This window comes from Micromys minutus (assembly GCF_963924665.1).
Source record: "Micromys minutus genome assembly, chromosome: 4".
Classification (NCBI taxonomy): Eukaryota; Metazoa; Chordata; class Mammalia; order Rodentia; family Muridae; genus Micromys; species Micromys minutus.
Window position 1 is genome coordinate 6,984,427 of NC_137973.1, and position 144,179 is coordinate 7,128,605.

The following is a 144,179-nucleotide window of genomic DNA, read 5'->3' on the forward strand; positions in this document are numbered from 1 at the left end:
GATGGATGGATGGATGGGTGGGTGGATGGATGGGTGGATGGATGGATGGATGGGTGGATGGATGGATGGATGGGTGGATGGATGGATGGATGGATGGATGGATGGATGGGTGGATGGATGGATGGATGGATGGATGTATGGTTGGATGGATGGATGGATGGATGGATGGTTGGATGGGCAGACAGACAGATAAAGATAGATGTCCCACTCCCACCACGGGATGCCTTGCCTAGTTACAGAGAACAGCCAGTTCTCTGTATCCTTCCCATTAGTAAGAGTCCTAGATAGAGTCATCCTCATAGATTCCAGGGAGTTTCTGCTGCACTAGGCTTTCAAATGTCCCAATTCCAGTTTTCTCTCCCAGTATTCTTTCCTTCCACCCCACCTCACCAAATCCTACTTACCTCCAATCCTCCCACAAAACCAATTCTGTTTCCCTTTTTCAAGGAGATCAATGCATCCCCATTAGAGTGCTCCTAGTTATTTAGTCTGTTGGGTCTGTGGATTATAGCAAGATTATCATTTACTTAATAGCTAAAGTCCATTTATAGGTGAGTACATATCATATTTGTCTTTCTGATTCTGGGTTACCTCAGGATGTTTTTTTGTTTTGTTTTGTTTTTTTTTTTTTGTTTTTGTTTTTTAGTTCCATCCATTTGCCTGAAAATTTCATGATGTCATCTTATTAAATTGCTGAGTAATAGTCCATTGTGTAAACAAATGTGGTGTATGTTCTTTATCCATTCTTTGGTTGAGGGACATTTAGATTGTTCTCAGTTTTTGGCTATTATGAATAAAGCTTCTATGAACATAGTTGATCAAGCATCCTTGTGGTAGGCTGGAACATCTTTTGGCTATGCCCAAGACTGGTATAGCTAAGTCTTAAAGTAGATAGATTCCAATTTTCTGAGAAACTACCATATTGCTTTGCATAATGACAACAGAAGTTTGCATTCACACCAGCAATAGAAAAAAAAATGTTCCCTTTGTCCATATCCTTGACAATATGAGCTGACATTTGTGTTACTGATCTTAGCTACTAAGACAGGTATAAGATGAAATCTCAAAGTAGTTTTGATTTGTATTTCCCAATGGCTAAGAACGTTGAACACTTATTTTGATTTATGAAATCGATAATTTGTTGATGTCTAATTTCTTGAATTGTTTACATATTTTAGATATTATATGTTAATTATCATCTATTGGATATGAAGTTGGTGAAAAATCTTTCCCCATTCCGTAGGCTTCCATTTTACCCTATTGACAGTGTCCTTTGCCTTGCTTTTCAGTTTCAGGAGGTCGTGTTTATTAATTGTTGATTTTAGTGCCTACACTATCAATATTCTGTTCAGGAAGTTATCTCTTGTGCCAGTGTGTTCAAGGCTATTCTCTACTTTCTCTTCTATTAGGTTGTGTCTGGTTTTATGTTGAGGTCTTTGATCCACTTGGACTTTTTTCTGAAGGGTGATAGATATGGATCTATTTGTATCTATTATTCAATATGTAGACATTTGTTTAGAAGAGGATAATTTAAAGATAATTTATTTTTTCCATTGTGTATTTGATTCACTAAAAATCAGATGTCTATAGGTGTGTTGATTTATGTCAGAGTCTTTGATTTGATTCCATTGATTAACATGTCTGGTTTTTTTAAAATGCCAATACCATGTAGTTTTTTTTTCTTTAATTGAATTTTTATTTACATTTCAAATATTATACCATTTCCCGGGTTTCCCCTCCGGAATTCCCCTCTTCTATCCCCCTCCCCCTGCTTCTATGAGGATGCTCCCCCTCCCACCACCCACACCTACCTCAAAACCTTGGCATTTCCTAAACTGGGGAAATAAGTCTTCACAGGACCAAGGGCTTCTTCTCCTATTGATGCCAGACAATATCATCCTCTGCTACATATGTGGCTAAAGCCATGGTTCTCCCCCAACACACGTGTTCTCTTTGGTTGGTGGTTTAATCCCTGAAAGCTCTGGGGGGGGGGGTCTGGTTGGTTAATATGGTTGTTCTTCCTATGAGATTACAAACCCCTTCAGCTTCTTCAGTCCTTTCTATAAGTACTCCATTGGGATCCCCATGCTCAATATGATGGTTAGCTGCAAGCATCTTAATCTGTATCAGTAAGGCTCTGGTAAAGCCTCTCTGAAGACATCCATATCAGGCTCTTGTCAACAAGCATTTCTTGGTATCGGCAATAGTGACTGGGTTTGGTGGTTGCATATGGGATGGATCTCCAGGTGGGACAGTCTCTAGATGGCCTTTCCTTCAGTCTCTGCTTCCACTCTTTGTCCCTGTATTTCCTATCATGAGTATTTTGTTCCCCCTCCTAGCAAGGACTATTTTTGGTCTTCCTTGTTCTTGAGCTTTATACGGTCTGTAAATATATCTTGGGTGTTCTGAACTTTTAAGCTAATATTCACTTATTAGTGAGCACATATCATGTGTGTTCTTTTTCGTCTGGGTTACCTCACTCAGGATGATATTTTCTAGTTTTACTCATTTGCCTAAGAATTTCATGAAGTCATTGTTTTTAATAGCCGAGTAGTACTCCGTTGTGTAAATGTACCTCATCTTCTGGATCCATTCCTTTGTTGAAGAATATCTGGGTTCTTTCCAGCTTCTGAATATTATAAATATGGCTGCTATGAACATAGTGGAACATGTCCTTGTATGTTGGAGCATCTTTTGGGTATATGCCCAGGAGTGGTATAGCTGGGTCCTCAGTACTATGTCCAATTTTCTGAGGAACTGCCAGACTGATTTCCAGAGTGGTTGTACCAGCTTAGAACCCCACCAACAGTGGAGGAGTGTTCCTTTTTCTCCACATTGTCTCCAGCATCTGCTTTCACCTTTTTTGATCTTAGCTATTCTGATTGGTGTGAGGTGGAATTTCTGGAGTCTAACTTCTTGGGTTCTTTGTATATATTAGATATTAGCCCTCTATCAGATATTGGATTGGCAAATATCTTTTCCAAATCTGTTGGTTGCCATTTTGTCCTATTGACAGAGTACTTTGCCTTATAGAAGCTTTGCCATTTACCGATTCTTGATCTTCAAGCATAGCCATTGGTGTTCTCTTAAGGAAAATTTCCCGTGCCTATGTGTTCTAAGCTCTTCCTCACTTTCTCTATTATTTTCCTATGTGGAGGCCCTTAATTCATGTCCAACTGAGCTTTGTGCAAGGAGATAAGAATAAGTAGATTTGCATTCTTCTACAGGCTTACTGACAATTGAACCAGCACCATTTGATAAAAATGGATCCTTTTTTCCCCTGGACAGTTTTAGCTCCTTTGTCAAAGATAAGTGATTATAAGTGTGTGGGTTCATTTCTGGGTCTTCAGTTTTATTCCGTTGATCTACTTGCCTGTCTCTGGACCAATACCATATAGTTTCTATCACTATTGCTCTGTAAATAGCTTGAGGTCAGGGCTGGTGATTCCATCAGAAGTTCTTTTATTGTTGAGAATAGATTTTGCTATCCTGTTTTTTGTTATTCCAAATAAACTTGCCAATTGCTCTAACTCTGTGAGAAATTGAGTTGGAATTTTGATGGGGATTATCAAAATTCCTTATTTGGAACTATTATGAAGGGTGTTATTTCTTTCTCAGCCTGTTTATCTTTTGAGTAGAGGAAGGCTATGATTTGTTTGAGATAATTTTATATCCAGCCACTTTGTTGAAGTTATTTGTCAGGTTTAGGAGTTCTCTGGTGGGATTTTTGGAGTCACTTAAATATACTATCATATCATCTGCAAATAGTGATATTTTAGCTTTCTTTCCAATTTGTATCCCTTTGACCTCCTTTTGTTGTCTAATTGCTCAGGCTAAGATTTCTAGTACCATGCTGAATAGGTAGGGAGAGTGGGCAGTCTTATCTAGTCCCTGATTTTAGTGGGATTGCATCGAGTTTCTCACCATTTAGTTTGATATTGGCTACTGGTTTGCTGGTTTTTTGTTTTTGTTTTTCACTTTTATTGTTTAGGTATGCGCCTTGAATTCCTGATCTTTCCAATACTTTTAACATAAAGGGTTGTTGAATTTTGTAAAAGAGTTTCTCAGCATCTAATGAGATGATCATGTAGTTTTCTTCTTTGAGTTTGTTTATACAGCTGATTACATTAATTGATTATTGTACCTTGAACCATTCCTGCATTCCTGTAAAAAAGCCTACTTGATCATGGTGAATGATAGTTTTGATGTGTTCTTGGATTTGGTTTGCAAGAATTTTATTGAATATTTTTGCATCAATGTTCATGAGGAAAATTGGTGTGAAGTTCCCTTTCTTTGTAGGGTCTTTGTGTAGTATAGGTATAAGCGTAAGTGTGGCTATGAAGAATGAGTTGGGTTCTGTTTCTATTTTGTAAAATAGTTTGAAGAGTATTGGTATTAGGTCTTCTTTGAAGGTCTGATAGAATTCTGCACTAAACCCATAGACCTGTTTTTTGTTGTTGTTTTTTTTTGTTTGTTTGTTTTGTTTTGTTTTTTGGGTTGGGAGACTTTGATGACTGCTTCTATTTCTTTAGCAGTTATGGGACTGTTTAGATGGTCTATCTCATCCTTATGTAACTTTGGTCTGGTATCTGTCTAGAAAATTGTCCATTTCATCCAGATTTTCCAGTTTTGTTGAGTATAGGCTTTAGTAGTAAGATCTGATTTTTTTTTTAACTTCCTAAATTTCATTGATATATCTCCTGCTTCATTTCTGATTTTGTTAATTTGGATACTGTCTCTATGCCCTCTGGTTAATCTGAATAAGAGTTTATCTATCTTGTTGATTTTCTCAAAGAACCAGGTCTTGGTTTTGTTGATTCTTTGTAAAGTTCTTTTTGTTTCTATTTGGTTAATTTCAGGCATGCGCTTGGTTATTTTCTGCAGTCTATTCCTCTTGAGTGTATCAGCTTCTTTTTGTTCTAGTGCTTTCAGGTGTGCTATCAAGCTGCTAGTGTATGCTCTCTCCAGTTTCATTTTGGAGGCATGCAGAGCAGACATGGTTTTGAAGAAGTAGCTAGAGTTCTAAATCTTCATCCACAGGCAGCAAAAGGGAACTGAGTCAACACTGAGAGTAGTTTCAGTATATATAAGACTTCAAAGCCAGCCTCAACAGTGACACACTTCCTCCAACAAGACCACACCTACTCCAAATAAGGCCACACCCCCTAATAGTACCTATGAGCTGAACATTCAACCACATGAATCTATGGGAGCCATACCTATTTAAACCAATAAAAAAATCAGAAAAACGATACCCTTCACAATAGCCTCAAGTTATGTAAAATATCTTAGGGTAACTCTAATCAAGCAATTGAAAGGCATGTGTGATTTTTTTTTAAGTCTTTAAAGAAAAAAATTGAAGATATCAAAAGATGGAAAAAATCTCCCGTGTTCATGGATCCAGACAGTAAAAATGGCCATCCTACCAAAAACAATCTATAAATTGAACACAATCCACATCAAAATTTCAACATCATTCTTTAAAGACGTTTAAAGGACAATACTCAACTTTAAGTGGAAAAACAAAAGCCCAGGATAACTAAGCAATCCTGTACTGGATCCTGTAGGAACATGGAAGACAGTGGTGTTGAGGGCGATTTTGACTGTGGGAGCCTGACTCAAAGTGTTTCAGAGAAGAATTTTAGTTTGTTGCCTACACACTGTTCTCGTGATATTTTGGTGATATTGTGGATGCTTTTTGTCTTTGTCTGAACAGTCCATCTGAAGCTAAAGTGAAGAGCTTTAGATTAATACTGGCAAAGGAAATCTCAAAACAGCCTAGCATAGATTCTGTTGTACAGTTTACTCTCATGAAGAACATTTTGATCAAATATTTCAAGCTGAGAAAGAAAAAATACAAAATGTATGATTCAACCATGAAAGGGGCACTAGGAAGTGGAAATGGAGCTAAATCTTGTGTTTAAGGAGATAAACAGATTAAAGATAGAAGTAAAATTAAGGGATTGGAGCCGCTGGGTAAGATCCTACTTAGCTAAGCTTCTATCTTGTGAAAGGAAAAGCTTAGGTCTAGGCATGGTGGCACATGCCTTTAATCCCAACACTAAGGAAACAGAAGCATGGAAATCTCTGAGTTCAAATCCAATCTGGTCCACAGAGCAAGTTCCATGACATCCAAACTTAGGCAGTGAAGGAAACCACCAAAACCAGAAAGCTAGTGAAGATGTAACTAAATAAGGGGCTGTGTTTAAGCCCCAGCAAGCAGCAGAACTTGACAGCTCTGTTCAAATGTCTTTGCTGATAGGTACATTATCAAGAAGTACACCACTTTGAAAGTTTTTTTTTTTTTTTTGTCCTGAGCATTAATTTTTCAACCATTTAAAATATTCAACAAACCAAGCCAACCAGTGGTGGGCACACCTAGAAAGCAGAGGCAAGCAGATCTCTTGAGTTTGAGGCCAGCCTGGTCTACATTGAGTTCCAGGACAACTACAGCTAGAGAGAAACTATCTTAAAATCCAAAAACAAAACTAAACTAAACCCAAACCAACCGAACAAAAGCAAATCATATCATAGATAGATGGTGTTATTTAGTCATTGCTTTTCTGCTTAAGCATAAACAAAGGCAGTGTAGATTTAATTGTTCAGGCCCTATGATCTTTGGAATGGTACATGAGTTCTGGCAGTAGTCAGCAGCCATGGGGCTGGAGAGATGGCTCAGCGGTTGAAAACACTGACTGTTCTTCTAAAGGTCCTGAGTTCAATTCCCAGCAACCACATGGTGGCTCACAACCATCTGCAATGAGATCTGATGCCCTCTTCTGATGTGTCTGAAGAGAGCAACAGTACTAATATAAATAAAATAAATCTTAAAAAAAGTCAGCAAACTTATTAGCCACTAGTAAGAGTAGCCTGTGCTTTGAATTTAGGAATTGTTTTTTTCTAGTATCAGAATCCAAACTGACATCTTCCTGTATAGATGTCCTATTTACATTTTTAATTACTGACATGCAGAAGAGATCATCAGAAGGCTAAGTAGATGATGTAAGTATAAAAGTCTCCAGTAATGCTGGAGGAGGGGATGTTGTGTAATGTGTCATGTCTACTCTGCTTGCATGGGTAACTTGGGTTTGATCTACACAGAAAGGAAAATTTTCAACCTTTATGTTCTAAAAAAAGAAAACATTATCAAAGAAAAAAAAAAAGCCCCAGGATATTACCAAAACCTATAAAGATGTATGGCAGCCAAATAGGATGAATCCACACTAGGTGACTCTTGTAATGTTTCAGACGAGATAGAAAAGGGAAATATGGGAGAAAATTATATCATTTGTTTATATACATCCAAGAATCCAGAGATAAGAAAGAAAACAGAAACAGTAGACAGAAAAGGTAGCATACAGAGTACAGGACTGGGATAGAGCTCATGGCTCAGTGTCGACCTGGCATGTCCAAGACACTGGGTTTGATCCTGAACTCCCCCACCTCCAAAGAAAAAGGAAAAAGGGAGCCAATAAAAACTCTTTAAAATACCTTGGTAAACATTCTAAGGGAGTAGAAAGGTTTTTTTGTTTTGTTTTGTAAGATTTATGTATATGATTACCCTATCACTGTCTTTGGACACACCAGAAGAGGGCATCAGATCCCATTATAGACACTGTGGACCACCATATAGTTGATGGAAATTGAACTCAGGACCTCTGGAGGAGCAGTTAGTCCTCTTAATTGCTAAGCCATCTCTCCAGCCTGGAAAATACCTTTAATGAACTCAAATTTTAAGTCTTTTGTCTTTCATGTTAGTTAAAGCATAATGTCTGAGGTGGTTAAAACTCAGAAGCTTAAAAGGTTAAAAAAGAAAAAACAAAACCAGAAACCTGGCTGTGGTGGCACATGCCTTTAATCCTAGCACTTGGGAGGCAGAGGCAGGTGGGTCTTGAGTTTGAGGTCAGTTGGGTCTACAGACTATGTTCCAGGACAGTCAGGACTACTCAAAGAAATTCTGTCTCAAAAAAATACAACAAACACAAACCAAATCACCACCACCAAGAACAACAACACCTATAGAAAGATAAAGGTGTGGTAACACATAATTTTAATCTCAGCACAGGAGGCAGAGGCTATGTAGAACTCTGAGTTTGAGGCCTGTTTATGCAGTGAGTTCAGACTAGCCAGGGACACAAAACAACAAGAACAAGAACAAAAACCCCTGGCAACCAGAAATCGGTATGATGGTGCTGGTAAATCACTTGAAGCTTTGGAAGTGGGCTTGCAGATAGTGAAAGTGGGAGAGAGGGGAAGCTGAGCCATTTCATTACAGCCTTTCACACTGTCTCTTATTCCTCCCATGAGCTGTAGTTCTTTAGTGAAATCAAACAGCAAAAGAGATAAAAGAGATACAATTAAGAAATAGAAGAACATTTATGTGGCTTCCCCACAGTGCTATATTGTATAAAGATATATTTCAAAGTTTTCAATCATCAGTTGAGCCCTTAGAAAGTACAGAAAACTAAGTGTGCTTCTATAGAAAGCCTTCAATACTGCCACCTTGTGGTGGCAACCGTGGAAGAAAAATACACAAAACACTTGGAAGATCTAAAATTTAAAACTGCTTTCTGCTGTGTAGTAACACAGGCCTCTGACCCCAGCAGTAGGGAGGCAGAGGAAGGAGGACTGCTTTTAAGTCAGAGACCAACTTGGGCTACACAGTGAGTTCCAAGCCAACATAAAAAAAAAAAAAACCCTGTCTAAGAAACCATCATAACCAAATAAAATCATAGATACAATATAGTGTCCTTGTCCACCACAATGTTCGTTTCTTTTTAAACATTTATGCAAAATTAATTTATTTTCTGTCTTTTAAAAACCTGTGTAGCTTTTAATGTAAACTCCATTTCTGTTCACTCCCCTCACTTGCCAGTCCAATATCAAGCCTAGGGCAAGTGATCTACCATTACGCTCTTCAGTTCCAACAGCAGCATTCTAAAAAAGAAGCTTAAGTCATGTTGTAATTGAAGCATATGATGGTCTGGACTGCCAAAAGAGTGATGCTAGCTTGTGCTACTGAGTGAAGCCTTGGCTCAAAAAAAAAAAAAAAAAAAAAAAAAAAAAATTAGCTCCTCACTTTTTAGATGTAGTTCTATTAATTTTTTTTTTTTTTTAAACAAGGAAACAGTTGTGAAAACAGCAATCAGAATCTATCCACTTTCCTCACGGTTCCAATGGGACCCTTATCACATCCCTACCTCCCTACTGCATGGCAACCTCTGCCCAGTGCTTTTCAGTATAGTGTAATGCTTTTGAACCCGACTTCCTACAGTCAGCATAACCTTTCTTGCTATGTACTCATGTCATATCTCGCTCCTATCCCTTTTTCTTACAGGAGAGTGCTAGTCCCTTACAATGATATGGCAATTGAATAAATGGATTCCAGTTTGGACTAACTGTGAGTAACCAAGTTCCAAGTATTCAAGTACAGATTTATTACGTGGTTCCTCGTGAGCACCTATGTAGAGGTGGGATTGTTTGGCTGCAAGGTAAATTGCACATGTAACTTCCCATGAAGCTCCAATACTTCAAAACAAGTTGAATGTAGCACTCCATCAGACATCCTTAGCAGCAGGAAGCCACTTTGATGAAAGTACCTAAACACTTGTGGACATATTTCTTGTGATTAAAGATGTTGAACATCTATAATATGAAATGTTTTCTTGCTTTTTATTTTCTTATTCCTTTCCTCATGTAATTGTGCAAGGTGTTGATCATTTTAAACTCATTTCCTAGTTGAGTTTATACACTGAGATTTCACTGATTTTTCTACTGAAATATTTAAAGTTTTCTCTACCTTAATTTGGAATATAAAGTTAGTTAGCTCTTGGACCAAGTCTAAACATTTTCATCACTTCTATATGACACCCAGCAGAAATGGCTCCTTTGAACTCCTCTCAAGTTAAGGAAGCATGGCCTGAAGAGATGATTCCCAAGGGCCTCGGGGAATGCAGGGATAAAAATGGTCAGCTGGGGCTCCCAAGTGTCATTTAAACAGTTCTGATGTGTCACTTCAGAGCTACAATAAGGCTCAACACTGAACCAGCTTATAAAGAAATTGATACAATGACACTCTGGAGCTTTTGAGACAAAACTTGCTGATCCCCCCACCCCCGTGTTGTAGGTCACCCCCACTTCATTATTTCAACTTCACAATGCTATACTCAGGCATACCCTTAAAGACCAACTGCTCTAAAAGTTTCTCCAGTGTTGTCTTCATTCTTGTCTCACAGCCAAATTGACAAATTTACTTAAAGGACCAAATTATTGATATTCCTTAAGGTTTCCAAACCACGGGCTGGAGAGGTGGCTCAGTGGTTAAGAGCCATTGGCTGTTCTTCCAGAGGTGCTGAGTTCAATTCCCAGCAACCACATGGTGGCTCACGACCATTTGTAATGAGATCTGATGCCCTCTTCTGGTGTGTTGGAAGACAGCTGCAGTGTGTTTATACATAATAAAAAAATATTATAAAAATATTAAAAACCAAACCTCCAAAATATCATGTGTGCTCAGCCTGGGTCTTCAATATTCTTGCTATTTAGCCCTCACTTCCCTTGGAGACTTCCTCACTCTCTCCTTCACATCTGGGTTAAGGACCATCCTTTCCTCCTTATATATTCACTCATTAAGAGTGTGTGTAGGTTCACAAAAGAACAGACATAATATTCAGTCACTGATAATTGGATACTAACCCCAGAAAGCTCTGAACACCCCAGAAACAACTCACAGACTATATGAAGTTCAAGAAAAAAAAAAAAAGAAAAAGAAAAAACCATTATGCTTAATCCTTACACACCAAGAAAACTTTGACTAATTCCAGGTTACATCTTGTTTTACATGTACTTTATGCTCATTGTAACTGGTAAGATCTTAATGCACACTATCAAACCTTTAAAAAAACCCCAAGCACTGACAAAAATATATTCGTATAGTTTTATACAAAAATGCTTAAAATTTGTACATTTATCTTTGTTTTTTAAAATAAAGTTGTGTAAAAAGAATTAAAATGCATAAAAATTTTAAATCAAAAAAGTGTGTGTGTAGGGCTGAGGGTGTGGTTAGGTATTAGAGCACGTGTTCAAAGGTGGAAGGCCCCAGGTTTGCTTTGTACCCCTAAAGAGGCAAATCAGACCACCCCCAGTTAAAGAATGTCTTATGCCCCTGGCAATTGGCTACACGGTCCTTGCTATTATCGGCAATATAGACTCCACCTCCTCACCATCACCTTCAGACAGGATCTCATTTTGTAGCTCTTACAGTTTAGAAACTTGGCAGATAGACCATACTGGCCTTGAAATCAGAGACCTGTCTTCCTCTATTTGGATTTAATCTGTTGGACTAAAGGTGCACATACAAAAAAGAGAAAACAAATTCTTAAGACTTCTTATTTGTGGGAATCTTGTGCATATTAAGCAATGTTCTAATCACTGATGTACAATATGCTTTTCTTCTTCTAAAACCTGTGCTTGAACATGAGAGCTTCTAGAAAAATCTTGTACAAGAAGTGTAGGATAGAGGTTGGGTGTGACAGAGCACACCTGTAATCCTAGTACTTGGGAGGTGAGAAGATTTTACATTTGAGACCATTCTGAATCATAAACAAGACCTCGTCTTTAAAAAGCAAGCAAGCAAACAAACGAACCCACAAAGTGGTAGTGTATCTAATCCAAGTGGCTACAGAGGCGGAAGTCAGGGTCACTGCTGTCCAGGCAAGCTTGTAATTATGTGGTGATGCAGTCAACCAGCACTGTCAATCAATTTCACAGTACATCATCACTCACCTTTATGATTTGTGCAAAATCTATTACAATGGAAAATTTCAATAAACAACACTTCAAAGGAGCTACGCCATTAATCTTACAAGACACAAGGTTCTGCTTCATAGCATAGAAACTGGTATTTGTAAAACACACAATAACCCATTTCCATATACTGTGGGTGCCAGACATCCAGATTGGACATGGAGAAAAGGAACAAGCTTTCTTCTATGAAGGAGTGATGTTTCTCTCCTTCCTACAGAAGTCCCTAGATTTGAAGTAGTGTGGGAAATTTTAAAAACTCAAGCTGAAAAGACTTTTAGGTAGTCATGTGAGAAGTTGCATCATTATCACACACTTTTATTGAGTGCCCACAGAATTCGGGCACGTTCATGTTTACATAGCTTTACTGATATGCTGACCTTGCCCTTAAGGAGCTTACAATCTAGCAGGAGAAAGACAAGAAACGCAGGTGTGAAAGCAATGAGTGAACAGACACTACAGACTGAAAAGTCACCATCAACATAAACACATATTGCAAAATGAGAGTTAATGGGAATGGCAAGGATGGGAGATAGCCTTAGCTATATTCCTGACTTCCTGAAGGCCACAGGCTTTAAAAGAGTGGAATTAAGAAAAACCAGGATACAAATAAGTTCTCTCTTACTCCCTGCTCCCGGGGGTCACAAGGACTACAGGGATGGTGATAAGACAAAGCTTGCAGTATTCTTAGCACCTCCAACCACAGTGGATTCGGACCAGGACAGAGCTATTTAGATGGCAATCCTCCATTCGTTCAAAGAAGAATCAAGGTTTTTCTGTACTAGTTCCATCACATATATAACGCCTCAAGTTAACTGTTTAGGATGGCCAGAGGCGCCATTGTGTTAAAAAGCAGTAGGCCAGCCATGAAAATACAGATGTGGTAGACTGCAGGGGTTACACCTGCAATACTGGGAGGTATGAGATTTGCTGAAGACTTCGCCTGTTCAAAAAGGCAGCACATTGGCAAATCAAAGGGGAAATGGCTAGAGGTAGAAGCTATCCAGAATACCCGATAGCTGTGTTTTCATGCAGAGTTGAACAGAGAAAAATCCCTTAATACTGTAGGAGAGGTTATCTAGACCATCCCATTGGTTATAAGTTAAACTATGGAAAGTTTCCACATTTCTTTGGAAAAGACACTTTTTAGTTAAGTTGGAAAGTTAGTATTACCATAGCTTAAACAATAAAAAGGCAGGCTGGGGATGTAGCTCAGCGGTGTTTAGCATGTTCAGCACACACACACACACACACACACACACACACACACACACACACACAGTAAAAAGGCAGGCGTATACTAATGGGGAAGGGTTTAGAGGAATGAAGAGGCACAGTGAGCGGAATATCTGGAAGACAAATAACCACAGACTGAATTTACCATAAAAACATGTAGATTATTAAAAATTAACAACTATAATCAGAGTTCATTTGCTACTGCTGTGTTTTGTATGTCTCCCAAGCCTTTACCCATTTTGAGGTATTAAGGGCGACAACTTAATCAATAGTATTTACAGGTGGAGCATTTGGAACATAATAAGGTTAGAGAAGGCCATTAGAGCTCCCTGACCATTAGAGCCCCCACGGTGCAAGGTTTATGGGATAAGACATCAGGTGAAAGAACAGCAAACACACACACGCTCCACCTCTTGCCATATCACCAGAGGACAGCCATCACTAGATGCAGCCCCTGACCCTGGACCTAATGCAAACCTTTTAAAAATTTACCATGCATGGGGTATTGTATTATTAAGAGAAAGTCAAAACCAGTCCAAAAGAGCTATCCAGAGCAGAAGTCAAATACAGTTAGAAAAAAAAAAAAAAAAAAAAAAAAAAAAAAAAAAGGATACAAGCTTTAAGAGTTACAGAAAAATACAAATAGAAAAGGTCATTCCTTAATATTTCTTTAGTGTGTCATGTGTGTGGGTAAGGGATAGTTACACTCGTGGGGGTCAGAGGTCAACTTTCAAGAGTCAGTTCTCTCCTTCTAACATGTGGGTTCCAGGGATCCAACTCACATCAGGCTTGGTGTCAAACCTTTACACTGTGAGCCATCTTATGAGGTCCTAAATATCTTTACAAAGATTACAACTATAACCAATAGTTTGGAAATACTAAGCTGGAGAAGGCAATATAACTTTGAGACACAGAAAAGATGAAATTTGCGGAGAAAAAGCAAGAAACAGGGCAGGATCAGGAACCATAAGGGACTGCTGTGGCCCTGGCAGGAGACACTTTCCTGTATACTTAACTGGTCTCACAAAGCAGAAGCTATTAAATTAATGTCGGGGGGGGGGGGGGAATCCAGCTTGACACAGACATCCAGAGCAAACCTATTATTTAAAGGGCCTGCTATTTTTAGGGCTATTCAAGTTAATAGAACGGCTGGGTTAAGTTTCCGAGAGGAGAGCATGTTCATTCTATTTTTCTCATAGTTGACTAATGGATTATTTAAGAGTAAAACAAGTCTACTAGACAAGCACTTCTGAGCTGATCACAGTGCTAGGCTTTACAGCACTCCTCATTAAGAATTAGTGTGCACTACACAGGAATCTGCAGTGGCATGAAGATGACGTGAGCAGAGAAAGGAGACAGAGGTCTGTCTCAGGAACATAGTGAGCACAAACATTTAAGAAAGGTTGTACTACAGCCATTAATGTGCACTATGATTTTAATTTGAACACCTATGCAGCAACATTTATCTATGTATTCTAAGTAAACCACACACGACTATTCATATAGCCGCTCACATACACACATCTGCAGTGCTAGGCTTCTCACATGCTAGACAAGTGTCATACAACTGAACTGTATCCCCAGCCTTAAAAAGAACAGGTTCTAATAATGTATTTATTTAACAAGTTTACAATTAAAGCATTTGAAGGCTAAATTTTTAGCACAGAGTTGCTAGTAAAGTATCTGGATAATATTGAAGTCATCTGGATTTCTTTATATTAAATTACTGGGTGATATATAATAAATCTTGCCAATAAGTAACCACATAAAAAAGATGTAAGGACACTAAAGTATCTAGACCTCTACATAACTGGCAATAATTTAAAAATAAATTTTAAACAAGAAAAAGGTTTGACTGTTTATTTTGCATTGGTTTACAAACTTAAATAGTAACTCAAAATACTGCCTAACAGTAGAAGTAAAAACCTAGGCCATAACCTGGTCTTTAACAATATGTGACTTTGGACAAATTGTCTTTTCATAACTCTTTAAGAGGATTAGAATAAATTACTCCATTGTGTAATTTAGGAACTCCTAGAAATTCCAAGGCATTTCTACATGGAAATTGCATGTATATAGACTTTGGAGGTAAGGTGAACTAGAATTTTTGATGAGTTCTCACAGGTAATCATATCAAAAAATTTAACTTGTACTGTGCGGGGGGCGGAGGGGGAGTTCCTCACTTTTAAATTGTTCCAGTTGTGATGTGATACGTTGTGGTTTAATAATATGTAGACTGTACAACAGTACCCAGCATGACCTGGTATACAAACCTTGCACAATACCTTTATGCTCGAGGGCAGGATGCATCAAATGTGACAGAATTTTGCAAGTGTAATGAAGGTTTGGGGTTTAATCAAAAGAGAAATTACCCTGGGGGATGAGGGACCTGACCTTACCAAGCCAGCCCTTCAAAAGAGGGCACAGGCTTCCCCTGAGATCAGAGAGTCTTCTGGTAGTCTTAAAGAAGCAAACAGCCAGGAGCTCTATTGCTACAAGGAAATGGATTGTGTCACATGGATGCACAGAGCAAGAGCCCTCACTTCAGATAAAATTCAGACTTGTAAGGCCCTGAGTAGAGGATCTAACCAAACTTTAACTAGATTTCTGATCCACTGAAACTGTCCAACAAACATGTCAGGTTCTAGGGCAACAAGCTTGAGGTAATTAGTTAGAATCTTAAAACAAAAAACCTTTGTTCTTTCCTAACCTCTGTTAAATGTGAAACAAAGAACTGAAGTGCTCCATAAGTTGTACTGATAATACAACAAACCCTGTCTTTTCAGATCTAAGAAAAAAAAAAAAAAAAAAAAAAAAAAAAAAAAAAAAAAAAAGAAGTACCTTCAACCCTATGAAGTGCAGTCAAGGGAACCCTAACTAAACTCTCGTAGTGTATCTTAATGGTGTGTACACAGCTTCAATTACAGAAATGCTACAGGTTTGGCCTAGTGCAATATGGAAAATACCAAGTTCACCACTCTACACAACTACTGATGCCTTTCAAAACCATGAAATAAGCATATACTGGTCGTACTTCTTAACATAATATTCTCGTATTCTAGTAGAGAGGCTTGGTATAAAAGATGGCAGTTTAAGATCATGAAAATAAGAACATTTTACTTATTAGACTCACTACTCTATTTCCTCCTTATCAGATATAATAAGTCAATTTCCCAGATCACAGGAGAATCTTTAAAAAGTTGTTTATGTGGGACAAATTTCAGATATACAAAAGCACACCTTGGAATTCTAGAAAAAAAAAATCAATGTCCTACAAAGATCATAGTTAGACCATAATCAGACAAATATTTAGACCTTCAGGTAGTCCTTAAGAGACAGGACTATTGAACTTACACATTAATTTCTGAAGCGAGGTCTTATGTCTAGGCAAGATTTGAACTTGCCTCAGTTTACCGAGAACTAGAATTACATGCTCAGCTACCTGCCAGGATTTTTATATATAGGTTAACTATTCTATATAATTTGCCTATTACAAGCACATTGATTACTGTTTACTAAAAAAAGGCCTTGTATGCATTCTATCATTTGCAGTCACATGATAGCTTTGTTAATATTTAAAATTTAACTCAAGCTGTCTCTTAGTCTTCTTGACTTGAGAAAGTGAAGGAAGCTCAAAGCCTTGGTTAGTGTCAACAGGGAGACACTGCAGTTGTAGATGGTGTCAACTAAACACGTTCTGTGAACTGAAATACTAATATGCCCAGAATGAAATTACAGAGCTTATGACATGTGTTCCGTTGGTTCTAGGAAAGAGGCTTAAGACAGACAAGAAGCTAATAGGAGCCAATGAGGTATACTCTTAAAAACATTAAATAGAAAAAGAAATCCACACACCACACACACGCCCCATGTAAAACATTGCTTTAAGTTTTAATGTTTATTTCCCCAAGACAGCCTAGCCTGTACTCTACTTGAATAAATTTTACAAGCTAGTTTTCTGCTGCTTCTAAAGTTTAACCATGTTTTGGATGACAAGGAATGCTGCAAAAATACTCTAGTTCAACAAAGAGTTATGATCACAAAATAATTTTTATCCGTTCTACAGTGTTTCAGAATTACCAGTTGATTTTTAAACACAAAGTAGATATAGATGCTAATGGTGGCTAACCTGGTATGTTTCTTATAGCAAACTGTTGTTCATGCAACACTTGTGCTCAAAGGGGAAGGCACAGGATTTCCTACAATGAGCCACCTTATAAAGAGTTCTTTTTGTACAAATTAATTTATGACATATTTAATTTAGTGTGCATGACCTCAAAACTGAGGTAGTATTCCAATTTATAAAAACCACTTGCATAATTTTTATGCAAGTTTTAAAAATACAAAGTTTTTCTCCCTAAAGTGGCTCAAAATAGATTGTTCATGGCTGCCTACATCTAAGATAAAAAGATTCTAAAACAATTAAACAGATTAGGCAATATTGTTAAAGGGTTCAAGCCATTACTTGATTTGTACATCTACTCAAACCTCTCCATCGGTCTTTATTCAGCAGTACATATGCACCAAATTCCATTTTAGAAGTTTCCATATCATTTTCATAGAAAACAAAGTTTGAAAACAAGTCAACATTTAAACACAGCACGGTATTCTATCACAACTGAAACTTTTCTTCTTTACAGGACTCAACAAAATCTAAAAATGAACTATGCTGTAGATTTACCTCATGCAAAGATCTTTATGTTATCTCTGAAAATGAAAAGAATGGCTTTTAAAGCACATTTTATACTATTATGGCAACTTGTGTACTGCAACACAGTCTATTGTGAGGGAAATTTATGATTTTTTTTCATGCAAAAATCTACACAAATTAGTTTTGATGATATGGAAAGCTTTTCATAGCATCAAACACTCATCTGGTGCAAATGCACAGGGAAACCTTCCTGAAGTTTTCTGACTTGAGAAGCAACTAAAAAAAGCCATACTAGGTAAAGTAAATAAAAACTAAATAAAAAAGGGGTGGGTGGGGGATAGGGTAGAGGGAGAATAGAAAACACAGGCTGCAGAGTAAACCAATGTCTGCTGCTAAACCGGTCTTTGTTTTCATGTCCAGTGTACATTAACACTTGTGATCTCACTTTGATGATCTACTAGGTTTGCTATCAGCCCCCTGAAGGCAAATCAAGCTTGCATGCGTCCACACACAGCACCACAACCATACTCTCGCCACAGTCACTCCAGGACTAGGAGTCTGCTTCATGCGTGAAGAGCCCTAGATTGAAAGATGAACCTGACTCTCAACCACGGAGCCAGACATTCATTCAACACTGTCCATTCACACACTGCTTCACAGCGAGGCCTGGGCTCAAGTTCCTTGACTTATATGGGCATCGCTTTTATGCTTACAAGGCTGGATGATGATGGCATCAGAGTAAGTCAATGCTCCGTCTCAGGCACCGAGGGCCTGTGACCTGCAGCCCTTCACTCTCAACCTCAATAAGCACTCGTGTCAAGTTTTCCGTACACTGCCACTCATTCTCACTCGCACCCACTCGCCACCTTGACCTCATTTGGGCATTTCTGTGATTCCAAATGAAATCTTCACATTTTCTCTCCCGATTTAATGCAGCAGCAGATCCCATGAGCCAAGCTTGATGGATCAAACCTTTTTATATATATGTGTGTATATATATATATTTCTCGGTGCTGCATTGTACCTAACTTCCACAACATCTCTCTAAAACTGGAACCCCTCTGTTGGTACATTGGTAGATGAATTGAAACCAAATGTTCCGCCTTGAACTGACTCTGGAACAAGGCTAGGATCTTCATCAATCTGAAGGAAAAGAGGAAAAACAACAGGATGATTAGCTTTAAAGTATAAAAAAACCTGAATCATAGTAATACTTCCACTACCCTCTAAAAAGATAGACCACATCTAAGTGATGACTGTCTGCCAAGAGTGTACTACTATCCTTAGAAAGCTGACACACCCTGTAAACTCCTTTCCTTAGGGATATGAAGAAACAAGAACATACATGATGGAAACCTTATTGAAACAGAAAATTGGAAACGGTCCCAGATTCTAAATGGAGGGTAAATATTGGTACTCATTGTAATTCCTCTGATATTTAGGAAAGCATAAAAAAAGTATACTGTCTTATACTTGGGAGGCATGGTGGCACATGCATGGACATTGGCACTTGGGAAGGGAAAGTGGACTATTCACTTTCTGCTGAGTTCTTAGGTCATTCAGTGCCACACATATATATAAAATAAAAAAAGCCTGTCTTAAAAAGCACAACCCAAATCTTCAAACGAACAAACAGGTATTATATAAGTAAATGTTCTATATTTATACTTTTAGAATTGTGTAACTTCGCTATTCTGAACTCCAATTTAGGACTTCCAAACTGAATACTTGGGTGGTGGCGGCACATGCATCTAAGCCCAGCAACTGGAAGGCAGAGGCAAGTGGATCTCTGTATTTGAGGCCAGCCTGGTCTACAAGCATAAGCTCCAGGACAGCAAGAGCTGTTACACAAAGACACCCAGTCTTGAAAAACAAAACAAAGAAAGGGAGACATGATTAAGAAGATGCTTTGTCTGGATCTTATTTATGACGTATTAACCGCGTATGTAAATAAGATTTAGTGTGGACATTTCTTTTGCTATGTTTAGATTTATCATGTGGGTTTTAGAAACCAACGGGCCCACCACAAGAGCAGCATCCATCTATCGTGTAGGGGCACATGCCACACATGGTACACATGTGGAGGTCAGCGGACAACTTGGGAGAGGTGGGGTGCTCTCCTTCCATCACATAAGATAGTTCTGGGTACTGAATTCAGATTGTCAGTCTTTACCCCTATGAGCCCCTTTGTTAGTCCTAGTGAGGGCATTTCTAAAGGCCTATGAATTTCTTTTTCTGATACTGTACACTTTAGTAATGTGGAAATGTGTTATGAAACTAGAGTTCTTCTTAAAAATTTCTGTCATGTACATGGGCATTTTGTCTGCATGTATGTCTGTGAACCACAGGGGTAGCTGGTACTCATGAAGGTAAGGAGGCAGCCTTGGATTCCTTGTGATTAGAGCTATACGGATGGTTGTGAGCCACTAAGTGGGATCTGGGAATTGAACTGAGATTCTCTGGAAGAGGACTCAGGCCTCTTAACATCCTCCCCCACATCCATTTATCCAGCACTGAAACTTGTATAAGTTGGACATACAATTCACATAGGGTGTAATGGTATGTACCTTACACCCAGAATGAGCACTTGGAAGGCTAGGTAAACAGACTGCTCAAAGATCAAAGGACAGCCAGGCATATACAACAAAACATTTTCGAACAAAATCCAATCAAATAAACAACCTTTACTTACAACTTTAACTTGCTGGCACTATGAATAAATGTAACTTTGTAACACTCCACAGCATATCATATAGTACTTTTCATTTTCATGATTTACTCTGCTCATCTTGTTGCTTCATTTTATTTACTTTTAACCACCAATAAAATTATATTTGAACATGGATTAAGAACTTTTTGTAGGTTATACTAGTACTACTGGTTTTGTTTGCTTGTCTTTTGATTTCTTTTTTGAGATAGACTCTCATATAGTCCAGGCTGGCCTTGAAATCAATACACAGCCAAGAACAGCCTTCAATTCACTTCCTAGTCTTTCTTCTGCATCAGCTCTGCAGCGGTGGGATTATGGCTGAGTGCCATTATGCTTGATATCACTATTTCCTGTTTTATTTATAGACATGTTATTACCAATTTAAAAGCATAAGAACTGGAAAGAAATCAGCTTATCCACTGCAACAAAAATCCATATCATTTTGTTCTTGAGCTAATGTCCTAACAGGATTTAAAAATACTAAAATCTGTTTTCAAATACAGTAATCTTGTCACATACCTATTAAAATTCTATTGCAAAACAATCTTATGTATACATCCTAGTTTACTATAATTTTTCATATAGATTTGCTTAGCATACAAAACTAAGAAAAATATTAAGATATTAAGTACATCGTCTGAAGAGAAGAACTGGTCAATGATCTCATAGGCCAATTTGTAGATGTCCTCATTTTCATGATTCTGAAGTTGTTCAATTTTCTCCAGTCCTGCAAGAAATTTTATGACGTGAACAATGGGAAGTAATGTGCTGCAGATGCTACAATGTCCCTGAGACACGCAATGCAATCTTTGTTCTGTACAGTTCTGGGTTACAGTGTTGAGGGGTCTACTCCACTGATGAGTCTTAAACTGAGATTTCATGTACATAGACACAGGACATTTACCTTAAAGAGACTGACAATCTGAGCAGTGGCATGTAAACGTGCCAATGTGACATCTATTAGGTAAATTACAGACCCATGTTCACAAAAAGTGTAAAATTACTTTTGATAATTAAAAATTGATGAGCACATATTCTTACTAGCATCTGTCCAGCCTTTTCGTATCTGTGAAAAAGAAACTGAAGATACCAGCAATAATACAATGATTCTGTGATGCTCACTGAAAACAATCAAGCCAACCACAGTATTTCAGGGGGACTGAACTGAACCTCAGGATGTCTATCAAGTCATGGGCAGTGCATTAAGAAGCACATTCGCACTACCCTCACTAATGTGCTTTACAGAGTGATCATCTAAAGACTACTGAAATGAAGTTACTTTTCCTCAGGAAGTTTTCTTCCTCTGTTTATTCTTTGGATACAGGAAGTTATCTTGGGAGCTTGTCACTACTCACTTTATTTTGGTGTTTCTTTTATTAAAAAGCTTAGTTACCAACTGTCTGACCAGTAATTTCTTGCCTTCCTCATTTAAACTTTTCATCTGCAATTTTTTTTTCCTCAAAAATCAACAAAAGCTAGCTTCCCTTTCTCTCAATCTAATCTCAAAGCCCGTGTATAAGCATTTCTGGCAGCCCACCGTTTTCCTGCTGTCTGCACCGTCACAGCCTGTCACTGTGCACTCTGCTAACTGCTCTTCCTGTCTCGTCTCCAAAGGCCCCATGGGTCAGACACCCACTTAGATAAAGTGTACCAACGGCCTGTCACTCTTTACGGCAGAACCAAAAAAATTTATACAACAGACTCCTTACCACTAGTGAAGCAAGTAATGCTCAAAACTGTTTCTATTTTAATATATAAAATAACTGTATCAATTTGTTCTTACTAATTAGTTTCCAACCTATCCCCATGTCCTCTTTCTACCTTGATGGTTATCATGCCATTTTTGTTCTATCTGTCATGCTAGTAATCTTAATATTTTTAGTGCATTAATCGGTTTCAACTCTTCATCTTTTTCAGGGGTGGGGAGAGACAAACTGGGGCTTCAAACATAAATTAATAAGCATTCTCCAGTGCTTACAGAGCAGTATGCCAGTGTCCTAACATCTATTTCTTACTGCAACAGTTTTCCAGACCTAGGCTTTTCACTTGTTTTTATAGGTTCTCTTACTCTTTCATTCATGTTCCAACCTCAGTCAGACATTGATTATAGGCTTACTCAGGTGCACATTTGCATTTTGTTCCACATCCACAACTGATGCACGTTTTTGGCCTAGATGTTAACTTTAAGAGTTAAAAAAGTATTGTGTTGTTCACATTCTAGGTGGCTCTGGACCAAAGCCAGATTTAGTAACTATTGTCCTATAGAATAAATAAAGTATGTGCTGTTCAATAATGCTCTTGATTTCCCAACGCCTCATCACTGGCTGATTTTTCAAGCTTCAATTCAAGGCAGTTGCCATCCCATATTCTGTGATTCAGCAATACTGAATTATTTATAATTTGCTGAATGCTAATTCTCACCTCAGACTTTGCTCATGTTGTTATCTCTGCCTGGAACACCTTTCATCCCTTTTTACTTTATTAATCCTTATTCATCTCTCACAATCCAGCTCAGGTGTCACTTCCTGCTTCTTCCAGGATGGATTAGGTATCCCATTTTGCTGTACATTTCTATTAGGGTAATTAGCACATTAAATCAGTTCATATTCTCTTTAAGTCTAAACTACATGCCTTGAGGGGCTGTTTTGTTTACCACTGTCTTCCTACTACTTTAGCATGGTGCTTTTATTATATGGCAACAATGCAGTTAAGAATATACAGAAGGCTAAACAGGACTGTACACACAGAATCTAGTATGCTTTATTTGATTATCTAAGACATAAAAGTACAAAAATGCTATATTAGTCAGAAAATAAAGTAGTTACAAAAAGAACATGAAAAGGTGTAACACTCATTAAACTTACCACCACATTCTTCTATGAGATTGGCTATGGTTTCTGCTTGATCTTCAGCCATTTTTAATATATTACTTAGTCCATCGAGTACTACCTGCACAACTTGTGCATCCTTTACAGTCAGCAAATTGCAAAAAGGTGGAATAACATTTTGTTGGATAAGATAGGCCACCTGAAAAATAAAGGTACCATAAAATGATAAAAGAGGGGTCAACTGCCAACTACATTAAAATATGCTGACTTCTTAACTCTATATGAAAACATGAACACATCTCTCCTATGTGAGACTACATGAAACAATGTTTCTTTTTTTAAACACCTAAGATATTTTCCCTTTTAAGAAATTACTAGCTTGTGTGGAAGTGTTCTTACCCACAGAACTATTTCCCCAGCCTCGAGTTTGCATTTCAACAGAGCCTTTAAAAAAAATTCTCAGTTGCCAAATGGCTCCTTATTTACCTTCTTAACTGTACTATGAACAAGATCTGAGACATTTAGTCCCAGTGCTGCTCCCCATGTGTATGTAATTTACACTGCCCTTTGGGTGTCTCCTTGCATCTGTCACCCAGCTTCCTAGCCCCAGCTCTGTGACTTGAGCTTTCTGTCTCTTTGTTTTGATGCTAGTGACTTTACCTGTAGTTGTTCACTGGTTAGGAGATTCTCTAATGTTGTTCTCTCTGCCATGTTAATTAAGAAGTCTGTTATTTCTCAATACTATTTAAAAGAAAAAGGAGCCTCACTAGACCTCACTCTAGAGTAGAACACCCTTTCATGGAGTCTAGAGATCTGAGTTAGTGGCAGTGCTACGCCCACAGATACAACAGAATGCTCAAGGCTCAACGCTCAGCACTGTGACCGTTAGAAAAACATGTCTCCTAGGAAATATGAGTAAAAAAAGATAAGGACATATTTTTATGTATATATTAAAAAAAATAACACAGCAGAGTTTAGAGGCAGAGCTGAGATGCAGAGTACAGGCTTTGGTTCAGCCTTCAAATAGCATATATTACCTAAAACCGAACAATGGTTCACTTAGATACAAAGGTGTCATAACCTATGCTGTCATTTTTACTGGTTTTGATAAATAATTAAAAGTTCAACTTACTTGGTCTTTCCTCCCACTAATTGTTAAGTTACTTATGGCCCAAGCAGCTTCTTTCTGAGTGCCAAAATCTCCCTAAAAAACAAAATAAAACAAGAATACAGGATATTTTGAAAAAAACTCTAAAATGATTTTTTAGTTGTTTATTTCCATGTTTCTCTGGAGGTATGTTATATACATGTACAATTTTTATTTACTGATAAGTCTTGAACAATAACCAATCTATTCTGAAGAAATAAAAACTACTTTCTGTGAATTCTCCTGGGTATGTGTGTGACTTAATATTACTGTTCAATATCAGAGTAAATTAAAGTCAAATGCAATTTCATAAAGTACAAATTGAAAACATTTAAAATGGAACACATAGAATTTAGTAATCTTACCTTCAAGATTTTACCAGCAAACTAATTTAAAACATGGTAATAATGCACATCTTCCTACATATGGCTACAGCATAGTAATAGACAAAAATTAGAATCAGTTAACATTCTCAACAGGTACACAATACAGAAAATCCACAAAATGAAATAATAACCTAAGCAATTAAATTCAAGACTAGAAGCCCAGAAAGAATGTTTTATTAAAAAAAATTATAAACTAAACCTAAATTGAAATAGGATTGAGGAGTAAGTTATCAGATTGAGGATCTTTGAGGCAGATAATGGTGAAAATGGGTACAGTCCTTAGAGAGGTGAAAGGGGATACGCAGGAACATTTTCCTATTTACCCAGTTACGCTAACTTGGTGGAAAAATGGTCTCCATAGCTAGTGCAGGCTAGCCTCTAAGTCCAGGTTGTACTGGGTCTGTGTCTGCCTTTAAGGTACTGGGACGATGTTACCATGACTCAGAAGGTATTTCTTAAAATATATTCTTTAAATTTAAATAATATTCATATATTATATTTTATATAAACCTAAATTAGATATTAAAAATTTTAGATAAAAATATAACACTAATATATATTATATATCATTTTAGGTAGATCTAAATATATACATACACATATAGCATAATTGAAATTATAGCACTTGGACTAATAGACTATATAGCAAAAACCCCAGTACCTTACATGAAATCTTTATCTCAACTATTGGTCAGAGGGGTTCAAGAGACTACTCAAACAATATAGGCTATTGCTTCTGCCCTTGACTGTCTCGTATCGCCGGAGGTAAGCCTCTATTTCTGATGGTACTTTACACATCTGGACAGAATACTAGAAAGATTCAAGCTAAAAGATTCTTTCCCATGGTTTAGCTTCCAGACTACTAGAAAGCATGAAAGCTGCCAAAGGAAGTCCTGTCCAGCCACATGATTCCTATGAATCACAATGACCAGCATGGCTGGATATCCCTAAATGTGCAATAAATGGCACTCGTATGGTAGCAGTAACCGATAATAGTTATCTAACTGTACTTAGGCCTAACACGAGGGAAATCATATGCTTGGCACTAGAAACATAATCAGCTATGCAGGACTCACAGTGAGGTGATAGATCTTATAAGAAATCCTACAACTGCCACTTTTCTGGACCAGAATAATCCTAATTACACCCTAAAACCTACTGTTGTTTCCACAGATAAATGTAGCTCCCACACCTCATCAAAGCTTCTCTTCACAGCATATGGCAAACAGAAAACAAATGGCTGCAACACAGAGATCAATAGATCATAGAGTGCTTAGCTCCAACAGAGAGGGGTGAGAAAGACTGTAAGAGCCAGAGGACCAGAAACTCCGTTGGGAGACTCTGCCTTCTAGAAATAACAGGGAAGCTATCTATACCCATGACCTCTGATCACCATGACAGCCTGAATACAATTCTAGATTATAACTATATCAAATTATATTAATGGCAATAGTTGTTTGTCATCTCACGGTGTCCCATCCCTAGACAACTACAGAAAATTATCTTATACTAGAGATAACCTTCCTAATAATTAGTTAACCAATACAAATGGTCAGCCCTGAAATATACATTCAAGCAACAAAAATGGACTCACTATGTTGTACTTAACTATTTATGCATTTATTTATGTAACAATCAAAGCAAGAGGTCATCAGTGTGATGGCAAAGGGGGGCATGGGAGGAATCGGAGAGGACATGGAGGATAGGAGGGGGAAAAAGAGAAGTGATGTAAGTATATTTTAATTTAAAAAGATAAAAGAAAAAAAATGCTGAAGAATTGTGGCCAATACACAAAGAATGGAGGATTGCTACTCCCAAGCATTAACCAATGACTATCTGAAAACAAAATAGTCTTTTTTCCAAATCTTAATGAGTATAAGGAATAATATGACATACAAGAGCATGCTCTCTGGCCACTGGATTCTGGGCAAGTGATTTTTTCATGTAGTAGCTTCATCTGACAAATGGGGATAACCGCTGACTTGGATACTACTCTGTGAAGAAGAGGCTCTTCCCTTGTTTCATCTGGATCCCAGGGATAAAATTCAGGTCAGACCCTGATACAGAGTCACACGCACCTCTAGCGCCCAGTGTGAGCTGCCACTATGGCCCAACTTGTCTGCAGAACTCCCTTGCCTTGGCGGTCTTCTACTGCCTGTTCTCCGCCTCTGTCCCAGAGTGTTTCTCTACCCCAAAATTCCACAAACACAACTCTACAGCCTGAGAGCTTTTCATACAGGTTTATATATTCAAGTCTCAATCCACAAACCCTCTACACAACAAGACTGCATCAAACAGACAAAGACACAAACTGCCCTTCTATATGGGACATTAGACCTATAAAATCCTTAATGTTCATAGCCTTTTAACACTAATCAAGATCACCTGGGTCTAGCTGGTCCTTGGGAAGCTCCATGTTGCCATGACCTTCCCCCTCTGTCCTCTGACCTCCTCAGACCTCTCTTCTCTCCACCTACCTCACTCTGCCCAGTCACTGGCTTTCCTTTATTTTACTAATTAAAATGGGAAGGTTCAGTTGGAGTCATAAGACTAGGCAGCCCTTCTTGGGGAAGTGGAATTAACATTAAAATACAAACAGCTTCAGGACAATCTACATTTTCAGATAGAAACATTTGTACCATATACTAGTGTTGGGTTCAAACACTTTAGTACCAGGCACATTTGACTGTAATTTTCATGCTTCTACAGTGTCTTGTTAAACAGAAAAGTATTTACCACATAATACTGCCTTTCTATGATACATATTTTCTTACCTTATCCAAAAGGTGTATTATCATTGGTACAAGATTGGCATCAATTACTGCCTGAACCTGCTGCTGATTTCCTGCGGTGATGTTGGAGAGGAACCACACTGCTTCCTGTGGTACAAAATGCTTTCAATATTTCTCATTAAAAAATAAAACACATATCTAAACTACAAAAAAGTATTCAACAGCTAGTGTCACAATTATTTTATTATTAAATGAGTTCTGTAATAAAAACCTTAGAAAGTTTAATTCTACCACACCTTTTCTATATTTGTTTTTTTTTAAAAGACTTTATCTGATTACAACTGTAACCCTGGCTGACCTAAAACTCCTAAAAACTCACTCATCTCTATTTTCCAACTGCTGAAATTTAAGCCTAGTCTTCCATAGTTAATTTTCTATATATATAATTTGCACATTACATAATATCTTTCCCTATTTTTTTTTTTGGACAAATCACTATTGGCTTCTAATTCAAGTCAAAATGAGATAACCCATCCACAGGCAATGTTGTTTGGAAGTAGGATGACTCAAGAAGCTTGGCTGAATCAGTGTGAGAAGAGACTTCTGTTCCAGAGAGGGCATGTTTTCCCAATGTAGGGGAATGACAAGGCAGTGAGGTGGAGAAGGGGATCAGAAGTGAGTGCATCTTTGTGAAGGCAACTGGAGGGGGAGAGGTTATGGGAGCAGGGCAGGGTAAAGGGATAACATCTCAAATGTAAATACAGAGTATCTAATAAAAAAAATCTGAAAAAAAAAAAAAAAAAGAAGCTTGGCTGACAAAATACCAAGGAAGATGTTATAAACTATAAATCCTAACCCCCTTTTCTCAAATAATGTGCTTTATTCTACTCTCTCTACTCTATCTTAACAATCCTATCCTAGTAGATAAATCTCAATTAGCCATGATAATGGAGACATAAAATGCAAGTGTCCTTATTTATGCTCAACACTGTACTAGCTCTCTCAAGAGCTAAATGTGGCTCCAGCTGTTGGCTTGCTTGATTGATCTACTTAAATAAATAACACCACACAAATGCTATACTAGTGCTAGAATGATAGTGGTCACAAGTTTCTAAGGTAATAAATGAATTACTAAAATTAAAACCTGTGTTAGCAATCAACAACGACAAATATTTTACATCTATGGAGAACATTATTAGAATTTACTAAATTTAAGTTTACCAATATACCAATTACTATAGTGAACATTAGCATACACTAGACTCTTTTGGATCAGATTACAGGACATTTAATGATCCTGTTAGAGAGTTTAGGGTGCTGGGCTACTTAGGTGAGCTGTTTTTGGGTTATAATCATCGGCAATGCTGTTATCAACAACCCATGTGATTTACACAACAGCCTCAGATGCACTCCAATATCAGCATCACCATTCAGTGCCCCCTTTCATAGCCACCACACATTCACACACACATGCATGCACACACTCACACGATTAAGTATTAATGAAACATTAAACTAGGAGAATTACTACATGTATTAAAATTTTCAACTCTTAGCAACATTCGACACCCAAATATCTCTATTTCATCATTTCCAAAAGAGCCAAAAATACAGTTTACTGGTGATGGTATAGCTCAATGGTAAAACATGTGCTTAGTATGCCAAGGCTCTAGGTTTGACTCCAGAACCCCATGACTATATTATAAAGAATAAAATATTTTCTCAAGACCTATAACATGCTATTAAGACATTCCTTAGAATAACCTAACTCTACAAACAAAAAGTAACATTAATATTTTAAAAATGCTCACCTTATTAATTTTCTCTTTGGGATGAGTGAGGAGTGCTGGGAAGTGTGAGAGAGCATCACAGTTTAAAACCACTTGTGTTTGCTCATCAGTTCCAGTGACAATGTTGCCCACAGCTCGCAGTGCGGCAGTCTGAAACAGGAGACACAATGAGATGATGGATATTAACAACTCTTATCAACCCGTGTCAGGCGTCCTGGGACAGATTTAGTCAGTCGCTCATGCAATTCTTTCACCACAACTAACCTATCCTTCTGAGCACTGTATTTCAGGTACTGATCTAGGAACAACAGTGAACATATAAAATATATAAGTTCTTAAGTTATTTGAATAGAATAACTTATTTGAACAGAATTGATAAAAATAAAAGGGCAATTTTACATAATAATTACTACCATAAAGAAATACTATTCAGTTATTAAAAAGAAGGACATCATAAAATTTGAAGGCAATAGATAGAATTAGAAAATATCATCCCAAGTGAGGTAACCCAGACCCAGAAAGACACATGTGGTAAGTACACACTAATAAATGAGTATAGTCATAAAGTACAGGAGAGCCATGCTACAATCCACAGACCCAAAGAAACTGAGCAATAAGGAGGACCCAAGGTAGCATTGATGAATCTCACTCAGAAGGGGAAACAAAATAGTCATCATCATCAGAGGTAGGTGGAGGGAGGAAACTGGAAGGGAGAAGAAATGGTGGCAGAGGATCAGTTGTAGGGAGAGTCAGGGAGAGAGAGCCAAAGACCTGGAATGTGGGAGGCTCTAGGAAGTCTATGAGGGTGACTCTAGTTGAGCCTCTTAGCAGTGGGGGATGTGGAGCCTCAAGTAGCCACTTCCTGTAGCCAGGTGGAACCTTTTGTAAAGGGAGGAGAACATCAACTCATTCATAAAACCTTAAACCCAAAATGTGTCCTGTCTATACAATATACAGGGATAAAGATGAAGCAGAGACTGAGGAAATGGTCAACTAATGACTGCCCCAACTTAAGACTCACTCCATATGCCCCTACTAATGCTGCCTCTTAACTCCCCTCCCCATGCCCTGAATAAACTCTATTCTATACTATAACATCCTGTAGCTGGTCCCTCAGGGGGAAGGGATGCCCAACATGGGACCTCAAGAGGCATCCCCTTGCCCCCATACCTCACCACACGTCCATAGAACATATCCCCTTTACTCTCTTTATCTTTTTCCTAACAGGGGGGCTGTGATTGGGATATAAAGTGAATAAACACGTTAATAAAAAAGCAAAAGTAGTAATTTTCATGTTCAGTAATTTTCCTATCCTCTAATTTTTTTTCCTTTAAGACTATAAGATTCAGTTGTTTAAACACAGAAACTTATTCTTTCAAGAGTAGACAATTTAGTACTTACTAGCTCAATTTCAGGCCCCTAGTAACCACTATCTCTGTGTCTATTAATCTGTATATTCTGTTGATATCTATATAAACAGAAACAAGTCAGAGCACTTGGTGATACTTGTTTCTTTTTTGTAGCTAAGCAATCACTGGCTGGGTATTAGTAGCAGTTTGCTTCATTTTGGGCTATTATGAATAATGGTGCTACAGGCAATTGTATTAACATTTCCGAGGGAACAAGTGCACATCCACAATCTTGAATACACTAAAAGTAAAAATACGGTGACACAGCACTGTCTCACTTTAAGGACTGTATGCGCTAGTGCTGCCATAGCAATGTGAGCCTTTGTTCATATTGCTGTCTTTTTAATTTATCCTCAAGGTGAACAGTTCTCCAGCTCAACTCACATCTCCTTAATAACTACAGTTCTGGGGCATATTTTTTTAGGTGCTCACTGACCATTTTTACGTCTTTCTTAAAAAAATGTGCAAATCTTTTAGCCACTTTTTTTGTTGTTTTTGTATTATTTATTTTTAATGTGTTAGGTTTCATGCCCGCATGTACGTCTGTGTACCATGTGCATGCCTGACACTTGAGGAAGCCAGAAGAAAAGTGTTGGATTGAACTTGAAGTGGAGCTACAAACAACTGAGAGCTCCCACAAGAGTGGTTAGAATCCAATCTGGACGGTCTGGAAGAGCAGTTCTTAGTTGCTGAGCTATCTCCCAGACCTAGGTTTTTAAAATGTGAATTATTTTAAAGAAGTCAGATACATGAAACAATATGCAAAATGAGATTATAATTATGTCTAAATTTTAGGAGGAGTAGGAATAGAAATTAAGCCTACATGACATGAAAGTTGACAAGCTTAAGAAAATGTCCGTTACTGATAAAATACAAAGCATTAACTTTCTCTAAAGACTGCCTAAAAGAAAACTCCAAGTCCTATACTAAAGGCCATAATTCTAAGGTCAGTATTAAAATTAAAGAAGTACTGTTTGTTTTTTGGTGTGCGCGTGTGCACGCACAGTTTCATGTAAGCTCAGGCTAGCTGTATGACCTTCCTACTTAGAAAGAGCTGGGATCATGGGATTGTGCTACCAGGTCCCGGGTAAAGGAAAAATAAACTAAAACCAACAAACTTATCAGCTGTAAATTTGGGCTTGGCTCAGCAGGTGAGAGTTCTTGCTAAAAACCTTGTCAGAGAACCACTCAAGTTTATGTGTCCACCAGCATCCCCAGTACTGTGGGGATAAGGACAGCATACCCAATGTCCTCTTCTGGCTTCTGGGTGCATACCTGTAGCACGTGTGTGTATGTTTGTGTTTGAATGTGTGTGTCTTACACACACATCATACATATACATAAAAGAAGCAAATTTAATAATAAACATGTAATAAAGGTATTTTTAATCATACATTTAAATAACTAGTATTGGTCAAATCTTTCTGAATTAGCTGTTTCTCTTTCATTGGTTGTTGATACAGGCTTCCTCTGTATATAGTTCTAGCTGTACTGGAACTTACTGTAGACCAGGCTGGCCTTGAACTCAGAGATCCACCTTCCCGTTTTCCAAGTGCTGGGATTAAAGGAGAGCCACAACTACCCGCTACTCAGCTTGCGATGTTTTTGTGTAAAGGATCTGAACTGGTCCTCATGCTTGAACTACTTTATCCTGTGAGCCATCTCTGAAGTTTTTTTATGTTTTTAAAACACTTATAAAAATTTTATTGTTTTTAAACTTCAAATTTTAAACTTTTTTTTACTTTATTTTAAAAAACAAAGATAAATGTACAAATTTTCAGCATTTTTGCATAAAAGTATATGAATACATTTTTAAGGTTGTAATTAAGTATTTGTGGGTACGTATACATACACATATGTATATATGTAACAATAATATAGGAAAAGAGGCTATTAATTTGAGGGGAAAGGAGAGAGACTAGGAGGGGCTGTAGGGAGTAAAGGGTATGTGATACAGTTCTATTTTAATTAAAATATATTCGTTTTGTTGTTGTTATTGTTGAGCTTTACACAGTCTGTGAGTTGTTTCTGGGGTGTTCAGAGCTTTCTGGGGTTAGCATCCCACTATCAGTGACTGCATATTATGTCTGTTCTTTTGTGACTGGGTTATCTCACTCAGGATGATATTCTCTAGATGCATCCATTTTCTTAAGAATTTGGTTAAGTCATTGTTTCTGATAGCTGAGTAGTACTCCATTGTGTAAATGTACCACAATTTTTGTATCCATTCATCTACTGAAGGACATCTGGGTTCTTTACAGCTTCTGGCTATTATAAATAGAGCTGCTATGAACATGGTGGTGCATGTATCTTTGTTGTATATTGGAGTGCATCTGGGGTATATGCCCAGAAGTGGAATAACTGGGTCTTCAGGTAGTACTATGTCCAATTTTCTGAGGAATCGCCAGACTGATTTCCAGAGTGGTTGTATCAGTTTACAACCCCACCAGCAGTGGAGAAGTGTTCCTCTTTCTCCACATCCTTGCCAGCATCTGTTGTCATTTGAGTTTTGGATCTTGGCCAATCTGACTGGTATGAGGTGGAATCTCAAGGTTGTTTTGATTTGCATTTCCCTGAAGGCTAAGAATGTTGAGCACTTCCTTAGATGTTTCTCAGCCATTCAATATTCCTCAACTGAGAACTTTTTGTTTAAGTCTGTACCCCATTTTTTAATAGGTTTGTTTAATTCTCTGGTGTCTAGCTTTTTGAGTTCTTTGTATACCTTGGATATTAGGCCTCTATCTGATGTGGGGTTGGTAAAGATCTTTTCCCACTGTTGGCTGCCGTTTTGTTTTCTTAACAGTGTCTTTAGTTTTACAGAAACTTTGCAATCTCATTAAGTCCCATTTGTCAATCTTTGACCTTAGAGCTTGAGACATTGGTGTTCTGTTCAGGAAATTTTCTCCTGTGCCTATGAGTTCTAAGGTTTTCCCTACTTTCTCATCTAATAGTTTCAGTGTACCTGGTTTAATGTGGAGATCTTTGATCCACTTATACTTTGTACAAGGAGATAAGGAAAGGGTCTATTTTTATTCTTCTGCATGCTGAGTGCCAGTTGGACCAGCACCATTTGTTGAATAGGCTGTTCTTTTTCCATTGAATGTTTACAGCTCCTTTGTCAAAAATCAGGTGACCATATACGTGAGGGCTCATTTCTGAATCTTCTATTCTATTCCATTGATCCACATGCCTATTTCTGTACCAGTACCATGCAGTTTTCAGCACAATTGCCTTGTAATACAGCTTGAGGTCAGGGATAGTGATTCCCGCAGATGTTTTCTTGTTGTTAAGGATGGATTTCGCTATTCTAGGTCTTTTGTTATTCCAGATGAAATTGCACATTGCTCTTTCCAACTCAATGAAGAACTGGGTTGGAATTATGATGGATTGCATTGAATCTGTAGATTGTTTTTGGTAAGATGGCCATTTTTAAAATGTTGATCCTTCTGATCCATGAGCATGGGAGATCTTTCCATTTTCTGAGATCTTCCTCGATTTCCTTCTTTAGAGGTTTGAAGTTCTTGTCATACAGGCCCTTCACTTGCTTAGTTAGAGTCACACCAAGGTATTTCATAGTTTTTGTGACTATTGTGAAGGGTATCTTTTCCCTAATTTCTTTCTCCACGTTTGTCCTTTGAATATAGGAAGGCTACTGATTTGTTTGAGTTAATTTTATATCCAGCCACTTTGCTGAACTTGTTTATCAGCTGTAGGAATTCTCTGGTGGAAGTTGTGGGGTCGCTAAAGTACACTATCATGTCATCTGCAAATAGTAATGTTTTTACTTCTTCCTTTCCAATTTGTATCCCTTTGATTTCCGTTTGCTGTCTAATTGCTCCGGCCAGTACTTCCAGTCCTATGTTGAATAGGTAGGGGGAGAGTGGGCAGCCTTGTCGAGTCCCTGAATTTAGTGGGATTGCTTCAAGTTCTGAAGCACTTTTTAAATTTTAAGTAAATGTATCTCCATTGTTAACCACACACTAGTATCACTTTAAGAGCTAGCTTAAGTTTGTAGAGAATATAATGGTTTTATATCTAGGAGGTAAAGAAAGGAAAGAAAAACATTTTTTCCCTTTAAGCTTTATGGTTGATTCTAATGCCCAGCAAAGGGCAGGAAAAAGTAACGCTTTCCTTATAAAACTGCTTGGTCAACTTTAGATCATTGTAAAATTAAATCAACTTTGTTTATTTCATGTATGTGAGTACACTGTTGCTGTCCTCAGACCCACCAGAAGAGGGCATCAGATCCCATTACAGATGGCTGTGAGCCACCATGTGGTTACTGGAATTGAACTCAGGACCTCTGAAAGAGCAGTCAGTGCTCTTAACATCTGAGCCATCTCTGCAGTCCCATTATTTACCTTAAAAAAGGTAAGGAAGCTTTCTGATTCTACTTGACCACTACACTTGACTCTCACTGTATGAGTGTGTACACGCATGCGCCTAAGTACATTTGTGTGGATGTGTTATAGCAGAGGCTGACCTTTGTACAAATGAGGCAGGTGCTGTACAACTGAGGTCTTAAGTGTTTTAGCTTTTTATAGATGGAAGCTAACGGAGATGAAGAGTATGTGAGAGGATTAAAATAGAAACAACTACGAGGTCCTTAAACTGCGTATCAGTTCAAGTCCTTTATGTCAGATAAGTATCAGACAAGTATCAGTAAGTCAGTGTTAACCGAATTGCTAGATGAGTGAAAATGGATGCTTTAGGGGGCAGGATGTGGAAAAAGCAGACAAGAATGGTTTCAGAGACCACTTAAGGTGCTGCACTCATCATGCTTCTCAGTGTTAAAACTCAGTTCTTCACAGAAGTGTCTCCCTGTCTGGCAGGGAAAGGTGGTTCTTCATGAATTACAGTACTTCTATCTGATGTTCCCCATCTTTAAAACTATAATAAAATAACTCATCTTTTCCCATCAAAGACACATTACATTGTTAAGTGAGTAATATGCTTAAAAAAAAAAAACCTGTCCATCTTTGAATGTCATGCTTAAAGCATGGTGAGAAAACCTCAATTTAAAAAAAAAAAAAAAAAAAACATACCTGAACTTTAACTTCCTGGTGGCTGAGTAGCGGAACCAAGTGAGGAACTATCCCGGAGTCTATTACCATCTGTATCTGCTCATTGCCAGCGTCCGTCAGGTAAGACAGGGCCCAGACAGTATCTACCAGTATCTAAGAAGTCAAAAAGAAGTTCACATATTTCAATATTCTCTCATTTCAATCTTTTCTTTTCCTTTTTCTTGGGGAAGGGGAGCATGAGATTTTGAAACAGGATCTCTCTGTTTGTCATAGAACCTTGCTCTGACCCCAAGGTTAGAGGTCACCTGTCTCTGAATGCTGGGAGTAAAGACGTGATCCACCACACTCGGCTATTTTAGTCATTCTTAACTGTAGTGTGAGATCTTCCTCTTCTTGCTTCAACTCACTAGAACATCAGTCTCTATTCTGTAACTTTGTTTAGGATGTATAAATTATAGTCCAAATCCTGTATCAGTATCTAATCTTAATTCAGCAAACTGCACAGCATATTAAATAGAAAACCAACCAACCCATCACAATCAAGGCAAGAAATACATAAAAACAGTAACTCAAAAAAATTACTGCATTTCACTGCTACTATGGGGGAAGAGGGAATTTTTGATTAATTTACAATAATGATGATGCTTTTGACACAGGCAAGTCATGTGTTTGATCCTTCTTTGTATTTTAAACCCCATTTCAAACTATGGTCAAAGGACAGTATGGTAAGAAGACAGTAAAATGTGATATATAAATAACACAACTGTTTACAAAAAACTCCCTCAGGAATAACAACTATATCTGGAACTCCAAAACCCTTTGAACTCTCTGTATCAAAAAGCAGAAGTTAAAAACCTTTCCAATTCCTAACCAATATTATGATTAAGACACTCAAAAGACCGCCGCAAAAGGGGGAATCAGCACAGTGAGAGCTCCTTTAGAAACTTGAGAAAGCATGAGCTGGTGGTGCATGGCCATAACTGCTCTTAGGAAACGAGGAAGGAAGGACACAAGTGTGAAGTCTTCCTTAGTTACATACTGAACGTGTCAGGGTGGAGGCATTCAAGGAAGTTCTAAAGAAAAAGAAGCCAGCAAACAGCCAACTAAGGTGGTGCACATGGCAGCTTTAGGCAAAAGGATTTTGACAGAGGACAGCCTGGGCCATAGACTAAGACCCTGTCTTGATAAGCAAAACAGAACACCAAATAGAAGTAATTTTTACAAAGTGGTAGCGGCATAAATAAAAGTTACATCTCAATTTACAAACAAGGATCCTTGTCTAGAGTTTCATCTTAGGCTGAAATTTGTTGACAAAGGCAAAAATTTCAAGTTATTTGCTTTTGACTATATATAAAAACTCAATACATTCTTTGAAGGTCCAATGTTAAACAAGTTGCTAATGTACCTATATCCAAATTCTTCTTCAAATCCAACTAGAAATCTTACATATTTGTACCTAACCAAGCTTATAGTTTTCTAATTATAACTACAATATAATTTCTCTTTTTACTTCTTTGAGGGATAATTTAAGTCAATAGTTCTAACTTATACATATAGTAAATATTATTTAGTAAATGATATAGTATTTTTGAAAGATAGTCCTAAAAAGAAAAATTCAAACAAGAAATTAATATTCAAAACCCATTAAAAGTAAAACACTAAAGCACAAGCTCACCTTGTGGACAAACAAGAATTAGGTAAAGCACGTGGAAAGAAAAACAAAGTCGTTTGATATTCCGATACTTACCAATGTTCCTGCCAATCTTTGAAAAACAGAACATTAAAATTTGTATTTAATCAAAGAACTTTGCTATTATTGGAGAAATAAGACTGAAAAATGAAACCAAGGAACAACAGATTTCTACAGTTTGATATATATATGAATTAATATTTAAGCACAAATATTCACTTATGCTTCAAAACACAAAAGAACAACCATATGTATCTATTTCCAAAGGGGTAACTCTAAATGTCATGAGCCATCACTCATAATGAGGTGACTAACTGCACCACTAAAGCTACAGACACAGTAAATGTAACATGACAAGTAGGTACCTCAGTTATGACTCGCAATGGTCAAGTAAGAGAGAATACAGTTACACCTTGTCTTGTGTTCTCACCTACACCACAGTGGGAGCCCAATACATATACACGCACACACCCATACACATGTTAATGTACAAAGAGAAGAATTCACTCACATTTACATCTGTGTGATGAATTAATACACAAAGAGCTGGAAGAATCTGAGGAGAGAAATATGTACAACTTAGTCATACACCGATTAAAAGATAAAAAAAAAAAACATAATGGTATCTCACTATCTTTTTCTTTTGTTTACCTCCTGAATTGTCTCCATTGGTGGTGGTGGGTCTTTGTGGCGACATAAATTGACCATAACCCAGGTAACGTTTCTTAAGAATGTTATAGGAATAGATGGACTTATGAATGAAAGCAAAGGTTTTACAACTCCAAGGCTTATCACATAATCTCTACACTGAGGTCCATCACCTGTAGAAAGGGTTAATAAGATAAATCAACACTAAGCGTTTTTAGAAAACAAAGTATTTGGTACAATTATGCAGCTAATATTTTAATAAGATTTCTTTAGTTTTATATAAAAATATTAGGAACTTAACAAGTAGACATCCTAGGTCTTTGGACCGATCTATCTGTGTCTTTATAAGCTGTTCACTTACAAGATGTCCCTAAGATCAGCAGCCCGAGAATTCTTTCGAATACCGTGAGCAAACATGTCATTGTCACCTCAATAATTTGTTCAGTTTTACAAGCTTTCAAATTAACAATGTCTAAATAACTATTGAGAAAACGGACGCAGAACTCGTATTTGTTATGACTCCATAGGGTCTAGTGTGGTGGCACAAGTCTAATCCCAGAGTTTTGGAGGCAGTCAGGATGGAGATAGGTTTAGCTCCACCCGAGTCCAGAGTCAGCCTAGGATACATGAGACCCACTATCAAAAGCAAAACTAAACAATCCACAGGAAAAAAAAAATGTGTTCTTACACAACAATATCCAGTGATGTATTTAATTCCAAAATGTAACTACAGAATAAAAAACCAAAACCAAATATCATGTTTCTTTAATACATTGGTTCCCTACCTGTGGGGTCACAGGGTCTCACATATCAAATATTTACACTTCATAACAGTAGCAAAATTACAGTTATTAAGTAGCAACAAAGATAATTGAATGGTTAGGGGGCTGTGGTAGTTTGATTATGTTTGGCCCAGAGAGTGGCCTTGTTGGAGGAAGTGTGTCGCTGTGGGAGTGGGCAAAGAGACCCTCCTCCTAACCACGTGGGAGTCAGTCTTCTAGGGGCCTTCAGATAAAGATGTAGAATACTCAGCTCCTCCTACACCATGCCTGCCTGGATGCTGCCATGTTCCTGCCTTGATAATGGACTGAACCTCTGAACCTGTAAGCCGGTCCCAGTTAAATGTGTCCTTCTAAGAGTCACCTTGGTCCTGGTGTCTGTTCACAGCACTAAACCCTAAGGCAGTGGTCATCACACCATGAGGGTCAAAGCATTAGGAAGGTTGAGAACTACTTTAACAGCTTTACACCTGACAGAAGAGTAAAGGAGGGAGGCACCCAGATATGCAACATCGTTTCTAGAAGCAGTGTACTCTACACTAGTAAGTTCACAGTGTGTGCTGCTCACAAAAACCTCCAGGCTTAACATTTTCAAGTTGGAACTAAAAGGAGAAATAAAGAGATATCAAAAAAAAGTTAAATACTTAAATGCATATAATTGTAATGGCACATACCTATACCTCTAAATTCAAGAGGCTGAGGCAGGAAAAGTGCTCAGAGTTCAATGTAACCTGGGCCACAGTCAGCCAGGGAGACATAGCAAGGCAATGTCTTTAAAACAAAGAAATAATACCCTCCATGTAAGAATAAAGGCTCTGTGATAAGTGTTTAGGGCTGCTGAGATGGTAGGTAACGGTGCTTGCTAATACCCAACGTTCAATACCCAGAACACATGTAGAAGGAAGACATTATCTGCCTCAAGCTGTTCTCTAATCTTTACATGTATGCTGCAACACACATGTAAATATGCACACATATACATACATACATACACACAAAGTAAGTGAAATGTCTTAATTTTAAAAAAATGTCTGGAATCCCCCTTTATCAAAAAAATTGATAAAAATCCCTAAAAAGGGATTTCCAAGATTTCCAAGCCAGATATCAGGATTTTCCCACTATTGGTTCTCTGGGGCGAATATGAAGGTGGGGGTTGGAGTTGCTTTTGTTTTTAGACAGGGTTTCTCTGTGTAGCTCTGGTTGTTCTGGAACTTGCTCTTCAAACCTCAAATTCACAGAGGTCCACCTGCCTCTGCCTCCTGAATGCTGGGACTGAAGGAGTGTACAACCACCACCAGGTAGTTCTGAATTTTTTCAGACAGCATCTTGCTATGTATAGTACAGGCGAGTCTTGAACTCACACCTCAGCCTCCATGAGTACCAAAATTAGTTCTTTCAATTTTTAAGTCTGGGTTAGTATAGCCCCCAGTAAACAGACTTAGTGGTGTAGCCTTGCAATCCCAGCACTTGGCTGGTGAGGATTCTTCAGATGAGGTAAGAGGACCATGAGCTTCAGGCTTGCCAGGTTACCATAAGTAAACAAAAATACATCTAGTTAAAAAAATGCTCAAAATACTGAGATTGTATCAATTATTTTTCATAGTTATTTATAGGGCAAAAGTAGCAATTATAATATTCAATAATGAATTAGGCTATTAGATAATTATTATTAATTCAGAATGATAACAGAATTATGCAGCACTAAATTTTAATCTCTTATACAAAGTTTTTAAATATCTCAAGTATGCTACAATAAGCAAAAATTAGTTTAATTTTTGCCTACTGTTATTTTTAGATGGAAAAAATAAGATACCAATATAAAAAACTCTAAATAATTTTTATATTTTATAAACCTTTAAATAATTAAGAGTTGACTACCAACATAAAGCTACCATGGTGACATAAACAACAAACATGCTCCTGTTTATTGTTGCTTTACACTCAGAAAGTGAGTCACACAAATTTTCTCTGCAATTTCATAAAAACTGGAAATTAGTTTTCAATCATTAGCAGTCATTTTTATTGATTAGTATATGATTAATCCAATTTGTTAGATTAACGTCCAAAGTTTTACAAGTTTCATACAAACCTATGATGTTTCCCAATGCCCACACTGCCTGTTCACAGACATTCTGATGCGGTGAGTGCAGAAGCCTCAGGAAAAGTGGCACAGCATCTGAAAGAGAAAAAAATAGCAATTAAAGATGAAGATAATATAAGGCCCTTCATTTTTTTTTGACCGAGACCCCAACAAAACATAATACAAACTATCAAAACTATTTTAAAATATCACTTTCTTAAATAAATAGTTACTGAAATAATTGACAGATAAACTAGCATCAAGGTAAAATTTAACATATAAATAATTCCAAATTAAATTCCATTATTTTAAACAATCAAAACTTGGACTCAATTACATTTGCTTGTTGGTCATTAGAGACTGAACCCAGGGCAGTCTACAAGTTGTCATCCGATTCTACCACTGCACTGTGGCCCTAGCTCAGACTGAAGCCCCATTTCAAGAATCATTCCTTAAAGAGTATTATCATTAAAATCAGTGAAAAAGCCTGACGTTAGGCAATTTCAGTTTAATATATTTATTTAGACAGAATGTATGAGTGTATGCATGTGTGTATTGTTATGTATGGCTGTGTGTGTAGGTATGTAGTATGAAAGTGTGAAAATGGGGCATGTGTCTGTATGTGGCATACAGGTGTGTATGGCCGAGTATTGTGTATGTTTTGTACAGGTATGTAAGTGGTGTGGGTTGTGTTGTATGGGTATGTATTGGTGTGTACGGCTCAGTACTGTGTACGGGTGTCTGTTTATGTGGTATATATTGCAGTGTATATTGTATATGTGTGTACGTGTATGTGTGTATAATTCAGAGGAGAAGTTGCAAAAGCCAGTTCTCTCCTTCTACCTTGCAGTCCTAGGGAGTAAACTCAGGTCATAAGGATTCCCTGCTAAGCCATCTCTCCTGCCTTGCTTAACTAACTTTTGGATAAGAAATTTATGAGTCATTATGTCAATGATTGTTGGGGCACATTGAGATCTTAAATCAGAAAATGATTCTGTTGCTTAAATGAAAGGCAAACCAAAAAATAGGTTTTTACATATCTGAGCAGACTAACTTTACACTTCTGACTTGACTCCTCTCCTACCTTTAGACAGTACCCTGAAGAACTCTATATAACTTATTATGTATGTAGATTAATCATGGCCATAATAAAAAGCAGCTCATTTACCTTATTAGTTTTGGATATTAAACATAAGCAGACAGCAATTATAAAATAAAATCCAAAGTCTCTTTCTAACTGGGAATGGTAGACAACACCTATACTCCTAGCATTTAGATGGAGTCTGGAAGCAGAAAGATTGGAAGTTCAAGGCAGCCTACCTAGATAGTGAGTTGGAGCCCAGCCACTTTTTATTCATTAAGAATTATAAAAAACAAAGCGAAAGAGAACATGACACTGTGACAGAACTGTGAGGTCCACCTAGTCTGTTAACTCCAACACAAAGCCAGCTTTACTCGGAGTTTAGATAACTTCTAACCAGCATCACATATACCAAGATGTAAAATACTAATCAGTTGGAGAATATATCTATCTTCCTCTTCTAAATCATACAGAAAGGAATCAAAAGAACTTTGCTGAATGGGTTTATCAGTCAACGGAACAAAATGAGTAAAGTAACTTAAGACAGAGGTTTCAACAGATCTACGGGCAGATATTATTCTACACACCTCTATCTTCTTAGAATAATGTATATGTTTATTTATGAGATGAGGTCTCATTATTATAGCCCAGGTAGGCCTCAAACCCATGATTCCCCCCAATGTTAGCCTCTCAAGTGTTGGAATTAAAAGCATGTGTCACCACGCCTGATCAACACATTTTATTTTTTTACCAATACAAAGAAAAAAAAACAATTTTGTTAATTAACAACTTACTGGACTGAACCACTGCTTGTGTCTGTTCAGATGTCCCAGACGCAATGTTTGTCAAAGCCCACGCAGCTTCAAACTGTAAAGAAGGACTACCAAAGAACAAGGCATTTTTAAGCCGTACAGCTCATAGCATCTAAATGGCTACCAACTGTTTCTTCCCTCTAGTATTTAAAATGTTTCTCTAGTATTTAAAATGTTTCTCTTGCCTTAAAAACATAACCCAGTCACTTCATTCTGAAGCCCAGACGTCCTGACTTAGAATTACACTCAAATCATTCATTATTACATCCACACTATTCCAACTACTTACTGTGCCCGTTTTCAAGTCCACAAGTTCAGAATCATTTCCAAATTTGCTTTTGGGTCTTACCTTGATTTTAACTTTCAATTCTATCCCATAACCTTTTCCTTTCTTTTTTTAATGGGATCTGATGCCCTCTTCTGGTGTGTCTGAAGGCAACTATGGTGTACTCATTTAATAAATAAGTCTTATTATCAAAGGGGGGGGGGAATCTCTCCCTATAAAGCCCAGGCAGGCCTTAAATTGAAGCTAACTTCTCAGATCACACACATATATCATTATGCTTGTTTGGTTTCTGAGACAGGGTTTCTAGTGTCCAGAACTGCCCTTTGAACTCATTTAGCCAATTACATTTAGCCAAAAATTACTGTGAACTTCTAAACCTCCTGCTTCTACTTCTTGAGTCTTTTCCCTTTAAAAATTAAACTAGAAAATTTACCCTTTCTAAAGAACACATTGTAATTGAAAATATTAACTATATACTTACTTGTCGTCTCTTTCAAGACAATGAACTAAGATAGGCAATATTCCAGACTTTATTAAGTCATCAATTGGTGGATTTCGGTCACTGGATAAAAGCTTCCTGTAAGACAGATACCACTTGTAAAACTTCATGACATATATTGCAATGAAATCCAAACTGGATATAGACACTGTAAATCAGGAGAGATGGTATAATGTGATCCCTTCATCTCCCTCCCCCTCCACTCCACCTCAGTGCCTTTGAATTCCCCTACACTGGGAAAACAAGCTTTCAATGGACCAAAGGCCTCTTTTCCCATTAATGCCGGACAATGTTATCCTCAGCTACACACGCAACTGAAGCCATGGGTTTCTCCATATGTACTCAAATGGTTGGTGGTTTAGTCCATGGGAGTTCTGGAGGGTTTGGTTGGTTGATATTATTTCCATGAGGTTGCAGACCCTTTCAGCTCCTTCAGTCCTTTCTCTTTCATTGGGGTCCCCATGTTCAGTCCTATGGTTAGCTGCAAGCATCCTCCTCTGTATCTGTATGACACAGGCAGAGCCTCTAGGGAGGTATTTATATCTGGTTCCTGCCAGTCAGCACTTCTTGGCATCAGCAATAGTGCTTGGGTTTGGTGGCTGCATATGGGATGGATCCCCAGGTGAGGTAATCTCTGGATGATCTTTTCTTTAATCCCGGGTCCTCTATTTGACCTTGTATTTCTTCCCGGGAGTGTTTTGTTCTTTCTTCTAAGGAGGACTAAGGCATCCACATTCTGGCCTTCCTTCTTTTTGAGATTTATACTGTGAATTGTTTCTTGGGTATTCAGTGCTTTCTGGGGCTAGTATCTGCTTATCAGTGAGTACATATACCATGTGTGTTCTTTTGTGACTGTGTTACCTCAGTCAGGATGATAGTTTCTAGTTCCATCCATTTGGCCTAGGAATTTCATAAAGTCATTGTTTCTAATAGCTGAGTGTAAATGCACCACACTTTCTGTATCCATTCATCTGTTGATGGACATCTGGATTCTCTGGTGGTATTTTTTAAAGGTCACTTAAGTATACAATCATATCATCTGCAAATAGTGATATTTTGACCTCTTCCTTTTGATTTCTATCCCTTTGAGTTCCTTTTGCTGTCTAATTGCTCTGGACACAACTTCTAGTACTATATTGACTAGGTAGGGGGAGAGTGGGCAGCCTTGTCTTGTCCCTGATTCTACTGGATTGCTTCAAGTTTCTCTTCATTTAGTCTGATGTTGGCTACTGGTTTACTGTATATTGCTTTTTTTTTTTTTTTTAACTATGTTTAGGTATGGGCCTTGAATTCCTGATCTTTCCAAAACTTTTAATATGAAGGGGTGTTGAATTTTATCAAATGCTTTCTAACCATCTAGTGAAATGATCATGTGGCTTTTTTCTTTGAGTTTGTTTATATAGTTGATTACATTAATGGATTTTCTTATCTTGAACCATCCCTGCATCACTGGGATGAAGCCTACTTGATCATGGTAAATGATCATTTTGATGTGTTCTTAGATTCGGTTTGCAAGAATTTTTTGAATATTTTTGCACCAATGTTCATGAAGGAAATTGGTCTGAAGTTTTCTTTCTTTGTAAAGTCTTTGTGTGGTTTAGTTTAGGTATGAGTGTAATTGTGTCTTTGAAGAACGAGCTGGGTAGTGTTCCTTCTGTCTCTATTTTGTGGAATAGTTTGGAGAGTATTGGTATTAGGTCTTCTTTGAAGGTCTGCTAGAGTTCTGCACTGAACCCATCTAGTCCCAGGCTTTTCTTGGTTGGGAGCCTTTTGATGACTGCTTTTATTTCTTTAGGGTTATGGGGCTGTTTAGATGACTTATCTGATCCTGATTCAACTTTGGTAGCTGGTATCTGTCTAGAAAGTTGTCAATTTCCTCTAGATTTTCTTTTTTCTCTTACAACTTTATTTTTTTTTTTTTAAAAAGAGATACATGTAAAGATTTTTAAAAGCATTTTGGCATAAAACTATATGGATATATTTTTGTCAGTACTTGATTTTTTTAAAAGTTTGTTAGTATGCATTGAAATCTTACTAGTTACCATAAACATAAAGTACATGTAAAACAAAATGTAACATGGAAATAGTCAAAGTTTTCTTGGTGTGTATAGATTAAACATAATGATTTTTAAATACCAAAAATTGCCACAAGGCTATATTCTTAGCTCTTGAGTTATTAATGATTTAAAGTCTAGGTGTACCCCACTCTGAGTGGGTGTCTAGATTTTCTAGTTTTGTTGAGTATAGGCTTTTGTAGTAGGATCTGATGATTTCTTGAATTTCCCCAGTTTTGGTTATGTCTTCCCTTTCATTTCCAATTTTGTTAATTTGGATACTCTCTCTTTGCCCTCTAGTTAGTCTGGCTAAGGGACTTACACTCTATACAATATTTTCTCTAATCAAGAAGATCAACTAATAAATCACATCTACAAGTAATTAGAAAAATGTGGTACTTTTTTTTTTTTTTATTTCATAACACTACTCCCTCACCACAGTTCTGAATATGGCAACTATAAAAGACACCCACCTCCAATCTCTCAAATAGGAAAATACAGATCAAGCTTTTATTTTTTTCTTGTTTAAGTTCTATAAGAACAGACTTTATCTTATTTTCTTCAGTATCTTCAGTATCTCTTTGACCATTTTTTATATTTCTACATTTATTCCTTTTTAAGTTTCTTAATAATAATGTTATAATAAGTATAATATTTCATAATTAATAGTGTATAGAGTAGGATGAGTTTAACACTGTGATCACTTTAAATGTACTCTGTGTGTGTGTGTGCGTGTGTGTGTGCGTGCGCGCGCGTATTTGTTTGTTTGCTTTTTAAATACAGTTTCTCAATATGTAGTCCCAGCTGTCCTGGAGTTCACTATGTAGACCAGGCTATCCTCAAACTCACTACTCTCCCTCCTGGGTTCTGCAATTATATGTGTGTGCCACAGTGCTTAGCACAACTAAAAAGTTTTTATATGTGTGATGTTCGGAGTTAATTTTAAGCTCAGAAAAAAAAAAAAAAAAGGTAGAAAACCCTCAACATAAATAACATTTACTTTGTTAAAAAGGAAATTAATTGCTTTTCAAAATAACCAAAATTATGCATACTGGGGCATACAAGAGACAAGGTTCCAGAGGGTGGTGTGTTTAAAGTAATCACAGTGCTCGACTCCTCCTACTCTATATACTACCAACTGTCATGAAAACCAACAGCACTTTTATCTCAGGACCTTTAAAAAAGAGATAAATATAGCAATAATAATACAATAAAATACGATAAAATAAAAATAAAAGCTTGGTGCCCATTTTCATATGTGAGAGAGAAGGCTTAATTATACTGAGTGTCCTAACAGAAATGTTTTTCCTTTTGGAACTTGCTCAAGTACAATGGTAACAATAAGGCTAAAGTCTAGTAGGGCTGGAGCGATGGCTCAGTGGTTAAGAGCATTGACTGTTCTCTAGAGGTCCTGAGCTTAACTCCCAAAACACCACATGGTGGCTTACACCCATCTGTAATGTGATCTGATGCCTTCTGTGTGTCTGATGACAGTGATAGTGTACTCACATATATAAAATCCTTAAAAAAAAAAAAAAAAAGTCTAGTCAGAACATCACCAGATTATTTATTATCTTAGGAATATAAAACTTCTTACCTTGCCTTTCAACTGCTCCCTAAGGTGGCTGCACTTCACCTAACTGTAAGCTAGGTAACCAAGTGACCTAATCTCTAAGCACTTCGTACTCTACTCTCTTCTCTACCACCGGCTTGCCATTATTTCTGTCATTATTTCAAAGACTGTTCAGGCTCCTGCCACCTCTCAATTCCAAGAGTATGCATGACAGCATGATCCCACACTTGCTGCTGGGTGCCACTACTTTTAAATAGCTCTATATTTTCTATTACAGTCTAAAAAAAAAAAAAAAAAAAAAAAAGTAGCCTCAAACTCCCTATGTGGTTAAGGATGATCATAAATTTCTGTTCCTCCCACCTCCACCTTCCCAGAACTGTGATTACAGGCGTGTGATAATATACTAGTTTTATGCAAAGCTGGGTATCAAAACAGGTACATTCTTGGCAAACATTATACAAAACTGCATTATATCCCCAGGCCAGAATCTAAACTTCTTAAAGAAAAAAATTACATCACACATTGCTAGTAGGACATCTGAAACTGACCCAAATACTACAAACTTGTTTTCATAGTGTAGAAATGTACAATGTAGGCCACTGGGGGTGGGCGGGAGAGAAAAACACCTATCAATGGTTGTAATCAGTGCTGGATCCAGCATGCAATATGCCAGGAAAGATGTACCCACTGGTGCAACAGTAGCTTGACAAGGACAACCAACTGTTTTCTAATTGGATTTGAGTCCTGTTCCACAGAAGAGAATTCATACCAGGTAGTGTAAACATGGTCAAAAGCCTATGGTTAGGGAAGTGACAGGCCTCAGAGGAAATGTATGATTGTAGTTTGGCTAAATTATCGTGCTGCCAAACTGCCTTCTAATTATGTTTATACCTACTCATGTGTGCTTGGTCAGAGTAATTTTTTTTAAATTTTGTAATGGTTAATATAGAGACTTGTAACTGTCCAAAAGTATTGAGAATAAGTGTCTGTTAAGAGTTCAGCCCCAAATGGGACATCCACATCAACATGCTACTCCTTCAAGGACCAGAGAGCACCACAGAAGTGGGTAAAGAAGTATGTGAGAGCTGAAGGACTGCTGGTGAATGCTGTCTTCAGGATGTCATGGACATGGCACTCATGAACTCATACAGCTATGGTAACAAGGTCACGCTTTCCAGCATGGATGAGGGAGGGCTCAGCAGGTCTCACTCCTAGCTAAAGAGTTGGTGGCAGTTGATGGCTATTGAGAGACAGTCATTTCTCTTTGGAAGTGTGGCCACTGGTAGGTTATCCAAGTCCCAGTGGATGGTCTCACACCTATGAGTATATGGGATAGGAAGCACTAATTGTACTCAGAATTATTTAAAGAAACTTTTTTTAAAAAGGGAGGACATGAAGTTTAGAGGAAGATGTTGATGAGGAAGTCAGGAGAAATTAGAGGAAGTGAAAAGGAGGTATGATCAAAATACACTATATGCATGCAAGACATTTTTCTATAAAGAATAAAAATTTTGTATTAAAATCAAGAAAATAATGTTGCTTGGTATTTTCACAGTATTGTTCATCATACAAGCAGAGTGCTTAGCACAAGTATAAATAAAAAAAGTTTAAACATTTTTAGTATTCCTCAAAGATGCAGGAAATTAAGTATAAAGATTTAATAGATAAAAATGTTTTAGTGCATTACCAAGAGCAATCTTAGAGATCAGGGGCTTTTATTTAAAATTTTTTAAGGATTTCTTTATTTATGTTTTCTGCCCGAGTTTGTGCATCACATGAACGCCTAGTGCTCAAGAAGTTAGAAGAAGGTGTCAGGTCCTCTAATACTCAAGTTATGGGTAGTTGTGAGTTGCCATGTGGGTGCTGTAAATTGAACACAGGTCTTCTCAAAGAATAGCAGACGCTCTTAACCAGTAGGCCATTTCTCCAGACCCTGCTTTTCTTATCTGATAATAAAGGGAACAGTATCTACAAAGTAGACTATGAAATCACTTTGGTACGCAGGTCTGATTGATTGGTCTTACGACTCCAATAGTTTTACCTGTAGTTCCTTTTTGCAGTAACATTGTTAACAGAGCGAAAAAAGATAAGTAAGTCCTAAAATTATCATGAATTGGTTTGTTCTGATATATCTCTGAAGTTGTCTCAAGATTTCTCTGAAACCCACAGTTAATAATTTGACCACAATTATTATCTTAATCATCCTTACAAACATAAATGTACTGTTACAAAATGTGGTCTCTCTTATACCAAATTGTCTAAGTTCTTTAGCCTATGGGATATAATAATGAAGCAATTTTCCTATTTATTTTAGTTAAGGTAAATACACATAAGTAGAACTTGTTATAAAATATAAAAGACTCACACATTTGATAAGATCACAAGAATCTGTGAACATTTCTGCACTCTGAAATCTTACCAACTACCACCAGTAATTTGTTAGAAAGTTATTTTTGCATGAACAATCCTTCTACATCAATATACAAAGTAATTTTTTTTAGCAGTATAACTCTTATTTTTCTCAATGTGCTAGTTAATTCAGAGATCTTTCTCAATAATAAACTTGGTGTGTCATGTGTGTACGTGTATTAATGTCTGTGTGAATGCACATACATGTAAAAGCCAGAGATCAACCTCAGAATCCATCCCTCAGCAGTCAGTCATTCTGTTTTTTTTTAACGAGTTTTCTCAGGGACTCTGCTGACTGGTCAGGGAAGCCAAGGACAGGCCTATTCTAGGATCATAGGCCAGCACTACAGGCCGGCTTTTCACATGGGTTCTTTTCACAAGCTTTTTCCTCAGTTCCTCACTAAGTTTTTCTGGCTTTTTCCAAAAGAGTATGACAACATAGGTTTCACAACTGAAATGTGCAAAATGACTTGGCATTTCTGGCCTTAAAACAACAACATATATGAAGCAATATATCTTAATGTATGCTTGTTTTACACGACACAGAATGCTTTTAACTCAGTTTACTGTTTTAGCTCAGTTAAATAGGGGTCTGAAGGACTTGAGTTTGATCATTTAACTCACCTAGCAGCTTGAACTGCACTTAATTGAATTCCTTGGTTATCACTTGAAGCATTCTATAAAAAAAAATAAGTAAAACAATTTATCACATGGATACACAGTAATTAGTTTAGAAAGTACAAAGAGAGGGAAATAAAATCCAACTTACTTGAACAATAGCTTCTAGAGAGGTATTTTGCTAGCAAGAAGTTGAAGAGAAAACAAAGTTAAAAGTTAATTTTAAAATACTGTGTTTATAGAAAATCTTTCACTAAGTTTTAGATTATCAGACTAACATAACTTACCACTCTATAATCACCATCTATATCAGAGTCTTCACAAATATCTTCTTGTGGTACATTCCTTCTCTTTAAGAGATGCTCATCTCTTTTATTCTGTAAGAGAGAAGTCAAAGAACTTCAGAAAAGTTCTGACTATGTTCATGTAAAAGTTAAGCAACCCTGTACCTCCATACTAAAGAACGCACCCTACCATTTTGCACATCATTTGGAAGCATCTCTTTATCATCTCAAAGCAAAAGCTGGGTTGTTTAAACAGGCAAAAATCAACAAAGATCAAGGATCATTTGAAATTTACTTGAAATGCTTCAGAGCAAATAAAAATTATATTTAACTATAGTCTACTTTCATTTTTTAAAGTTGATAAAATTAATATGTAATGAGTTATTAAAACAGAACTATTACCTATTAACAGAACTACTTTATGTAAATCATTTAAACTTACAAAAAGTTAACTTGTTCCTATCTATTACTGGGAAGTGGGTAAATTCTATTTTGTCACTATTTTCAACAGCTTTCCAGACTTAGTTAAAACAACAAAACTGTGTGAAAGAAAAAGAAATGCTGAGCACCTGAGATTGAAAATAAAAGGCTTAACTATATTTAATACAACAGGTTGTATGTTTTACCAAAGATATAATTCTTAATATTTTCTATATATGCTGTTATCAGAGCTATTTCTAAAAATACCAATAGTAGCCATACTTACCTTTCTTAATTCAACTACAACTTCATTTCGTTGTCTTCTCATAGTCTACAAAGAGGAAAAAAAAAAAAAAATATATATATATATATATATTACCCATACTAATCATCTGGAAAAAACTGTTTATTTCCACCTGCCTATATATTAAGCTTTCTTTAGTTTTCACCCCAAACTGCATTTCTGACCCCTCCTAAGCATACTCCAACTCCATCAGAGTAAATGGTTGATCATCCTTCCATCTGCACAGATATACAATCTAAAACCATTTTTTCATGTTACACAGCCAGTTATCCAAAACCTTACTGTCTTTCACTATTTCCCCTGCAAGTCTCTCTCTCCAAGACCATTGCAAATGCCTCCTAATATATGTCTCTCTTCTTTTTTAAAAAAAAAATATTTATTTTATGTGCACATGCACACCTGAGTGTATAAGTGTACCACATGTGCAGGAACCCTGGTGTGTAGATTTTTGCAACAGCATCTCACCATGGATTCTTGGTTGGCCTGGAACTCACTATGTTGACCAGGCTTGCCTGCCAATGCTTAGAGTGCTGGGATTCAAGGTATGTGACACCACTCTATCGCTAAGGTTTTTATTTTAACAGTGTCTTACCTCCCAGAATAGCCTGGAACTCCCAGCCCTACTCTGAAACTGTTATCCTTTCACTTTACTCTTAGTAGTTGTGATTTACAGGGCTGTGTTACCAGACCCCACTCCGCATACTTACATTTACAGTAAGGCTTAATGAATAGGTGAATACACGGCTTAGACACTTCCTGTGAGTTAGAGTCTTATCATTACTGTTATGCCCTCAGGTTGGGATGTTCTCCCCTACCATGTGCAACGTTCAGTCTTCTTTAATTGAGTCACTCACCGACTCTCCATCTACTACTATCCTTTATCAAGCTTAATTTTTCCCTGTCATGTGTAATATTCTAAATTACTGTTCAATTTTATTTGCTTATTGGCAACCCATCACTACAATATTAAATCCTTTCTCTATGTAAAATAACAAGGATAAGCATTATTTCTTCTTGGTTGTCTTAATTTTATTTGTGCAAAAAACCTGGTCCCAGGGCTGGAGAGATGGCTCATTGGTTAAGAACACAGACAGCCCTTCCAGAGGTCTTGAGTTCAATTCCCAGCAACCACATGGTGGCTCACAACCATCTGTAATGGGATCTGATCCCCTCTTCTGGTGTGTCTGAAGACAGTGAGAGTGTGCTCACATACATAAAATAAATAAATAAATCTTTAAAAAACAAACAAACAAACTTGGTCCCAATTTCTGAACACAATACTTTATTCTGTGGTCTTCTGATTTTCTTTGGGAGGGGGTGTGGGGTACAGATAAGGATTTTAGTAACACTGACCATATTAAAAGCTGCTAACAAAATAAGTATTGCAAAATGAATAATTAGCTATGATTATGAGTTTTAAGATCTGGCATCTCATTTAAACATTACAACCTGAAAAAGAACTCTTGATTCTTCTTACATATTCATATAAATATAAAAACTGAAACTTATATTAGTAGTCCCAAAACAGAGGATTAGAATCCAGTTTCATACAAAGCCACTTATCTGTAAAAAGTTTTCCAAACATCTGGAAGTATAATTCAAGCCAGTCTGAGAGTCTAAGGCTCATATTAAAGTAAAAGAACTAAAGGCTAAGCTTCTGTAATGTGAAAATCTGAAGTCCAAAATCCTCTAAAAATCCAAATTTGGAATGTTGACATGTCTGAAGTGATTAACTACACACCACAAACTGTTCAATGGTCAAAATTATGACACATTATATAAGGTTATTTAACTGATAAATGTATATTATATGAAATACAAATACATTTCATGTTTGGGCTTTGGTCTTATTTTAAAATGTAGACAAAATTTTGAAAATTTTGGAACATAATCTGACCCCACGCGTTTTGAGTGAGAGATATTCAACTTAACCAACAAGCTTTGCTTACTGTAACACAAAACAAACAACTGTAAAACAAAAACTATGCTTGCATGTAGACTACTGTACCTCTAACATGACTTACATAAAGGACAATTCAAAAAGGTTAGTAAGACAGCCTTCTGAGAGACAGGGGTACTAATTCTTGGGAAGGTACATTAGTAAGCACTGCACCTTAAAGAAGACAGGAGTGTAATAAACTTTACTTTCTTCACATTAGTGCAAACTATTGTATACGTCCCTCCTATACTATAACATATTCTATTTATTAAAGTTTGAAGTTTTAATAATGTACAATTAAAAATGAAAACCAAAATACCTCAAACTCAAAGCTGGCCTGGGCTATATAACAAAAGTCTGCCTCAAAAACCAATTGATCTACTTGCCCCTACCAAAAGAGAGAGAGATCCACTAATAAGAATGGACTCAATTTAACAATGCAATAACAACATAGAACTAGAGCTACAAAACTTTTTGCAAAGTACAGTGTCTTTACTATAGGGTAAGAGTTTAATTTTTCTTTTCCAAAATAAACCCATCTCAAATCAAAGACTTTTATTTTTGAGGTCCTGTGAAAGAGTATTATAAAGCCTCTTAGTTTCCTCCTATTTTAGTAATCAGGCTTTGCATATTACATGTAGTAATGGTTGTGAATTCACAATATTCACACTATACTAAGCAGTGTTATCAATTAGAATTCCAAAAGGCTACCGAACTCACCAAAGGCTTATTTATAAACCATAGAGCTAAGCAAAGAATAAAGGGTATAGATGAAGGAGGGAAGAGGGAATACAAAGTGGGAGGTTGCAGTTAAACTTTAGTTCAAAATTTTAAAAGAAGTCATAATTTTTAAATTTGTCAGTTACAAAATATTAAATTGAAGCAAAAAAATTATAAAAAGTTTAAGCAATTGTTTCTTGAAGAATCCAAAGTGTTATTTCTTTCTCAAAGGCATGCATGTTTTTTTTAATTCAAAAAATATTTTCCATGTTTAAATCATTGTACGTGGGTTTTATTATGTTCCTTGCTCTTAAGAGAATACAGGGTCTAATACCTTTCGATTAATAGTTACCTAATTTCCAGTGACTACTCTTGTTAATTTTCAAGTCACTTTTAAACCAACACACCCTTCTCTGAATCTTTAAAATTAATAAATAGTATAATATATTATAAAAACTTTGGCATTTAAATTTTTCTTGGGTAAAACCAAGATTTATATTAATTAGAACTTGTTCTCTTTAGAGAAAAAGCTTTAAAACATTTAAAGTAAGTCATACAAAGAATCAAGAAAATTGAAAGAAAACACTTTGATTTTATTTCATTCAGCATGTTATACCTCAAAAAGGTTAACTTGGGTAATATTAAAACAAATCAAAGCAAGAATTTTAAATATTAAATCCCAGCAGAGGTGGTCCACATCTTTAATCACAATACTCCAGAGGCAGAGGCAAGAGGATCTCTGTGCTTGAGGTCAGCCTGCTCTATAGAGTGAAGTCCTGTCTTGACAAAAGAAGAGGCAGGAAGAGGAAGACAAATATTGTGTATAATGAAATACACTATAATGGACTGTAATAAAGGCTACATTAATCAAAGTTTGCTAATAACCATTAAACTGTAAATTAATCAATTTTACATCTATTAAAAATTTAATATATGTAAAGCCACATACATTTGTCTCCCCACCCAAAACATTAACATGTATCATTATTTCTAACCTCTTAGAAACGATTTATCTCACCAAGTATATTTACAACAAACACTTGTAAGAGCAGTAATCAGGAATCAAGGCAAAAATGCTTGTAAGTTGAAGGCCAGCCTAGGCTACATATAAGACTCAAAAACAAAAGTGCAGTCTGTGAAAAGCTTATTATTATTATTAACCTTCTTTTGCTAAGCACTAAGAATATAAAGATGAACCAGATGCACTGTATATTCATACCCTTAAGAAGGTAGTGCTCAGGCTAGTGAGACAGTTCAGTGACTATAATCATTTGCCATCAAGCTAAGGACTTTAGTTAGATCCCTGGGATCCATATAATGGAAAGAAAGAATCAACCCTACAAGTTGTCCCGACACAAGTGACATGGCGTGCACACACATAATGTAATCAGTTTTTAAAAGATGGCTATACTTTTATGACAGAGAAATATAGTTTGAAAATATCAAGAAAACCTAAAGTTTAGCAAGTACTAAGTGCAGTGACACACACGGGATTGTTGTAGTACACAGTTAAGGTAGAAGAATTTCCAGCTCTAGAACACAGTAACATCTACACAGAAACACAAACATAAGGTACTTTGACAACTTGTTTTGGCTTGGTTTTGTTCTTTGAGACAGCATCTCACCACGCAATCTTGGCTAGCCTGGAAATCTTAGGAAATTCACCTGCCTCTTACCCAGTGCTGTGACTAAAGGTTATTCCCGGTCTAAAAAGTAAATACTTAAGTTGACAGATAAGCTAAATTCTTGACCAAGTGATTTAGATGAAGATGTTCCAAACATATGCATGTGTATATGGGTGTATTACATACATGCATGCAGATATTATTATTATTTACAAAAAAAGAAACTAAGATAAAATAAGGCATCTGCAGCCAAGAGTGGTGTTACACACCGCAATTCCAGCACTGAAGGGGCCAAGAAATCAGGAAGATCAGCTCAAGACAATCTGGGTAACACAGAAAGACCCTGTCTCAAATGAACTACACACAGACAAAAAATAATGTTCAACATCCTAAACTATTAGGGAAATTAAGAACAAAAAACAAAACAAAACAAAATTTTGGGGATTCCATCTCACTGCAAGGCTACCAACAAGAAAACCGAAACAGTAAGTGTTGATTAGAATGCTAGTTAACTGTCACTCTGGAGGAGGCTGGAGAGATGGTTCAGTGGTTCAGAGTATTCCTGGCTGTTGTTCTAGAGGACCCAGGTTCATCCTAGTGCCTGCATGGCAATTCTTAACTATCTGTAGGTCTAGTTCTAGGACATTCGGCACCCTCACACAAATATACATGCAGGCAAACACTAATGCACATTAAAAAAAAAACCCCTGTCACTATGAAAATTAGTATGGAGGCTTTATGGAAAAAACTGACACACACATGATCTAGGTATACATTTGTCGGTATGTACCCCCACAAGAATCAAAGTCAGCTTATTATGAATACCTGTGTACCCATGTTTTTACTGCTGCACTTTTACCAAACAAATGCCAAGTCACAGAATCAGTTTCAGTATCATCGACAGATCAATGTATAAAGCCAAAATAATATATATCAATGGAGTTTGATTCAGCCAAAACAGAATGAAACTATGTTGTCTGTAAGAAAATGGGTGGAACTGAAGATTATATTACATGAAATAAGTCAATCTCACAATGACAAATATTACATGTTCATTTTTTTTTCTCATCTGTATAATTTAGGACAGAAGGAATGGGACATGAAATTCAAAAGGGTATACCATTATGGGGCGTTAAAGAGCAAAGGGAGATGGGAAAAAAGAAATGAATCAAAGCACATGAATACATTATGGAAATGAATAATGCTCACTGCTCTTATACCTCATATTCACTAGTCTTTAAAAGGTGTTATGTGCAGGATCTGTGGAAGAATGTCAGATGTGAAGAACAGAGGGAAGCAAGAGCCTGCCCGTTTTACAAAAAGTCAAGTATGTTTTGTTTCATTGCAGGTCTCAGCCCAAATACGCATCAGCATCTAGAAACATTTGGTAGGCAGAGGTTACTTACCCATTATTTACTCTTAATACGGTCAACCAAGAGGTAGTGGTAGACTGAGTTTTTGATGCCTATAATTTATATATGGATCATTTCAAAGCATGGCACTATTTCCTATATTGCTTTAATAACTTGCCAATGTTAAATGGCTTCCTGCACTGAATAAGCTCCACACTTAAGTTCTATGTGGATCCTTTCACGTCTACTGAGAGAAGAAATTTGAATCTGATCCTTATCACTAATAGTGTGCACTAATTAGAAATTTAATATCTCTACCCATAAATATCTCTACCTACTAGCTTTGAGAAATTAAACAATGGTTTGAAAATAACTAAACTTTCCTCATTGAATGGTCTTAGTGAAGGGTTACAATGGGAGTTTTCTCCACAGTAGGTATCACTGACCCACATGCAACACTGTTTGAACTTGAAATACTATACTGTTGGAGAAGCCACAAAGTGGACATGAAAAGCAATGGCAATGACTGAGGACAACAAAGACATGCGCTACGCTAAACAAAGTAGGATGAATGGATAAACAAGACCTTAAAGTTTGCAAGAATGTTCCTTTTCTTCAACCTTTCCAATGTTTCAAACAGAAGAAAGAAAAACTGGGGAACTGTTAGGACTGGCTGAAGAAAACTCAGCACATGGGAAATGACAGTGGGAAAATGACTACACTAGGAAGTAAAATCAGGTTTAACCAAACTAAGGAAGTCAGTGGAACCCAAGACCATCTTATTTCTCTGCTGATCTGGTGCATTCTTAGGTAAGAAAAACAACTCTAACTTTTAAAAAAGAAACAATGTTAATGAGCATGGCAGCTCATGCCTATTATCTCATGGTCAGGAAAATAAAACAGGAAGACTGCTGAGTTCAAGGCTAGCCTGGGCAACGTAATGGGACTGCTTCAAGAACAAAAACCAAAAATGGCTTGAGAATGGAGAGATGACTCATTCATTAGAGCACTGGTGGAGAATTCAGCTTTGATTCCTAGAACCTACCTTATCTTAAAACTATCCCTAACTGCAATTTTGAGGGATAAAATGCCATCTTCTGATTTCCGCAGGCACTAGGCACACACATGGTGCACATAAATATACAATAAATAAATCTAAAACAAGGAAAAATCAAAATAATCACCCACTTAAACAAAAAAGTTAAAAAGTCAGGCTCGATGGTATAATCCCAGAACTCACAAGGTAGAGGCAAGAGGACCACTGCAAGGGTGGGGGCAGTCTGGTCCGTATAGAGCTCCAGGATAAAATGGCTACCCAATTCAAAACATCCCTCAAAAGAGAAAATAAAGTAAAATGTGAAAATCAAAACATTGAGGAATACTTCCCTCCTATAAGAACAAAATAAATTTAAATTCATGATGTACTTATGAAAAAGTATATTTTAATGTCTATGGCTTTAATATATTCATAGCTGCAAAACAGTAGTAATGTGTCTTCTCTAGGTCCTGCTTTTAAGTGAATTAGTACATACAATAAAATCAATAAAGGCATGCACGCAGAATGTAGGCCAGAGGTTGAGGAAGCCCATCTATGTGACTGTTAAAAGCCATATTGATTCAGAGTATTTTATAAGGTGGTCCTGGTAGCTCTTCTCATTTCATGGGCCATCTCAACCTTTGTTTCTCTCTCTAGATGGAGGCAATGGACAAACTGCCAAACACTACAGAGCATTTCATGGGTGCCTCTGTGGTCTCCTCCCTTGGGCTTCTGGCTTTTGCACTCAGTCCCTCAAACTTGCATTCTGTCCCTACAAGTATGGTTTTTGGAGTTCCTGGGCAAAGCTGGTCATTTCTTTGAATAAGCCTTTGGAATTGCTCAAAATGGGCTGTCCCATGTCCTAGGGACCTCATCAGAGCACATTTTCCTTTCTAATTACTTCTATTCATTATTTTTAAATGAAAAATAGCTTTAATTATTATTTTATGTGTATGGGGTTTTTGCCTGCAGGTTTGTCTGCACACCACTTTCATGTGTGGTGCCTATAGAGGTCAGAAGAGAGTGCCTGACTCCTTGAACTGGAGTTAGAGATGGTTGTGAAGCCACCATGTGGGTACTGAGAACTGAACCTGGGTCCTCTCTGGAAGATCAGCCAGTGCTCTTAACCACCAAGCCATGTCTCTAGCTCCTTTTAATAAAAAGTATTAATTAAATAACACTATAGAATTTTGTAACAGCAAAGAATAAAAATCATATACTTTCATTTTAGAGAGACAGGAACAGAGTGATTTTCTTAAGAATAGCAAGTTTCAGATATCCTGGACCTAGTCCAATTATTTTTTGTAACATACCACAACATTTTCTACCCAAGGTCTACATGTAGTATTCAAACATGCCAAAGTTTCCTGTCATTTTCCCCCTTAATATCCACTTTTAAAATATTTAGCTTTCTTTGTGATTTTACATCCAACTTTAATAGCCAAATCTTCATTAAGAGGTAAATTACTGAATTATTTTTTTAAGCACTACTTAAAAAGCATCCTACAGGGACTAGAGAAACGGCTTAGTGGTTATGAATATACAGTGCTTTTTTAGAGGACCCAAGTTCAATTCCCAACGTCCAAGTCAAAAAGTTCCCTACTGGCCTCTTCAGGCCATCTGAGCGCGCGCGCGCGCGCGCACACACACACACACACACACACACACACACACACGCACGCGCACACACACACACACACACACACACACACGCACGCGCACACACACACACACACACACACACCGCCTTTTTTAGAGTACTTTTCTTTTTTCCATAAATGTTCATTAACCTTCTACCTATAAGTCAGTGTTTAGGAGCTATAAGTAGTTCTTAGTCTTCGCCTTGATTTTTAGAACATTATTATGCACATGAAGTATGTGCATACACACACACCAACAAACTTCACACACATATCCATACATATCATATGAAGGTTACAGGACAGTGTTGTAGAGTTTGTTCTCTTTCTGCTTTTAGATGGGTTGTAAAGGACTCAGAACTACTCATTACTAGAAACACACTAGAAGTACCAAACCAGATAATTACCATAAGAATGAAGATGCCAAACCCATCATATACTATGGCCTATTTCTGTCATTATGTATCCCTACCACTAGACAGACATTCAAGTCACTAAAAATGTTGTCCAGGGCTTAAGAGTTGCCAACTCCCACTTCATTCACTCTGCTATGGTATTATAACCCAGTAAATTAGAGAATGAAGTTTGGATAGCTGGAAAACACTAAAATCTTCCAATGAAAACACCCCCTTTCACTTTCCAGCCCAACCTTGCTTTCTGGGAACCAGACTCCAAGCAGAGTCTCATTTTTTAAAAAGTCTCAGTAGTTGACTTTAGGGGTTTCCTCTAAAATGCTGCCAATGGAGTGTTCATCACAGCCCAGCTTTTATTCAGCCACCCGTCCATCGCCCTCACCCTGTGAACTGCACAGCAGTGCTGTGGGTATGATATGGGTACGGAAACCTTGCTCTCAGCTTATCTAAGTATATACACCTAGAAGCGGAACTGCTACATCCTGCAGTAATTCTATTTTAACCCGAGGAACACACTTTTCACTGCTATCAACAATGCACAAAGATTCCAAATTCTCTGTAACTTTACCAACACAACTTTTCTTTTGTTCATTTTAAAAATGTGTCCAAGATTATCCTTCATTTACTTGTCTTAATTTTTTATAGTACCTTTGTTTGTGCACATGCACATGTCCATAGCATGAATGTGTGGTGGTCAGGGCACAACTTGTGAGCACTGGCTGTTTCCTCTCCCAGTAGAAGCTCATGGTCACAGGCTTGCTGCTGAGCCATTCCATGGGACCCCAAGGTGACTCTTTACAGCAGCGATCCCAGCTTCTTCAAGTGCCAAGTTTCCCTGTAGATGTCCATTTGTAAATTCTATACCTCATTATTGTTTTAAATAATAAAGATCCCTTCCAACTTTGATAGAGAGACACTATTTCAGAAAAAAAAAAGTAAAATCATGCTCAGAAAGAGAACAAAAACCTGAATTTAAAAAAAATCTCATATAATTAACAATCCTAATCAGATACATTTATTTTTCCTCTTTAATTCTTTTTTTTTTTTTAAATTCAGGCATGGTGGTATACAACTATAATGCAGGTACTTAGGAGGCTAAGGCAAGATAATCTCAGATTTAAAGCCAGTCTGGGCAATTTAGTGAAACCCTACCTCAATAATGAATAAATATAAACTATTTCCTTTAGTGTCAACTCTATGACTGGCTCACTAATGCATGCCTCAAGTCCTGGTCAAGAGCTGAAGGAGAAGGATCACTTGAATTCAAAAGTTCAAGGGTGGTGTGAACAGGACAGTAAGGTCCAATAATGATCTGCAACACTGCAACAGTTATAGCAAGTGAGCAGAGAAGAAGGAAACACGCCACAGCAGCAATCTTTTCTGAAAGAAAACTTTTCACTGATACATCCTGAAGGTTCCTCATGGGAGATGCTCCCTGTACTCCCTACTAGTAGAACTGAGTGACAGGAGATTAGGAGAAAGGTACCTGAGAGCCCAAAAAGCAAATCTATAAAAAGAACTAAGGCAGGCAGCTAGGCTGATAGACTAGTCTGCTTTAACTTGGGCAGAGTTTATGATTCAGTTAAATTATCTTTAGTAACTTAACACACCTTAACTTAATACTAACACTAAGATAGTTTGTGGACAAACAGATAGCTCACTTGGCAGTAGGCAAGCAGTATGCTAAAAATAAATGAATTCTCACAATCTTACCTTTACTATTCATAGGTAAGACTCTAAACTAAATAAAGGGGGGCTCTCTATTATTACTTAAAAGTTCAGTCAAAGCAAGTACTGAAAATTCTAAACTTTCCTAATGTTGTGTAGCTAATAAGATGTAATCCTTAGTCTTCTAATTCTAGACATCCAACTTTTCTATTCAAGGAAAAGAGTTAACAAAAAACCATGTAGGATTGCCTTTCCCTTCAGACTGAAGGTTTGTTAAGGAAATAAAGTAGTTTACTACAACTCCAGCCACAGAACTAACTACTCCCACAAGGTCAACCTAAGTCCAGGTCTGGGAGAACGTGACCTGACAGAATCCGAATTAAGCCTGTTTTCCATTGCTTTTAGGCCCGTGCTCACAACAGCAAAAGTGAAAAGCAACCAAATTTTGTTCCGATACTACTTTTCAATAGGCGGATAGTACACCAAGTGAGTTCCAGGATAGCCAAGACTGTACAGAGAAACCCTATCTCAAAAAAACAAAAAAGCTGGACTGGAGAGGTGGCTCGGTGGTTAACAACACTGACTTCTTCCAGAGGCCCTGAGTTCAATTCCCAGCAACTACACGGTGGCTCACAACCATCTGTAATGGGATCCGATGCCCTCCTCTGGTGTGTCTGAAGACAGCTACAGAAAACCCACATACAGAAAATAAAGAAATACATATTTAAAAAAAAAAAGCTTGATGATCTGAAACTGATTCCCCACACCCACATTTGAGAAAGGAAGACTCAATTCTTTCAAATTGTCCACTGATCTTACATGCCTGCTGTGGCAAACATGCACATACATACATACAAACAAACATATATACATATACTCATATTTATACACACAAAATAAAGATAAAAAAATTCAGAGCCTGTAGTGATTACAGGTGACAGTTATCTGTAAAAAAGCAATGTTAATAAATTACAAATGTGATATAAAAGTATGGTCCTTGAGGTCAGGGGTCCTGAGACATTTTTAAACATTTTTTTTAAAGGTCAAACTACGTTCCTGACAAAACATACATTAATGTGTGTGTGTGTACTGATGTATGGGTACATGTATGCATGTTAACACAGCACTGGTGCAAAGGGGCTCAACCTGCTAGTGCTCTAACATAAACAAGGATAAACCAGCATTGTGCTGTAATGGTGTCACTGTATTTCAGTTAGGCCAAGTTACTGAAAATGTCCTTGGGCCTGAATGACTCAGCAGTTAAGAACTCAGGCTGCTCTTCCAGAGGAATTGGGTTCAATTCTCAGTGCCCACACAGCTACTTATAACCATCTGCCACTGCAATCCAGGGGATCCGACTCCCTCTTCCGGCTCTCCGCAGCAGCAGACACACAGTGCACACAACACACATAAAGACAAAGCACCGTACTCTCTGACAGGTGTGGCAGTGTACACCTTTGATTTCAGCACTTGGGTGGTGAGGCCCCAATCCAGGTAGTGAATTCTAGGCAAGGGAGAGCTACTTGGCAAGTTATAAGCCAGCCAACGGCTACAGCGAGACCTTGCCTTAAATACATGCACATGTGCGAGCACACACACCATTACATGCACATGCTCAAGCGTGCTCGCGAACACACACACCTTTTATCAACTACCAACCTTTTCTAACTATGTGACAAAACAGGAGTATTCATAAGTCACTCCTGCAGCAGTGTCTATAATCAGATGTAGAAAAAGGAGTTGGACAATTAGGTTGTGAATTGAACTAACCTTTTTTTTCCAAGAAATGCTATTTTCACTTGAAAGAATGACAGAGAAATTATGGTTATTTTTGATTCAGTGTCTGGCAGATTTAATTAGCCTATGGCTAAAAGGAAAACAATCTACAGTATTTACTGCTAATGATAAAGATTAGCTTTAGAAACTGTCCACGACCATGAGTTTTACATGATTTGAACAATAATGATTTTTCTGAATTGTACTAGTATCAATTGTGAATTTTCTTTTTTTTCTTTCTTCTTCATTTTATTAAGAAAAATCTTTTTAGGTTGGGAGGAAATCTTCTCATTGCATAACAAACTGTGTCAGCATTTGGAAGATATGAATAACTTCAGTCTAGTTTGTCAGTGGAATGTTCCCAAATAACTCAATACATGTAACAAAACCATGAACAGATACACCTGAAGTGTAAGTCAGACTAGTGTCTGTGGTTCAACCAATACTTAACAGTGTAAGGAGTGCACTGATACAGTGTCAGACAAATGCCAACCAATCTTTGTGAAATAATCATCCCTGAAGCTATACCATAGCATCATTAATTAAATATCCTAAAAGGTAAACACTTTTTCTCAAACCCTTATCTGTATGTAAAATCCAGAAATTAATATGGAAATTTATCTGTCTTCTCTTAAAAAGTTAAATATGAGCATTCTTTTTTTTAAATAAATATTTATTTTATTTGTATGAGCACACTGTAGCTATCTTCATACATACACATCAGATCCCATGACAGAGCCATCATGTGGTTACTGGGATTTGAACTCAGGACCTCTGGAAGAGCAGTCAGTGCTCTTAACCACTGAGTTATCTCTCCAGCAAATATGAACATTCTTCTCATTAAATAATTCTGGTTTAGGGAAGCCAAGTTAGTTTCCATTAAAATTTTTTCTATTCATTAAAAACCAAACAAGACAAAACTCTGAGGGGTTGTTTTTCCTTTTCCATCATGTGGGTCCCAGGGATTGAACCCAGGTCATTAGGCTTGACAACAAGCTCTTTTGTTTGCTGAGTAACTTGCCAGCCCAACACATTTAAAAAGTACTGATTTCAACCTAGGAGGCAGAGGCAGGTAGATCTGAGTTCAAGGCCAGCTTGTTCTGCAGCTATGGCTTACAAGAAACCCTGCCTTGGAAAAACAAACAAACAAACACCCCAAAAGTATTGATTCTAATTTCTAAATTGGAAAATACTGAAAGAGATCCACAAATAAAAACTAAGTCTGTAATGAGTCTTGAACCTCAAACATCTACAGAACTGAAACACATGTTGTTCTTTTCTTCTTCTCTTTCTCCTCTTCCTCAGTCTTACCATAGGCCAGGCTGACCTCAAACTCATGGTAATTCTCCTGCTTCAGCCTAGCCTATCCAGAAAAGATTGCCTGGGACTGGAATTACGAATGAACAGGAGGAGCCATGTGGGTGACAGGAACTGAACCAAACAGAGAAGAGCACCCAGCACTCTTAACCACTGAGCCATTGCTCCTGCCAAGGAAAACATTTCAAGTTCCCACTGGTTAGTAGCCAGAGTAATTTTTAGGTCATAGACATTCGCTGGTGATATGAGCAGCTCGACTAGTGGAAGTCTTCTAAGTGTGTGCCGCCATGCCACGCCCAGCCATGATGTATTTTGTAGGTGCCACTCAAAAGATTATTCTCACAGTAGTGTCCAGCAGACTATTCTCACAGATGGAGTCTCCCTTACCATTGACTTTACCAAATCTAAATGGAAAGCATGTGTGGTTTTGGTGTTAGAAGTTCATAAATGATACAAAAATCCAAAAATGTCTGTGCAGAAAGGAATAGTAGCAATGCCTTACCTATATGCCTGTAGTGCATTAGGCTGAGAAAAATGTAAGATAGTAGGATATGGTATCAAAAATCAAGACTTTGATACGCACCTGAGATAAAATCACTCCCTTGAATGTTAAGTCAGAAGCACAAATTTCTTTTTAATCTCCAAAATTGAGATGAATTAAAATGTAAACATACTTGTAATAGGTGCTCATTCAAGCAAGCTCCTGCCTCTAGCCAACTCTAAACCAGAAGACATCAAATGAGCAATGCATGTCAAATGTTTATTATACACTCTCATTCAGTATAGGCCTCCAGTAAATGTCCACTACCCCAGAAAACACTGACAATATTTTAATAACCCACAATCTCTGTCAGGCATAGCTATCCCCGGAGCTGGAGAGATGGCTCAACAACTAAGAGCATTAGTTGCTTTTCCAGAACCCTCATGATAGCTCACAACCACCTATAAATCGAGATCCAGGGAATATGATACCCTTCTCTAGACCCAGCAAACAACAGGCACACATGCAATACACAGACATACATGCAGGCAAAATATCCATACACATAAAAATAAAAATGCTTAAAAAAACCACACCAAAACAAAAAACAAGACAACTATATTAAGGGTGTAGTGGTAGTGGGGCATGTCCTTAATTCTAGCACTTCAGAGGTAGAGGCAGGTAGATCTCTAAATTCAAGGCTAGTTTGCTCTATACAACAAATCCCAAGTTAGCTAGGGGTACATGGTAAGAGCCTGTCTAAAAATGAACGCACCCAAAACAAAATGACTACACATTAGAAACACAAGAGCTTGGGCTTAATTGCCTCCCCCAAGTGAAACAAAAACAAACATGCACATACGCATTTTTCCTAAAGCTGCTTCATTCTTTCAAAACCTTCCCAATAGTGCATATTCATTTGGCATACTAGTAAACCACGAAAAACAAAGATGTCTTAGTGTTTTAAGAAAATTATCAACGAAGCAATTCTGAAGTCAGTTGTCTTATAAATCAGAAAAGCTGATAGGAAGCTAAAGTAACAATTTAAATCCTAATGATATTTCTATCAGAGATCTCATATTGTTTCATGCTTAAACTATTATTTGAAGAATTAGACAGTAGTTATTTTAAGCACAGTAAGTATGTTCCAAGATTTGTGATGAGAGAGGTCAGTCTCTAAAGTTACTAGACTTACTAGCTTAGCAATGTTTTTCACTCTGTGCACTTTGAGCCAACAAAGCTATTTCCCAAAATCAAAACAGCATAGCCCCTTTATTAAACCTTTCCAACCTGATTTCATATTTTATAGTCAAAATTATGTTATTTAATACTCATACTTAGCATAAGTTGTTTTCACAAGATCTAATTACTTTTCTAATATATTTTATATTCTATTCGTACCAACAAACTTAGAATTTTTATAAAACCTTTGCAAGTTTACTAGAAATGCTACAAAAGAATCCCCCTCTACTACTAAACTTAGGAATAGATGATCTTAATTTGCTTACTCTTGATACATTTTACTGGAATTTGTTCACTACCCATTTCCTATATTGAGCTGTATAACCTTCTTTATGTTAATACCCTCTAACTGGCACTGGACAATCCTCTACTACACTACAGGGAAGAAGTCAAGCTTTGATGAACATCATCTAGTAACTCCTTAAACACTATTTCAAATAAGTACTCACAAACACTTCCTTCGACTTGTCTTTCAAAATATTTTGAGTATTTTTTGAAGGAGTTGGATTGATACACTGAAAGGTACTGAGTATTAAATAGAAATCTATGAATCATAAAATTGTGACTTCAGAAGGGTCACATCAATTGCCCTCTAATAGGCAATTCCCCACTGACTCTTTAATGGAACATAAAGTGCAAAGTAACGTAAGTTTTATACATATACAGACAAACAAATACATCCTAAGAAACACACATACAGAGCTAACTGCAAATAAGGGAGAAGAGAATCAACCATACTGAATCCTATTAGAGTCCTTTCCAGAAAAAGGTAAATTATAGTGAGTTGTCAGGACTCTCACTAATACCTGCTAATGTCCATGCAGATGTCGTTCACTATCACTTTTGCAGATGAAAGGAATCCTAAGACTTAAATGATTCTTTCAAGGTCACACACAAAGTTAGAAATCAGGTAAAATTAAATTAAGCTGGCAGATTTTATCCTCATTTTAATCAACCTCTTCTCCACATATTTCAATGACCTCACTCTACATGCTGCTGTGTTTACACATAGTAAGGTAGCTACCATCCAAACTTGATTTTGTAAAGTCAGTAAGAAAGGAATCATGTCATGTGAATTATTTTTATTTTTCAAGCTGTATTAATTGTTAAAATGGCCTTTAGAATATACTAGGCTAACTCTCAATGTACAGCAATAGCCCTGCCTCCTCCAAGGCATACACATTAAGACTCAATCCAAAAATCACTATTTTCTTAGTATGTTATATTTCACATACATTATATATGTAATCCAACCAGGGAGAAAAAATGTACATACAGGCCTTGGAAAACTTCAGGTGTAAGTAACAAATAGACTGTTTAGAGGTAATAAAAGATGTTTCTGTCTCATTACACGTACTCATCATTTTTAGAAGCTCTGTTTTGTGGTACTGGAAATCAAGCCCAAGGGAGTATACATACTGTGATTTACCACTGAACACCCCACTTATGTGATCCTGAGTAAGTCACAGAAATATTCTAATTTCTAATGCACATACATCGATTCAGTCATTTGACAGTGGTTATAGACATGATCCCAAAATAGTCTAATATGCATTTACATATAATTTTAAATTACCTATCATAGTAGCCAGTTAGCTTCATATTTAATTTATTAGTCTATAGTGGCAAACCATGAATAGTAAGAGTAAATTATTTACTTATTTTAAGGATAACTTTAAAACAGAGTAGGGTGGCACATGCTTGCAATCCCATAACTTGGGAGTGAGAAGCAAGGATGATATAGTAAAATATAGTATTCAGAAGGATGAGGGAGAAAGATTGAGAGTGCAAGGCTATCCTGGGCTACAGCTACATGAGACCTTGTCCTAAAGAAAAGAGTAAGAGTGATAGGTGGGAAGGGACACAGTAAGTCTAGCAACCCTATAAAAAGTTAGATGTAAAGTTCCAGTATCACCTAGCATTTTAGGTTTGTAACCAAAAAAAAACTTAAAAACATCTCACAAGAATGTGTACATAGTGCTTATAGTAGTAGTGGAACTGGTAAGAAGGGATAGCCATGGCTCCATGAAGATGAACACATAGCACAATGTGGCATAACTTCATACCAGGACACTTAGAACTAAGAAAGAAACATTCTTCTTACAGTGGATGAACCTTCAAGTCAGATAGCCATAAATATCAAAAATGTTCATTCTACCTACATGAAGAATTCAGAATAGGCAATAAAAACACACAACAATGTTTTAGGCTGGAGTAGCTGAGAAAAAGAATCACTGCTAATGACGTATCAGGGGTTCTTTAAATTGCAGTAAATATTCTAAGATTTGACTTAGGTGCTGATTGTGCAGCTATTTAAACACATTAAAAACCACTTTATATGGGTGAATTGTATAGTATGTAAATCACAGTTCAAGGAACCTGTCAGAAATAGGTAGCATAAAAATTAGATTGGCTGGGCTGGAGAGATGGCTCAACAGTTAAGAACACTGACTGCTCTTCCAAAGGTTCTGAGTTCAAATCCCAGCAACCACATGGTGGCTCACAACCATCTGTAATGAGATCTGATTCCTTCTTCTGGTGTGTCTGAAGACAGCTACAGTATATTCATATAAATATAATAAATAAATCTTTTTAAAAAAAGAATTAGATTGGCTAGCTACTTGATATTTTTCTGAAATTTCTAATTTTGCACTATTTATCAGCTTTATACTTCCTAACTTGTGATTTTCCCATTCTAAGTATTTATATTAGCAAAAACAAATCAGCATTGTTCAATATATAAAGCTAATGACAACTATAAATTATACATTTTAAAAATTGGCTTTCGTTACATATAAATTACTCCAATATAAATTTGGGAGCTGAAGAAATGGTTTAGTGGTTCAGTTCTAAGCAGCCAAATGGCAGCTCATAACTGGCTGTAACTCCACTTCCAGGGGATGGGCCACCGTCCTCTGGCCTCCTTGAACCCCAGGCACACACAGGATGAACATACACATCTAGACAAAACACCCCTACACATATAACAAATCTAATTTAAAAAATGTCTTCCACTGTAAAAAATGATCACAAAATAAGCTTCCTAAGCCTTCAAACAATCTCTGAACAGCCACACACACCCTGGGACATACAGCTCTTCTGACTACTGCAGTAAGCTAAAACCCGATAAACTACATTAAAAGACTGTGGCACTGGGAAAAGTAAACAAAAGTTGCCACCTCTATACCGCAAATGCTCAAGTTCAGAAACCGACCACAGCAGTCTGAAGATCAGTTACATGAACATATACGGGGACAAGAAGCTAAATTCTTGACTTAGAACGATTTGTGTTTTAAAAAAAAAAAACCCTATATTTATTTTTTAAAAAAGTCATAATGGAAACTGTGTTTAATACATCGAACCTTGGAAATAGCTGTGTCTATGACAACGAAGCGTTCTTTTCCCCTTTTAAAATAATGCGTGATGGTGTCAGTCCACAGCCTACGATTCCTCACTGCAACCACCACTAAGGATGACAGCTTTGTATAACCCTTTGGACTTTCTATGTAAGAACGCAAACTGGTGGTCTCTTCTCAGAGAGGAGTGAAAAGATCTGTGGACAAGCTCAAATAAGGGGTGGGGATAGGTGATCCTTTGACTGAAAAAGAGCACGTCGTGAGTCACATCTTGAATCAGCTAGGACCCGAGAGAAACCCAGGCCGCTGGAAGGCACTGCTAGCATCACCAGGACCGCCTCTCGCGGCAGGGTTGGTTTCTTCTTCTTCTTTTTTTTAAGCGGAGAAGTTGACTCCTGTAGTTTGGACGTTGGAGTAAAACCAGAGTCGGGCCGATTAGAAAAACCTGCTTGTGGAGGCGTCTCAGGCCCTGAGAAGTTACGAGGTCACCGCTCGCTCCTCCATCGCCCTCGGCCCGCGACGCCTGGCGTCCGGGCCGGAGCGGAGCCGGAGCTTCCGCCGCTGCCGGGCCTCCGCCGCGGCCGGTATTCCGGCCGTACGCACCCGTGTCTGGCCGGCTCGGCAGGACAGGCCTAGGCCGCACCCGGCGGGCCCGGGCGCTGTCGCCGGTGGAGGCGGAGCAGGCCCGGCACAAACTTCCCGGCGCGGCGCCCGCGTCACCGCCGCTCGCCCGCCCGCCCGCCCAGCGCCATGCCGGCCGCCGCGCCCGCCCGACTCCGTACGCAGCCCGCGTCCCGCCGCGGCCCGAGGCCGCGCACCCCACTGTACCTCCAAGTCGCGGCCTTTGTTCTTAAAATTCTTGAGCCGTTGGTTGTCCAATTTCTCGTTGTCCGCCATGGCCGGGCCGGCGACTCTCCCCCCCCGCCCGGGCCCCGCGGGATCCGCCCCAACCACCGCGCCGCACCGACGCTCCCAGGAAGCCGGCCGCCGCCTGCGCCGCCCGCCCGTTCGCTCCCTTCCTCTCGCCCGGCCTCCGCGGCCTCCGCTCCCTGGCTGCCCTCGCCTGCCCTGAGCCCGGGTACCACAGCAGCTCTGGCGAAGGCGACAGCGGGGCCGGCGGCGGCAACGGCGGCGGAATGTGCTGCCGGCTGAGAGGGGGAGGCAGCCTCGATCTGAGAGCCCGGCTTTGCGGCCACGCCCATCGCCGCCAGCCCGCTTCACCGATTGGCCGGCCGGGCTCCGGCGTGCTTGGCCAATCAAAAGGGGCGATGGAGAGCGGGGGCGGAAGAGCGAAAGGAAAGGGGAAGGGGGAGTCTGGGGCAGGAAAGGGCCGGGGCGCAGGAGCTCGGGAGGGGAGGGGCCACGCGCGGAGGGAGAAACCCGAGGCCACCAAAGAGAAGCGGACCCGGGAGCGGGCGGGCCTGCGCAGGGTGTAGTGGTCCTGGGTATGGTGGTGCGATTGTCCGGCTAGCCTTGGATATTAGGGTTCTGAACTTCGTTCTTTTCTTCTTCGGTGTTACTAGAGCGCTTCATTCACTTTGGAAGGCAAAGAGGTGTGTCTGAGCTCCATGCGGAGTCCGGAGTCCTTAACCCTGAGTCCTGTTCAGGAAATTGCGAACCATCCTAGGGCCGGGCGTCCGGGCTGACTAGGGTGATGTGCATTCTGGAAACTGAAGAGAAAGCTAGAGGGACGGGGTAGAAAAAGGAAAGGGACCAAGTGCCCGCAACAGGTAGAAACTTGGGAAGAATTGATTCTTTCCTAATACCCCCATTTGGACAGTTTCTCTTGGAAGATTAAACTGCTTGGTCACGAAGCATTAATTTATAGAGAAGGATGACTATGATCCTTGACATAGCAAATGCAACATTGTGACTCTTGATAAAGGAAGTCCCAAAGATACCTCTTAACCAGGAACATTGTAACCAAAGGCAGAAGTAAACCAGATATAAAAGAGCCTCTCAAAAATTTCAGAAGAGTTCCGGGCTGGTGACGTGATTTGTAATCTTAGCTGCTGAACTTGAGGAGGAGCAGTTAAAGAAGTATCCCAAGAGCAAGGCCAGCCAAAGTAAGAGTCCAAAGCCACGCTGAGTAGTTTAGTGACACTCCCCCTCTCATCTCGCGAGTTCATCTCAAGATTAAAAAATAGAGATACAACTCAATGGAAGAGGCTAATTATGCTGGAGGCCCTAGGTTCAGAAAAAAGAGTGAGGAAATGTTTCTAGCAAAGGCAGGTGAATCTGGGTTTCAGGCCAGCCTGAGCTACATCATAATACTCTGTCTAAAAACAAAGAAATGTGTGTGTTCATTTACCAACTATTATTTCCTCAAATGTGTGTGATTTTATGAAGTAGTGGCAATTCAGAGTCAGAAGGAATGGGGAAGCTGAATGTGTTTGAACGTGGCAAAAGACCCTATTACAAAACCCTTTGGGAAATTCTGGCTTCTGGTTCTTTCTGGTATATTTTGTTTGGGCAGAAATGGATGTTTAGGATGCAAATATTTCATAAACGCTTTTAAAGTCAAAGAGGGTGTTTTTTAAAAGTGTAATAAAAAGACAATGGGTTAGACAGGATAAAGGACCGAGTTCTTATGGGAATGAGGGATAAAGAGAACCACAGGATAGGAGTCTCTTGAAGATTAGTTATAATGGGAGGGATGGTGGAAACTAAACCCTTTAGATACAGAGTAATGCCTTTCAAATAAGTCTGGTATTTTGTATATTTTCTGTTGGCCGAGGCAAGCAAACATTTTGGAAATAATTCACACTGAAGGTTAACTTGAATGGAAGTTGAATTCAGAACTTAAAATCCAGATGAAGTTCATTTTGTGTGTGTGGTATGTAGACATATTCGGGTATACACATCTTTGTGCAAATGAGGACATCATTATTGCTCTCCACCCTATGGCCCCGAGACAAGGTTTCTCACTGAGCCAGAAGCCCAGCATCTAAGATGTGCTGCCTTGTCTGCTTTCTTCCACCTCTCAGTGCTGTAACCACCTCATACATACCTGCCCTGGCTTTGCCGGGAAACCAGCTCAGGTTTCATACTTGGAGACTCCCTCATATATTTTTATTCTCCAAAGATTGATTTAGTTGAAGTGATATTGGATTTACATGCTGGAGCACTAGTATATTTTAAAGTATGACTAAACTAGTTAATACTGGTATATGTCATCATCCCCATACTTCAGAGACGTGGGCAGTAATTTCCAGAATTCTGAAGCCAGTCCGGGTACGCTGTGTCCAGAAGCAAACCCATGAGATGGAAATGTGGCAGCCCGTGTCTGTGACGTCAGCACCTGGAAATATGATTCTGAGTTCTATGTAAGACTAGGGGCAGAATGAGAGCCTGCCTTAAAAGTCAAGTTAAAGAGAGGAAGAGTGAATTTAGGATAAGAAAATTTTGGTGGAAGGGTGGAGAAAAGGGGAGAGAGGGGGGAGGTGATAGGAGGGGAGGGAAGGAGGGTTTGTCTGTGATTGGAAACAAACCAAAGTGAGAATGGTACATAGTATTAGGCAAAGAAAAGAATTTTATACATTGCTAGATATTAGTGAAATATAATTTGTATTTGTTTCAGTTGGGCTGGTTCTTGAAAGAGAGAAAAACACTGAATCATAGTTTCTATAGTTTGTGCATACTATGTCAAATGTTTAAGTATTGAGCCTTGATTACCTGTCTCAGAGGAATTTTCCTAAGAAAGGATGGAGAGAGTTCTTGTGAGACCCTTTGATACTTTACAATAAAGAGTTGCTATAAAAAAAAAAAAAAAAAAAAAAAAAAAAAAAAAAAAAAAAAGGACAAGCCCGACTAGCCAGTTTTGTTTGGTTGCCTGTTTAATCATAAGATCTTCCTCTCGCACTTCCATGAGCCCATCAGCCATGGTGGAAGAGGAGCTTACCAGAGTCAGTACAGTATTATTTGAACGGCTCTGAAACTGTGAGACCCCTTTTTTATTTTAGGAAGTAACCAGGCTAAAATATTTTGTTGCAGTGATAGAAAATGGGATAATACAGAGCATCTTGTATTTTCTTGGTGGGGGATGGAGGAGTGGGTTGGCCAGACATGGGGAACTTCATGTCATCTTATTTCTAGAAGCTTCTGACTTACAGTTTAGGGAGTCTGAAGAAAATGGCTGTGTATTTTGAAATTGATATTAGTTCAATTGAGGGAGGAGAAACCACTAAGGTTTGTTTGTTGACCTAGCATCGCATGCAGTCCAGACTGGCCTCGAGCTTTTTAAGGAGACCAAGCTAGACTTGAATTCCTGATTCTCCTGCTTCTGCCTCTCCAGCACTTGAACTTCGGCTCCACCCTCATCCTAATGCCTCCCATTCAGACAAACTCCCTGCCCTGATTTTTAAAACGTCTTTATTTTAAAATAATTACCAATCCGTAAGAATTACAACAAAAAGGTTCAAGGTGATTTTGCTTCTCTCTATTCCACATTTCCAATGGCAGTGCCGTTTATAACTATCTACCAAAATTAGGCATTCAGGACTGCAGAGATGGCTCAGTACATAAGAATGCTTGCTACTCACACCGGGGACTGGAGTTCAGTTCCCAGCATTCAGGTTGGATGGCTCAGTACTATCTTTAACTCCAGTTCCAGGGGATCTAACAGTCCCCTGACATCCAAGGGCACGCTACATTCATGTGGTGAACATACATATATAACACAGGCAAGCAATAATACATATGCAATGAAAAGAAATAAGTCTCTAAGGTAGTTGGTTTCGATATAATCCATGGGGGCTATTTAGAAGACAGGAAAGACTGTAGGTTGCAAAGGTTTCTATATTCATAATAATAATGCTACTAGATACTGGGCTGTTCAGTCTAGGTCTAGGTATTTTGTTTATGTGAAATATTTTATTGTTATTTCTGTGCTCTTACAGCACTAATCCAACACTGTGTGACAGTCTTTTTTTTTTTTTCCTCATAATCCTGTTTCAGCTTCCTGAGTGGTAGGATTACAGCCATGTGTCTATAAGGCAGCTTTCTAAACCTCTGTTTAAGTTTCTCAGGTTAGATTAAGCTGGCCTCTGGCTTGCTCTATAGCCAAGAGTAGCTTTGGGTTCCTAATTCTCCTGCCTCCACCTCTCCAGTGCTTAGATGGTAGGAGTGAGTCACCACACCTAGATGTATAAATGCACTGACTTCCTACAGTGATCCTATGAAATGATTGTATTCACTTTGCAAATTAGAAAATTGAACTGTAGAGAGGGACAGGAAATGATTTAAGTCGCCCAGTGAATGCTACCCAGGCATCTGAACTGGTGGGACACCCGAGCCACCCAGGAAGACATGAATAACTGCATTCATACTGCAGTTTGAAGGGAGGTATTATTTCCATTTCCTGGATGAGAAGCAGAAGGCTTACTGTGGCCGAGTAACCTGCAGGTGCTGGAGCCCGGCTTTGATGCGGGGCCTGCTTAGCTCTAAAACCACACTCCTGGAAGATGAACCTGGTGTCACTCTGGCTTCGAACATCGATCTCAAATCTTGCTGGACCTCTCAAATCTAGCTCTGACGTGTATGAGACAAAGCTCCTCAAACATCAGTGTACATCAAAATCCCCCTGGGAGGCATAAACTTCACGTCGGTGGGCCTTTCCCCAAGCTTTTTGTTTTAGAAAGTCTAAACTCCTGAATAAAAGCAGGTGTCCTGCCTCCTGGGGAAACTTTGAGGTCTACCAGATCTGGCATGACAATCAATTTTTTCAACCATAACGAAAATAAAATTTCAACAAAGAGTAACACACCATGCTGATAGATCATGTGTCACGAAAAATAACATATAGACTCACCATGGTTACATCTCACTGACCCAAGAAATGTAGCCAAACAACCAGTGTTTGGAGGTCTGAAATCTCCAAATTAGTATAAAAACCAGTTTCCTATTGCTGAATAGATTTAAGTTGTATTTTTCTGAATTTATTTTTGTATCTGTTCTTTCTCTTTAGTTTCCTCAAATGGCATTCTCTTTGGATCTTCTCCACAAGGATTAGCTCCACAGGCCTATGTAACTGTACTTTGCTTTTCTTAGTTCAAATCTTACGTGCTTGGCACCTCTCTGAAGGCTCAGGGCTGTTCGGTTCTGGTCAATCCAGAAGAGTCAAGAAGATGCGCCTTCATTACTGTTCTTCTGCTCCTAAGTTCCAACCATCTGCCAGCCATTGGGGTTCGCTTCTTCAAGTGTGGATCTCAGACTTTGCCCTGAAGGTAGCCAGGAACAGTGACTCCAGCCCTGGACTTGGGTTTTGTAACCAACCATCTCTCACACCAACAAACAAGACAGAAATGCAGATTTAGCAGCTCTGTTTTTAGTTGCCCTGTTCAGGGAGAGTCCTTTTCAGTCAGATCAATGAAGGAAACCCCTAAGTGCTGTACACACAACCCTTTATGAATTCTGCTAAAGGTGACTCTCTGGTTCTTCATCTGAAGACATTAGGTAGCTCTGGTTCTTTATCCCATTCTCCCGATTCCTCCGCTTAATAACAAGGCATATGGACTAACTAGCGTCCTCACTAACAAGTCCTCTATTCAGCCACCTGTCCACTCCTGGGGTCACTACCTCCTGCCCACACTGGTAAAGTCGGAAAGACAGTTTTGTATTTATGATGGCTAGACGAGAGGACAACTATTGCCTAGAAAGCTTGCCCTCCTTCTATGTGCTCAGACTTTTACTTCAGCATCCCCTTCCACTGGGCTTTCCAACCTCAAAACACATTGAGATGTTTAGATATGTTAGAAAAAGACAGCCAAGGCCAGGCAACAAGGATCTATAATTACGGGTTCTTGGGAGCACCTAAGCAAAAGGATGGAGGAAGTTCAAGGGTAGTTTAGGGAGACTATGTCTCAAAAGGGAAAACAAAATGACAAATAGCTGGAGACAGCTCGGTAGGCAACATGTATGAAGCTCTAAGTTCCATCCACAGTGACACACACACACCACACACACGACCTGTCAAACACTGTGTGTCTGATATAGTCATGTGAGAGAAAATGCCACGGCTGGACATGATGGATGGTACGTGCCTTTTAATCCGAGCACTTGGAAGGCAGCAGTAGGTGGATTTTTATGAGTTCTAGGCTAGAGTGGTCTCTATTGTGACTTTCAGGGAAGGCTACACAGGGAGGCCATGTTCTTTTTGTGTTTTTGTTTTCTGTTTAGGAAAATGTTATTATAAATCTTAAGGAGAGAACAGTTAAATGTCTGTGGAAATGAAAAGAGTAAATGTATTAACTCTCTATCTCTGACTTTCTGTTTCTGTCTCTAGGTCTTGGTCTCTGTCTGCCTCTGTCTCTCTGTGTGTGTGTGTGTGTGTGTGTGTGTGTGTGTGTGAGTGTGTGTGTGAGTGTGTGTGTGAGTGTGTGTGTGTGAGTGTGTGTGTGAGTGTGTGTGTAGGTTAATGTGATAGCTCCCTATCTTTATGTTTTGCTACTGCATTATACACTGTTTTGAAATTGAGAATAGTAAAACAACAACCAACCAGCCTGGTAAAAGTCCTCTTCAGAGTGAGTGGCTCCAATGGTGTCCGTGAAGACAGGCTGCTGCTTCAGAGAATCACACAGAAGTAAGACAGTAGTTTGAGGCACTTGTTAGCTTTTGCCCCTGTGACTGAGCATAGACTCACAGTGCACGGTGTAGTCCTCTGTATACACACATACTTCTCAAATAAAAATTAAAATATAAGACTGAGTACTTTTAAGGCACATACATTACTCTTGAAATCTGCATCTACTTTACTAATTTACTAATCCTAATTTACCAGCACTCTATTTATATGTTATCACCATGTTACACCCCTAAACCCTCCAAAGTCAAAGGGCTGGAGCCCCTGGAGTACTGCATAAACTTAGTCACCACAGAACACTTTATGATAGACTTCAGGAAAATATTTGTTGAATATTTAACTTTTTTCTTACTTGATCACACTTTTAAATGCTTTTTCTAACATCCATTAGAACCTATTAAAGGTCGCTGACCATATAACTCAGAGTACGAACCTGAGGAGTGTTAGACCATCTTACCTGGAGTCAATGAACTTGAGAATGTCTTGTTCTCTTGTCTTCTGGCTCCAACCTTGCGGTCTGTCTAGTTAAACGTTGCAGCTTCATGGCAGGACATATGCTGCTTACTATACTGACTCCAAGTCAGACTTCCAGGGTTTTAGTTCTACTTATAAATAGAAGCATCAGAAGGAACACTTAATTTAGAGGTGATCAAATAAATGAATGACTAGCAATCCTTCTATCTGGCTAAATTTGTGAGTATCAGAGCCATTGAAAGCAATGGTAAAATATCAATACCCATGTGATATGTAATTTGTAAAGAAAAAAAATCATTCTATTGTTTGTTTGTTTGTTTTAAGCAGGGTCCCTCTATGTAACCCAGGTTGGCCTAGAAACAGCAGTTCTCCTGGTTCAGCTTCCAAACTTCTGAGATTAGATGTGGCCCCAAATCCAACTTTTTTTTCCTACACTTTCCTCCTATATGAAAAGAAGGAAAATTCAGCCCGTGTTTGTATCTCTTCATAGGCACTGGTATGTGAATCTCTTTGAAAGTAATTAATTCACATTTGCCAAGGAATCGTGGTGCATACCTTTAATCCCAGCACTTTGGAGGCAGAGGCAGGCAAGTCTCTGTGAGTTCAAGACTAACCAAGTCTACATAGTGAATCCCAGGTCAGCCAGAGCTATATTGTGATGCTTTTATACATATTAGATAAACATGTGTCGGCTGGGCTATATACCCAAACCTCCTTAACCACTGAGCCATCTTTCCAGCACCAATACCCAAAGCTCCTTAACCACTGAGCCATCTTTCCAGCACCAATACCCAAAGCTCCTTTTATTGATCATAGTGATCCTTTTGCCTCAATGTCCAAAACTCTGGGATTGCCACACCTAGCAGAAATCTTCCTGAAGAGCCGCCCACCTCTAACTCCCTCATTCCTGGCACTCTCTTGGAGGTGCTTCTATGGAGTGATCATTGGGTACACTGGCAGATAACGAATTTCACCACCACCAAAATACTTGCCTTCGTCACAATCCCTGAAATAACAAAACAGAAGGGAAGGGAAAGAGACATATACTTTCCCACTCACCCCATATACAACCACTTAGAGTAACGTGCATTGTGGGTGTTGTATGATGTGATATGTGGTATAGCATAGCATGTATCTGTGAGTATTCTCAGGGTTGGCTTTATGAACATGTGGGACATACAGTTACATAGGACCCCATGCTTAGTTTAAGCTCCACTGTCAAACATCTTGAAATTCTTAGTTTTTGAACAAGACCTCCACATTTTCATTGTGGTACCGGTTCTTGCAAATTATGTTGCTTGCCTGCTATGATGTAGTGTATAATCTTTTGAAATTATTGCAACTTTCCCCCTCATGCATTGCTTTGATTTAAAAGAAATGCCCATACAGTGTCTCTATTTTAAATGTAAGAAAGCACTATAAATGCAAATAGGGTCATATTGTATACCACTTGGCAACCTCCCTTTTCATTTAGTGACTTTTCTCCCTGACGATTTATTTTATATTTTCCAGTGGCCAAAGAAGGCTCTTTTATGTGGAAAAGCCATAATTTGTTTAATCAACCTAGCAGCCCCCTGCTGATGTGCCTTTGATAATGTGCTATGACTAGGCACACGCACACATTAGTGTGTTGTGTGCTGGCCTCACTAACTCCCAAGGATAAATTTCTAGAAGTAGAGATGCTGTATCAAAGGATACGGTTGTTTTAAAGTGTGAGACTCTCAGCCTAATTGCCCTCCAGAAGGATTATGCTAGGTTAGACCACTCCAGTCCACCACCAGCGCACGATCCAGACTTGCCCTGCATGCTAAAGGGCCAATAACTCAGCGTCAACTCTGCCGATCTCATATCGTTTTCTCTTTCCAATGGTCTTAGCTTGCCAGGACATCACTGATCCTAACTTGAAATGGCAGTTGATTAAGTTAAACCCTTGCTGCTGCTGGCGTGAGTCCCTTTGAGGTTGAGATTTTGTGGTAGTGATATGTGAGACCTTATGCTAAGCCCCAACTTGTCTTTTTTGTTTGTTTGTTTTTGTTGGGCTCTTTGCTCTTCCCCCCCCCCCCCTTTCTTTTTAAGACAGGGTTTCTCTGCAGCCCTGGCTGTCAAAAAACTCACTCTGTAGATCAGACTGGCCTCGAACTCAGAGATCCTCCTGCCTCTGCCCCCTGAATGTTGGAGTTAAAAGTGTTCACCACCACCCCCAGCTTGTCTTTTAAGGCAAAATTTTTACTTCTATAGTGTTAACCTATGTTCAAGGTGTTGTATGTGCTGACAGTGACCCTCAAACGGGGACCTAACAGTCTCTCTCTCTCTCTCTCTCTCTCTCTCTCTCTCTCTCTCTCTCTCTCTATCTCTATCTATCTATCTATCTATCTGTCTCTCTGTCCCCACCCCCCCCAGCATGGTTTCATATAGACCAGGGTAGCCTTGATCTTAGTCCACAGGTGCCTCCACCTCCCAGTGGTGAGATTGCAGACGTGAGTCACTACATCCAGAATTCTGATCTTAACACCCCAGTCATTAAAATCTTTCTAACTTTGCAACAGTTTCAGAGCTGTAAAGGTGTGGCACAGAGAGCCCCCTGCACTGCTTACCAGTGTTCCCCAAACCTTAATCCTTACTTGCTCTGAATTCAGAGTAAATTCTTTGCATTCTTAGTGAGCTACCCCTCTTTTAGGGATAATGTACTGCCAGTGCTTGAACTCATGATCACAGGGAAACAGGTACAGAATTATTCTGTGTGTACAGTACTTAAACCTCATCATTTCCCCCGATTCACTGAACAAAGATGAAACAAAAATGTGATCTAGGTTAAAACAAAGGCCACTTGATTTTAGAGGTGGGTGCTTCCCTTCCTCTCCTTTTGACTTGTATTCTTTCAAATAGTCACAGGCTGGTGTAGAGATGCAGCTATGATTCCGAAACTCCGGCTCCGTTTGGCTTCAAATAGTCACAGGCTGGTGTAGAGATGCAGCTATGATTCCGAAACTCCGGCTCCGTTTGGCTTCAAATAGTCACAGGCTGGTGTAGAGATGCAGCTATGATTCTGAAACTCCGGCTCCGTTTGGCTTCAAATAGTCACAGGCTGGTGTAGAGATGCAGCTATGATTCCGAAACTCCGGCTCCGTTTGGCTTCAAATAGTCACAGGCTGGTGTAGAGATGCAGCTATGATTCCGAAACTCCGGCTCCGTTTGGCTTTTGTTGGCTTGAGTTGCTTACTTGGCTTTGGCTTTGTAGTTAGATGTCTAAATCTAATTGAAAGTTTCTTTAGTGGGAAAAATAAGACCCCACAGGTTAGAGAAGTGGCATTTAATTACAGACAATAGAGATTTGTAATAGTAAATTAAGCCATGAAAAATGAAAAAGTCCCAAGGTCTTTGTTGTTTATTTATTTACTTATTTTTATTTATGCATTTTTTACACAACCGAGGTTGTACGGAAACACAATAACACAATATCCAGAGTCAGACTCCTCTCCAGGACACAGGGCAGAACTGAGACACCTTTGTTCATTCATGTATTTAGACAAGCTGGCCCAAAGTAACTCTGTAGTTGAGGCTGGCCTTGATCCCCCGCTGTTACCTCCTCAGCACAGGTATACAGTACCAGGCCGGCCCAAAGCCTTGTGTAAAGAAAGGCCCTGGACTTGTTTTTCCAGAGTGGCTCTAAAGAGATTGTCTTCACTCTTTCCCAGTGGGGGAGTAGATTTGATTATGTACAAATAATGTGAGCCCTGACTCACTTAGAAGAGGAAAGGGAAAACTTTGGAGAAATACCCTTCATCCTCAGTGCTAGACATGAAGGCATTTGTGCACTTAGAAGCCACCACCTTTTCTCTTAGATCTTTTATTAAAAACCCAGGCAGTGTGAGGGTGGTTGGTAGAGTAAAGCTGACTACAGGACCCAGGTTCCTGTGGAGCAGGCGCATTGAGCTCGCACAACTTCAAGGTGAGTGTGCAAAAGAGGCCGGGATGAATGCTTCACTTACAGATCTTTCAAAAATACGGTGCTAAGCCATGTTCTCACCCTTCTTAGGAAAACTCTGTGCTGCGTTCTAGTTTCTTCAACTCCCCTCCCCTTATTTTACAAATGAAGGAAAGGAATCAGAGTCTCCAGGGCCACAAGAGCTGGTCCACAGCACAGCTAGGAACTAGAGAGGATCACCAAGGAGGTCGCCTGGCACCTCAGTGCTTTAATCCAAGGCATTTTCCAAGTGACCCACGATTTTAGTTACTCCAGGTTGGGAAATGACAGTCAAAATTCAGTAGGAATGAGTATCAGAAAAGTCAAGGCTGAGGCAGGAAAGGAGACAAAGTCAGGGGCCAAGGCTGTCATGTTTTAGAAAATTATAGTGTGCATGGCCGTGTGTGTGTGTGTGTGTGTGTGTGTGTGTGTGTGTGCACCTGCACATGGAGGTCAGGGGACAATTTGCACAAGTCCTTTACTCCAAACTCTCTTTTCATTACGTGGTCCTGGAAATTGGACTTAGGCCGTCAGACTCAGCAGCAAGGCACTTACACCTCTGGAGCGATCTTGCCAGTCTCAGAGCTGTAACTTTAAAAAGGGGGTTATTTTATCATGTTATGTGTATGAATATGTGCTGGAGCCCTTCATGGTTAGAAGAGGATTTCTAGCCCTCTTCTGGGTTTCAGGAATCAGAACTGGGTCCTGTGCAAAAAGTATCAAGTGCTCTTAACTGCTGAGCCGACTCTCCAGACCTACCCATCCATCTATATCTATATCTATATCTATATCTATATCTATATCTATATCTATATCTATATCTATATCTATATCTATATCTATATCTATATCTATATCTATATCTATATCTATCTATATCATCTATATCTATATCTATATCTATATCTATATCTATATCTATATTATCTATATCTCTATCTCTATCTCTATCTCTATCTCTATCTCTATATCTATATCTATATCTATCTATATCTATATCTATATCTATCTATATCTATCTATCTATATCTATATCTATATCTATATCTATCTATCTATATATATATATATATATATATATATATATAGGTTGTTGATATTATCTGAATCAAGCTTTCTTCTAAATGTTCAGGAAAAATAAATTCACATAAGAAATCTAACATGGAGTTATTATAAAAAAAAGAAGACATTGTAAAACAGCATTCATACAGACAATAAAGTTGTGTTAGAAAAAGTCAAGAAAGCAGTTCTAGCATACTCATTTAAAAAAAAATGAAAAATATTAAGAAAGTCCCATAAGAAATGATAAAACTAAGAATTCAAATGTGTTGTGATAGAAATAAGAAAATTTTACGTAGCAGCGCTTGACATGGGCTTTTGAGGCAGCTATTGGCATGGTTCATGAAGAACCTGGGCTTCTTTATATGGTTCACAGTGACCCCCATCTCTATTTTACTTCTTTTTAAAACATTATTATTGATGGCAGTGTGTGTGAGTACATGTACCTCAGCATACACGCGGAGGTCAGAGAACAGCTTTGGGAAATTGTCCTACCAGCTTTGATAATGTATTAGCCAGCATTCTCTAGAGAGATAGGATCCGGGTGATGAATACATACATGTCACATATATACATATACATCATATACATATATACACACATGCACATGTACACGCAGATTGTCATGGCTTGAATATGCTTGGCCCAGGGAGTAGCACCATGGGCAGGTGTGGCCTTGGGTGATAGCTTTAAGACCCTCACCCTAGCTACCTGAAGGTCAATCTTCCACTAGCAGCCTTCAGATGAGGATGTAGAACTCTCAGCTCTGCCTGGAGGCTGCCATGTTCCTGCCTTGATGTTAATGTACTGAAACTCTGAACCTGTAAGCCAGCCCCAATTAAATGTTGCCCTTATAAGAGTTTCCCTGGTCATGGTGTCTGTTCACAGCAGTAAAACCCTGAAACACATGCAGGAGTATAAAATCAGCCATAATACACAAGGAGCAAACTGAGGGACACACACTTACAAGGCACCCATGGAACTATGTCATGGGATGCTCTTTCTGGTTTTCTTTTAAGGAACAGTCTCTCTATGCTCCGGAGAAGACCTGAGATTCACATGACTCCTGCTTTAGTCATGTGCCGGGACTATAGACAGCCATCACTGTAGCTGACTTTGAATTTCTTGACTTTTAAAAGTGAATTTAACCAAGGGTGAGAGACAGTGGCTCTGAAACAATAAGTGTGTGGAGCAATTTTACATGTGAAACTCACTTGAAATGCAGAGCATTCATTTTAGAATGCTGTCGCTGCTTCATGGGGAATTAAAATGAAATCTCAAGTCCTGTGTCTCCATAATTCAGATGACACCATCCTACTACATGAAGTACATTAATGACATTGACTACAATTTTGTAAAATAATTATAAAATTATTTTTTAGAAGCCAAAACTATAAAAGCGTATTTCACGAGTGACAGCTAGTGTCATAATATATCTTGAAGACATTATGCTCGTGTGGAAACTCACCCAAACTTTATTGGAGCCATCTTTTGTAATGGCAAATGTACATGACTATAAATTGGAATTTTACCACTACCAGGGTATAAAGACACTCTGTCTAAGAAATGTGTTTTGAGGGATGGAGAAATGGTTCAGTGGTCAAGAGCACGTGCTGATTTGCTGGAGGGGCCACATTCAGTTTCCAGCACCCACATGATGGCTCACAACCATCTGCAACTTCAGCTCCAGGGGATCCAAAACTCTCCTCTGGCCTCTGCAGTTACGAAGCCAGCAGGTGGTACACCCAAACACTTGCAGGCAAAGCACTCTTGCACATTAAGTAACTCTACATATTTTTTTTCTTAAAGAAAAGAGTACTTTAGCAGGAAAATCAGATGGTAAACTTCTAAGAGTCTTCTACAAGGTGTGTAATTTTTAAAAGCTTGTTCAATATGACGATTGTTTTCCTAATATGGAATAAAAAAAATCAAGTTTGGTAAGATGTACCCAGTAGATATTATGTTCATATGTTCTACTGTGCATCCATTAAAGATACTGTGTATCCATTAAAGATACTGTGCATCCATTAAAGATACTGTGCATCCATTAAAGATACTGTGCATCCATTAAAGATACTGTGCATCCATTAAAGATACTGTGCATCCATTAAAGATACTGTGCATCCATTAAAGATACTGTGCATCCATTAAAGATACTGTGCATCCATTAAAGATACTGTGCATCCATTAAAGATACTGTGCTTCCATTAAAGATACTGTGCATCCATTAAAGATACTGTGCATCTATTAAAGATACTGTGCATCTATTAAAGATACTGTGCATCTATTAAAGATACTGTGCAGGCTGAACCTACCCAGCCTGTAAAGCTCTTAGAGCCAGAACCATGGGCCTGTTTGCTGTCTAACCTAGGTTCAGTCTCAGAGTGCTTCACCATGTGGCTTATATCCAAATTCCTTAAAGTTTTCTCTTTAGCCTAAGTGTTTATTATGAGGGCCGGTTTCTGATGTGGCTGTTTTGGAAACCTGAGAATCTTTAACTTTTTACTCTGTTAGAAACAGTTGATGACTGCATAGAGTGACCTTGGTGTTTGCTTTTCATTCTTTTATTTTATTCTTAAAAGTTCTGAAGTTCGCCTGCCATCTCCAGTTTTTAAAGTGGTCCCTAATATCTCTTAGTAGTAATGTGAGGAAAATTGGGGGGGAGGATATTGAAAAGAGCTGTCCCTGCTGAAATTTTGCTTTCTCATCTCACAGAACACTGGACACATTAGGCTTCCGGCCTCAGTTGTCTCATCTGTAAAATGGTCTTTAGCAATGGCAATCATTTTACAAGTTGAAAATCACAGTGGTTCTCTCTGGTGATGGCAGGGAAGGTGCTTTGTCCCGTGTGGAACAGGATAAAACCTGAAATAATTCCCTAGATGTGAACTTGTGTGTGAGCGTGTGTCTTCCCACTGCTCAGGCCCATTAAAGACAGGACAGAACAGTGGACATCGTGACTTTTAAGAATAAAAGCCATCACACATTGAAGTCACTCTACCCAATACTCAGCAGCTGCTTCTAAAAGAGTAAAGAGTTAAAATTTTTCGGGTATCCAAAGGGGCCACATCAGAGAAAGGCCTTCATAATAAACATTCAGGCTAAACAGAAAGCTTTAAGGAATTTAGGAACAAACCACAGGTACTGCCTGCACAGGTCAAGCCCATCCGTCTCTGTGAGACACATGGCCGTAGACAGATGAGGGTAAGCACGTAGACATTTAATCCACACACAGAGGATGTTAGCTCTGTTGTAGAATACCCTAGAAAACATTCCTACCCTGTTCTTATTCATTGTTCAGAAGCAAATAAAGCTAAAGTTAACAAAAAATTAAAGTCAACAGATGTTAAAAAAATTTGAAGGAAAAAGAATCAGCCAAAAAGTTATTTTAATTTTTATTTCTGAGTCCCATTCATTTACATGGATGGCTGTGGATTGTGCCGGTGCCATGGTGTGTGTGTGTGTGTGTGTGTGTGTGTATGAGGGGCTGTCAGACAGCCACTTGCAGGGATCAGTCATTTCCTTTCCCATCTCTGTACCAGAGATCAAACTCTAGTGATTGTGCTTGACAAGTACCTTTGAACAGTGGGCCATCCCATTGGCCCTAACTGAATAATAGAAAATTGTTTTTTTTCCTCTGAGTGTGTATACTTATGAGTATGTTCCTGTGTGCACAAGTGCATTCATCTGTGTAGTTGCATGTATACATGGTTAGTATGTGCTGAATGTCCATGTGTCTATGCATATGTGTGTATGCCGGTGCAGACACCTGGTGTGGGCATATGGAGTCCAGAGGACAACATCTTGCCTTTCTGTTATCACACTCCATCTCATTTTCTGAGACAGGGACTTCCTTTGCCTGGTGCTCATCTATTGTAGACTCTGGTCAGTAAGTCCTCTCCCCGAGTCCCACCTTTGCCCTTTGGTTCTGGAATTTCAGGTATGCACCGTCACATCAGGCTTTGTACATGGTGTTATGGCCCGATCGCTAGGTCCCCGTAGATTACCAGAGACCACCAGGGGTCCAACTTGTACGCAAAAGCAAAGTCTTTACTTAAGCTTGAGCTTGGGCCCTCTAACCTCTCCAACACAGTGGTCGGTGTGGAAGGTGCTGAGCTGATACAAGCCTTGCTTATTTTATCATGGTGCAGGATGATTGGCCGATGTTTGCTTGGTGTACTTCTATTGGCTAGTAATGATTTCAGCTTGGTATGAGCAATGGCTGCTAGCTTAATAAATCTACTTTACACATTAGTTACTTTCCCCTTAAGGACTGATTGGTTGTTGCTAGGAGTGGAATGGCTGTTTGCCCATGGGAATTGTGATTGTTACCAGGGTGACAAGGCTCCTGGAACAAGTTGGGGTTTTTCCGGGAGCTGAATTCATTCAGCGTGCAAGTTCACCACAAAATGGAGTCTGAAGGAAAAGTAGAGTTTGTAATGATAAGCTGGGCCCTTCACATAGTACTAGTAGTCCAAGCTCAGACCCTCATGCTTACACAGAGCAATCCACTGAGCCATTTCTCAAGCCCCAGTAAATTGTTTTAAAACTCTGTATAGCTTATTCCTTTCCTTTGAACCAACATGGAGCTGAATGAGAGAGAACAAACTTAACCTACATTTATTTTTTTTAATGACTGCGTAAGTCTCAGGTACTGACTTGAACTCCAAAGCAACGTTTGGTGTGGAGTTTGAAGACCTACTTTGACACTTTGTGAAGGACAACAGTGTAGGTGACCTAGGGCTCTTTGTCCATTACTCTTCAGTAGGTTTTTCGCTAGTGCAACAGAGTCGTAGGCACACTCAGATAGCATTATCAATGTCCCTACGTCTCATTTCCAGGTGACTTGGATCTAAGGTGAGCTCTTGCCCGTTGTTTTGTAGCCTTTATTTTTTACTACGTGTCTTAGTTTCTCCCTAATCACATAGATTTTTCTACCATTCCTTTCCAGTACATTTGCATTGCTTATGATGTTCCTTGGAGCTTGGAACTTAGGGAAAAAAGATACAGTTTAACCAAATTCAATTTAGCCCCCACTTTGTTGCTTGTTAAATTTCTTGCTTTTTTGTGCTCTGACACCTGGGTGAGATCAAACAGAGTCAGGCATTTTGACGCGTTTGGTTTATTTTTGGAACCATGGTACTGGGAACACACAGAATTAACTTATTCCTGTTGAGCAGACAGAGCTTCAGCTTTGTTTTTATGTAATAGACCAAAGTAAGCCTTACTTTGAAGAAAGATTAGTTCCAGGCTCTGTAGAACTGTTTGGACAGGCCCAGACGAAGAATGGCTTAGGAGGTTTGGCTTTGCGTCTTCCCTGTAAGTATCTTGGACTTATGGTTGTGGTTTGTGGTGATTGTGAGGTCACACACTTGGGTGATAGGAGCACGGACATACAGAAAATAAAACAGATAACCCGAGGCAAACAAACCTGCCTGCTAGACTTGCTTCCAGACGTGCTGGTTACCCTCTGAAGAGAACTGTGGCTCCGGAGCTATGGGAGATGAGCATGTGTGATTGGTCTTTTTCCCTCCACAACTCAACCTGTCTTCCTTCCTTTCTTCCTTCCTCTCTTTTTTTCTTAAATTGACATTTTGTTTCTTTGTGAGACAGGGTCTTACTATGTAGCCGTGACTAAGGCTGGAATTCTCTAAACAGACCAGGCTGTCTTCCAACTCACAGAACTCTGCCTGCTTCTGCCTCCCAAGTGCTGGGATTAAAGGGATGTACTACCATACGAGTCTTTTAATTTTTACATGTATGGGTGGTTTGCTCACGTGTGTGCCTGTGTACCACATACATCCCTAGTGCTGAGGAAGTCAGAAGCAGGCATAGGAGCTCCTGGAAAGAGACATACAGGCAGTTGTGAGCAAGCACATGGGTGCTGGCAATGTGTTGGTCCTTTAGAAGAAAAGCAAGTAGTCTTAACTGCTGGGTCATATCGTCAGCCTTATGGGAAGCAGACAGGCAGACAAGCAAACAAACCTCTGCAATCTGGCCCATGTTTGTAACCCCAGTGCTAGGGAGGTTAAGGCTGAACGGTTTCTCTGAGTTCAACATCAGCCTGAGCTATTGAATATGACTGCGTCAAATTCGGGGTAAGAGAAACACCTGGAATAAAGGCAAATTTTAAACACAACACCAACACTGGTAGGAGCTGGAGGATGGAGGGGGATGGAGGGGGCATTGTGACATGGCCTTGAACTCATGAACTCACCGCAGCTGTGGTCACCTCCACAGGATCAGGCCAGCAAGAGTTCTTAACATTCCAGCAGGCAATCTGACCAGACAGGATTAAGAATAACGAACCAAGGAAGTGGGCTACAAGCCTGTTTCAAGGAGCCACATGACGGTTGTTTTCTCAGAGTCATCACTGATGTTGCTAACCCCTAACGTGAAAATGACCCAAGGCTTAGAAATGATTTTAATACAGTTCAGAGTCCAGACCATGCAGGTAACTATAGAAACAGTGAGTGGAACCTGTTCAGAGATTCAAAGCTTTCATTTCCATTGGCAGGTTATGGGATATTTCTTTTCCCTCTATGTCATAAAACTAAATACATTTATTTGTTTATTTAGTTCTTATTTATGGGATTAAAGACGGCTTAGTGGTTTAAAAACTGGCTTTTTTTTGGGGGGGGGAGGGCCCAGGTTCAGTTCCTAGCACCCACATAGTGGCTGAAAGCTATCTAGCCTCTAAGGGCACTGCATGTGAGTTGTACACATAAACATACGGTGAAAATAAGCCTTTCACTGATTGTTTAAGGTCACTCACTGTCTTTGTTTTAATATGATTTTGCAGCAAAACATGTTTTTTTAGATAAACCTGTTATATATTTTAACATTTATTTAAATATATTTAACTTTGAATTCCTTTCTTTCTGATTTTTTGGAGAAATTGTTTACCTTTTCATATTTAATAACTTCTTGTCTTCAGTCTGGTTACTATATTTTTTAAATTACAGTGAATATTCTCTTCCTATATAGCTGACTGCATTAAGTTGCTGTCTTAGAGCATAGGATGTCTTTTGTAAACTTTTCTGTTAGAGGCTATGTTGGGTTGTGTTTTGATGGCTCACAATCAATACTTCATCAGTGTGGTCTGAATAGTTTTTCCAATTCACTTACCTTAACACTTAAATGTACTGAATTTACTTGTCATATTTTTGTATATTTTTAGAACCACTATTGATATAACTGCTCTTTTTCAAACAAAAAAAAGTGTAAAAAATTTTAGATCTTCTTTCCTCATATTGAAAATTATTTTTTCTCATATAATATATCTTAATTATCGTTTCCCCTCCCTCTACTCCTCCCAGTTCCTCCACACCTCCATTCCCCTCGGGGTCCACTCCTTTTCTGTCTCTCATTAGGAAAAAAGAAACCTGGCTTCCAAGCAATAACAACCAAGCATGACAAAATAAAATATAGTAAGATGGATAAAAACTATCGTACTGAAATTGGACAAGGCAACCCAACAAGAGGAAAAGAGTCCCAAGAGCAGGCATAAGTCAGAGACCCACTTGTTCTCATAGTCCAGAGTCTCATAAAATATTATGTTAATAGATATATTACATATACACATACATCATACACATATACATAAACATAAACATATACACATACATCATATACATATACATCTTATACATATGCATATGCATATACACACATACATATACATCATATACATATACATCATATACACATACATCATATACATATATATCATATACATATACACATACACATACATATACATCATATACATATGTATATACATATACATCATATACATATGCATATACACATATACATACATACACATTATATACATATACATTATGTACATATATCATATACATATAATATGCATATCATATGTACATACATATGCATATATACATACACATACATATACATAATTATATATTTATACCTTTGCAAACCTATGTAGACCGCGCTGTTTCAATCTCTGGGCTCCGATGTGCCTTGCTTAGCTGACTCAGAGAGGTTTTCTGTCACCCTGGTGTCCTCCATCCCCTCTGGCTCTTAACAATCTTTCTGCTCTGAGGGGAGAAACTTGATGGAGACATTCTGGTTTGACTATCCATGTAATGTGTGGCTGTGGGTCTCTGCATCTGCTCCCATCTGCTGCTGGAGGAAGCCTCTCTGATGGTGGCTGGATTTATGCCATTTGGGGTCATTTCGTTGATACTGTCTCTGGGCTCCCTAGGCTCCGGTTCATGGTTATCCACACATTGCCCATTATGCCTCTCCTGTGGAGTTGACCTTTAAATCAAGTCAGACATTGGTTGGCTTCTCTTACAGGTTCCATTGCTCTACCATGTCCTGCAGGCTGGGCCACCATTCCTCTAGCATATTTTTGCAGGCAGGAGAGATTGTAGGTCAAAGATGTTGTGGCTGGGTTGGATTTCATGTTTCTCTTTTGGTAGCCGGAAGAGTGCATTTCCTTACCACAGAGACAAGAATTTATGGATGAAGCTTTGTGAGGCACTACCTCCCCTTCTCCATGTTCAGTGAGTGTGTGGGCATTAACCTTAGAAATGCCGCCCCTGCCCCGCTGTTGTTAGAAAGCAACCCTTTGTCTTAGCATCACTCAGGGTTGTTAGGGGATTTTTATGGGACTCTCTTGGCTGAGAACGCCACCGCTGAAGCCTTGCCTGTATGGAGATGGCCAGTTGAGACTCTGTTTCCCTCATTACTAGGAGTCCTCATTAGGATCACCTTTCTAGAATCCAGAAAGTTTCTACTGCACTGGGTTTCCACACACACCCAAAAGCCCCATTTCCGGCTGTGTCTCCCTGAACTTTCTCCCTCCACCCTATCGGTTTTCCATGCCCCTTATACCTAATACCCCAACTCAGAGCTCCAGCGACCCCCACTCTTCCCATATATTTGATTTCCCCTTTCCAGGGAGACCCATGGCCACCCCTACACCTCCTCTTATCTGCCTCTCTGGGAGTATGGTTTATAGCTTGGTTATCATTTACTTAATGGCTACTACCCACTTGCAGGTGAACGCACACCATATTTTTCTTTCTTGATTTGGTTCTCTTACTCAGGGCAGTCTTCTCATTTGCCTGCAAGTTTCATGATGCCATTTTTAAAGAGCAGAGTAATACTCCACTGTGTATATGTACCACACATTCTTTATCCATTCTTCTGTTTTCTAATTTAGATTTATTTTATTTTGTGTGTATGAGGGTTTTTTTTTTTTTGCATGCGTATATGTCTATGCAACACATACATACTTTGTGCCCTAGAAAGTTCTGAGCCTTCATGTGGTTCCTGGGAATCAAACCCAGGTCCTTTGAAAGAGCAGCAAGCACTCTTAACCACGGAGCCAACAGTCTGGTCCACCCATTCCTCTGTTGAAGGACATCTAGGTTGTTTCCACTGTTCTGGATTCTGACAAGAGACATTCTGACAGGTTTAAGATGGAATCTCAAAGCAGTTTTAATTTGCATTTCACTGATGGCTAAGGATGTTCAACACTTTTTAAGGTTTCTCAGCCATGTGAGTTTCCTCTATTGAAAATTCTGTTTAGAGCTGTACTCCATTTTTAATTGGAGTATTGAGTTTTTTGATATTTCATTTCTTAAATTCTTTATATATTCTGAAGACTAGTCCTCTGTCAGATGTGGAGTTAGTAAAAGTCTTTTCCTTTTCTGTAGGCTGCCATTTTGTCCTATTGTGACCATGTCCTTTGCCTCACAGAAGCTTTTCAGTTTCATAAAGTTTCATTTATTAATAGTGCCTGTGCGATCTGCATTCTGTTCAGAAAATTATTGCCTGTGCCAATGCATTTAAGGCTATTTCCTGATTTCTCTTCAGTTATGATCAGAGTATCTGGTTTTCTGTTGGTGTCTTTGATCCATTAGAAATTGAGTTTTGTGCAGTTTCATAAGTATGAATTTATTTGGAGTCCTCTAAATGGAGACATTTAATTTGACTAGCACTATCTGTTGAAGATGCTGGGTTTTTTTTTTTTTTCCCCAGTGTGTATTTCTGGATTTGTTTTTTAAAGTAAAAAATCAGGTGTCTTCTGTCTTAGTATTTTATTGCTGTGAAGAGACACCATGACCAAGGCAACTCTTATAAAGACAAACATTTCATTGGGGCTGGCTCACAGTTTCAGAGGTTCAGTCCATTATCATCATGGCAGGAAGCAGGGCAGCCCGCAGGCAGACACGGTGCTGGGAGGGCCATGAGTTCTACATCTTGATCCGAAGGCATCCAGGAAGAGATTGGGATTCCACACTGGGTGGAGCTGGAGTTTATACATGAGAGTTCACAGCCTACATCCATAGTGCCATGCTTCCTTCAGCAAGGCCACACCTTCCCTATGGGCCAGACATTCACACAAGAATTTACTGGAGCCAAACCTATTCAAACCACCACACTGTGTGTGTGTGGATTTATGTCTGGGTCTTCAATTATATTCCATTGATCAGTGTGTCTGTTTTTATGTCAATACCATGTCATTTTTATTACTATAGTTTTATAGTACAACTTGAAATCAGGACTGGTGAGACCTCCAGCAATTCTTTTATTGTTCAAGGTTGTTTTAGCTATCCTGGGTTTTTTGTTTGTTCCACATGAGTATTGTCCTTCAAGGTCTGTAAAGAATTAGGTTGTAATTTTGATGGAGATTGCATTGAATCTATCTATAGATTACCTTTGGTAGGATGGCAATTTTGAATATGTTAATCCTACTAATCCAAGACCATAGGAGATATTTCTATCTTCTGATTCTTTCTTCAAAGACTTGAAGTTGTTATAAGTCTTTCACTTGTTTGGTTGAGGTTACCTCAGGATAGTTTATATTCTTGGAGGCTATTGTGAAATGTTTTACTTCCCTAATTACTTTCTCAGTATAAAAGAAGGCTACTGTTGTTGTTGTCATTATTTTGAGTTAAACCCATACCAGCTACTTTACTGAAAATATTTATCAGCTGTAGGAGTTTCCCAGTAGAATGTGTAGTTTCACTTACATATACTACCGTATTGTCTTAGTTAGGATTTCCAGTGCTGTGGACAGACACCATGACCAAGGCAACTCTTGTAAGGACAACAACAGACTGGCTTACAGGTTCAGAGGTTCAGTCCATTATCATTGATGTGGGAGCATGGCAGCACCCAGCAGGCATGGCTCAGGAGGAGCTGAGAGTTCAACATCATGTTCCAAAGGCAAATAGGGGGAGATTGGCCTCCTCAGGCATCTAGGAGGAAGCTCTTAAAGCCCACACCCACAGTGACACACTTCCTCCAACAAGGCCACACCTACTCCAACAAGGCCACACCTCCAAATAGTGCCACTCACTGGGCCAAGCATATTCAAACCACCACATATATCATCTGCAAAGAATAATAGTTTGACTTCTTCCTTTCCAATTTGTATCTTCTTGATCTCCTTCAGCTGTTTTATTGCTCTGGCTAGAACTTTAAGTACTATACTGAATAGATATGGAGAAAGCAGGCAACCTTGTCTTGTTCCTGATTTCAGTGGAATTGCTTTGAGTTTCTCTCCATTTAATTTGATGCTGGTTATAAGCTTGTTGTAATTGCCTTTATTGTACTGAGGAATGCCCCTTGAATCTGTAATTTCTATAAGACTTTTATCATAAAATGATTTGGGACTTTTGTCAAACGCCTTTTCTGTATCTAATGAGATGATCTTTTTTTTTTCCAGTTTGTCTATATGGTGGATTACAGTGTCATATTTTTGTATATCAAACCAAACCTGTGTCTCTGGGATGTAGACTGCTTGGTCATGGCGAATGATCTTTTTGATGTATTTTTTTATTTAAAATCTAAATTGAGTATATTTGATCTAAATTAATGGGGGAGATTGTTCTGTAAATTTTTTTCTTGGTTGAATCTGTGCGGTTTGGGTATTAGGTTAACTGTGGCATCATAAAATGTATTTGACAATGTTCCTTCTGTTTCTATTAACTCTAGTTAGAAAGTCTGGTAGAATTCTTTGCTAAAACTATCTTGCCCTAAGCTTGTTAGTTAGTTTTTTTGTTAAGAGACTTTTAGTGGTAGCTTATATTTCTTTAGGGGTTATAGATCTATTTAAATTGTTTATGATCTTGATTTAACTTTAGTAAATGGTATCTACTGAGAAAATTATTCATTTCTTTTAGATTTTTCAATTTGGTAAAGTATAGGTTTTTAAAGTATGTTTATGGATTTCCTCAGTGTCTGTTGTGTCTCCTTTTTTGTTTTTAATATGTTTGTTAATTTGGATAGTCTCTCTTCTGTCTTTTGGTTTGGATAAAGGTTTGTCTATTTTTGTTGATTTTCTCAAAGAACCGACTCTTTGTTTCATTGATTCTTTGTATTGTACTTTGCTTCTACTTTATTGATTTCATCCCTCAGCCTGATTATTTATTGTTTTCTACTCCTTTTGGGTGTGTTGTTTCTTTTTGTTCTAGATCTTTGAGGTGAGATATTAAGTTGCTAGTATGAAATCTTTCCAATTTCTTTATGTAGGCACTTAGTACTATGGATTTTCTCTCAGCATTCCTTTCATTGTGTCTCATAAGTTTGGGGTTGTTGTGTATTCATTTTCATTAAATTCTAGACAATATTTAATTTCTTTATTTCTGTCTTGATCCACTTTTCATTCAGTACAGAGTTACTCAGTTTCCATGAATTTGTAAGCTTTCTGTTGCTTCTGCTCTTGTTGATATCCAGATTTAATCTGTGGTGGTCTGATAGTATATAGAGAGTTATTAATTTTCTTATATCTGTTGAGACTTGCTTTGTGTCTGAGTATGTGGTAAGTTTTGGAGATGTTTCTAAGAGGTGCTGGGAAGAAGGGATGTTCTTTTGTGTTTGGGTGAAATGCTCTGTAAATATCTGTCATGTTCCTTTGGTTTATTGTGCATGCTAGCTCTAGTATTTCTCTATTTAGCTTTTGTCTGGCTTATCTGTCTGTCCATTGGCGAGAGTGTGGTATTGAAGTCTCACACTATCATTATGTGAGGGTCAATATGTGATTTAAGCTGTAGTTGTGTTTCTTTTCACAAACTTAGTTGTCCTTGTGTGTGGGCATAGATGCTAAGAATTGAAATATTATCTTGGTGGATTTTTCCTCTGGTGTCCTTTCTCTGTTTCTTTTGATCAATTTTGGTTTGATTTCTATTTTGTTAGATGTTAAGGTGACTGCACCAGCTTGCTTTTTAGGTCTACTTGCCTGCCATATCTTTTTCCAACCCTTTACCCTGAGGGAATCTATCCTTGATGTTGAGGTGTGTTTGTTGTATGCAGCAGAAGAAGAATGGATTTTTTTTATTCATATTTATTCTGTTAGTCTGTGTCTTTTTATTGGGTAATTGAAATCATTGATACTGAGACATGTCAATGACCGATCATTGTTAATTCCTCTTACTTTGTTGTTGTTGTAGTGCTGGTGGTGGATATATGTACATACGGGTGTGTATATATTTCTTATTTGATTTTGCTGGTGTGAGAATATTTATTTATTGATTTCATGGTTGGAATTAACCTCCCTAAGTTAAAGTTTTTCTTCTAGTGCCTTCTGTAGGCCTGAATTTGTAGCTAGATATTGTTTAAATTTTACTTTATTGTGGAATGTCTTATTTTTTTCTACCTATTGTTATTAATGATTTGCTGAATATAGTAGTCTAGACTGTCATCTGTGGTCTCAGAATTTACATCACATCTATTCAGGCCCTTGTGGATTTTAGAATCTTCATAAATCAGGTATTTTTCTAATACAATATCTTTATATGTTACTTGATCTTTTTATCTTGGAGCTTTTAATAATATTTTGTTGTTGTTCTGTATGTTTAGAGTTTTGACTTTTATGTGCTGAAGGGACTTTCTTTTCTGGTTTCAATCTATTTGGTGTTCAGTATACTTCTTTTACCTTATTAGGCATCTTCTGTGTTTAGATTAGGAAATTTTTCTTCTATGATTTTGTTGAAAACATTTTCTAGGCTTTCGAGATGGAATTCTTCTTTTTCCTTTATTCCTATTATTCTTGGTCTTGGTATGGTCATAATGTCTCAGATTTCCTAGGCATTTTGTGTCAAGATATTTTGGATTTAACATTTTCCTTGGGTGATTTACCCATTTTTTTCTTCTATTAGATATTCACTGTCTGAGATTCTCTGTATTCTGTTGGTGAATTTTCCGTCTGTAGTGCCTGTTTGAATCCCTAACATTTTTATTTCCGTAATTTCCTCAGTTTGCATTTTCTTTATTGATTCTATTTTTATTCTTGGGTCGTTTACTTTCAACTGTCTGTGTTTTCTTAGATTTTTTTGTTTTTGTTTTTGTTAAGGAATTTATTCATTTTCTTTTTGATGACACCTATTCTCTTCCTACAATTTAGTTTTAAGGTCTTTTTCTTCTACTCCAGTTATGTTGAAATTTTCAGGGCCTACTATGGTAAGATAGCTGTTTTGAGTATGCTTTTATGCAGGCCTCTAGGCATCTGGGTGTGGGATGATTAGAGGTCTACGTGCTAATTTTTGGATTTGTCTTGGGTGGATGTTTTGCTCCTAGGTTTCTGTTTCTTCTCCCCATTTTCAGAGCGCAAATGCTATGTGTTGCTTGTTTTCTGGCTTGCTCAACTAGACTGTACACAGGGAATGCTTGCTGGTGTTGGAGGTGGGGAACTGGGATGAGTTGGGGGAGGTGGTTGAAGCAGAAGGTCTTTGTGATCCCTGGGGATGGAGTCAGAGAGGAAATGGAGAGCATATCAGGTTTTTTGCTACAGAACTACAGATTTGTCAGCAGGGTATGCCTGCTGGAGTTGGGGGCTGGGATACAGCAACCAAGTGGAGAGAGGGAAGTTAAAAGGGAATGGTCTGTGGGAGCCACAGGAGATGTGGGCAGGGTGCAGCTTGAGGTGAGACTGGAGGATTGGATTTGGAGGGGAGGAGTGAAAGGTGGGGATCCTCAGTTAGTTTACCTGTGTCCCTGCTCCATTTAGCTACTGTGTTCCTAGTGAATGCCTGCTGGTGTTAGAGGCTGAGGTAATGGGGTGGGTTGGGGGAGGAAAGGTTAAGGGTAATGGATCTTTATGCTCCATTAAGGATGGAGTCACTGAGGGAAGGGAGAGCACAGTGGGCTTCTTTACAATGCAGACATTAAACTTTCATATCTTTATCCAGCGAATGTTTACTGTATGTCCACTACAAGTCAACGATGGCTGAGACAAAGTGTCCTCATCACCAGCCTTACAAAGTCTGACCTGAAGAGCCAGCTAATATAAAAAAGGAAACCACCTGACACAGCTAGTTTACAACGCGTTCACACAGAAGACGGGTTGAAACCTGAACAACCAGTGCTGGTGTGAAGTAGTGCGAGGGAAACGCTGGCAGGATAAGGTTGGTTCTTGTTTTTCACAAAGAATGGTTGTCTTCTGTTCCCAGCCAGGTGGTTCAGAAATGCTTCCTTTGCCCACTCATGGTTTTTCCTTAATCCCAAAGGCTTTTGTTTCTGGGAGCCACTATGTCCACGGGGAAGAATGGCCCCCAGGGCTGCTTAGGCTGCTGAATATTGACTTGCTGTAACGGACTCTGGAAACCTTGTCCACTGCTAGTAGGACCGTTCCTGCTTCCATTGAGATACCAGTCTTAGGCAACACCCGAAGGTTGACCTGTAGCACCCCAGCCTGTTTCTGTAGCAAAGTTCTCACCAGTACAGCTCACAATGGCAGGCTTTACATAAGAGCCGGTGTGTGGCCCCAGGCCACAGAGTTACCAGGCTCCCTTTTGTATCATCACTGCCGAGGGCAGGAGAGGCGAGCCTCTCTCTTCTCTCCTGGCTTAACTGAAGCCTCTTAGATTTCTCAAACGCGTTCCTTTTTACTCTTTCCTTCATTGTAAACAGTAACTCTGTCCACCCAAGTATGTGTCTCAGGAGCCTGGCTGTCTGAACTGTAGTTTCCTCTTTTGGGGTGTCTTTCTGGGTGACAGCAACCTTTTCTCCTTGAAGTCTGCTCTTGACTTGTCCCAGGTCATTCCCCAATAGCTATAAGTGACAGTTTGAAAGGAACACGGCATCGTGTCATTTTCTGCCTAAAAGCTCTGGGAAGCTTCTTAATGCTCTTAAGATAAATGTAAAACCCCATGACCTGTCAGGCTTGATGGCACATAGATTTAATCCCAGCACAGGACGTGCATCTGTGAGGTCAAAGCCAGTCTTGTCTACTGCAGGCCTGCCAGGCTACATAGTGAGACTGTCTCTCTATGCATGTCTCTCTCATACACACACATACACACGTGTGTATGTATGTATAATATGTACATACATCAGTTTGTGTTTCCAGACCTGCATGACCTTTGCTGTTATTTTGAGTGTTTGCTTTCCATACTACAACCTTTAATGCACCTCAAATGCTTTCCTGCAGAATTTTTGTATTATTTCCCTAGCAGGCAGATGCTTCCCCAGCTTTTCGTGGGAACTTTGAACTTCTCCCTTCAGTTCTTAGCTTAAATGTAACTATCCTTTAAAGCACTATTTGTGGGATGATTGAATTTATCTATTACATTTCTCCACAAAGTGCTCTCTTCTTATTTTTATAGCACCCACCACAAATGTGTATATATTCATAATATATATATATATATATTCATGAGAGATGGCACTGTGATTAAAGTGCTTGCCACACAAGCATCAAAAGTGAGTTTGGCTTCTTGGACCCTAACATAGATGCTGAGTGGTATGCAGTCTGCTTGTAATTCCAGCTCTGGACAGGGGCAGAAGGTAGTCACTGGGCTACCCAGACTAGCTATACCAGAGAGCTCTGAGTTCTGATGAGAGACCCTGTGTCAGTGAATAAGGGCCATCACACACATACAGGCACAGACACACACATATGTCTCCATGCATGTAAATATGCATACATGCAGGCACATATCACACACACACATATAGACACACACACACACACACACACCTTCAGAGGCAGAGGCAGGTGATCTCTGTGAGTCTGAGATCATCTTGGTCAACATAGTGAGTTGGAGGCCAGCCAAGGCTACATAGTGACTTACACCCCAACGGTGGGGACAGGCAGGCATAAAGACATAGGGAAGCTACAAAGGAAGACCCTGCATTAAAAACGAACAAGTGAATGAATGAATGAGTGAATGAATGAATGAGTACATACATACATACATACATATAAGAAAATGGTCCTGCTATGGAGAGTTTGGGCACCTCTGGGACATCTTTAACTTTAAATCCTAACTCTATGAACTTTACCTTCCGGTCTTTTTAAGCTTGGCTGATCTCCTTCATCTGAGAATGTGAGAACACACAACCTTCTCTGTTTGTTTACAGCACAGAAAAGAGGAAGGACTTGTTCACGTGCATGTGATTGTGTAAGCTAAGATCCAACTTCTGCCTTGAGGAGATACTAAGTATTAAGAAGCAACCTGCTGTGCTGTGTGCTGTCCTGTGGAGAGAGTCATGTGACAGGAAGTGGGGGGAGGGTGTCACAGTCTGTCATTCCAAAGATAATTAAATGAGGCTACCAGCCACAGGCTGCCTACCTCTGCCTCCGGAGTGCTGGAGTTAAAGGCTTGGTTACTTGTTTGTTTGTTTATTTATGTGTTTATTTAGTTTTAATACAGTGCCCTTCATGACCAGCCATGCTTCGGATGCTCAGCAAACACGTGGCTGGTAGATTAACATATTAGACAGTTGCATGAGCATGTTAGAGAAGGCACACACACACACACACACACATCAGAAGAGGGTACTGGGTTGGAACCTGTGGTTGTAAGGCAGACATGGGTGCTGTGAACCTAACTCTGGGGCTCTAGAGAAGCAGCAGGGGCTCAGGTTTTCTAGACTGAAAATGGATCTCAGTAGCCAGAGAGATGACTCAGTGCTTGAGAGGGCTTACTGCTTTTTTCAGTGGACCCAAGTTTCAGGAGCAGTTCCCAGCATCCCCAGCAGCTGTCTCACTACCATCTGTAACTTCAGTTCCAATAGGTCTAAAGCCCCTGGCTTCCAAGGACACCTACAGTCATGTGCACACACCCACACACTAACACACACCTCCACATAATTAAAAATAACAAAATACTACATCATCATCATCACCACCATCATCATTCTGTGAGATGGGGTCTGTCTGTGTGGTCCTGGTTGTTCTAGAACTCTATATGTAGATCTGGCTTCCTTTGAGTTTACAGAGATGCTTCTGTCTCTGTCTCTTGAGTGCTGAGATTAACGGTGTGTGCTGCCAGGCCCATGTAAAAATATCTTCTTCTAACAAAAGAAATGCAAAGCCAGACAGGATAATGCATGCGCCCCAGCACTCAGGAGGCAGAGTCAGGAGGCTCAGTGTGTGTTCAAGGCCAGACTGTCCTGCAGGTAAGGTCAATGGAACCAGTCTAGACAAACGGGTGAGTCTGCGCTTCAGTGAGAAGCCTTGCAGCAAAGGTGGAGAGTGAGTGGATGGGGGCGGGCCACTGTTGCATTTGTGCGGTGTTGTTGTTTTCGGAGAACTCACATCTACGAATCCACAGGTCATGTTCACATAGGTACAGAGTGCTCAGCCAGCATCCCACCTCGGCGGGATTGTTCTGAGAGTTGTAAGGCTAGACTAGGTCCTCCCACGGGGAGACTCGCCTCGCTCCACTTCCTGACGGTTTTCATCCGGGCAGGCTACAGGCGCTGCTGTTCTGGACACGTTCTCTTACTGGTGCTCACTAACCATGACCCAAGTGGGCCATCCTCACACTGTCCAGTAAGTTACTCCTTTCAGAAAAGTTCTTTTGAAAGTCCTGCGAAGGGGAAACGAAAGGCCTTGACCTGGGCATGCTTAAGCCACTTCCTCAGCCGGGGACTGCGAAGCCGGTCCCAGGCCCTCAGGGTTTCCCAGTGCTGCTGAGACTCGCTGCTCGCTTCCTTCTCGACAGAAAAGACTCATGCTGCCGCGGACGCTAGTGGGAAGCCTGTGCGTGACCGTTTCATGTTTGAAGTATGTTTTCAATGTCTGCCACTTAAAAACGGATCTTTTCCAAAAGGCCCACAGACCCAGACAACCAGAGGCAGCCCAGACCACAGACATCCACATGACCCTTGGTGGCAACAGGGGCATGAACAGACTGGCTGCAGCAGGACCTCAGCCCTCAGCGACAGTTCCAACCTAGACATCACCATGGCCTCACGCAGTGCAGGCCGCTCACACTAGCCTGCTCGGGTCCCGGAGCCCCTCTCCATCACGCGTTCACTGATTGGAGAAGCGGCTGCCACCTCTGCTGTGAAGGCAGGACGCCTTAAAAACGAAATTTAAGGGTAAAACTGTCATCCAAACTGTTCTCTGAACTCCATCTCACTGATCAGGTTTCTTCCCAACCTTAGCATTAATTACCTAGATTTTTTGGTTTGGTTGGTTTTGGGGGGATTTTAAGACAAAACCTTGTGTAGTCCAAGTTGTTGTTGAACTTGATGTATAGCTGAGGATAACCATGAATTCCAGAGTTTCCTGTCTCTACGGATAAAAACTGGGGTTACAGCAGAGTGCCACAAAGCATGCCTTAACTTTGTTATTTCATTTTAAAGGCATTTGTTTTATGCTGTGGATAAGTGTCATTAGGTGATCCTGGCTGGCTTAGCATCACTATGTAGACCAGGCTAGCCTGTAAACAGTGCTCAATTGACAACCGTATACCATGCCACCCATGGGGAACACGGTCTAATGCTTGTCCGTTCCGTTCTGTTCCCACCGTCATTACTTATTTTGGGCTCTCGGTACTTCCCGTTCAGCCTTTGCATCAGCCTCTGACTCGGGTTCCTATTGCTGGAATAAAACAGCAGAATCGACAGCAGTTTGAGGAGGAAAGTGTTTATTTCCGCTTATAGTGCCACATTGCAGCCCGTCGCTGAAGGAAGTCGGTCCACACAGCCCGCTTTTCCTACCCCACCCTAGTCGGGTAGCACTTGTCAGTCAGTCATAGGCTGGCCCGCCAGCCAATCCGGTGAGAGAATTTTCCCAGTTGAGGTTTCTTCTTCCTAGACTTGTGTCGAGCTAACCACCAGCCCATCTCTTCCGTTTCTTATCTTGACCATATGCCCTGCACGTGGTCGTGAGAGTAACTCCTGCAGTTAGCGATCCGGACCGCGTGCAGCCGAGCGCCTTAGCTGAGCGTATCTAGTCTTGACGAGCTTGACTACAGCAGAACTTGAGCGGCCTTTCCAAAGCAATTCTGCCAATGGGTACAAGGAAAGATTCAAATTTAGGTGTGCTTCCTCTCAGAGCCTGTGATCTTTTATACCACCATGCCGTGTGAAACACCACATGGCCCTAAAACACGATGCGGTCTTATTTCCTTCTCCAAACATTCAGTGGGTCCTCAGTGCATGGTTCAGGGTGATCTTCAAGGCAGTGTGACCCAATGTATGTACGCGGTATCATCATCATCATCATCATCATCATCATTATTATTGTTATTATTATTGTTATCATCATCATCATCATCATCATTATTATCATTGTTGTTATCATCATCATCATCATTATTATTATTGTTATTATCATCATCATCATAATCATCATCATCATTATTATTATAATTATCATTATTGTTATTATTATTGTTGTTGTTGTTGTTATCATCATCATCATTATTATTATTGTTATTATTATTATCATCATCATCATCATTATTATTATTATCATCATCATCATCATCATCATTGTTATTATCATCATCATTATTATTGTTATTATTATCATCATCATCATTATTACTGTTATTATTATCATCATCATCATTATTATTATTGTTACTATTATTATCATCATCATCATTATTATTATTATGATTATCATTATTGTTATTGTTATTATTATTGTTATTATTTTGAAGACAGAGTCTTGCTATGTATTCCTGACTAACTCTGAACTTAGTCTGCTTACTCTGTAGACAAGCTGGTTACAAACTCATAAAGACCCACCTGCTTCTGCCTCCCGAGCACTGGGAATAAAGGCGAGCACTACACTATGTTCTCACCTCACAAGACTACATGGCTGTCTCCCACACGTTCTTATGTAGAACTCTTAGTCTCCCTCAGTTCATATGATGAAATCTTTAAAAAAAAAAAAGATTTATTTATTTCATGTATGTGAGTACACTGTCGCTGCCTTCCACACACACCAGAGGAGGGCATCGGGTCCCTTTACAGATGGCTGTGAGCCACCATGTGGTTGCTGGGAATTGAACTCAGGACCTCGGGAAGAGCAGTCAGTGCTCTAACCACTGGGCCATCTCTGCAGTCCCTTACAGAGCTCTCATTATTGGTATTAGTGTCTCTCTCTCTCTGTCCCCCTCTGTCTGTCTGTCTCCGGCTCTCTCAGGATTTATGAGACGCTGTCTCTCTGTGTAGCCCCATCTCCCGGAACTCACAGAGACCGACCTGCCTCTGCCTCCTGAGTGCAGGACCAGGCTTGGCTCCCAGTGTTTGTTTCGTTCCGCATCACAGTCTCTCCTCTCGGCCTGAATGGGTGAAGATGCTTCTCATGTTCTCACACCTTTGCCACGGCGTTTCCTCAGCGTGAACGCACCTCCCCCCTTGTCGCTTCTCAGGCATGCCGGTCTCTCTCCATCGTTAGCTCTGATACCTTCTCACCACCTGCTTTCCCGGTGACACTTTTCCAGCCATGACTAGAGTCAGTTGTTTCTTCCTTCTGCTTCGACAGCACAGTGCTGTCTTCACATGATTTCCTTTCTGCACGACTGAGCCCCGCTCCTGTCCGTAGATGCTGCGGGGCCGGCATCACTTAAGGTTTCATTGAGAGGAGGTGACTGGGGCTCGCCATTTACTGAGAGTAGACTGGTAAATGGCGAACCACAGACTCCTCTTGTCCCACCCGCCCTCTCACAGACTGCGCTTGCAGCTGTGTGTGTGGCCAGGTCTGCTCGGTGGTGCTGTTTTGGGGTTTTCAGCTCAGTTCCTGAGGTATGGGAACTCACTGACTCACAGGCAGGCTTAAGTCAGGACACGAGAAGACAGAGAGACGGTGTCTAGGAGATTGATGTAGAAAGATGACCGTCTTCAGACTGCGTCCAGAGTAGGTCAGTAACTGTGTCCCAGGTGGCTGCCCGTCAGACTATTTTAGCAGAGAAGTTTCTCAGCAAGTAGATGGACTAAGCAGACATCCCCAGACATGGACACGTTTATTCATTAGGCTTCTCTAAAACGTTGCTGTGGCAGAATCTGCAGGAAACTAGAGGGCCAACTACCCTGGAATCCACTGTGAAGTAGAAACAAAAGAGTACCTGTCCATCCTGCGTGGGGAGGGGACTTGGTGGCAGCAGGGGTGGGGATGGGAGCAGGAGGGATGGGGTTTGGGAGATTTGAAGTGTGAGTACAACCACTAATGACTGAATGACTCACTTCTAGGATGTTGGCTCCCGAGCCTTCGTACTTTGACTGTTTTTATTTATTGAGATAGAATATCACTGTGTATCCCTGGCTGGTCTGGAACTTGTTACACAGAATAGGCTGGCCTCAAACTCACAAAGATCTGTCTGCCTCTGCCTCTAAGTGATGAGATTGAAGGTGTGCACCCCCATACCTGGCCCCTGAAAGTCTCAATAATTTTGTTCTAATGGGTTTGCTCTTGAAATGAGGACCCCTTCTCTAGGGCATGCAAGAGTAGTCTCATTGAGCTGGGGTTTGAGGCTGATCTGGTGTTTTGGAATTTCTCATGCCTCATGGACAAGGGAAGAAACAGACTGGGTGTGTTGGTCCAGCCAAAGAACCACATGGCCCAACAGATGAAGAACCTACCATATAAGGCTGACCAACTGGAACCCGTGTAAAGGTGGAAGAAGACACGGGTGTCAGAGCATGTGTGCACCTCACACATCACAATACTCAGTAATTATAAAAATGATTGTTATAGATGTGTAATTCTGGTTTTAAATGGGGAAGAAGGTTTCTGGCATACATCGAAGGGATGAGAGAATATTTCGATCTTAGTGTGTCCTATACCATCGACGAATATCAGTCTAGTTGGGAGGAGGGTAACCACGCAAAACCTCAGACGTCTACATGTCAAGTCATAAGAGGCTCAGACCCTTTAGGAAGGAGGGTTAGGTCATTTCCTCAGGTCAATGACATTAGCTGTTTACGCTTCTGGCTGAGGGTGTGGGCCGCACTGCATAAGTCTCAGAGGAAGGAAGTTATAAACCAGGCATGGTCTCATGACCTCACTTTCTCCCCTTCCCTCCTCTCTCCCTCTTTTTCCTTTTCCTTTTCCTTTGTGGTTAACTTCACAATTTAGTCTATACATAGGAGAGGATCAATACTCAGTTGTAAAGGTGACGAGAAAACATGACTTTAAGATAAAGTTCTTGCTGAGGTTCTGTATCTCACAGAGATTTTCTTGTGTACCGGGAATAATTACCTAACAAGAAGCAGGGACATGTTGCTATATTTGTAATTTGTGGTTTGTCATTTTAGCACGGGACAAGGGCGAACACATAGGAAGAAAAGTGAACTGGGTGGTTTCTGTTTGGCAGCTTGTCACAAGCTGGCACTGTCTGGGAAGAGGAGCCTCAGTTGAGGAAATGCCTCCAACAGATTGACCTGTAGATAATTCTGTAGTGCAATTGCTTGATTAAATGATTGACATGGGAGGGGCCATCCCATTGTGGGTGGGGCCACACCTGGACAACTGGTCCTGAATGATATGAGAAAGCAGGCTGAAGAAGCCATGACAAACAAGCCAGTAAGTCCATGGCCTCTGCTTCAGTCCTGCCTCCAGGTTCCTGTCTTGAGTCTCTGATCTGACTTCCCTCGATGTTAGACAGCACCGTATGAGGTGAAACGAACCCTGTTCCTCCATAAGTGACTTTTAGTTATGACCTGTATCCCAGCATCAGAAAGCAAACTAGGAGAAAAAGAGGAGAGGCACGTCTCCAATCTCACTGTAGCTTGGCTTTCCGAGCTTTGAAAGCTGAGAAGCTAAAGAACTACATTCCACGACTCCCTTGCTGTGTAGACGGGACCACGCTTTTGCCATGCAGAAGATGGCCCTGCCTGAAGTAGCAGATGGTCGAATACAGTGCAGAGGCCTGGTGGTTCTTGCAGGCACAGCTGAGGTTTCTGCTTTTCCTGTGCTGCTGATGGAGACAAAGTCCTAGACCCATGAGCACCCAGCAGAAGGTGGTGGAAGCAGCAGGGACATTTCTGCTAGTAAGTCCCATGGCCTGATTAGCCATTTCTTCTAACCATGTGGTCAAAGGGTAAGTATTGGGTTGTTGACCTTTAGAGCCATGCTACGAGTTAACTAGGGCCCTGTAAGTGGTAATAAGTGAGAGGGTGCTGCTGTCTAAAACTAGGATACTAATGGATTTGTTTCTAAATTAGGAAGGGGACTAGACTGCATAGTTTTGAGGCACAGGAATGAGATGTATATTTGAGAATTAGACACATAAGCATTTGGCTTTTAATTCAAACAACTTTGATCTCTAAAATCTGGCAAATGCATTTTTTTTGCTGGGGTCTTTGTTTTTTTTTTCGGTTTTAAGATTTACTTATTTTATTGAGTATGTCTGAATGCTTTCTTACATATGTTTGTGGCTACCATTCGTATGCTGGTGTCCACAGAGGCCCAAAGAAAGCATCAGATCCCCACGGTTCAGAGTTACAGACAGCCGAGAGCGTTCATCTGCAGCCGGACACTGCACAAGCTCATAACTGCTGAGCCACCTCTCCAGCCCTTGTTTTGTTTGTTTACTTGAGGCAGGATCTCACTCTGTTTCCCTGACTGGCCTAGACCTACTTTGTAGTATAGACTGATCTTGAACTTGCAAAGATCTACCTGCCTCTGACTTGGAGGTGTTGGGGTAAAAGGTGTGCACCATGGTACCCAGCCTGTGTCTGCCTTTCGTGAAGGTGATGAAGTCTTCCCAGATGTGACCTCCGGGCACCTTTCCATCCCATTTCCTGATACTAGCTGAAAGATGTCCCTTCTTTAAGCTCCCATGTGTACAGTCTTATGACTTCCTTCTCTGTGTTGCTCCTCCCTGTCTTGTGACAAATTCTCCTTCTCTACTGCTGATCAGTTACTGACAAAATTTTTCGGTGTTCTGAACTCAATCCGATTCTGTCTGCATTACTCAAGGCAGAAATTTTGGGTGTACTCTGTTCCCATGGTTCTAATTCATTTCTTCCAGAGAGCTCCCTTTCCTAAGGACCAAGTACAGACTGAATATCTCCACTTTGGCATCTCACTGGCACTGAAGACACCGCATGGATGAAACTCACTAGCTCCCACTCCCTGCTCTCCTCACAATCCTCTCAGTGGCCAGCTGCTCTTTGCCTGTGTCTGTACAGGTGAACATCACCACAGTTCACAGGTGCTGAGGCCAGAAGCTGGACAGTAGCTGTCATTCGTCTCCCCTCTGCTGAGCCAACCGGTCCTGCCACCTTGGGGCACTGCTCAAGTTTCCTCTTTACTGCCTCAGTGTAAATGCCACCATCTACAGCTTTCTTCATTGCAACAGACCACAAGCCAGTACTTTCTCCCTTAATCTCCCCTCCCTCCTTTCTTCACACTGAAGGCTGACAAACGTGACGCCATGCCTTTCTCCTGTCTGTAGAATGGCACAGGGCTTGATGGGTCTCCTCTCAGTGGGTGTCTCTTGAATCCTTGCTGTGCTTCTTGGGGCCTCTCCCGTGTGCCTGTATGCCCAGCCTCCCCGAGCTTCTCTCTCACCCTTCTCTCCCACCCTAGAGGGTTCAGTTGTCTTCAGCCCTCAGAGCATAGCTGTAGGGACTTATCTCAGCTTCTGTTTCTTGTATTTTGTTCCGGCTTCATTCCGAGGGCTCAGAGAAGTTCCTTCTACTCCCCCTAGAAGTCTGCAGTCGTTCACTTTTGATTGACTTTCTGTCTTGGCCCAGCAGATCTGGTTCTGTGGCTCAAGAGCTATGTCTCCTTTGTTCCTTGATAGTAGCGCTACCACCACAGAGAATACTGGCCCTTAAATATTTTTGAAAGGCATGAAATTGACACAACCAATTAAAGAACAAACCCATGGATGGTTCTTTATCACTGCTTGGCAACTCTAACTATAAAGATTTGGGGTTGGCAAACTGAAACTTTTGACTGGCCCTCATTCATTGTTAAACCTCCTTCATTGCTAGCTTACCTTAGTGTTATCAGCAGTGGGTTTCGTTATACCCCTGATTTTTCTATGTGTGTGTGTGTGTGTGTGTGTGTGTGTGTGTTTGTGTGTGCGTGTGATGTGTGCTTATGTATGCATGTGTGTGTGCCTGTGTGCATGTGTGTGCATGTGTGTGTATATGCTTGTGTGTGTGTGTGTGTGTGTGTGTGTGTGTGTGTGTGTGTGTGTGTGCTGGCTGGTTTTATGACATCTTGACAACAAGCTGGAGTAATTTTTGAAGAAGAAAACTCATTTGAAAAGTTGGCCCTACTGGTTCTGCCTGCAGGTAAGCTAGGATGCATTTTCTTGATTGAGAATGGGATGGGACCACTCCTTGGCTTGGGTCCTGTCTGCTATAAGAAAGCAAGCTAAGGAAGTCATGGGAGCAAGCCGGTAAGCAACATTGCTCCTGGCCTCTCTATATCCACTTCACCTCCAGATTCCTGCCTTGACTTTGAAGAGAGCTGTGGGGTGAGATAAACCTTTTCCTCCCCAAGTTGCTTTTGCTGGGGGTGTTTTATCACAGCACTAGAAAAGTAACTAAGAAGTATACACACATGTGCATATCCCTGTGTGTGTAAACCTATGGAAAACCGAGAACAGTATCCCGTATCTTCCTCAACCAATTACTCTCCACACTTAGTTTTGACACAGTTTCTCATTGAGACTCAGACTTCTTCAATTGGCTAGACTGGCTGCTAGCGAGCCCCTGGCATTCTCCTGTCTCCTCCTGGGATTACAGGAGACACCATGCCAACCCATGTCCTCATGCTTGAACAGCAAGCATCCTACAATCAGCCACCTCCACAGCCCGGCCATTACTTTTGTTTTGTATTGTTAGAGCCTTAAACTCACTCCTCCTGTTTCCCCTTTCCAAGTATGGGGAAGACAGGAATCTGCCATGACACTTTGGCTCTATACTAACTTTAGAAGGGGTGGAAATCTTAGTACAGATTATAAGAAAATATCCAAATCTTAAATCGCAAGATTGTTTAATTTTTGATCCCCTCCTCAACTTCCTACTTGGTGCCGGCTACTTTTGTGTCAACTTGACACAAGCTAGAGTCATCTAAATGGGGAAAACTTTCCAGTTGAGGAAATGCCTCCATGAGATCCAGCTCTAAGGCATTTTCTTCATTAGTGATCAGTGGAGGGGGGCCCAGCTCACTGTGGGTGGGGACTCCCCTGGGCTGGTGGCCTTGTGCTCTATAAGAAAGCAGGCTGAGCAAGCTATGAGGAACAGCATTCCCCCATGGCCTCTGCATTGGCTCTTGACTCCAGATTCCTGCCCTGCAGAGGACTCTTCAACTTTCACAGGCAGCAGAGAGGTGAGCCATGGAAGGCAAAAGGCAGTCCATAGCAGCATGACTCAGTAGCCGGTGTTGGTTCAAACGTCAGGAATCTGACTCGGAGTTGTTTCTTTTAGCCACATTTAAACACAGCACAGTTGGATGAAAACTATTCTTGTGCCGATGAACTCAACTCCACTTGCACAACAAAACATACCTAAATCTCCTTGAGGAACAAAGTTAGCTGAGTGTAGAGTAGATGTGAACCTCAGAACTCTGTGAAGTACTCGTGACAGACACCTCCCATGAAGATAAGTTCTGTAGATTGACTGAGATAATAAACAAACTCACCAGAATAGGTCTGGGGAGGGTCTGGGGCCGGAAAGTCTTCAGCCACACAGATAGTACAAAGGTCACCAGGCTAGAAAGCAAATGCGTTCCAGCCTTCTGGGCAGAAAACAGGTTTTGCATTCCTTCCCTTGAAGGAACAACCCTGTGTGCTTAACATTCCAGATCTCCTAGAGCACAAAGACCTCTGTGCAGTCCCCATACTGCCCTGCTTGAGTTCCAGTTCTCACTATTCTTGAGGATGAACTATTCTATGTCACGGTGAGGGAGATAAACTCTTTCATCCTCGAGTTGCTTTGGTCATGGTATTATATCACAGCCACAGTAACCAAAACTAGGTCACCAACCAACTCTACACCCCTACCCCCCCGGACTGACTTATTCAACACGATGTTGATGAGATTGGTTCTTTTTGTTGCTATATTTATCTCTCCTCGTGAACATGCCATTTGGATTGTTTCATTGGGATAACATGAATGAAACCCTTATAAATGGTCTTGCTTAGGCCTCTTGGTAGATGCTAGCATAACTGCTGTTAAGTTTACAGCCAGGAACTGAGTTGATGTATTGTAGGGTGTACACACAGGTATCTTATGTGGATATTCTAACAAACACATTATCAAAATCATTATACCCATGTGTACTGCTACCAGTAAATGCTTATGTGTTCCAGATGTTCCATGCCGTTGTTGTTAGTTCTTATCACTGCTAGCAACGTGTAAAATGTGTGCAGTCACCTGAAGTGAACACTGACATTACAACGTGCTACAGTACCGTGAAACGCATCCAAGATTGGCTTCCTGAGGTTGGTGAGTTTTCCGAGACACAATAATAAAAACAAATGACACCCATTGTGCATGTGCTTAATGTCGGAGGCGTTCCAGGAACGTTGGGAAGGTTATCTTACTTACTCTCTGCAACTGCTTCATGAAGTAAGTGCTGTTATCTTCATCTTATGAATAAAAATGTTGAGGCACAGAGAGACATATAATTAATTTATAGACTTGGGCTAGCAGGAAGTACCTATTCAGATAACTAAACATAACCCCTCTGTCTTAGGGTTTTATTGCTATGAAAAAACACCATGACCAAGGCAACTCTTATATTGGTACAACATTTAACGGGGGCTAGCTCACAATTTCAGAGGTTCAGTCCATTATCATCAAGGCAGGAGCATGGCAGCATCCAGGCAGACGTGGTGCAGGAGGAGCTGAGAGTTCTACATTCTGATCCAGCCGCAAACAGGAGACTGACTTATATGCACTGGACAGAGCTTCAAAGCCCACTTCCACAGTGACACACTTCCTCCAACCAGGCCACACCTTCTTACAGTACCACTCCCTGTGGGTCAAGCATATTCAAACCACCACATTCCACTCCTGGTCCCTATAGGCTTGTTCAAACTCATGAGTCTATGGGGGCCATACTTAGGCATAGAATAGTGCAAAATGCATTTAGTTCAACTTCAAAAGTTCCCATACTCTATAACAGTTTCAACAATGTTAAAAGTTCAGCCAGCCCAGGAAGCATTTTATAGAAGATTTAAAAAAAAAATCTGGATTAGAAGCCAATGTGGTAGTGTACACCTTTAATGCCAGCACTTAGAAGTCAGAGGCAGGGGGATCTCTATGAGTTAAAGTCAGATTTCTCTACATAGAGAGTTCAGATTTATGGCCAAGTTTACATTAGTGAGACCCTGAAGAGGGTGAGAGAGCAAAAGAATGAGTGAGTGTGAGAGACACACAGAGAGAGAAACAGAGAGACAGAGAAAGACAGATAACATACAGAGAGATAGACAGAGAGAAACAGAAAGCAACAGAGAGACATACAGAGAGAGAGAGAGAGAGAGAGAGAGAGAGAGAGAGAGAGAGAGAGAGAGAGAGAAACATTTCTATCAGAACTTCACAATATGGTTTTGGTTTGTGAAGTAGTTTTTATCAAGTTCTAAAACAATTTACAGAATGTCAAGTAAGACCCTATAAGAAAAAAGATACATCTAATGGGACTAAAACCTAATATGATTTTGGGGAAAGAAGATCTTAATTTTCTAAATATTACAAAAAAATATTATGTGAACACATTACTAAGACCTAGTGGTAGCTACCTCCCAATTGTGAAGATTACCCTTCATTTTATAGCTTCTGGTATAGCTTCTGGTATAGCTTCTGGTATAGCTTCATGACCTTGTATAGTGCCTCTTATATATTGAGTTGATATATCTAGTCTATGATGATGGGAGCCATTTAAAACCCAGGTCCTGGTCACGCCTTCAGACAACTGCAGCTCTGACCAATGGCTTCGTAACCTCCTAAGATGGCCTATTACAGACCACCCAGGTAGCTGCTCCATCCCTGATTCTTAGAGATGGCACAGAAAAATAAGTGTGACTTTTTAAACTGACGTGTTTAGAGTAACTTGTTATAGAGAAGCTGATGATCGTGGGCTGGAGATGGAGCTCGGCTGGTAGAGTGCTTGCTGAGCACGCACAAAGCTCTGGGTCTAATCCCTGTCACCAGAAAAACTGGACCTGGTGGTTGGCACATGGCTATAATCTCAGCACTTGGGAGGTGGAGATAGGAGGACAAAAGCTCAAGGTCATCCTTGGCTACTTAGCAACTTTAAGACCAGCTTGGTATACATGAGACCAACTCTTCCTCCTCTTAAAAAAAGAAAAAAAAAAAAAAGAAATTATGGGACCAATGACACCTGAGTTCAATTCTTAGAACCCCCTGTGGAAGGGGAGAACTGAATCCTGAAGGTTTTCCTCCAACCTCCACATACAGGTTCGGGCACATGGTTATCGAATTCCCACAGATGCATGCTAAACACAAGTTCACATGACAATAATAAATTTATTACATTTTAAAATAATTGATAATTAATAAGACTCTGCTTGGGGTCTTAGGAAACCTACACTAGTGAGAGTCCCTAAGAGTCCCAGAGTCTCAGGGACATCGCGATAGTTAAGCTTTGCCTAGGTTAATAGGTGAGACTCCTGGCTAGTTATAGTACAGATAACTCGCTTTCTTTTTAATCAGAATTTGTCCATCAAACTTTAATGGATTCCTGGTGTCTGGGGTTTGAATCTAGGATTAAACTGGCCCCGTTGCTCTGAGTTGCTGATAAGACTCCATGGCTGAGCTAGTGATGGAGCAAGACGGGTAGTTCCCTAATGGCGTCAAAGGAATAGAGAGAGATGAGAAAGCCAGGTATTAAGATGCCACATGAGGCCTTGCATTTGATCCCCAACATTGCACACACACACACACACACGGGGAGGGGGAGGGGGAGGGAGAGAGGGACTCCCTAAGTGCATACCCCATGTCTTCCAGTTCTATGGTCTCCTAGTCATGCCAAGCTGTGACCAAGCAGCTGAGGGACACAGAGCAGAACTGTAGCACCCGACAACCCTCAGCTGTTTCACAGAAGCAGAGCTAAGCACATCTGGGCTATGCTTTGACAGGCCAGGCATGGGATGTACCAAATGACCTTGGCAGCCACACACTGAGGCTAGCAAGGCCTTCTATCTCAGCCTCCCTGACAGCTTTAAGGAACACCACCACCAGGCCCTGAATCAGACATACCGTTTTCTTAGACAGAAATTACTTCCATTTGTGTTCAAATGATAGTCTCTTAAGACCTACGAGTGAAAATAAGCTAGCCTACCCCTAAATAATTACGATTGTGGTCTTCTAACTTGAGACACTCCATTTTTCTTCCAGAGTCTGGCTTTGATTTTAACAGTATTTATTTCTTCATTTGAATTTTCTGAATTTATTATTAGGGCAGGGGTCACATGTCAGAACACACATGCAGAGGTCAGAGTACAACTTTGTGGAGTCAGCTCTCTCCTTCAACCTTGACATAAGTTCCATGGATCAAACAGAGGCCACCAGGATGTGTGGCAAACGCCATCACCTAGTTATATTGTACCATCTCCCGTTTCTCCATTTATTGTGTCAATTTATTAGCATTTTAGTCTTCAAATTGCAAACATATTGGTACAGACAAGCTTAAAATAATGCCTCATGTGCTCATAACTGATCCTCCCCATTTCTGCAGAGGCCATTTCCTGGACATTTATGCCTTTTCCTATGCATCTACCCACTCTTGTAAGGCAAATGTCAGGATACCACACATATTTTGAAGAACTTTTATACATCATATAAGAAATCTCCTTTAGCTTCCCTGGATCCAGTGTCTCATGAGGCTGTAAAAAGGGTCAATGCCCTGGCCCACCCCAACATCTACCCCATCGATGAACTAACTATTGGAGTTCATGAAGGGGTCAGACCTCCAGATCCAAAACTACAGGATCTCCATGACACAGGACAACAGGATGTCTGAGAGGCATCCCAGAGAAATTCCAGTGTTGATAGCGTAGCAGGAGCCAGAGGCCTTTTAACAGACCAGTGAGTCATTGCAATGCGCATTTGCAAGCAAAGAAGTGTGGACCAAAGGGTGTACATGGGGACGCGCTGACACACTACAGCTTCCACACTGAGATTTCTTTCTCTGCTGGAGGGGGGCAGTTGTAAGGGTGGAGGGTGGGTATAAGAGAGGGGGAAATGAGTGGGGTCGGGGTGCATGATGTGGCATTCACAAAGAACCAGCAAAAAGTTAGAGAGAGAGGATTCCCATCGCTTCACAGCATCGGATGAAGAAAGGCAGAGCGGTAAGAGTGGGCTTCCTGTTCCTGTGGGAGGCACAACCCACTCCAGTTCAGACTTTCCTTTGCTCAGACCTTCCTTCGCTCCAGTCAGACTTGGAGCATTGCTCCTGTAAAGTGATGCCGGGTGACAGGCAGGCTGAGATCGGTTCCTGAAGACCAACATGGGCAGAGCCATGAGCTGACAGCAGCTTGGCTTAGCTCGCTGAACGCCCTTTGACCCTTAAGTTAATTACCCAGATCTTTGTCTCTTCTCATCCATACAAGAGATTGTACCTATTCTGTGTGCTTTATTGGATCAATAGAAAAACAGAAGCTGCTAAGGTTTTTAAAACTTAAACACATGGCTAAGATTGTAGGTCGGTTGAACCCTTGCCTGGCGTGCTCAAGGCACTAGGTTCGATTTCCAACACTTTATAAAACTCGGTGTGATGGCCCACCCTGGAAATGGAGACAGAAGTATCGGGAATTCAAGATCATCTTCAGCTACATACAGAGTTTAAGTCCAACCAACTTGAGGGACATCTCGATTAAACATTATCTGGCTACCAACTTTTGCCATGGAAGGCAATGTACACTGTGTTTTCAATTCTAACTTAATGTTTGCCTCTAGAGTACAGTTTGCGGTCGCCTAAGCTGCAGGAATTGTTAAAACCAGTGCTAACAACTGGAACAATTTATTTCCAGGTAGTTTGCGCATGTTCCGCAGTTTCATCATGCGCGAAGGGAAGTGGGCTCTGCAGTGTGTGTGTTTCTAGACTTGTTTCATTTGAGAAAACCAGACAGCACCGTTGCGAGCATCTGCAAGGAAAGGGAAATAGATTCTTACTTGAATTTTGCCCTGAGTAGTTTTTACTCCTCACTGGCCAGATTTGACCCAGATAGCTGCATAATTTGCCTTAGAGAGAGGCGGTCAACATTGCATTTTCGGATTTCAGTAACTCCCCTCAAATATCAGAATGGGTCTTTCTGGATTCCTGAGCTCAGCACCAACTGGACGGGACTGTCAGGAAGGTTGTCAGGGAAAGAGGCGGAGCTGGCTGCCCTGCTTCCTGCCCGCTTTCTAGCTTGCTGTGCCGGCTCTGCTGCTGTGAACTTGCACACAGTCAGTTTCTGCCTCATCCCAGCCTCTGATCTCACCTCTTCCTTTTGCCCCCTGTCTTCTCTGCTCATTTGTGACATTGATTACTGTCATCATAGAAGTTTTTAAAAAGAAAATGTGCAATAAATCATGTGGAAAATAAGCAATGTACTTTACACACACACACACAGAGGGGAAAGTAGGAGAGAGAGAATACACAGAGACAGAGAGAACGGTCAGCACAGACTCACACACACAGGACTGCCTTACTGATCAGGGACTCTGTCTTGTCTCGTAACAGTGTTTCTCACTGACCTTGGGGATAGGCTGACTGCCAACAACTTCCAGCAAGCTTCTTGTCTCCACCCCCAGAGCTCTGGGAACACTCCACTCTGTCCAGCTTTTTAACCTGGTTCTGGCATTCGAACTCAGATCCCTACGTTTGTGCTTGTGCAGCAAGGAGTCTTGCCCGCTGGGCCATGCCCCTAACCTTAGATACAGAGATTTAGTTTGTTGTGTTTTCTGAGACAAGGCCTCACTATGTATCCCAGGGTAGCCTTGAATTTGACATCTTCTTGAAAGTCTAATAGTTATAAAATATCTTTTTGTAATTTATAAAAAGCATTGAATTATTTAAATTCTGACAGGTGCTAGCTTAACAGGTGTAAGAATTTAAGATCTGTTTGGTTATTTTTAAATTATGTGTGTATCTTTGTGGAAGGAGGTCAGATTGGAAAGACTTCCCTGGAGCTGGAGTTACATGTTGTGAGTCTCTGACATGGATGTTTGGAACCAAACTCAGGTCCGCTGCAAGAGCAGTTTGCATTCGAAACCACACAGTATCTCTTAGGCCCCAACACTGTAAGTTTATTATTAAGACAATTCTGGATTAGCCTATATATTCACGTCCTATTGTAAGTATAAAAGACTCCAGGCGTTAGGGCACAAGGCCGAAATAACTTGGTCTTCCTTAAATGACAAAGGACAGACATCCTGATTTACTTTCTGAAAAACATAAGGAAAGTGTTTTCAGTGAATTCTCGAAAGACCTGCTGCTCTACACAGCCTGATAAAAGTGTCCAGTTAATGCAGACATTCAAAGTAGTACTGGAAAGGAAGGTAACCCTAAGCAAATAGATTCCTGGGTCATATGAAGGTTAGGTGGCTGACTTTCGAGGGTCAGTTGTGCAAGAAATGAAGAGTCAGATGGTGCTGCATTTATTGACTCTTAAAAAATGAACATATTTTTTTCTGAAAATGGAGAGAAAATGTCTTAAACTGTGAAAGCAAATACCAAAGTACTTTAAGTTCCATTATATACTTTTGTACATCACACAAAAATGGAGCGAATTGATTAAAACCTTCTGTTCCTTCTGACTTGAAAACTTGACTAGCCTTCAAAGAGAGAAAGAATATGGTAGACAGACGATAAACCCCCAGTTTAAGCCCCAGACATGGAAAATAAAAAGCCTAAGAGATCAGCCACCAGAAACAATGACTTAACCAAATTCTTAAGAAAATGGCTGCATCTAGAGAATATCATCCTGAGTGAGATAACCCAGTCACAAAAGAACAGACATAATATGCAGTCACTGATAGTGGGATGCTAACCCCAGAGGCTTGCACTCCCCCAGAAACAACTCACAGACTGTATGAAGTCCAAGAAATAAAGAAAACAAAAAAATATATACATATATTTACAAAACAAGAAGACTTTGACTATTTCCATGTTCCGTTTTGTTTTGCATGTACTTTACGCTTATTGTAACTATTAGGTTTTCAATGCATACTGTCAAGCACTTGAAAAAAATCAAGTTCTGACGAAAAAAATATATTCACATGGTTTTATGTAAAAATTATTTCAATGTCTGAAAAAACATTACTGACAAAAATGTATAATTTTAAGCAAAAAATGTTTAAAATCTGTACATTTATCTTTGCCTTGTAAAATAAAGTCGTTTTAAAAAAAAAAAAAGCCTAAGAGAGGAGAGCTCTCCGAGGCTCTCACAGGTCAGCTGACATTCCTTGACGTTCATTCCTGTGAGAACTGGTTTCAAAGTTAGCTCTCAGTTCAACGCTTCGAACCACACTGAAGCAGAAAGGCCTGTGCGGAGAGGTGCTTGAACTCATGATGGTTTGTAACTCTCATAAAGACCCACAAACATTCAGAGTAGGGACTGGAGTGAGACAGGACAAGAGTACTTGCTCTTGCAAAGGACTCGGGTTCAGTTTCAAGTGTCCCCGTGGAGGCTCAAAACCACCTATAAGTCTGGTTCCAGGGTCTTCAACACCTTCTTGGATGCTCCCGATCTCTATAGGCACCATGGGGCTCACATATCTACCTGCAGGCAAAAACATTCATAAAATAATCAAGAAGCATTTTAAAAATTTAGAGCACAAAGAACTTCCTGTTGTCTGTGAGGCTTCAGGACTGTTCTTCTGGTAGCATCAGTAGGACCCCCTGGGAGAAGCCTTTTGGCAACAGTTGTTAAGGTCCCATAAGCATTGGTTTCTGTCCGGAAGGACGGTGATAATGTCAGATGCAAAGCTGAGGGTATGCAGCTTGGAGCCGACACAAGGAGGAAGCTAGCCGCACACGTGGTACAGCACATGCAAGAAACAATCCCATGGCCAAGAAGATGTCTTCTTGAATCCTCCTGAAGCTAACTATGGTGGGCCGCACTTGAATCTCAGGTTTGGGGAGGCCAATGCCTGTAGACAGATAGCTCTCAGTCAGTTCCGGGTCTAAAGTACAAAATGAGGCTGACGAAAACAAAACAAAAAAGGAAGATAAGCACTTTCAGGGTTCACATTTGAAACTGATTCTGTCTGATTTTTAAGGAAACAGTTATTCCTGGACAAACTGGCACCTTTAGAGGACCAGTGAAATTTTAATAATTGAAATGGAAATCCACTTGAAAACAGAAACATTTCCTAAGAATCCCACCATTCCTTCAGTGGTGATAAGACAGCCTGTGCACTGCAGGGGGGAGTCTGGATTAGTGCAGCCTCAGTGGGAATCAGTAGCTGGTCCTCAGAGAAGCTAAAGTTAGAATTACCATACTGCCAAGCTACAGCACTCCTGGGTCTACAGCTGAAGGAATCTAAGTTTGCACATCTGCATTTAGTGACTCCAGCAAGTTTTTCTCTGACATATATATATATATATATATATATATATATATATATACACACACACACATACACACACACAGAGACTAACAAATCAAAACACATACTAAACAAAAAACCAATAAAATGCAATAAATAAACAAATAAAATATATAACAAAAATAAATGAAAATGCAATAAAAATTGAAATTAAAAGTATTTTCTTGGAGGCTGGAGAGATGGCTCAACAGCTAAGAGCACTGGCTGCTCTTCCAGAGATCTTAGGATCAATTCCCAGCAACCACATGGAACTCCAGTTCCAGGGCATCTAACACCCTCACAGAGACACACATACAGACAAAACACCATAAATATAAAAACACCATAAAATAAAAATAGGTTATTTTAAAAATATTTCATTATTTTATGTGTATGAATGTTTTGCCTGAATGTGTGCCTATGCACCTGGTGCCGGTGGAGGTCAGATGCGGGTGTTGGTTCCCTAGGACTGGAGTTACAGCTGGTTGTGAGTCACCATGTGGGTGCTGGGAATCAAACTGCATATCCTCACAGGAGCAACAAGCGTTTTTTAACTCTCCAGCCCTGAGAGGAAAAAAATTAAATAAACTCATGTCATTTGCAGGAAAATCGATGAAACTTGAGATCTTCATGTTAATCATAATAAACCAGTCTTATTTACTATGCTAATCATAATAAATCTGTTATACGTGGAACCCAGGTTATAGTCATTATATACATGTATGCGTATAAATGTGCATGCATGAATAGAAAGAGTGCTTTTTGGGAAGAGGAAGGGACCTGTAAAACCGAGGAGGAAGGAAGAGAGGCAGCAGGGAGCAATGTGGTCAAAGTCCATGATAGAAGTATCATAAGGACCCTGTTAATTTATATTATATAAATTATATATATATATATACATACATATACATACATATGTAAGGGAAACTTTGAAGAGAGGATTTCACAATCTTTTTAGTCAAGAGACACTGAAGTGTAGCAGAATGCCTTTGCAGCTTTTGTCGTAGTGTGAGTATAATTAGTGAGCAGCCATGCTTAAAACTGTGATCTGGCCCATTTCCAGAGGTAACTGTGTTGTTTTTATAAAGCCCCAAGGTAAAGATCCCCCAACACACAGACACAAGCTCTGAAACTGTTGTGCGTAATGATCAGGGCTGGGTAGACCCACTGACAGTTGCAGCTAATTGCCACAGGAGACCAGGTGGCCCTGGCAGGAGGCTCTGCATTGTTCTGTCAAGAATAGAACCTCTGAGTTAGTGGCCCTGAGCCAGAAGTGGTGCTCATTATAATGAGTGTCCCCACAAGAAATAGGATGTCACAATTTGCACCTCCCCTTCCAAAAGAAAAGGAGCGTGTAATTTGTCAGCGTTTGTTTCACGTAGTGAGTTTTTTAAGGTTGCTGTGCTCTAAAGAAGTACTTTTTTTAGTATTACCCAAGGGCTGGCCTGATAGCTCAGTGCAGAAGCTTACTTGTCACTAAGCCTAAGGACTTGAGTTTGATGCCTGGCACCCGCTGCAAGGTAAAGGGAAAGAACAAGTTGTCCTTTGACCTTCTCATGCACGTGGCAGCGCACGTGCCACCCACTCCCCGCGTAAATACATTTTAAAAATATTAACATGTTGCGCTGCGGTCGAATTACCTAGAATGCGATTAAAAATAGATTGGTGGGTCCCACTGAGGAGGGAGGCCCGAGATTACCCATCGTGAGCTCCACGCTGTGGCACATTCCTGTGCGCCTCTCATTCCTCACGGGGACAGAATAGTAATGCGAATTACTAAGTGACACAGAGAGGATGCTCACCGCACCAGCCCGACTTCCCTCCTTGTGCCAGAGTCTCTCTGGACCAGTCTGCTCCGTTTCCCCCAGTGAAAGGCCAGCAACTACCCCAAATCAGAAGCTGTAGTGGAGATCCCCTCGACTCTCACTTTCTCTTTATTTAAAAATGTATTCTGTGTGTATGTGTGTGTGTGTGCGCATGCGCGAAGTCAGAAGGGAATGTTGGATGTCCTGGTGCTAGAGGTACAGGAAGTCATAAGCCATCGCTTCTCGGCCTTTTGGCTAAGATCAAGTGTAGGAAGTCATAAGCCATGCATGGTGAGTGCTGGAAACCAAACACTAGTACTCTATAAAACAGCAGCAAGGGCCTTTAAAACGAGCCATCTCTCTCCAGCCCCCTTTCTCGTTAATGTCTTCCTTTTACTTCCCCACATTAATATGTATAAAACAATTGTGACTAGTGCATGGTAGAAGGTGACTGTATTTTAGGAGTTCAGAGAAAGGCAACCAAGAAAGGCTCACGGTGGAACTGAAGTGTGAGCTTGACCCTGACAGAAGGCTGGTCATTTGGCTAGCCAGCCGCAGTAGCCTCGTCAGCATCAGGGGAGGCAGGCCAGTGGAGACACAGACCTGAAAGAAAGGTGTGGTGCGGGTCAGAAGGGGAGACGCGAACACGCAAATCATTTATTTAATAAGACAAGGCAGGGCATTGATGGTTTTATAATGGTTGCAGGGCTTAACCATGGAGGCCACCCAGCAGGCACCGCTGGAAATTCAAACCTGGACAATCTGTCGCTAAGCTCCACGGCCTGAAATGTGTCCAATTCGCATCCTGTGTCACACTTAGGGGTTCTTACCTCAGTGTGTCCGTGGAAGTTTGGCCCCATAGCGTTCTGCTCACTTGCTTAAAATGTCAAAAGTAGAGATACTTTCACCGTCTCCATGAGCGCACAGCCGTAACTCTAATTTTCCAACTAGTCTTTGGATTTTAAGAATTACATTTGGAGATTTGGGTGCTGAGGGCGTGTGGTGCACAGGTGGAGGCCAGAGGCCAGCTTACGGGGTCTCGGGCGGGTCTCGCGGCTTCCCTGGGGTCCTCGGGTCTTCCTCCAGGACCTGTCTCCCCGCCCCACACCAGCCACTGATTACCTTGTACCATTTCAGGTCGTCGTCGCTCCATGCCCTTTTATTCTTTCCTCAGTACCTTCGCCTTATTGGATCACATAAACCTAAACTAGATTTATGCACACACCCCCCCCCCACTTAGTTTACGGGCAGTTTCTTTTGCCGGCTGTTCAAACGCACCAGAACACACAGTGACAGATGGCTTTTTCTCCCAGCGTTCCTTCCACTTGGTTCATCTCGTACGTGACTCATAGATCATCTCAGAATTACAAGAAGGATGCATTCCTCATGTGAAGAAGGAGACAGTAACACTGTTCCCTAGTTCTGTGTGGAGCCCGTGTTTCTCAGTCTTCTCAGAGAAATAGGGAGGCCAGGTTAGACCCTTTCACAGGGATCTGTGGTCTGCCACCGAGTGGTTCCCACTATCCCGTCCTCGTCTCTCTGCTTGCTCTCCTCCTTGGCCACAAAGCACACGCCCTTGTGCTCTGTGGTTTATGGGTGTTTTGTTCTTTAGTGTTGCTCATCTCCGGGAGCAAAGCTTGAGTCCAGAGGCCGATCTCAGCAGATCACAGGAACACCCACCGAGCTGCCATAGCCCCTCTCTGTGATCTCTTCCTGTTGCCACAAATCAAGCAACTGACTCACAGGGAACAAACAGAATCTTGCATTACCCTGCATTATTTATCTCGATGATTAACTTACTTTTAATAATTTTGACATTTTCAGACACGTTTGTAATACATTTTTATATTTTCCCTTTGTTCTCCCACTCCCACAGATTCCCTTCTTCTTCCTGCGTTGTGTGTGTGTGTGTGTGTGCACAAGCATGAGTGCATGCATTCATGAGTGTGCATGAATGTGCATGAGTGTTGGTGCATTCATCAGTATGTGTGCATGGGTGTTGGTGCATTCATCAGTGTGTGTGCATGGGTGTTGGTGCATTCATCGGTGTGTGTGTTTTTTAATGAGGTTAATTACTGTTCCTACTTGAGCATGGGTAAGGGGTTATTCACGAAAGCCTGGCTAACTTTCCAGAATGAAATGTTCCCCACTGCCCCGCTCTAGCTGCTTTTGTAAACTTTGGGCAGACTTAACAGTTTCTATACGTTTTTTCAGAAATTTGGAAATGCTGGCCGGAACCTTTCCCTGATCCTTTTGTTTCTCACCTTCCCACGGTGGCCTAATGTGTTCCGGACTGTGGTTTCCGGGGTCTTTATTCCAGTGTATGAGTCGTCAGCATTTAAATACCACCAAAATACCAAAGCATTCAAAATGCTCCAGTGACGTTCTCTCTGTTCATTGAAAGCGCTTCTGATCACATGCCCGGGGCCAAACAATGCTGTAAGCACTTGGATTACAGCAGTGATCGAGGCAGGCAGAAGCCCAAGCGTCCTGCATGTGCTCACCGATGAGAAAGCAGATACGCAAACATACAATTTCAGAGACTGATAAATGCTGTGGTATTAATTAGGACTCCCTAGGGGGAACAGAATGAATAGAAAGGATGTGTTTATAATTACCAAAGGAGGTTTATTGTATTGGTTTACATGATTAGAGGCAGAATGATCCCCCAGCGGCCATCTGCCTGCTGGAAAGCTGCCATTTCCAACACACTGGGGGCTTCAGAAGAAACACTACCAGTGACATCGTCCTGAGTTAAAGCTGAAGAGATTGTCTGTCTGCTGGTGGCAGAGCATCAGCCGACCCGTTGCTCAGGAAGAACACGGCTGGTATACACTAGCTAGTATTGTCCTGCCTCAACTTCAGTTGAGCCTTCAGTCTGTTGAATGACGCCGCCCACACAGATGGTGGTTCTTCCATCCACTCCAGTACTGTACCCAAGTCAACCGTCTCTCGCCCGGGGTGTGCTTTAGTAAACTCTGGGGCATCTTTCGATCCAATCTGATTGACACTCAAGACTAACCACAGCAGTTGCACAGAAGGAAATACAGTTTGTGTGGGAGATGGTGATGGGAGCGCTTAGAGACGCCTCCCAAAAGTAGGTGAGAAGGAAGGGGGCCATAAGGAGCCTGGGGTGGCTCGAGCTTCAGGCAGGGGCAGGAATATGAAGTGTGAAGGCTGTGCTCTGATTGCTACAGGAAGCCACCGAAAAGCCTAACCAGCAGAGAACTATGATTCGATGTAAAATATTGTGGTGGTTTGAATTTGCTTGGCCCATGGGAAGTGGCACTCTTAGGAGGCGTGGCCTTGTTGGAGTAGGTGTATCAGTCGGTGGGGAGGGGGTGGTTTCTGAGGTTCTTTGTTCAAGCTCTACCCACTTCAGCGGAGACCCTCCTTCTGGCTGCCTGGGGAAGTCCCCTCCTGCTTGCCTTTGTATCAAAATGTAGAACTCTTAGCTCCTCTAGCACTATGTCTACCTCCAAAAATGCCTTGTTTCCTGCCATGACAATAATGGACTAAACCTCTGAACCTATAAGCCAGCCCCAATTAAATGTTGTGCTTTATACGAGTTGCTTTGGTCATGGTGTCTGTTCACAGCAATGAACACCTTAACTAAAAGCATGTTGCGTGTGAATGTGTTAGTATTGTGTAGGTGCGTATGTGTGAGTGCAGGTGAGAAGGCCAGAAGTTGAGGTCAGGTGCTTCCTCCTTATTTTTCTGAGACAGGTTCTCTCAGTGAGCTTGAGATTCACTGCTTTGGTTAGATTGGCTGGCCAGCGAGTATCCTCCTGTTTCCACTGTAGATTTATGTTAAGTCGTTACATGATTGGTCAGGGAGAGGTAGGCGGAGAAAAGGGAGGAAATTGGGAGAGGAAGAGAGATAGAGGAAAAAAAATCAAGATGGAGCTGGAAAAAGCAGACGTGGATCCTGGTGGCCGTAACTGGCAATAGGTAGGTGGGAATCTTTGAAGGGGTTCTGTAGGTTTTCTATCGCATACAGAGGGGCAGTTTGTACCTTTGTCCCGTTTATGTAATGTTATTGTGTAGAGGGTTTGTGAACTGAGAATCTTATATAAACCCGTTTGAAAAGTTACCTGGCTTTGAAGTGATGTTTGTGACGGGCGGTGGAGGAGAGAAGACGCTGGGGCGGGAGTTCCAGCCGGGAAACAGCAGGGCAGGTGGCGTGTAGCTCATGGACCGAGTGACAGCCTGTGAGCTCAGCTCCACACTGGAGCGGCATCCGCGGAGCGCGATAAAGAGATAAAGATTTCTTATTTAATATTTACAGCATCATCCACCTTCTCAGAGGTGGGGTTACAGACAGCTTTACGCCGGTGCTAGAAATCTGAATTAAGTCTCTAAACTTGGGCAGTGAACACTTTACCCACGGATCCATTTTCCCAGTCCCTGGTGTAAGCTGTTTTTTTTTTTTTTTTTTTTTTTTAACTAAGAATACTATCTGCTATTTTTAAAGGATGCATTTATTTTTAGGTTATGTGTATGAGGGTTGCCTGCATGCATGTAAGTATACTCCGTGCATGCCGTGCCTACGAGGTCAGAAAAGGGCAGGGAATATGATCCACTGAAAATGGAATTACAGACAGTTGTGAGCAGCCTTGTGGATTCTGGGAACCAAACCTCAGGCCTCTGCAAGAGCACAGTGCTCTTAACCGCTGAGTCATCCTTCTGGCCCCCTCTTATTGATTTTGTTTTTTTTAAAAAACAGCGATATAATTCATATAACCTAATCTACCATCTTCTTTAGTTTTTTTTCTTTTGTTTGTTTGTTTGTTTGTTTTTCTCGTTGGCTTTTGTTCTAGGGTTTTACCATGGTTGCAGCCACAAACACAAATTCCGAGGCATTTCCATGAAAAACCGGGTCCCTGTTGATAGTCATTCCTCCACTTCCTTCGAGTCCCTGGCAGGCTCTAGTTACTGCCTATCTGTGTGGGTTTGCATGTCCTGAGTATTTCAGGTAAATAAAACACGGAGCCTGTTCTAGTTTGTGTCTATGTTCTGGGATAAACACTGACCAAAACCAACTTCAGGAAAGAAAAGATCTGTTTGCTCTACAGTTCACACTCCGTCATCAAGGGAAGCCAAGGCGAGAACCTGGAGGCACGAGCTGATGCAGAGACCTGGGAGGAATGCTGCTTTATTTTATGTATGTGAGGACACTGTCGCTGTCTTCAGACACGCCAGAAGAGGGTGTCAGATCCCATTACAGATGGTTGTGAGCCACCATGTGGTGGATGGGAGTTGAACTTAGGACCTCTGGAAAAGCAGACAGTACTCTTAACCACTGAGCCATCTCTCCAGCCCCCTCAGCCTGCTTTCTTACACAACTCAGGACTATCTGCTGAGGAGTGGCAGGATTCCTCGGATCTGTGCCCTCCCACATCAATTATTAATCAGGAAAATCCCCCACAGACATCCCTCAGGCCGATATGATGGAGGGAGACCCTCAACTGAGATTCCTGCTCTCCAGGTGTGTGTAGGTTGTGTCAAGCTGACAAAAAGTAACTGGCACAGCCTAGCCCTTTTCACTATGCAGAAAGTTTGGTTTCACATACATGAGTGTTTGGCCTGTATGCGTGTCTGTCTGTGCGCCACTTGCATGCCTGTGATATTAGTTCCCGTGATGAAGTTTCAGACAGTTGTGATGTTGGTGCTTGGAATCAAACCTGGATATCTCTGGAAGAGCAGACAGTGCTCTTAATCATGAAGCCATGAAACCATGTCTTCAGCCCTGGGTATAACATTTTTAAGGTGCATGTAGGTCATAACATGGAGTAATACTTTGCTCTCTTTTAAGGCAGAGTAATATTTCACTGTATGTGTATATATTAAATTTTATTTCTCCATTGATAAGCTTATGGGAAATTGGGCTGTTTCACTCCTTGGCTATTGTCAATATGACCATAAACATTCTGATATGATCTTTGTTTCTCTTTGTAAGTAGGGGTAATTAATAGATTACCTATGGTAACTGTACACTTAACTCTTTGAGCAACTGTTGGTCTCTTTTCCAAAATGGCTGCATCATTGTATATTCCCACAAACAACAGATAAAGATGCTAACATCCTGACACATTATTTTCTGGTTTTGGGACGTGTAGCCATTTCAGTGGGTTTGAAAGAGCATCCCATTGCCATCTGAGCTTACTGTCAGAGTTAGTTTGATTCAATTTCACTCAGGCTGGAGTCATCTTGGAAAAAGGAATCTCAGCTGAGGAGCCACCTCCATTAGATTGGCCTGCGGGCATGTCTGTGGAGTACTTTCTTGCTTAATGATTGACGTTGGAGGGTCCAGCCTACTGTGGGCAGTGCCAGCCCTAGGCAGCTGGACCTGGATTATATTAGAAAGATAGCTGAGCAAGCTGACAGTGACAAGCCAGCGAGCAGTGTCTCCTGTGGGCTCTGCTTCAGTTCCTGTCTTTATTTCCTGCCTTGGCTTCCTTCTGTGATTAACTGTAAACAGCAAGTAAATCTCTTCCTTCTTCAAGTTGCCTTTGGTCATGATGGTTATCACAGCAACATCAAGAACACTTGCGTTTCCCCAGTGATGCACCATGCCATCATTTCCTACGCTCAGAGGTTGTGCTGTATCATTTCTAGAAAATTCCTCATTCTGACTTAAAATTTGAAAAAAGATAATCTTTTGCTGCTGAGTTACAAAAATTCTTTTTATATTCAAGGTTCTTGGCTCTTTTCAGATGTATATATTTTAAAATTAATTTTAAAAAAAAACAGGGTTTAATGCATGTAGCTTTGGCTGTCCTCAAACTCATTATAAAGACCAGGCTGACCTTGAACTCTCAGAGCTCTACCTGCCAATGATTCCAGCATAAACCCACTCTGCCCAGTTTAAAAATAATTCTTGTAGTTTATGAGCTTATACTGGCTGGCTTTGTGTCAACATGACACAAGCTGGAGTTATCTCAGAGAAAGAAGCCTCAGTTGAGGAAATGCCTCCATGAGATCCAGCTGTAAGGGATTTTCCCAACTAGTGATCAAGCGGGGAGGGCCCCGCCCATTGTGGGTGGAGCCATCCCTGGGCTGGTAGACCTGGGTTCTATAAGAAAGCAGGCTGAGCAAGTCAGGGGAAGCAAGCCAGTAAGTAACATCCCTCCATGGCTTCTGCATCAGCTCCTGCTTCCTGACCTGCTTGAGTTCCAGTCCTGACTTCCTTTGGTGATGAACAGCAGTGTGGAAGTGTAAGCTGAATAAACCCTTTCCTCCCCAACTTGCTTTTTGGTCATGATGTTTTGTGCAGGAATAGAAACCCTGACTAAGACAGAGCTGTTGTTTAAATTTTTTTCAAAGTGTCATTTGACATTGTATAAGTTTCTTTTTCCTATTTGAAACAAAGATGTGTTATATGGTTTGGTCTCCAAACCTATCAAACGAAGGAAAGGAGTTTGATTTCTGATAGGAAATACTTTCACTTTTTCCAATAGGAAAGTCATCCTCCTGGGCGGCCTCCTGAATGCTGGGATTACAGACATGAACCACCATTACCCAAATTATGTAAATTTGTCTTAAAGATTGCTCTTGCGGATATGTAGATGAGTCACTGTTGGGTAGGGTATGGTGGCACGGAGACAGCTTAGAAACTATTGCAAAGATCCAAGCCATAGCTAGCAAAGTCTTGTGGGAGAATAGGCTGAGTTTCAATTGTGGGTAGGCAGTGTCATGTCTGAAATAATGTTGTTAGGATTCAGAGAACTGTGGTTCCCGAGAATGAAATTGTGACACAGCTCTGCCTATGCTGCTTGGCTGTGGAGTGGACATCAGTCCTAACAGCTCTGGACTTGTCCAGAAGGGAAGCAATGACATTTTCTAAGGAATTCAAACAATAAAGTATTTCAGTTTGTTTATAGGAACAGAAGAAGGAAAGAAGAAAAACAAAATACAAAAAGGTAAGGTGACTGGGTGCATTAAGGTCAGGGTCAGGGCTAGGGTCAAGGATAGGGTTAGGGTCAGGGTTAGAAATGCAGAAGTGTAGAAGGTGGCATTGGAACCAAGCCCACTTATTTAAAAGGGGAGGATTGTAAATGCTGAAGATGTTTTGGCGACCATTGGTTCAGAAGTAGCAACTGTATTAATTAAACAAAAGAAAGTGACTACGACATGCATACACAAATAAATAATATAAAAAAGACAGCTCATTGTGGAGTCAACAGTAACTGAGTTCAGGGCTCTTGCAAACTTTATTTTTCAACTGGATCAGTTATGACAACCAGGAGTAAAGTCCCTTCTCTAGATAAAGCTTACAGTCTTGAGCAATTTTCTAGCAGGAAGAGATAAAAGTGGAGCAGTGCAGAAAGACAGAGAAAATTAAGACAGATGGGGTGGAAAGGAGACTGGTTGAAGCCTCTCACCAGCTGAAAATCAAGAATTATAACATGGGGGTTGGAGAGATAGTTCAGTGGTTAAATGTTCTTCCCAAGGACCTGGGTTTTCTTTCCCAAACCCCTAAGGCAGCTCCCAAGTATCTGTAAGTTCCAGATCTGCGCCTGACACCTCTTTTGGTCTCTGTGGGTACCAGCCACTCACAGACATACATGCAAACAAAATATTCATATAAAGTAATAAAAAGAAATTAAAACAGAAAGAGGAATTGCGGCAGAATGAAGAACGTACAAGCTGCCTTCACAGAGATAGATTTCTTTTGCTTGGAGATGTTTCAAATTAACAATGTTAAAATAGAAATTGAGAAGATGGTGTCCTGGGTAAAGATGCCTTCTTCTTCGATTTTCAGCTGGATCAGACATGACAGGCAGGGGAAGTGTCTCTTCTGTAGATATAGTTTACAGCCTCAAGCAATTTTCTAGCCTGAAGAGATGGAAATGGGGCAGTGTAGAAAAATGGGGAAAATTGAGAGGAAACTGCTCTCAAGGTAGATGGAGGGAATGAATTGTCCTCTGTGCTCCACATGCTTACCATGGAACTAGTTTACACAGGCACACATGGACACGCATACAAACATAATAAAATCTAGTTAAAGAATGTGAAATGTCAGTGAGCTATGTTTAAGGCTTGAACTATATGCCTTTAGTCTTCATGAGCTGTAAACCTGCAATTTTCATGGAATTTCACAAATTACCTCATTTCCTGTAAAGTACATGTGTCAGCCATGTGAAGCTCCTTCGAGCCACAGGTCTGCCTTTTCAGATTGAAATCCCGTCCAAGGTTCCTCTGGACCCATCCTATAATCTCATAGAGAAAAATGGGATTGTACAGATGTCTCAGTAGTTAAGAGCACTAGCTACTCTTGCAAAGGACCTGGGTTCAATTTCCAGCACCCACGTGACAGCTCACAACCACCTGTGACTCTAGTTCCCCTCTGCTAGCCTCCTTGATAACTAGGCACACACACACACACACACACACACACATGCACACACATACTCACATACACACATATTCACATACATACAGATACACACTCATACTCACATACACACACATTCACATACACACACACATACACACAAACGCTCACGCACATAATGACTTACATGTAGCCAAATGAAGTACATTAAATAAATAAATAAATAAAAATTTAAAATGTTTTTTTAGCAGCTTTTTTGAGATGTTACTTAAAAACCACCAAAGCTATGCACATAGTCACTGCTAAGACGCACAATCAGGGACGGCTCTTTTGATGTGTCTTATCCTTTCCTGGAGTGTCTTTCTATTAATCTTGAGTTTAGATCTAAGTAAAATTTCCTTCAAAATAAACTCCAACTCTTCTTAACTTTTTCTAAGTCAAGTTACACTGTGTGATTGTGTGAATGGTTATTTTATTTTAGTTTATTATCTTTCTATTGTTTGCATTTATTTATTGGCTTTAAAATTTTTGCTCATATACTATATTTTGATTGTATTTCCCTTCCCCCAACTCCTCCTAGATCCCCTTTGTCTCCCCACCCAATTTCAAGTTCCTTATCTTTCAAAAAAATTCAAAATAAACAAACATAAAGATAAAAAAAATACTAAACAGAAAATAAAACAAAAGCACACAAAAAGAGTACAGTGCTTGTTGGGTTGGCCCATTACTCCTAAACCTAAGGTTTGTCCTAGAGTGTGGTTCATGTGCCTAATATCGTTTCATTTGAGAAAACTGGTTTTTCTCTCTCCCAGCTACTTACAGCTGTCAGCCCCAATTCCACCAACAGATATGTACATACATGCTAGAGCAGGGTTTCAGATTATCAATGCAGAGACTGGACATCAGAGAACTGCTCCAGACTGGCTGGCATCACTGAGAGATTAATCAAAGCTCCTTCCTTAGTCTGACATCTTTCCATCTAGTACCATTTAATTATTGTCAGTGACATTCTGCTTTAGATAATGCTATTTGTTTGTGGCCTAGATGCGGTGGGTTTGGTTCAAGGCTCTGATAATCTTTAGTGCACTGTAAAATCTTCAAACAGAAGAAAATGAAGAGGGATTCGTCATCCAAAACCCTTCAGGACTTTGATCCGTGCTACTGAAGACAGGGGAGGCTGAGGCTGCCCAGCTACTGCCCAGATACTGCTCAGCTCAACCTACAGCCAAACCCTTGCAGCTGAGACTTGGCAGAACAAGAAACCAAGATGGATAACGTTTGATCAACTCCAGTTTCTTTGAATTTCCAAGCCCCAAGCACACAGGAATGAGATTTTTGGACTTTGATTCTGTTGACCTCTGAAATGTTTGGATTGATTTGCATACAGCTTTAATTTTTAACTTTAGTTTCCTTCCAGGGAAACACATTCAGGAAGGCAGCTAGCATTTCTGTCTGGAGCTTTGTGTGTTGCCGGCATTGTCATGATTAGTGTATTTTTGTTATGTTCATCTCAGTGCTGGGGTTTGATGAGCTACACCAGACAATGTGTGTGGGTACAATGGGCCAGGGGTACTGCAGAAGAAGTTCGAGTTTGGGATGAAGGTTTTAGAATTAATTTAATACATTATTCTGACCCATTTTAGTGTCTGCTCTTTAATAAATGCCAGCCAGCAACATCCCAGAAGAGTCAGTTGAGAGAAGGTGGGGTGAGGAATGTTTGAGGAGACTTTTAATCATGTCTCCGGAAGAGAGCAGCCATACTGCTGGTTAATGGTCAGACCTAATGCAATAAAAGAACAAATTTTGCCTGTGACTTGCTGGGACAAAATCTGCCACCTTTTTATTCACAGTCCCCTTCTCAGAGTGTGTCAGACTGATGGCAGAGCAGGCAGTACTGGGGAATGTCACTATGATGTCACCATGCTGTTCCCATTCACTGTTCATCTCTACCCACACACCACTGCATGCCAAGACGTGCATTTGGCCCTGTTCCTATGTTGTGAAATATCGAAGGAGCAACTCTCTGTCTACTTGGCTGTACAGAGATGCCCAAGGTGGCCCACGCTGTGGGTATTCGGAAGTATGATGCATTGTTCCCTTCAGGTAGAATATATGGATAGCAGCTCTGTTTTCAGGTAATGTGTGGTAAAGGTAACATTTGATTTCCGTTCACCTTTTTGTTTGTTCTCAGTTGGTTCTTAACTTGGAGTGGGGACATAAGGATCACAGATTGGGCTTTCTAACTTTACTATTTATTAATATTCATCATCATCATCATCATTAGGGTCTCATGTAGGTCATGTTAAGAACTGCCTATTTAGACAAGGCTAGCCTTGAACTCGTGAGTGTGAGATTTGAAGGGAAAATGGCAAAGTAAAAGACAATTCCAAGCTTTTCCTTGAGAGTCAGTGATGCAGGAGCCCTGATTCTGAGGGTAGAGATGCAGCCTAGGTGAGGATGACTGCCTTGGAGGAGTCTATGTCCTGGTGGATGGTTTACTGGGGGTGGGATAGCCAGGGAGAGTCAGGCAGAGTTCACTGATGAGAGTGGATGTAGAATGCTACTTATAGTAAGGGGCTTGGCCACCAGGAGGCAGCTTATTGAAAGTCCCTGAGCAGAGGGATATACTTAGGGTAGATAGACAGCAAGTCAGGAGCGGTGCTGGGGTTCCCAGTGTATGGATTTGCTCATATAAAGGTCAATTCCATAAATGTGTTCATTTTTCTAGATCCTGCCATCTTCAGTAAGACAGCTCTAACCTCAGTGTAGGCACACAGGTTACAGGAAGGAGAAATGACCAGGTGAGTTTACCTACAGCCCAGGTCTGGTTGTGAGGCGGTAGAGCAGGAGCTAGGATGGTCCTTGGGGCGAGGTGGCTTTGATTTTAGGCAGGAGAAGCGGAATCAGGGATTGGCAAACTTCCTATGAGGAAGCAGCCCACAGGGTCGCTATTGCAACAATGCAACTTTGCTTTGAACAGTTGTGACCTGGGGAAACTTTGCTTAGGAAACAGACAAAGGGCTGGGTTTGGATCATAGGCCAGAGCCATTGTGTTGACCTGTGGCAACTGCCTGTGGGTGAGGCTGTCTTTCTTTACCCCTCAGTGCTGTACAATGCCCGGTTATAAGACTACTTAACAAAGGAGGCCCAAGGTTGAGGGGAAAGTGGTGGTAATTGGTGTGCAGGTCAGAGGGGCAGGAAGAATATGACTTGTATGCTCTCAACAACCCACAGAGTGCTGGCAGTGCAGATGAGCTCTCTAGGGCAAGACGTTTTCAGTGCTCTTGCCAAAGCAGGGAGGACAGAAAAGAAAGAGAAAAGAAAATGGTCTAGGCCACGTCTTCCTGCTACATTAGCATTGCAGGCCCATGATAAAAAAAAAAAAAAACTACTGTCAAAAGACTAGAGTCTGTCTCTGGGGAAAGATATACCTCTGGCCACCCCTAAAGAGTCAATCAGCAGCCCAAGGATCACCCTCAGGAAGGCAGGTTCACTTTAAACAATGCTAAAAATAATATTAAATAGCAAATAGTATTAAATAGAAAAGATAGGAGGAATAATTATCCCTTTAATGAGATGGCATACTTTTCCTTCCCAGAATTCCTCACTGCCCTAGCACAGTTCCTACAGGCTTCCATGGGGTTCTTTTGGGTCTACCTGATGTTCATAGGGCTCATCAGAAAAGGTATAATTTTTTCTTTTTCTTCTCTCTTCTCTTCTGTCTCCCGTTGGGTGCTGGCCAGAGCATAAGCTTTTGTCTTCTGGTACTTCAAGCTCGAATCAGTCTTTCTGTAAGGCTCTCCTCCCGACCTGTGGGGTGTGCCTAGTCTGTGTGGCTGATCTCTATGCCTAACACAAACTGATACGATGGCTCTTTCTCTCTTAGGCTCCAGTCTATGAACCTATAACAAGTTCTGTAAAACACACCCTCCGTGTTCCATGAACTTTGCTTTGGAATTTGTAAGACAAGCCACTGGCTTGTGTCACCTTTGGTGACCACTGAGTTTCTGGGACCCTAGATCTTTGAGAAAGGCTCCAAAGGCACCTGGATATTCCTCTGTCACTTCTGGCCACTTACCTCCCTCCACGATACAGACTTCCCATCTCCTCTTCCTCACGGATAGGAGTAAGACTGAAGAAAGAGAATTTGTAATGCCCCCCCCCCTTTTTTTTAAAGCTCATACTAGGCCGTAGGAAGGGGCTGGTGATTGCTATGCTCTGGACTGGGAAGGTGGGCACACAGATTCGAGGTGGAGTAACTGATTGCTTAGGCAGACTAGAGTGGAAGGAAAAGGTGGGACGAGAGGAGGGAGCTACAGAACAGTCTACTGCTGAGGGGACACCTAGGAGACATCACCGTTCTCAGTGTGGCCTCCGCTCATAAATAGCCTAGAGATGGGGCGGTTTGATAGGGCAATAGTGCACGTTTGTCTATCGCTGGGTCCACAGTTTGCAGTCCCTTTCTGGGAATAGTTTATTAAGAGTTCCTTGATGAGTCCGGAGAGACTCTGAGGTTAAGAGCACTTGTTACTTTCCCAAGGGACCTGGATTAGTGCTCAGCATCCACATGGTGGCTCATAGCCAGCTGTTACTCCACAGGCACAGAGGTGGTACACACACTTACACCCAGGCAAATGTGGGATATTTATCTTCCAAGTATAAAACCACAACACTAGGAAGGGCCATATGACAGCATTTGACCAGCCTTTCTCCTTTAGAAAAGTTCATCTTTCTTAAGAACATACCTGGCAAAAAGACAGGCATCATTTCAATAATCAAATTAACTATTTATTTATGGCTTTTCAAGACAGGGTTTCTCTGTAGCCCTGGCTGTCCTAGAACTCACTCTGTAGACCAGGCTGGCCTTGAACTCAGAGATCTTCCTGCCTCTGCCCCCCAAGTGCTGGAATTAAAGGTGTGCACCTCCATTGCCAGCCTCGAGTTTCAGTATTCTTTTATTCTGGAAGCTTGGAAGAACTTTACATGTGCAAGGGCTCCGATACTACTGTTCTCTCTTATTGAACCATCTGCGCTATGACACAAACAAACCCAGCTGTTCTAAGAACTCCTTACAGCTATTTTGATTCGCATGCAAATTTCCCACATAGCCATGTGTGTTTGAAAACTTGGTTGCTAGCTGGTGGTGCTGTTTTAGAAGCTTGGTGACTTTTAGGAGGCGGAGCCTCACTAGTGGGAGTGGCCCACTGAGCCCTGATCTTCAGATCTCATAGATCTGCTTCCTGAATGCAGATGTAACTTGACCCACTACAGGAAAACCTGCGGTTATCTGCCTTCCCCATCACTGTGGGCTCTGCCCTTCTTTCAGCTGTGACCCAGAGCAAACCCTCCTTTGCAGAAGTTGCTTTTGTCGGGTGTTTTGCAAACACTGACACATAGCTGAGGCACCGTTGTTGTCTTTGTGTCTTGGTGGGCACCAGCAATCCCAGTAAAAGGCTGTCTGGTGCGGCGTGAAAGCTGCCACACCCCACTGCTGACCCGGAGAACAGAACGTCTGAACGAACGGCATGAACGAACGTCTGAAAACCTGCATGCATTTTCAGGTGGTTTCCGATCATTTATCCGGGCATTTGAACATCGAGGTTGTGCTAACCACGGAACTGTGAGGATGGTTCCTTCCGCCATTGTTGGCCTAGTGATTGGGTTCGTCCTCTGCAGACAGCGTGGCGTGGATTATAATGGACAAATAGAGAGTAACCTTTTCAGTAACCATTGCAGGTGAGAGAATTTTCCACACAATGAAAGAAAGAACGGTGAATGTTACGTGTATATCTCCTGTAGTTTTATCAGAAACAATTTTATGTTTAATTTTCATTTCTTTCTTTCTTTGTGGGTGGCAGGGAGAGGCGATGTGCACACGTGGAAATCAAAGGACATCTTTCACTAGTCAGCTCTCTCCGGCTACCTGAGTTCTGGACATGCGCTTGGTCATCAGGCTTGGCAGCAAGAACCTTTTCACACTGAGCTGTCTCTCCGGCTCCAATTTCAACAAATTCTGCTACTTTTCTCTGCAGACAATTCTATATTATTTTTTATTTCTAAACTTCGAGGAGACTAGAAGTTTTTATATTGCATCTTTTTGTTGAGGGGTGACTTTATTGAAACTAATATGTGGTATCATGAATTATTTTTTAAGTGGGAGAACTAAAATGCATTAACTTATTTCTTGCTTTGCTTAGGGACAGTTTCATGTGGCCTCCAATTTTCTTTTTAAGTAAGGGTGACCTTAAATTACTGACCCCCTCTTACTCCATCCTCCCAGTGGCTGGAATTGCAGGCTGGACCACCTGCCTGCGACTTTTGTTTTTTAAAGATTTGTTTTTCAATGTGTGTGTGTGAGCACACATATGCATATGTATGTATGCATGCATGCATGTATCTATGTATCTATGTATGTATATATGAATGCAAGTGCTCTCAAAGGTCAGAAGAGAGAGTCTGATCCCGGGAGCTGGTGTTCCACGTGATTGTGAACTATACAGTATGGGTGCTGGGATCTGAACTCTGGTCCTCTGGAAAAGCAGTATGTGCTTTTAACTACCGACACATTTCTCCAGCTCCAACGCTCCACATTTTAGGTTCTCCTTGGTGTTGGTCAGACAGTAGTGAACTGTAACAGAACAAACCAACCCTTAGGTCTCATTGCTTCTCTAACGTTCTTGTCTGCCTGATGTATGTGTTTGCACCGGTGTGGGACTCTCCGCCTCTCTCTGGGACCTGAATTGAGCCATCTGATGATATAAAGTTATATATATTCATTCTCTGGAAGGTCAGGTCAGGCCAGCATGGTGGCTCCAGCAGAAGAGAGAACTGAAATACTTTGTCTCGAATGTGAATTTCAGGACATCTATTCAACCAGAGGTTTTTTTATTCTGTCTCACTGTCCCGAAGTTAAGAGACGCCATGGTCTCAGTACCAGCGAACCTGGAAGCTTCTCGGTCGAATCATTTGCTCTTTAACTATGTCACCGACCCATTTCACCGACCTCCCTCGGCCCCACTGCCGATGTCTTCCAGCACTTGGCGACTAAACCTCAACCGCAGCGGGCAAATGGGAGAGGACTCAACAGGGGTTAGAAAGCTCAGGTGACTGCCCACCACACACCACAGCTCCCACAATGTCACACAGCCCATCACCTGCCTCGTGACAAAGCTGGTGCTCACCCTTGAATCTCTAGAGCGGTGAGCTACATAAACACTTATATCATAAATTTAACTGCCTCAGGTTTTCGTTGTTGTTACAGTAATGAATTAAGAATTGGTGTTGTAGGGTTTCATAAGGTTTCACATTCAGTGGTTCAGTTTCTACCAGGACCTAGAACCTCCTCAGGAGTAGATTCTTACCTGGCTGAGTAACTGCTAACTGAGTTGCCACAGTCTGACTATAAAATCTTAAGGATTTTGTGCTTGGTTTTGCTGCTGGTGCTCACTAGGATTGAATGTCTGTCTGCCACAGATACTTCCAGTGCTGCTGTGTCCACAGCTCATAATGCCCGGTGGCTCAGCCGCTGAAACCGGAACTTGGATCTGCTTCATTGCCTTTTCATGATGATTCATACTAAAACCGGCCTTTATAGACATAGAAGAGTGTATCAGGAATGGCGGGGCCACCTCTATGTAAACGTTGGGGTCCTAGTAGCTGCAAAAGCATCTCCTATAGGAGAACCCAAGTGAGGACTGCCTGAGAGACCAGGGGTTGTTGATGCAGGCAATGCCAGCCAATCGGGAACTGCTGTTTAGAACAGATGCTTTCTTGGGACCAATGGGGCGTGGGTGAAGGGTGTGAGCCGAGCTTGCAGCTGCGTTCGTTCGGATGAGCTCGCTGTGGCGTGTACCACCACTTTCCAGAAGATAAATTTCAGTTTTTAAAGTAGAGAGAGAGAGAGGGAGGGAGGGAGGGAGGGACGGAGGGAGGGAGGGAAGGGAAGGAAGGAAGGAAGGAAGGAAGGAAGGAAGAAAGAAAGAAAGAAGGAAGGAAAGAAGGAAAGAAAGAAGCTCAGGTGATAATTGGGAAGGTTCTAGACGGAACCACCGGCACCCCCAAGCAAGCTTCCTTTGTAGCAGTACAGAAGCTGCCACGCCCATTGGTGACCCCTGAACCAAGCACTGAACCATATACTTCAGCCAAGGGAGCTGTGCCATGGTTTCTACTCTTCAGGTAGTTTGCGGCCAGGTGCAGCAGAGTCTTGGAAGCGTATAGGTGCTAATAAAGGCCAGTCGGGACTTAAAAAGTTGGGGACTGTTAAGTTTTTAAATTTATTTTGGGAAGTCAAGCTACTGTCAAAATGTCACGTGATCTTTCAGAAGATGGAGAGCACCATGAAAAAACAGCTGTCATGATGCCTTTGTTCCAGTTTCATTTCTGTTGCTGGGATAAAACATCTTAGGGAGGGGGGTCATTTGATTACAGTTACAAGTTACATTTGATCACTTTGTGTAAGTCATGGTACATACATAGTCCAGAGCAAAGTGGGAAGCCCGTGTCTTTGCCTGCCTGCTTGCTTGCTCTTAGCTAGTTTTCTTTCTCTTGTACTGTTTATGATCTCTGTCTGGAGAATGGTACAACCAACAACGGGCTGGGATTGGTGACGTCAGTTAACAATGATGGCTTCCCCTGTAGAAACTCATGACCTAGCCGACCTGACCCAGATAACTCCTGGTGAAGCCTCTTTCCTGAGGTGATTCTGTGCTGTATCAAGTTAAAACTAACCAGTGTAACACTCTTTCGTAGAACTAATTTTACTTTTACTCATAAACGTCTTCTCTGTTAAGAAAGAATGCCCTAGAGTAAGAGGGGGAGGCACTTACATTGTCAACTAAAACATCCGGACGAAAGCAACTTAAGGAGGAAAGGGCTTACTTTGGCGCACAGTCAATCACAGCAGGGAAACCACAGTGGCGGGATCTTGAAGCTGCTGGTCATAGTGCATCTGCAGTCAGAAAGAAGCTGGCAATGAACACTTGTGCTTAGCTCACGTCTTCCTTTATCTGATCCAGGATCCTAGGGAATATTGTCACCCACAGTGGGCGTGTCCTCCCCCTCACTTAACTTAATTCAGACAGCCCTCCATAGGCATGTCCGACGTCTGTCTCCTAGCTCTCATAAAGTTATTAGATAGCATCCTCACTCAGCTACTATTATTATTTGGGTATCTTTTCTGTTTTCTATGATAATATTTTTGTTAATTATTAGAGGACTTAAATATAATGCACTTTGGTCACTTGTATATTTTCTTTTGTTCCATTATCTGTGCAAAAATTTTTATATAAAGTTATTAAAATATATATTTTCTAGTAATTTGTTAGAATTTAACCATTTTCTCTGTTGTTGCATTTGAATTTCAGTATTTGGGCAGTGTTGTAACAGTTGGGATAGTTATAGTTACTATGTAAGTCAGTAGGTATAACCTCTCTGATTAGAAATATAATTTTTACTTTCATTTATTTTGTAATTCACTCAACATTTTATAATTACCTTATTTTCCAGTTTTTCTTAGAATATGTGGCTTTCTAAGAAACACGAATCAACACTCACTGTAATATTCAGGATGATCACTGTGTAAGAACCAAAACATAATCTTTATATTCCACTCACAAGCTGAAGTATAGTTTCTGATCATAATATGAAACAGACAGTAAAATCTAATTTTGTCAACTAATACCAAAAGAGAAAGAAAGAAAAAGGAGAAAAACGTTGCAAAAAATTCATTCGTTGGAAATGTCTGTTATGAGCATCCTCCTAGGTCAAATAACTCCCCTAGGTTCTCTGAGAATGCTAACATGTACACCATGATTTCACAAGAAAAATTTCCAAAATCTCATCCCATTTTTTTTCTGTAAAAAAATAGTTTTTTTTTGACTTAAGTTTTATTCAAAAGTATTAGAAAACATTATATTAGGGAGTCATGGAGGCTGATCAGAGTAATATGTTATCTTGTTGATAGACAAAGAAACTGAAACTCAAGGGTTAAATAATTTGCTGAAAGCCATAGCATTAACAAGGAGGAGGCCCAGTTTCCCAACGGAGGTCTAGCTAATTCAAGAGTCTAATTTTATCCACCACAGCCTGTTTCATAGACTTCTCTGTGCTTCTAATATTGATTTTTCCCTCTTACCATGACAACTATATCTTATCTGAGATCATTTAACAAACCCTGCAATTACATATTGGGTGTGGCCAACTAGTAAAATCCTGTAGGGAGCTGATCTTTCAAGTAATTAAAACACTTTAATTAAATTGTTTGGATTTTTACGCAGAGCTTTCTTTTTAGGCTCCATTAGTGAAAAGCATCTCACTAAAATGAGAGCGGCACAGGAAAGATTATCATTATTTAGGACATAGCTAGTTTCCACTGTTTTACTCTTTCCCATGCCCTCTGCAGACTGAGATACAGAAGAACTCTCTTCCCCCTGGAAGCCCAACTGCTCCCGTGAATAAAAGCTTTCTTCAGGAAATTCTCAAATGGACCTCGAAGTAGTTTTTGTTTCTTTCAATGATATCTCATTTTAAATCATAATGTAGCACACAAACTAACAAGCACATTGGCTTTCTAATTATAAAAAGATGATTATTTTATGATTATTTTCCAGAAGATTCTTTGCATGCCTAGCAGAGACCAGCATTTCCAGAAGAGCAGAGCAGGGTGGAGGTGCCTTAGTATAGTTGGCTGCTGTAACTGCAAACACAGCCAGGGAAAACTTGTATAATCTTAGGCCATTAAGCCAGAAACTTTGTTCTATGGTCGCTATAATGTTTAACAAGTGTACTGATTCCATATTTTTTCTCTACTGACCCTAATAATACAGAATACATAGCTTCACACAAGCACCATGCCATAAATACACATGTACCATATTACTCTAATAATAAATTGAAAACTTTTAAATAGAGACACACGTTGTTCTTGCCTATTGTACAACCCACCTTGCTTTCCCCTCAGACTTGTAATGAACTTGACTCCAGGTAAGACACATGGAGAAGCGGTAGCTCTCTCCCCGTAAGCTGGTGCTCTGGCCAACTTCTGTAGATTGTCCTGAAGCTGTTTGTATTTTAATGTTAATTCCACGTCCCCAAGAAGGGCTGCCTAGTCACGTGACTCCAACTGAACCTTCCCATTTTAATTAGTAAAATAAAGGAAAGCCAGTGATTGGGCGGGTCTCGGGAGGTAGAGAGGGCTGAGAGGTCTGAGGAAGGAGGTTAGGGCTTGGCAAGATGGAGGTTCCCAAGGACCAGCTAGACCCAGGTGATATTAATTGGCGTTAAATAGCTTTTAACATTAAGGAGTTTATAGGTCTAATATCTCATATAGAAGGGCAGTTTGTGTCTTTGTCTATTTGATGTAATTTTGTTGTGTAGAGGGTTTGTGGATTGAGAGTTGAATATACAAACCTGTATGAAAAGCTATTGGGCTGTGGAGTTGTATTTCTGTGGGATTTTGGGGTAGATAAATACCCCGGCACAGAGGCAGAGAACAGGCGGTAGAAAACCACCAGGGAAGGGAGCTGCATGGACGAGTTGGACCGTGGTGGCGGCTCAGACCAGGCCCCAGAGGTGCAAGTGGTTCTGTGTCAGGGTTGGACCTGAGGAGTGAGACCTCAGGGCCGATAAAGAGATAAACCAATTATTATTTTTTAATATTTGCTTTAACAGACTTCAAGGCAAACCCAGTGGAACATGATTCCTTGTACTGAGTCAATACCTTTTGATTTATTTCTCTGTCCACTCCTGGCAAGAACGGCTTCTATCTTTTAGCGTTCCTGGTGACTAAGCCAAATTTGCCTTTGGTTTGTATGAATAACTATGCAGGTAAAAGGAGCCCATAAACCTTTGCTATGTGGCCAATAAATAAGATTTTACAATTCCATATTTGATTTCTTAATGCTCTGAATTTGGAGTTGAAACACAGACTCTCCGGTGTCATGTGAATGAAAGGCCAACTTTGTTTAGAATTCTCTGTCAAGTCAAAATGTAATGTGACAAGCATTTTGAAAGCTCTGAAGGAAATGCAACAGTAACAGAATCTACTCAAGAAGCTGTGTCCTGTGTCAGGACACTCATCGACAATCATTTACAATCAGAAAAGGAAAATTCCAGTAATAGAAGCATTTTATTAGGTAAAGTTTGAATAAACAGCCTGATTAATTTATGGTAATTTTACAGATGGGACATCTATTATCATCTCTGAAATATAATTTAGGAACTCCAGGAGACTTATTTTATGTGTCAAAGAATGGCAGTCTCCCCTGAGGCAGGTTTGTTCTGAACTGTCCTTTATGTGTATTGATTGATTGATTGATATGTAGCTATGGCTGGCCTAGAACTCTATGCAGTCCTCCTGCATCAGCCTTCTGCTTACTGAATTGCAGTTGTGAGTTCATAACTGGGTGGATTTTGTTTTAAATTTTATTTTATCAAGGCTAGAGAGGTTAAGAGTATGTGCTGCTCTTGCAGAGAATCCAAGTTGGATTCTCATCACCCTTCCAAGTGGCACACACACACACACACACACACACACACAGACACATATACACACACATCCACACACACACATATACATACACACACACATTGTTAATGTAATACAATTATTTCTTCTTGTATTATAATCTTTTTCCTACCCGCTCACAGGTATGGGGTAGGATTGTGAATGGGTCATATGCTACATTCATGACTAAATTATATGACAAAGGTGTGGGGGGGAGTTGAAGATGTAAAGTCTTACACCTGGTAACTTTGCGTCAAACAAAAGGAAAATTATCTGGATGGGCCTGCTTTAACCAGGTGACTTCCACCATGAGGGACTGGGGTACTCTGAAGAGGGAGATCCACGGGAGGTTTTCTGTTGGTCTGAGGGAAAGGTGGAATCCTCATAAGCTGTCTGTGTCGAGCGAGGCAGCCTCACAGCCTCTTCAGCATGAGCTGAAGCCTCTGCCTGTGACCCTAAGAAACTGAATTCTGCCAACAACGTAAATGCAATCAGAGAGAATCACAGCCTGGCAGAGCCCCAACTTTCATGCTGGAGACTGGGCCGGGTACTCGGCTGAGTTGTTTGTGGACCTCCACCCAATTCAGAGAAACTGAGCGCACACGCTCTGTCTTATTTGTACCTTGCTTTTCCGGTATAGCAGCAAGCGCCTTAGAAATCTCAGCATTTGACATCTTTAATGCTTGAAAATCCTTATCTTTAATTGCAGAAAGTTTCAAGGATCTAGGAACATGTCTTACTACGTAGCCCTATCGTTCTGCAGGCTCACCTGAGACCACTGGAAAATACAGGTATTTACCTTACAGTTCACGACACTGGCAAAATCACAGTCATGACGTAGGGATAAAAATAATTTCATGGCTGGGGATCAGCATGTGAAGAACTGTCTTGAAGGGTCCAGGAATGT

At 40.3% G+C, this 144,179-nt stretch overlaps 1 protein-coding gene and 1 long non-coding RNA gene across 2 annotated transcripts in view; one reads left to right on the forward strand and one right to left on the reverse strand.

Moving 5' to 3' along the window:
- Positions 1–18,647: 18,647 nt before the first annotated feature.
- On the reverse strand, positions 18,648–70,974 carry KPNA4 (karyopherin subunit alpha 4). The gene is made up of 17 exons (XM_080916428.1): positions 70,646–70,974; positions 51,235–51,279; positions 50,532–50,621; positions 50,396–50,425; positions 50,251–50,303; positions 43,573–43,668; positions 42,788–42,873; positions 40,922–41,008; positions 38,057–38,226; positions 37,917–37,961; positions 35,737–35,868; positions 29,304–29,432; positions 27,535–27,639; positions 24,360–24,431; positions 23,264–23,426; positions 21,032–21,126; positions 18,648–18,832 (listed from the first exon to the last, which is right to left on the reverse strand). The coding sequence occupies exons 1-17, from the start codon at positions 70,712–70,714 to the stop codon at positions 18,734–18,736; spliced, it is 1,566 nt and encodes a 521-aa protein (XP_080772554.1). The 5' UTR covers positions 70,715–70,974; the 3' UTR covers positions 18,648–18,733.
- A 54,358-nt stretch (positions 70,975–125,332) lies between these two features.
- The window catches only part of LOC308420503, a 21,774-nt gene continuing 2,927 nt past the window's right edge, over positions 125,333–144,179 (forward strand). The window contains exons 1-2 of the long non-coding RNA XR_013975033.1: positions 125,333–125,384; positions 143,982–144,063. This is a non-coding gene — a long non-coding RNA (uncharacterized lncRNA). The remainder of the gene's footprint in view (positions 125,385–143,981; positions 144,064–144,179) is intronic.

Coding starts and splice junctions, on each gene's coding strand:
- KPNA4 (XM_080916428.1), bottom strand. CDS start 70,714: ATGGCGGACAACGAGAAATTGGACAACCAACGGCTCAAGAATTTTAAG. Junction 29,433..35,736: donor ACCAGGAAGTTAAAGTTCAG/GTATGTTTTTTT, acceptor CTCCTGTTTCAG/ACTGCCGCACTGCGAGCTGT. Junction 27,640..29,303: donor CCAAAGAGAAAATTAATAAG/GTGAGCATTTTT, acceptor TTTGTACCACAG/GAAGCAGTGTGGTTCCTCTC.